Raw genomic sequence first — 144,179 nt, 5'->3', positions numbered from 1 at the left:
ACAGGGAATGTCTTACTTTAGGGGAAACACGATAGCAGTGAAGGAACAGATAGGGGTGGAGGGAAGGTCATAGGGCACCAGGTGTTTGGCTATTATGTATTATGTAACTGTTCTATCACTGCTTTATGCTCTGTTAATGTCCTTGCCACAAATATTGTTGTGACAGCAACACGACTAAATCATTTATATATAATTATTGTAAAAATTAAACACTTTTTTTATTACATTATTTTCACTGGAGTTCCTCTTTAAGGTACCACCTCGAAAGCTTTCAACAGATCCAGGCCCTGATATTTGCTATTGAAGAAATTAACCATTCCGGGATTTTACAAAACATAACTCTTGGGCTGCAGATCTATGACTCTTGCAATGTTCTCCAAAATGATCTACAAGGAGTACTACAAATAGTGACAGGAACCAGCAGGGCTATCCCTAACTACCGATGTCTCAGCAAGGTCCCTCTCAGTGGAATCATTGGAGCAGCAGTCTCCACACACTCTCTACTCTTGGCTCACATTTTGGGACTCTACAGATACCCTCAGGTGATTCATTGCTTCTCATTTTCTATGATTACATTAATTGCATAACTACACTTTTTGTAATGCCCATATCACACAAATGGGGCTTCTTCAATTCACATTAAAACTGTCATACACGGAAAGCGTACAGTAATTTCACCAGTAATTCAACATGTATTGAACATGCAACACGCTAGCTATTTGTGCAACGCGTTATACTTACAACGGACGTGTTAGGCATGTAATGTAAACTGCGCTACATGCATAATATTTTTATTCATATTTATCACAGTTAAAAAAAAAAGTCATGCCCTTGAACCCCCCACCCCCCCCCCACACACACACCTACACACCCTTCCCTAGCCACTTTAACGCAGCATGGGTCTCTACTTGCAAACAATACCATGGCACAGTATCTACATACTGTTACAAAGGCCTGTTCTTTTTTGTCAAGGTCCAAAATCTCATCCCCACCTCAAATACCCTGTCCAAGAAAAGGGAGCATGCCTCACTAATCTGCATGTTCAGAAGTGAGGCAACATGGAAAACCCCAGTTGCTCACCTAGAGCTGAATTTTTACAAATGCTGGTTTAAGAAGGAAAATTAAACTCTGTTCATCTCAGCCGATGTGTGTGTGTGTGTGTGTGTGTGTGTGTGTGTGTGTGTGTGTGTGTGTGTGTGTGTGTGTGTGTGTGTGTGTGTGTGTGTGTGTGTGCGCGCGCGTGTGCGTGTTTGTGTAGTGTGTGTGTATGTGAGTGTGAGTGTGAGTGTGTGTGTGTGTGTGTGTGTTTATTAACCACTTAAGGACCGGGCTATGTTCGGCTGATCTGTGCTGCGTGGGCTCTCCAGCCCACAGCACAGATCAGTAATGCGGCAGGGCGATCAGACTTTCCCCCTTTTTTCCCCACTAGGGGGATGCCCTGCTGGGGGGGTCTGATTTCCCGCCGGCTGTATTTGTTTAGCGGGGGGGGGGGGCTCTTCAAAGCCCCCTCCGCAGTGTTTTTTGCCCTCTCGGCCGTTCCCTCCCTCTCCCTCATTCAATGGGCTGCGCAGGACGGATATCTGTCCTGCGCCGCCTAGGATAGATGCCGGCCTATCAGATGCCGGCAATCTCCTTTACGGTGCTGCTGCGCAGCAGCGCCATATTGATGTAAACAGCTGGGAATTCTTCCCCGCGTGTTTACATTACCCGTGCGAGCCGCGATCGGCGGCTCGCACACTGTTCACGATGACACCCTCCGTGAACTGACATGGAAAGGCCGCTCGATCGAGTGGCCGTTTCCATGGAAATCCACTTAAGACCTGCCGACGCCTATCGGCGTTAGGCGGTCGTTAAGTGTTATGCAGAGACATGCTTATTTCTGAGTTTAAACGCCATTTTTTCTTTGTATTTTTTTAATCGATTTTCTCAAAAACGAAAAGGTCTTTTTTGAAAATTCTTTGACTTATACCCATTATTCTCCTTAACATATGCAGCAATTTTGGTAGCAATAGCAGGTATAGGGACTTTTCTATTCACTGCCAAATTCAGCACAACATTATTCGTAATATATGCATATATTCATGCGTATTTATGAATGATTATAAGTCAATTGAATTAACAATTTGTAATTATGTAAAGGTGTAATTGCAAAAATTAACACGAAATTTTGCATAATCGTAATTAGCTGATTACGATCATCGCTAAACCTGACATTAAGGACTTTTGCACATTTTAAAAATATAATCCCATTCACTGCATGTAACATATGTCAAGTTATAAATTCATTAGCCCCATCATTCAATTATATCAAAATTAGGTAAGCCATTTCTCAACGAGTCGACTTTTAAGTGACCGACAAAAGTTTCCATCCTTCTTTCGGACTGTTCCCAGTGATGAGCACCAGTCTCATGGACTTTCTAAGCTTCTTCTACATTTTGGATGGATGTTTGTTGGCCTGGTGGCTGTGGATAATGATTACGGGCAACAGGGTATTCAGCTCTTGAGACAGAACATCATTAAAGCTGGGGCATGTGTGGCTTTCATGGAATATATGCTCATAAGTCAAGCAAATAGAAATGCCCCACACATAACTCAAGTCATTAAGAAGTCACCAGTTAATGTTGTTGTTATTTTTTCTACCGATCTTGACTTATTTCCAATTTTCATTGAGATGATAAACCAGAATGTTAATGGCAAAGTTTTGATAGCCAGTGTAGGTTGGTCAACATCAACTCTCTACTTCAATGAGAAGTTTTCACAGCTTCTGTTTGGAACAGTTGGTTTAACTTTCTACAGCGGAAGTATTCCGGGGTTCGCAGAATTCATAAACAAGGTTCATCCATCATCATTGATGGGACACGAATGGGTGAAAGTATTTTGGGAAGAAACCTTTAGCTGCAGATTCTCAAATAACAAAACCTCAGGAGAAACTATTAAGATTTCAGAAAAAGACTGTACTGGGACAGAGAATCAAATTCAGCACAACATTATTCGTAATATATGCATTATTCGTAATATATCTTTTCAGAAAAAGACTGTACTGGGACAGAGAATCTGGAAGATGTCAAGAATGCCTACACTGATGTCTCCAATCTTAGAACAACCAATAAAGTCTATATGGCAGTCCATGTTTTGGCCAGAGCTCTGGAAGATCTTAGGCATTACATGAATGAAAATGGAAGTTTCATGGCAATTCAGGATTTTAAACCATGGGAGGTAAATAAAACATATGTGATTAATTATTGTTGTTTAATCACAATTATTATTACCCTTAAATTATTATTTTTTATTTTTAATTACCGTATTTCATTTTTTTACACTAGACAAAAGTAAACAAAAAAACGTACATAAGTACAGATTACAACACAAAGGATTAGGATGCAGTAATTAGAGGAAATTGGGGCGGTGTTTACTAGTAATTCAGGGCTTGGTCTGAAAAGTAGATGGGTCGAAGCAGTGAGTATTGGTGCTCAAACAACTATTGTTTTAGACTCCTCCATATACACCAATGTTAAATTGTGGTTATGGGGGTACTGGGTGCTTAGATTTAGCACTCAGCAATAATAGCCAAGCACATGAAGCAGTGGTGATGGCACAACCAATCAGTAATGTACCTTTGGCTTTTAACAATGACATAGCCAAACTTATGTAGAGCCAGGAACAACACAACTAACCAAAAACGAGTTTGGCTAAATGGTAGCTAAACTCATATACTGTAGTGGCGGGAAGAAGGAAAGCATTGGTAATTAGTACAGGTACACTAGCCTAACTCAGATAGCCTTAGTTAGCGTTAGGTGTAAAGAGAGGAGGTTAGTTTTAGGAGTGGAGAGAGGTGAAATTAGTGTTAGAAGTAAAAAAGGGGGGTTAGTGTAAAAATTCGAAATGTAAGTTTGTAGAGATATTATCAATGTACTATTGGTAATAGTTTGCACCAAACTTCTGAACCTCTATACTAAATGTTAACAAAAGGACCAATTTGAAAAGGTTGCTTATGAGGGCATGTTTGAATGTGTTTGAATGCGTTAGGTGCAAGGCTAACAGGGTGAAGGAAGGTGTTCCAGAGAGTAGAGCCAGCTGTGAAAAAGTCTTGAAGTTTTTCATGATTAGAATGGAAGAGCAAGGAAGGCTTTAGTAGGTCAGAAATATGGAGAGATAACAGCAAAGAGTGTACCTGTCCTCGAGCAAAAAACAAAACAAAACATTAAACAAATCTCTCTTAAAAAATAAATAATAATAATATTTTTGTCAATGATTATAGTATCTCATGAGTAATATATGGTAATAAAAAATAAGAACATCAATATCTCGTTTCTTTACAGCTTCTTTATTTCATGAGGAATGTGAGAGTAACGCTAAGTAATGGAGGAACTTTTCTTTTGATGAGAATGGAGACCCTCCAGCAGTCTATGACATTGTGAACTGGCAGATGGACCCAAATGGCACCACATGGCAGGTCAGTGTTGGCAGTTATGACAATACTGTTGACCAAGTCTTCAACATCAACTCAAGTGCCTTAGTCTGGACCACTGGGAGTGGTAGGGTAAGACTTTTCTAGTATATTATCTAATTGACACTGAAACAATAAAAGCACAACACTAGGATTAATTGCAAATATTTTTCACCATGGTTGCTTTGATTTTTTATGGAAAGTACTCTTAGCAAAGGTTGGCATACCAGAGCATCAAACCTTTTTCCAATTACCAAATTAGGCAGGTTTAAAAATTAAGTATTATGAGCTCCTATTATGAAGCTAATTACCCACAAAGACAGATAGGAAGTTCTAGGCAGTTAATACTCTGATTTGATTCTAGGTTTGCATGAACCCTGCAGCATGTATGTTACCCCAGACACAGCAGTTTAAAGAACTGCTTAATGTAATTTTATCTTTAACCACTAGTATTGCTGTAGAGTTTATAAGGTAAACAAGTGTTTAGTAGATTTTAAAACTGAACAAGGAGATTTTTTTTCGAACTGTTTTTACCACTTTTCAGGTCCCTCACTCCATCTGCAGTGATAGCTGTCCTGCAGGATTTCGGAAGGCTCCTATAAGAGGGCGACCCATTTGCTGTTATGATTGTGTTCTCTGTCCACAAGGAGAAATTTCCAATAATACAGGTAGGTCAAGGGATCTGCTTTAGTTCACAGTCAGTGTAATGGACTTTGGGATATAGTTAACATGAGGGATGAACTAGCTCGCTGATGTGTTAACAGTATTAGCTTAAAGGCAAAGAAGTTAAGGTCAAATTTACTTAATTCATTCAGCACGTGAGTTGATTTCCCCTAATCCCCTTAATGGACAAGAGGAATTTTCACATTTCAGTGCTCCTCTCATAACTTTATCACTATGTATCACTATGATGTTGTTGGGATCTTGTTGTTTTTTGCTTTTTATTTTTTTTTTTGTTATGTTTTGTTTTTTTTTCCACAAATTAGTCATTATTTTTTTCTCTATGCACTTTAAATGTGAAAAAATGAAAAAAAAATGCAAATACAAAACAAGTCGAGAAAATACCACATTCAGTATTTTTAGACTTTTGTGTGTTAATTCATCAATATTTTCACAGGTGCGGTAGAAGTTCGGTAATTTTCCGGAGCCCATTGCCGGTAACAGCAGAAGAGTGTGAGTTGCCTGTGTTGTTACATGCTATGCTGTTCTCTGTGCAGAGACAGCATTACACTATAAGAGGCATCCCTACGTCCCTTTAGATGTATATGTTAGATTTAGAGCAAGCGGAGGCAGTAAATCTGTCTATTAGTCTCCGTTAGTCTTTCTTAACATTGTGTTTCTTTGGCACAGCTTAGATGAACGTCCAAGAAACTTTACACATGCTCTGATTAGGTGATTTCCCACTAGCTCCTCTGCATCTTCAAACAAGAACCTAAGAGGCTAAGAGGCTCCTGTCAGTCATGGGTAGTCGTCTCTGCTTCAGTGAGTTTTGTGAGTCCCACACTGATACCGACAGAGGAGAACTGCCGGCAATTAGAGAGGGCTTTACCGCATGCTGTAACCTTGATGAATTGACATTTACAGACATTTGTTGAGGTGTTTACTGCACAGTCAGTAATTTACCTTGCTGCTCGGTAATTTAAGCTTCTCATGTGGTAACAGCCTTGAGGAATTGACACTTTCCTAAGTGCTCAGTAAAATTTGCAGTTTTCAGCATTATTGAATGCGGTAATGCTTGGTGAATTTACACCTATTTCTCCATTTCCTACAGTTTTAAAATTAACAATGCTACTGTACGTAAAATCCACACATTTTATTTGCCCTTTTATCCCAGTTATCCCAACATTTAAATTATGTCTCTAGTGCAATGTATAATGAATATATATTATTTTGAAATAAAGATGTATTTTTCTATTTTTTTTCTCATTGTACTTTATTAATAATTACAAGCCCTTATTCGCAAAAATAACAGTAATCAAGGGCAAACCCAGGATTTTTAAGGGGGGATTCCTGAAGGGTCTCCTTCAGCCACGCACAACACAGTGTAATAAAATGGTAGGCCATCATTGCTGGGTACATATAATGCAACTTTCTTGTCCAACAACGGGATTGATCAGGAGCAGTTTGGATACAGGTAATATTGAGGACAGCCGACATTGGTAATGAAGGGGAAAATGAAGCATTCACACAGCAGGGCACAGGGATGTGCTCCTACCTGTCTCTGTTAAGTTCCCTAGAGCTGCGCCATGTTCTGTACACACGATGCTGCTCAACTGTAGCAGGGAATGACAGGGGACAGTGCTGTGAGTTGCACGATGCCTGCAGATATTCTGGTGTCTCACCTTGTGCCAGTCCCCAAACACTGCACTGGCCCTGGAGGGGGGATTCGGGGCAGCTGTAATCCCCCCCACCTGCATTTGCCTATGGTAATATACCCTCATGGCATACATATTTAAAAAACCTTAGTTCCCAAGTTGACAATTTACAGTATGTATTCTACTTTATATTCTGTCACTATATTTTCTTTTAACAAGTTGATGGCTAGTTGGGCATCTAGCAGGCCATTAACTCTGACGTGTGCAACAGGCTTCGTACAAGCCAATTTTTTGACACAAAGGGCTTGATTCACTAACCGGCACTAAGCCGGTTAGTGTGCCTTATCACTTAGTAGGCACAAACTACAGCGCTAACCTTATCTGAGGTTATTGTGCCTTATCTGAGGTTAGTGTGCCTTATCTGCAGTTTGTGATGTAGCTGTGTCCATCTTTTAGTGTGCACAAAGCTATTTAGTGTGCACAAAGCTATTTAGTGTGCACAAAGCTACTTAAGGCACATTAACTCAGATAAGGCACACTAACCTCAGATAAGGCACGCTAACCGGCTTAGCGCCGGAAAACTCTTTTTTATTCCGGCACTAACACCTAGTGCCAGTTAGTGAATCAAGCCCAAAGTATTCAGCACCATACTTTGTTTGCATAGCCCAAGAAGAGAGCTGACCTGGCCGAGCTGGTGGCCGCTACGGAGGGAACGCCAGAAGCAGTGGCGTAGCAAATACACTGCAAATTGCAAATACACTGCAATCGTGGCATACATCTGACAAATCATGGCAAAATTGCGGTAGAGGAAAATAGAAAGAAACATGGTTGCATTGCAGTGAGATCGCGATCATGTTTATTAGTGGAACAAAACTATTATTGACGTGATAGGTATGATTTTTGAGATGCTAATACCTCTCAATTGATGCATGTTTTTTTTTTTCTAATTACATGCAAAGCTGCAACTGATTGCTCATTTCCCGGCTGCATAAATTAGAATACAATAAGAATAATCATTGACCATCTATAATGAGAAGTAGGACAGGGCAGTTATGAGATGGGATAAAGACCCACCCTTGATAATATTAACACACATCACACAATGTAATATTACAAGCTTTACTTTTAATGAAAAGTTTGCTTGCTTCATCTTGCAGATGCCTTGGGTTGCTTTGGTTGTCCATGGGACAAGTGGCCAGATCCTCAGAAAACCAAATGCCTCCAGAAGACAACAGAATACCTCTCTTATGAAGATTTATTAGGCACAACTTTGGCGGTGACCAGTGTTCTGTCCTCATTGGTCCCCGGCTGCATTTTGAGACTTTTCTTTCTGTATAAAAGTAGCCCCATAGTTAAAGCCAACAATTACTCTGTGAGTTGTCTTCTTCTGGGATCCCTCTTACTGTGTTTCCTCTGTTCTTTACTTTTCATTGGCTACCCCCAAACAGAAAAATGTCTTATCCGAGACCTGCTTAAGAGAGATACGTTTTGCCGCACAGTTTCCTGAAAATGATCTATATATATAGGTCAGTCGAATATTTGAGTCGAATAAATTTTACTATTCGATTCGACCTCGGACTTCGAGCTCACTATTCGAGTCGGTATTCGAGCTCATTATTCGAGCTGACTATTCGAATTGGCCTTAAATAGCTTCCTACACTTGTTTTGAGGGTGAATGATGCAAGAAACATCTTTTTTTCCAAGTAACAACAGCAAGTGATTATGTGGGGATGTTCCTTTAAAAAAAAAAAGGTGAAAAGAGAAGTTGTGTCCAGAATTTTGTTCAGTACTGTATATACTTCTTCTTCTTCTTCTTTATCTTCTATATCTTCTTCTTCTTCTTCTATATCTTCTTCTTCTATATCTTCTTCTTCTATATCTTCTTCTATATCTTCTTCTTCTTCTTCTTTTATATTGTCTTCTTCTTCTTCTTCATCTTCTTCATCATCATCTTCTTCTTCTTCATCTTCTTTTTCTTCATCTTCTTCATCTTCTTCTTCTTCATCTTCTTCATCTTCTTCATCTTCTTCTTCATCTTCTTCATCTTCTTCTTCATCTTCTTCATCTTCTTCATCTTCTTCTTCATCTTCTTCATCTTCTTCATCGTCTTCTTCTTCTTCTTCTTCTTCATTTTCTTCTTCTTCTCCTTCTTCATCTTCTTCTTCTTCATCTTCTTCTTCTTCATCTTCTTCATCTTCTTCTTCATCTTCTTCATCTTCTTCTTCATCTTCTTCATCTTCTTCATCTTCTTCTTCATCTTCTTCATCTTCTTCATCTTCTTCTTCTTCATCTTCATCTTCTTCTCCTTCTTCTTCTTCTTCTTCTTCATCTTCTTCTTCTTCATCTTCTTCATCTTCTTCTATATCTTCTTCTTCACTTATTTCTCTTTTCAATTTTTTTTTTAAAGAAATGCAGCTATTTTTGAGCGTAACAAATAGCTGGTGGCGCACGCATGTTGGAAGCGCCATTGTATGTGCTCCCTGGCAGTGGAAACACACAGACAGCAGGAGGTAAATTCAGCAGCAGGAGGAGGAGGATGAGTGTGTGGCAGCAGGCAGTCAATGAGGCAGGCAGCGTGACATAATAGCCCTGGTACCTAGCGGTGATACCAGGGCTGTAAATAAACACAGCAGGCAGGAGGTCCCAGACAGCGGTCGTGCAGCCCACATCGTGTCCAATACACAACTGGGACAACACAGTTTTCAACCCGGGCACCTCAGAAAAATTAAACCTTTTTTTTATGGTTTTTTGGTTTTGTTTGTAAAACAAATTACACAGATATATAGCTATTGTTTGACGTAATAGCTGGTGGCAGAGTGGCAGCAGAATGTAATTCTGTGTACCCTGGCAGTGGGAAACACAGACCGACAGCAGCAGCAGCAGGAGGAATGGAGGAGTAATGTGAGCAGCTATTGTTTGACGTAATAGCTGGTGGCAGACTGGCAGCAGAAGGTAATTCTGTGTACCCTGGCAGTGGGAAACACAGACAGACAGCAGCATCAGCAGGAGGAATGGAGGAGTAGTGTGAGTGTGGCAGCAGGCAGGCAGCGTGACATAATAGCCCTGGTACCTAGCAGTGATACCAGGCCGTAAATGAACACAACAGGAGGTCCCAGACAGCGGTCGTGCAGCCCACATCGTGTCCAATACACAACTGGGACAACACAGTTTTCAACCCGGGCACCTCAGAAAAATTAAACCTTTTTTTTTGTAATGCTTTTGTAGTTTTGGTTTTACAACCAATTACACAGATATAGCTATTTTTTGACGTAATAGCTAGTGGCAGAGTGGCAGCAGAAGGTAAATCTGTGTACCCTGGCGTTGGGAAACACAGACAGACAGCAGCAGCAGGAGGAATGGAGGAGTAATTATGTGAGCAGCTATTGTTTGACGTAATAGCTGGTGGCAGAGTGGCAGCAGAAGCTAATTCTGTGTACCCTGGCAGTGGGAAACACAGACAGACAGCAGCATCAGCAGGAGGAATGGAGGAGTAGTGTGAGTGTGGCAGCAGGTAGGCAGCGTGACATAATAGCCCTGGTACCTAGCGGTGATACCAGGCCGTAAATAAACACAACAGGAGGTCCCAGACAGCGGTCGTGCAGCCCACATCGTGTCCAATACACAACTGGGACAACACAGTTTTCAACCCGGGCACCTCAGAAAAATTAAACCTTTTTTTTTGTAATGCTTTTGTAGTTTTGGTTTTACAACCAATTACACAGATATAGCTATTTTTTGACGTAATAGCTGGTGGCAGAGTGGCAGCAGAAGGTAAATCTGTGTACCCTGGCGTTGGGAAACACAGACCGACAGCAGCAGCAGGAGGAATGGAGGAGTAATTATGTGTGCAGCTATTGTTTGACGTAATAGCTGGTGGCAGACTGGCAGCAGAAGCTAATTCTGTGTACCCTGGCAGTGGGAAACACAGACAGACAGCAGCATCAGCAGGAGGAATGGAGGAGTAGTGTGAGTGTGGCAGCAGGTAGGCAGCGTGACATAATAGCCCTGGTACCTAGCGGTGATACCAGGCTGTAAATAAACACAACAGGAGGTCCCAGACAGCGGTCGTGCAGCCCACATCGTGTCCAATACACAACTGGGACAACACAGTTTTCAACCCGGGCACCTCAGAAAAATTAAACCTTTTTTTTTGTAATGGTTTTGTAGTTTTGGTTTTACAACCAATTACACAGATATAGCTATTTTTTGACGTAATAGCTGGTGGCAGAGTGGCAGCAGAAGGTAAATCTGTGTACCCTGGCGTTGGGAAACACAGACAGACAGCAGCAGCAGCAGGAGGAGTGGAGGAGTAATTATGTGTGCAGCTATTGTTTGACGTAATAGCTGGTGGCAGACTGGCAGCAGAAGGTAATTCTGTGTACCCTGGCAGTGGGAAACACAGACAGACAGCAGCATCAGCAGGAGGAATGGAGGAGTAGTGTGAGTGTGGCAGCAGGCAGGCAGCGTGACATAATAGCCCTGGTACCTAGCGGTGATACCAGGCCGTAAATGAACACAACAGGAGGTCCCAGACAGCGGTCGTGCAGCCCACATCGTGTCCAATACACAACTGGGACAACACAGTTTTCAACCCGGGCACTTCAGAAAAATTAAACCTTTTTTTTATGGTTTTTTGGTTTTGTTTGTAAAACAAATTACACAGATATATAGCTATTGTTTGACGTAATAGCTGGTGGCAGAGTGGCAGCAGAAGGTAAATCTGTGTACCCTGGTAGTGGGAAACACAGACAGACAGCAGAAGGGCAGTACACAGCAGCCCACTGTAGGTGTAAAATGTGTGGCTGCAGGCGACGTAATAGTCAAAGTGAACCAGACTGGCTTAGTGAGCAGGAGCCAGGAGGTGGTAAAGGGTGGTAAGGCACATTAACGATGGTTCTTAGCCAGTTCATGTCCCCCTCTCGCCGACAACAGGGGCCAGGAACTCGCCTTCCACCCACGCCTGGTTCATCTTGAGAAACGTCAGTCTGTCCACAGACTTGTGAGACAGACGTGAGCGTTTCTCGGTGACCACACCACCAGCTGCACTGAAGCAGCGCTCGGACAGCACGCTGGAAGGGGGGCAGGACAGCACTTCCAGGGCGTACTGCGCCAGCTCGCTCTAGATCTCCAGGCGCTTGACCCAATACTCCATGGGATCAACAGGGGCATCGCTGTCAAGCCCGCTGTAGGACCCCATGTAGTCAGCCACCATGCGGGTCAGGCGCTGGCTGTGACCGGAGGAGGATGCTGCTGCATGCACCTCCTCTCTAGTCACTGCTGCCGGAGCCTCTACAGTCCTGTAGAGCTCGTGGCTGAGAGACAGCAGGTCTGTGGGGCGCTTGCTGCTGGATGCAGGCACCTGCTGCTGCCTCTGTGCTGGCTGCTGGACAGTGGGGGTGGAAGGCTGGGGGAAGGCTTCCTCCAAGCGCTCAACAAGGGCTTGCTGCAAGCTCCTTATTTGTTGCGCTGGGTCTCCTCCTGCAGGCGGCAGGAACTGGCTCAACTTCCCCTTGAGGCATGGGTCCAACATCATGCTGATCCAGATGTCCTCCCTCTGCTTCATCTGGATCACCCTGGGGTCCCTGCGCAGGCACGTCAGCATGTGCGCTGCCATTGGGAAGAGGCGGGCCACGTCTGCTGGCACATCGACGGCAGTGCTGCTGTCCTCATCCTCCTCCTCTGCCTCGTCAGCCTCATCCTCTCTCCACCCCCGCACCAACTCAGCTGCACTGTGCTGCTCCCCCTCATCAGCAGCAAGGTCAGGGACCTCCACCAAGTCCTCCTCCTCCTCCTCCCCCTCAGAGGTGGACTGTGCAGCTGCTTGCCGCTCCTGCTGGTCCAAGGCTGCCGCTCCCTGTTCCAGCAAAGCATTGAGGGCCCTGTTCAGCAGACAAACCAGGGGCACCCACTCGCAGACCATAGCATGGTCCCTGCTCACCATGTTAGTGGCCTGCAGAAAGGGAGCCAGCACTAAGCACACCTGCTGCATGTGCCTCCAGTCATCATTGGGGACGATGGACGGGATGTTGCTGGTCTTGTCCCTTCTCTGAGCGGCGGAAACAGTGGCCAGGGCAAGGTACTGGTTGACAGCGTGCTTCTGTTCAACCAGACACTCCAACATCGCCAGGGTGGAGTTCCAGCGAGTCGGAACGTCAAGGATCAGCCGATGGCGTGGCAGATCCAGCTCCTTTTGCACGTCTTCCAGGCTCGCACAGGCTGCAGCCGAGCGCCGGAAGTGACGCACAACGTTCCTTGCCGTTTCCAGCAGTTCACCCATCCCCTGGTAGGTGTGCAAGAACTTCTGCACCACCAGGTTCAGCACGTGGGCAAGACAGGGGATGTGGGTCAGGTTTCCCCTGTCTATTGCGGCAACCAGATTGGCCCCATTGTCGGCCACCACCTCTCCGACTCTGAGGCCTCTGGGGGTCAGCCAAATCCTCTCCTGCTCCTGGAGTTTGGCCAACACATGGGTTGCCGTCAGCTTAGTCTTCCCAAGGCTGACCAAGTGCAGCAGCGCTTGGCAGTGGCGGGCCTTCACGCTGCTGCTGAGGCGGGGGGTTTGGCCAGGTGTGCCGGAGGATGGCAGAGGATCGGAGGAACCTGCTGCAGTTCCCCTGACCCTGCGGGGTGGCACCACCCACTGTGTTGCTGCTGCTGCTGTGCCCGCTGCTGCTCTCCCATCCTCACCCCCTTCCACCAAGCTGACCCAGTGGACAGTGAAGGACAGGTAGCGGCCTGTCCCGAAGCGGCTGCTCCAGGAGTCCATGGTGACGTGGACCCTTTCACCAACCGCGTGCTCCAACCCTCGCTCCACATTGGCCATCACAAAGCGGTGCAGTGCAGGAATGGCCTTGCGGGCAAAGAAGTGTCTGCTGGGGAGCTGCTAGTCTGGGGCTGCTCAAGCAAGCAGCGCACGAATGTCGCTCCCCTCCTGCACGAGCGTGTACGGCAGGAGTTGGGAGCACATGGCCCGTGCCAGCAAGCCGTTCAGCTGCCGCACGCGACGGCTGCTGGGAGGCAGAGCCCTAACCACCCCCTGGAAGGACTCGCTCAAAAGGCTCTGGCGTGGCCTTTTGCTGGCACGGGAATCAGCAGACACAGCGGAGGAGGCCAGTGAGGACTGGCTGCCAGAACAGGCCTCAGTGTCGGCGGCAGGAGTTGCAGAGGGGGGAGGAGCAGTGCGTTTCCGCACTCCTGCTGGTGCTGCTGGAGGAGCAGGAGGGCGAGTGGCTGCTGCTGTTGCTGCTGCTGCTGCAGCTGAAGGCTGTGCAGTGATGGGTGTGGTGCCACTGCCAGCACCAGATGCCTTCAGCCTCTGGAACTCCTCATGCTGGTGGAAATGTTTCGCAGCAAGGTGGTTGATGAGCGAGCTGGTGCTGAACTTTAAGGGGTCTGCACCTCTGCTCAACTTCCGCTGACAGTGGTTGCAAGTGGCGTACTTGCTGTACACAGTGGGCATGGTGAAAAATCGCCAGATTGGTGACAGAAACATCCCCCTACGGCATGGAAGCGCTGCTGCCGCCTGTCTCCCTGTGGTGGTTGGGGGGGGGGCTTGGGTGCGGCTGGTGGTGGTACTGGCAGATGCTGCTGCTGCTGCTGAGCCTGAGACACCAGCAGGCTGTGGGACCTGCCTACTGCTGCCAATGCTTGCAATGATGCGCCTCCTTGCAAGGCCGACAAGCGCATCCTCCTCCTCATAGCTGCTGAGGACGACATCCCCTGGAGGTGGTGGCACCCAGTCTCTGTCTGTCACCGGGTCATCATCATCCTCCCCCTCCTGAAACATGTCCTGCTGGGATGATGACCCCCCAAACTCCTCTCCTGATGCATGGATGGGCTGCTTGACTGTCGCCACAGTCTTGCTGTCCAATCCCTCATCCCCCAAAGTGCCCATCAGCATCTCCTCCTCCAAATCGCCAACAACAGCAGACAATACCCTGATGGTGCCTGGGGTAAAAATACTGCTGAGTGACAGGTCGCCAACTTGTGACGGTGAACTGGCCTCCTCCCCAGACCCTGCTGGGCGGCTGCTGCGAACAGGGGTGGTGGTGGTGGTGGTGAGGGTGGAGGCCTCGGATGCAGAGCTGATGGCGGGCTGCTCATCCTCCGTCATGAGTTGCACCACAGTGTCTGCATGCTTTTCCTCAATGGGACGTTTCCGACCCGGCTGGAGGAAAATCGGAGCAGGTGCTACACGCTGCTGCTGCTGTGTCTCTGCAGCATGAGTTGCAGATGCTCCTGCTGGGCGGCGCCCAAGGCGTCCACGGCCAGTGGCTATGGGAGGAATGTTAGCCACTGACGCTGCTGCTGCGGAACTGTGCATGGTGGCGCGGCCGCGGCCTGCCACAATGCTGCTCCCTCTCCTCCTGATTCCCTTGCTGCCCTTCCCCTTGCCCAAACCGCGCTGGCTGCCACTTCCAGACATCTTCGATGTTTTGGGCGTAAAGACAAAAGTTTTTTAAAAGGGCGGGTTAAAAGTGGGGTACTTTAATGGAGTGGGTTGGTGGGTGAGGTGACTGAGTGAGTGTCCCTAGTACAGTAAGTAAGTAGTAACAGTAAGTAAGTACAACTAGAAGTTACAATAATCAGTAGTAATCACAAGGAAATTTAGTGTGTGTACACTACAGACAGTGAGTGCACACACACACGCAGGAGCTAGCCTATGAACAGTGACTGAGTGTCCTAGTACAGTAAGAGTAAGTAGTAACAGTAAGTACAACTAATTACAATAATCAATCAGTAATCAGAACTTCAGAAGGAAATAGAGTGTGTTGTACACAGACAGTGAGTGCACACACGCAGGAGCTAGTAGCCTATGAACAGTGACTGAGTGTCCTAGACTCCTATAGTACAGTAAGAGTAAGTAGTAACAGTAAGTACAACTAATTACAATAATCAATCAGTAATCAGAAGGAAATAGAGTGTGTGTGTACAGTACACAGACAGTGAGTGCACACACGCAGGAGCTAGTAGCCTATGAACAGTGACTGAGTGTCCTAGACTCCTATAGTACAGTAAGAGTAAGTAGTAACAGTAAGTACAACTAATTACAATAATCAATCAGTAATCAGAAGGAAATAGAGTGTGTGTGTACAGTACACAGACAGTGAGTGAGTGCACACACGCAGGAGCTAGTAGCCTATGAACAGTGACTGAGTGTCCTAGACTCCTATAGTACAGTAAGAGTAAGTAGTAACAGTAAGTACAACTAATTACAATAATCAATCAGTAATCAGAAGGAAATAGAGTGTGTGTGTACACTACAGTACACAGACAGTGAGTGAGTGCACACACGCAGGAGCTAGTAGCCTATGAACAGTGACTGAGTGTCCTAGACTCCTAGTACAGTAAGAGTAAGTAGTAACAGTAAGTACAACTAATTACAATAATCAATCAGTAATCAGGAAATAGAGTGTGTGTGTACACTACAGTACACAGACAGTGAGTGAGTGCACACACGCAGGAGCTAGTAGCCTATGAACAGTGACTGAGTGTCCTAGACTCCTAGTACAGTAAGAGTAAGTAGTAACAGTAAGTACAACTAATTACAATAATCAATCAGTAATCAGAAGGAAATAGAGTGTGTGTGTACAAGACAGTGAGTGCACACACGCAGGAGCTAGTAGCCTTAGCCTTAGCCTATGAACAGTGACAGTGAGTGTCCTAGTACAGTATAACTACAATACTAAATACAGAATCAATCAGTAGTAAAGGACAGCAGAAATACTGGTATAGATGAGAGAAATATACTAACAGAGGACAGGAGAGAACAGCTGCCCACACAGGCAGGCCCTGAGGCCTAAAGCTGTAAGCTTGCCTGCAGCAGCTGTCTCTGTCTATGTAACACAAAAGCTACTAACTAAAATACAATGTCTATCTAACTAACAACAATATAGGTGTGTATAGGAGGTGTATGTGAGCAAAAACGCTAGGTAAATGACCACAATAGAGCTCTTGCTAAGCCAAAGCACAAAGGAGCAACTCTCTCTCTATGCAAGTCTCAGGCAAGGACGGAGAAACCTAACTTGGCGGCCGCTATTTATAGGGTAGGGGCTGGCCAGGGTCCCCCTCTGTGATTGGCTGCCGTCAGAGGGCCTGGGAGCCCTCTGATTGGCTCTAAGGACATCAATCTGGGCTATGACGCTATTCGAGCTCGGTACCCGAGCTCGAATAGCGCCGTTTGCTCGAATAGCTCGAATAGTGAATGGGCTATTCGCGTTTACTCGAATAGCCCATTCGAATAGCTGCAGCTATTCGGAGCTCGAATACCGAGCTCGAATAGCTGAAAAAGAGCTCGAATATTCGAGCTACTCGAATATTCGAGCTCTGCTGAGCACCACTGTATATATATATTTACTGTGTCACTTTTGGTGGAATCTGCCCAATAGGGACATTTATTTTGTTCAGTTGCTTATAGGGATTTTCACAGTTTACAATGTGTCTCTTTTAATATAATAAATGCCAATAACTGAAAATGTTATTTCTATACCGAACTTGACAGAAGTTAATTGGGATGCCTGAATGGATACATGCACCGATGGAATGATAAAAAAAAATGATTAAAAAAACAACAACAAAAAAGTCACCTCAATTTGTCATACAGTTCTCATTCATCTTTTTACATATCAAAATAGAATTCAATCAGTTGTTCAAAGCCTCAACACAGAGAATGTTTCCTAGACCTAGTTATATAAATAAGAGGAAAAAGTTTTGTGACCTTGTATATTACCATGGTATTAGATCTTATTAACCATTTCAGCCCGCAGGGATTTTTCACCTTATGCATCAGAGCAATTTTCACCTCCCATTCATTTGCTAATAACTTTATCACTACTTATCACAATTTATTGATCTATATCTTGTTTTTTCCACCACTAATTAGGCTTTCTTTGGGTGGTACATTTTGCTAAGAATTATTTTTTTATAAATGCATTTTAACAGGATTAATAAGAAAAAAATGGAAAAAATCATTATTTCTCAGTTTTTGGCCATTATAGCTTTAAAATAATCCATGCTACCATAATTAAAACCTATGTATTTTATTTGCCATTTGTCTCGGTTATGACACCATTTAAATTTTGTCCCTATCACAATGTATGGTGCAAATATTTTATTTGGAAATAAAGGTGCATTTTTTCTGTTTTGGGTCCATTACTATTTACAAGCTTATAATTTAAAAAAAATGCTCATAGTATACCCCCTTCAAATGCATATTTAAAAAGTTCAGAACCTTAGGTAACTATTTATGTCTTTTTTTTTTATTGTAATTTTTTTGGTGTGGGAAATAAACAGGTAATTTTTAATGTTATTATATGTGTAAATTGTAATGTAAAAAATATGTAGATGTAATTTTACTATTTGGCCATAAGATGGCCACCTCGAGTTTATTTTTTTCTCCTTGTGCTTCTCGCTAAGTGGAAGCACAAGGGGGATGCGGAAATATTTATGTGCAGAAAGACTGAAGCCTCTAGTAAGAGCGCTTTTGTTTTTCTGCTGGGGACACGGATCGGTGATCGGGAACCATGTTCCCCTTCACTGAACCCAGGGCTACCGGAGGACAGCACAGGGGCACGGGAGCACGCTGAGCACTGCAGCAGAGCAGCCGCCCGGATGTGAGCTTCACGTCCGTGCGGCAGAAATGGTTAATGTGTTATATTTAGTCCATAAGTTGTATTATGCTTTTATGTTTCACATAAATCTAACTTTCATGTGTTTATGCTTTCATTAAATCAGTTTGATAGCAAAAATAAATAAATAAAAAATAAAGCAAAAATAAAAAACATATGTAAGATGGCCTGAACTGAAATATTTTATATATTTATTTTATTGCATGTATCAGTCTGCTTTCACACTATACTAATTAACTTGATTTTCTTCAGCCTTTGTTAACTTCCAATGGGCCTGATCCAAATACAATTTTCTCCTAGGAGATTCTCATCTTCTAACTTTTCAACAGTCTGCGATTTAAGAAGTACCAAAAAGTAGATGAAAAGTATTGTTAAAATTATTCTGAGTATTTTCTTGCTTGCGGGTGGCTTAACCATTTCAGTCCACAGGTGTTATCACCTCTAGGACAGAAGCAACAAAACGATCTATATCTTGTTTTTTGTTTTGTTTTTTTTACCACCAATTACCGTATTTTTCGGACCATAAGACGCTCCGGACCATAAGACGCACCTAGGTTTTGTGGACAAAAATCAGGGAAAAATTGTTTAATATATATATATATATATATATATATATATATATATATATATATATATATATATATACTTGTCCATGGCACAGGGGCGTCTTATGGACCTTTTGCCCCAATCCCCCCAAATTATTATGGTTCCTTTTTACCTTTTGGCTCCCCCTTGTGCCTTTTGTGTCGCTCTTTTTCGTCCTCAGTCCTTCCTATGTCTGTCCAGTGCCTCCCATGTCCTTCCTGCGTTCATTCTGTGCCCCCCTTTTTCTGTCCTGTGTCCCCCTCTCTGTCCTGTGGCCTTATGCTGCACCTCCCATGGTCCCCTTTAGATGCCTGCCGGCCAGTCAGGTCCTCACTCACCGCACCAGTGCACCAGCGTATCACTCGCTTTAAAGGTAGTCTCCACGTGGCCTCCAATTCCATATTCTTTCTTTAGATGCCAGCCAATCATTTGGGGGCGCTGTCAATCATGGCCGCTGCAGCGGCCCGACATGCTGACCCCTGCTGTCCCACTTCCTCCTGGCCTGATGCTTCCGTGTACAGCGGCATCCATGCGTGCGTTCCACGAAGTCTCATCTGTCAGAGTGCTGCCTCGCTCGTCTTAAAATGCCCATTTTGAGTAACCGGCAGTCTTGGTCAGACACGCTGACCCATATGCTGTCCCCCGCACCAGCGGGTTCGATCGCTGTTCCTCCCGGCTTCTGCCTCCATATGTTCCTATCAGGCGCCGCCAGCCAATCAGGAGGGGGCCGATGGTCTTGAGCAGGGCCGGCCTTAGGTTTCACAGCGCCCTGAGCGTAACCAGATTTTGGTGCCCCCCCATTCATCCTCTTCGCGCACGCACGCACGCACGCACGCACACACACACACACACTAACTATTATAGGCAGATCCTAAGTATTAGCACCGTATCGCTATGCACATAAAGTAAATACCAATCGCGTGTAGCGCCGAAAACGTTGCGCTGTACGCCATTAACGTTGCACCGTTCGTGTGGAGGATGCATTGTTTAGCGTGCAAAGGCGAATTACCGCACAAACAGTGCAATGTTAATGGCGCACTGCAAAACGTTTTCTGCGCACAAACGGTACTAACTTTGTGAGGCCAAACTACCTAGTGCCCTAGTTTGCACGCCCAAACTCTTTAGGCGTGCTAACTAGGTTAGCGCCGTATAGTGAATCAAGCCCTTAGTGTATATAGGCTACTAGTCTTATATAGTAGTAGTAGTAGTAGTATTTGTAGGCAGATCCCCCTTTAGTGTATATATAGACAGCCTATATATATTAAAGGGGGAATCTGCCTAGTACATATACAAGACTAGTAGCCTATATACACTAAGGGGGGATCTGCCTATATATACACTAAAGGTGGGGGGGGGGATCTGCCTACATATAAAAGACTAGTAGCCTATATACACTAAGGGGGGGGATCTGCCTATTATAGGCAGATCCCCCCCTTAGTGTATATAGGCTACTAGTCTTGTATATGTAGGCAGACCCCCCCCCCCCCCCCCTTTAGCGTATTTATAGGCAGATCCCCCTTAGTGTATATAGGTTTAGGTTGCAGATCCCCTTTTAGAGTATGCAGATGGACACGAGGGCAAAAAACAGAGGGGGGGGGGGAGAGAGAGAGAGATATAGAGAGAGAGGGGAGGGTGAGAGGGAGAGATAGAGAGAGGGAGGGAGAGAGAGAGAGGGATGGAGAGAGAGAGGGGGGGGGGAGGGAGAGAGATAGAGGAGGGAGAGAGATAGATAGAGAGAAGGGGAGAGGGGGAGAGAGAGAGAGGGGGGGAGAGAGGAGAGGGAGAGATAGAGGGGAGATATATATATATATATATATATATATATATATATATATATCTATAGAGAGAGAGAGATGAAGAGAGAGGGAGGGGGATATATATATATATATATATAGAGAGAGAGAGAGAGAGAGAGAGAGAGAGAGAGAGAGAGAGAGGATGGGTGGCACTGGGAGATAAAGAGGAACAGGAAAAAGGAGGAATAGACTGTGTGGATATTGAGTAATCTCACCAGTTTTCACCAGTCTCGTTTGGCAGGGACATATAACACACATCAACATGCTGGACTCTGCAGGGCAGACAGCGGAGTGCACATGCTGGGAGGCAGAGAAAGGACATGAAGAATTCAGTGGAATTTATCTTATCTAAATTGTCCCCATCTGCTTCTCTCTGCTCTAGTAACGTCACAAATATCGGCTATCAGGAGAGGACGGCTGTGCTCCTCTCCTGCCTCTCTTGTCTGTGTCACTCGTCTCGGACCACTGCAGCTACACAAATTCCTGTTCTTCTCTTCCACTCCCATTAGCCTCAGCGGCAGCAGCAGGGCTCCAGACAACCAATCACCAGGGGGATGTGTGTTGCGAGGATGGAAGCAGCAGGGACAGGAGGTGAATGGGATGCGGAAAGTGTTACCCATTGCTGTACGGCACAGTCGGTGCTCACAGGAGGTGCTCAGACGTCAGACCTGGCTGGCAGGGAGGGTGATTTTCTCACTTATGCGCCCCCTAGAAGGTGGGCGCCTCGGAGTCTCTCACTCCTAGAGGCAGAGCCGGAGCTCGCAGCAACAGTTTGTTGGTCTTTGCCCCCATCACCCCCAGCGGCACCAGGGGGCGGGGCAAGACGTTGCGAGACAGACCCAGCCGGAGCCCGCAGCCAGATATGCAGCCTGAGTGGCAGGAGCGCCCCCTGGAAGCCGGCGCCCTGAGCGATCGCTCCGGTCGCTCAGGTCAAAGGCCGGCCCTGGTCTTGAGGGCGGGAGCAGGCTCTGCCGTTCCGGCCAATCACTGCACTTGCTGAGATCAGCGAGTGCAGTGATTGGCCAGAACGGCAGAGCCTGCTCCCGCCCTCAAGACCATCGGCCCCCTCCTGATTGGCTGGCGGCGCCTGATAGGAACATATGGAGGCAGAAGCCGGGAGGAACAGCGATCGAACCCGCTGGTGCGGGGGACAGCATATGGGTCAGCGTGTCTGACCAAGACTGCCGGTTACTCAAAATGGGCATTTCAAGACGAGCGAGGCAGCACTCTGACAGATGAGACTTCGTGGAACGCACGCATGGATGCCGCTGTACACGGAAGCATCAGGCCAGGAGGAAGTGGGACAGCAGGGGTCAGCATGTCGGGCCGCTGCAGCGGCCATGATTGACAGCGCCCCCAAATGATTGGCTGGCATCTAAAGAAAGAATATGGAAGTGGAGGCCACGTGGAGACTACCTTTAAAGTGAGTGACACGCTGACGACCGATGTTTATGTGTGGGCCCGCTGGTTCAAATTGTTACATTCGGACCATAAGACGTACACACTTTTTTCCCCCACTTTTGAGGGAGAAAAAGTGCGTCTTATGGTCCGGAAAATACGGTAGGCTTTATGTAGGTGGTACATTTTGCTAAGAATTATTTTATTCTACACACATTTTAACAGGAATAATAAGAAAAAAAAGGAATACATTATTATTTATAAATTTTTCAGCCATTATAGTTTTAAAATAAAAGTTTCTACTGTGCATAAAACCCACATATTCGTCCATTTTGCGGTAGTTGTCTGTAACAGACTGCACCCTTAAAGGAAAAAAAACACAGAGACAACAGAAGCCCAAATGGTGCAGTACATCACAAAAATTCAGCAAAGAATAGGTGGCGATTGGATGATACTCACAAGGGTGGGTTGCAGAAGGGCAACCGACCAAAGCAGGCAGGTGGAGATGTACAACCCCAACTCCACTCGGGTATCCAGATCAACTGGAGGTGGTCGTACTCTAGTAAAAAAGACACACACTCTCTGACAACCTTTAAGGTAGTTGCACCACCAGATGGGGTCAGCTGTGGGTAGTACCAGTCTCAAGAGGAGGGGGGAGGATTGGCACAAGACAAAGGGAAAATGACACCCAGTAAGAGATAACATACATTAAAAACAAATAAAACTGAGACGTGTGAAGTGGCTTACCTCAATGAAGACCAATTCATAAAGGAGATAAAAGGGAATTTATTATAAAGCACAGGTAATACGTTTTATGGGACTCTGCCCACTTCCTCAGGCCAAAGAAAAGTGCCAGTAGATGCTATTAGCTGCATATAGAGCACCTCGGGGGAAAACTCATTCCCCTTCTGCAATTAATCACCTGTAATAGTGGTGGGAATGGGCCGCCTGCATGTGTATATGCAAATTGCCTCTGAGCGCTGCTTTCTGGACAAATATATTAATCTCGTTAGGCACATGTGGTTAAAAGGCATTTTATTGATAAGATGGGAAAATATCACCTAGGAGAAAACATAGAAGAAAAAAAATATAATTCGATTGGGTGCAATATGTGCTCGACGAGAGTCCCATTCTCTTTCTTTCCACCAAAATGCAGATAGTTTGTATGGAATAATGGCTAGAACTATTAACCTTCCTGGCGGTAACCACGAACGTAGTTCGGGGTAAGCCGTGCAGGAGGATTTCTCAGGCCCTGCTGGGTCGATTTGCATAATTTTTTTTTTTTTTTGCAACATGCAGCCAGCACTTTGCTAGCTGCGTGTGCACTACGATCGCCGCCGCTCCGCGCCGATTAGCCGCCGCTCCGCGCCGATTAGCCGCCGCTCGACGTTCCACGCCGCCCACCCCCCCAGACCCCATGCGCTGCCTGGCCAATCAGTGCCAGGCAGCGCTGAGGGGTGGATCGGGACTCCCAATGACATCACAACATTGATGACATTAGTGATGTCATCCCGCCCATCGCTATGGCGATGGGGAATCCCTCCAAGAAATCCCATTCTTTGAATGTGATTTCCTGATTGCAGATCACCAGAGGCGATTGAAGCGGGTGGGCTCGCTACATGGTTTTAAAAAAAAATTACAAAAAAACTGCTGCGCTGCCCCCTGGCAGTTTCTAATAGATCGCCAGGAGGGTTAAATGATCTCCAGTCTAGAAATATTATAGTAAATAAGTCTGAAAAAAATGCCAGTCATCCAATGTATTTTATAACTTATGTGAGTAGAGTATGTTGGGTAATGTAGTTATGGGTGGTAGAAAGAGAAGACAAGACAGAGAACATTTATATTGCGCTTTTCTCCGGATGGACTCCAACACCATTACTCAGTATACCATTTTGAAAACTGTTACTGGAAATTATTATTGCTAATAATAACCTGGTGCATGCCAGTTCTTTCCTACCTCGCACACAGAGGCTGAAACTAAAAAATGTACTCAGCAGATAATTGTCCAATTTTTTTGGCCTCTGTCTCATACAGTCAGTCAATTATTTATTTTGCAGGTAACTGCCCCATTTTTCTGGCCTCACTTAGTGTGGCTGCTTTTTCAAATGTTTATGCAGGTAACTGCTCAATTTTTCAGGCATCTCACACAGTGGCTGCACATAACTATTTTTAGGCAGGTAACAAGGGAAGCCATTCTGAAGACCTTCATTTGCAAAATCTAGAAACTACATGGGATTTTTGGCATTTAAGCCTAAAAAAAGCCTTTGTCTAAATAAGTATTTTTGTGAAATATTTCATAATTAGAATTAGAATTATTAGAATATTTCACCATTTATCCCACTTTGACATCCCTGTCACAGCCTTTGGCACACTTTGCACACCTTTTTTAAATAAATTGTGGCTGCAGTGAGGCCCTGAAGGTTAGAGACGTTTGCCCTCCATTAAAGACAATGGGGTAACATTTGCGGTAACATTTGGAAATGCATTTGTGAACACAACATCGTAATGTTTGTCCATTCCTTCCCATCAGTACTACAACTTTTATCTCCCAAATATCCTATCTCTACCCTCAAGACTACATATCTAGGTAGAACTGCTGAATAACAATGGCAGCTGGGTTTAAAGTGCCGTCTATGTATGCTCCTGGCTGGCCATATATCAATTGATTGAGGTGCCAATAGGATATCGCCAATGTGGTTTTAGAGTGCCAATTTCATCCCTGGCAATTGATTGGTTGCTGCTATGGCACAAGTCATCATTAGGTAGCCCAACAAATCAGTGCCGGGCCGCAATAGAGGTGAGAGAGGCTCCAGCCTTAGAGCGCAGTGTAGGAGGGGGCGCACAACTCACTCAGCTATCATTCCCCTATTGTGTTTGAAGCAGGGAGAAATAAGGAAAGGTGGTACATGGCAGTGACTGCAAGCCAGATAACTAGAGCTTAATGGGGAACTGAAGTAAGAGGTATACGGAGGCTGCCATATTTATTTCCTTTTAAGCAATACCAGTTGCCTGGCAGCCCTGCTGATCCTCTGCCTCTAATACTATTAGCCATAGCCCCTGAACAAGCATGCAGCAGATCAGGTGTTTCAGACTTTAAAGTCTAATCTGACAAGACTAGCTGCATGCATGTTTCTAGTGTTATTCAGATACTACTGCAGGGAAATAGACCAGCAGGGCTACCAGGCAACTGGTATTAATGAAAAGGAAATAAATATGGCAGCCTCCGTATACCTCTTACTTCAGTCCCCCTTTAAGGTGTTGGGGTGCCTCTTAGTCTATTAGCAATCAGTGTGTGACGGCTGGGGTGGGAGGGATGGAGAGGCGCACTTTGGTGTCGCAACCTTGGGTGCTGGAGGACCTTGTCCCGTCTCTGCAACAAATTTCCTCATGAACATTGCTTGTACTTGTTTTAGCCAGTCCAAAACTAAATAATATTCATACTTCACTATAACTTGAATACAAAGTGCATCACTACATTTTAAAGGGCCTCTTATTTCTTCTCCAGGGAATGGAGTACTTTATATTCCAACTAGACTTCAGCTGTTCAATTAAGAAAATTGGGCAATTAAACGGAACATTTGAAATGGCCTCTTGGCAACAATCACAGCCTCAAAACACCCCTCTACATAATATAAAAAGGAGTGAATCTGGCACAGTGGTTTTGAGAAAATCAGATAATCGGCTATTGTGAATTGGAAGAATGCACTGAAGTCAGATACGTTAACATTTACAATCCTACACCAGCACATTCTATAGATGTAATATTGTAATGAATAACTGGAACCAGAACCAAATGGAATAAGTAAGTCACATGAAAAAGTGCTGGAGAAACAGTTTCACAGAGCTGAATTAGCCTGAATACCTGCCGGTGCCTGGTCTCTGCTGGATTGCTCACACATCTACAATGTCTGTGCAAAACAAAAAATGGAGACGGCACACTACTGGCTGCAAAACTTTGCTGTATTGAGTGGACAAAAACACTACATGTTACGGATAAAACTATCCTTCATCAGGTTTTTGACACCTGATGAAGGATAGTTTTATCCGTAACATGTAGTGTTTTTGTCCACTCAATACAGCAAAGTTTTGCAGCCAGTAGTGTGCCGTCTCAATAAGTAAGTCACCACTGTTTCTTGATAAAAAAGCCTGTTGGCTATGATTATTATTAATTGTATTTATAATGTGCTAACCTATTATGCAGTGCTGCACAAGAGATAAATGGGTTAACATACAAGGTAGGACATACAAGGAACTCACAACAAAACAAAAGATCAAGCATTGCAAATGTCTTTGATAACAGTAGTCCAATGTCTTTGCTAAAAATAGATAGAATTAGTGTTGCTCTCCACGGCCTCGTGATCACAGGTAAACAGTGATCACAAGCTGTTTTTCCTGATCACGAGGTCGCCTCTCGATCACGGATTTAGTTCTGAATGCACTCGTGATCGTGGTCCAAATCCGGCTAGTGATCACGGCCGTGTTTAATAACATGAAAACCTGCTGACTTTACAGGTTAATAGCAAAGCCCTTTACATGACATCAAAACCAAATTTGCAGGTAATGTGAATGTTATTTTTTTTTCCAAAAGACCATATAGTTTTTGAGAAAATCGATTTTAAAGTTTCAAAGGAAAATAGTACCCATTTAAATGTGGTAAATGACAGTTAAGGTATTTACCACATTTACATGTATACTTTTTTCCTTTGAAACTTCCTTTGAAATTTTAAAATCGATTTTCTCAGAAACTATAAGATGTTTTTGGAAAAAAAAATGTCCCAATGTTCCCACTGTTCTACTAACATAACATGGCAAATTTGGTGTTTATATCATGTAAGCAAGCTTTGCTATTAACCTCTAGTGGCTGCATGGTGTAATCGTTATGGGCTCTGCCTCTGACACAGGAGACCAGGGTTCAAATCTCGGCTCTGCCTGTTAAGTAAGCCAGCACCTATTCAGTAGGAGACCTTAGGCAAGTCTTCTTAACACTGCTACTGCCTATAGAGTGCTTCTTAGTGGCTGCTGCTCTGGCGCTTTGAGTCCGCCAGGAGAAAAGCGCGATATAAATGTTATTTGTCTTGTCTCTACAATCAGTGTGTTTTGGCGGTTTTTAATCACAAACACTTTTTTTCATTTAAAACTTTAAACTCGATAGTCTCAAAAACTATAAAGTCTTTTTTTGACATTGTAGTCACTGATCATCTTTATAATCCATGCAATTCTGGAGATTGTAGCATGTATGGGGGCTTTGCTATTAACGTTAAAGTCAATCGGCCGTGATCCTACGGATTCTACATGTAATCACGGCTAAAATCCAAGTCGAATTCAGAACTTTGATTCAAATCTAGATCACGATCACGACGGCATATCCGATTTAAATTCTGCCGTGGCCGGTTTTAGTCGCATTTGTGATTGGGGGGTATCCGAGCATCACTGGATAGAATCTGTTCTAGTATGCTAGAGGGGTGTCTGACAGTGAGATTGCATAATCAAGCTGAAGACACTAGGGGGAGGGCCCTGCCAGAGGCTTCCAATCTAAAGGTTGAGGTTAGAGACAACAGGTGCACCTGTTGAGAGAATGCTCAGCAGAACATATTATGGTATTGATGCAGAGGGGTAGATGAGTATGAAAAGGTGAGTCTTGAACTCTCGTTTGAAGGAATTAAAGGTGGGGCGAGTCTGATGGCTGGTGGGAGTGAGTTCTAGAGAGTGGGGGCAGCCCTAGGGAAGACCTGAACAGACCTGTTAGATAGTAGAGGAAGCCCCAGATAAGTTCAGATTTGTTTTTAACAGGTCTTCTCAGGGTCCCTTTAAGTGAAAAAGGGAACATTCATTTTGAGTTAAGCTATTACATAAATAAAGTGCAAAATAGAAGAGATAATTCATAACAGAAGTCTGTTCCTTCCTCCCTTCCTTTCTTCCTTCCTTCCTTAAAGGGCACCAGAAGGGAGATGGATATGGAGGCTGCCATATCTATTTCCTGTTACACAATACCAGTTGCCTGGCTGTCTTGCTGATCTTCTGCCTCTAATAATTTCAGCCACAGACCCTGAACAAGCATGCATCAGATCAGGTGTTTCTGACATTATTGTCATATCTGACAAGATTAGCTGCATGCTTGTTTCTGGCGTTATTCAAACACTTCTGCAGCCAAATAGATCAGCAGGATGCCAGGCAACTGGTATTGCTTAAAAGTAAATAAATATGGCAGCTTCCACATACCTCTTTCTTCAAGTTTTCCTTTAATTTCCTTCTCAGGTCTATATGATAACGTCTGATAAATTGCATTCTCAGGTATCTTCGGAGGTCTTACAAGCAAAATGACTTCTTTGTGTAAAGCAATGTGGATTCTAATCCTCTTCCAGCTCATTTCAGTTTTTCATGCAGATGACCAAAGATGCAGATTGGATGTCATCCCTCAAGAAGGTGTGACACAGGCTGGAGATATTTTGATTGGTGCAGTGTTACCTCTTCACCTGGACAAGGTCTACCAGCAGGTGTTTTTCAAAGAGAAGCCACCAGGGACCACGTGCACAATGTAAGTTAGCTGCAGCTTCACTCGATGTGATCCATGTGGTTTGCGATTACGTGTATGCTCTGTACATGTGTATTACTATGATTACTATGCAGTGTATATGTGTATGATCACTGTTGGTAGAACAGTGTTTTTCAAAGTCACACAGTCTGGCCTACTCACGACTTGGTTTGTTTTTCCCAACTTTTTTTCTGGTGGTATGCAGAACATCCAAATTTTATACATACTTAATCGGCACCTTCTTGGGATGGGTTACCTTTCGCTTCATAGTTGGTTAGGCAAGCTTTATTATCAAAAATGAAATAGGAAAAAAAGCCAAAACAAGTAAGGAAGATCACCTCTAGAATTGCTGCACCTGAAGCCGAACTTTGAGCCAGCTGGGAGGGAGGGCTGGTTTTCACATTATAGTCACGACCCTGGGCTTGATTCACAAAAGAGTGCTAACTGATACCACGGCCGTTTTCACGCACATTTTTGTGCAAAACGACAACGTTTTCACGCGCAAACTGCAGCATTTTCATGCAAAATTGGTGCATGGAACTTAGAACACACACAGGACTTGATTCACAAAAGAGTTCTAACTGATAGCACTGCCGGTTTTGGATTTGCGCGCAAAAACGTTATTGTTTCACTCAAAAATTTGCAATCGCGGGAAATGCGAAAATTCGTGTGAAAATGGTCGTGCTATCAGTTAGCACTCTTTTGTGAATCAAGCCCCTTGACTGTAGACTTATACATGTCTTGGGCAGTGAGGAACTGAGATGGCCTAGCCTACTGAAGGATTTTCTAAAACAAATGGGGCTAGACAGACAGAAAATTAGCTCTGATCAGACACAGCAATAATAAAATGCTATTATATTTTAGACTGCGTTGCCAAAAAGACCTGCCATTCTTATGTATGAAATGGGAAATTGAACTAGCTGCTATTAATAAAGAGATATCTTGGCCAAAAGTATTCTACATTATAACCCCCCCCCCCCCTTCCTCCTTTGTTCAGTAGACTCCAACTCTTCCCAACCATATGTACTTCTAGGTGCCAGATGTCAAAGGAAATAAACATGGCGGCCTCCATATACCTCTCTCTTACTGTTGTCATTTAAAGGGCAACTGAAGTAAAAAGAACATGGAGGCTGCCATATTTACTTCCTTTTAAGCAATACCAGTTGCCTGGCAGCCCTGCTGATTTATTTGACTGAAGTAGTGTTGGAATCACAGCAGAAAAAAGCATGCAACTAATATTGTCAGATCTGACAATAATGTCAGAACCATCTGATCTGCTGCATGCTTGTTCAGGGGCTATGGCTGAAAGTATTAGAGGCAGAGGACCAGCAGGACACCCAGGCAACTGGTATTGCTTAAAAGGCAATAAATATGGCAGCCTCCATATACCTCTCACTACAGTTGTCCTTTAAAGGGCAACTGAAGTTAAAAGAACATGGAGGCTACCATATTTACTTCCTTTTAAGCAATACCAGTTGCCTGGCAGCCCTGCTGATTTATTTGGCTGAAGTAGTGTAAAAAACATGCAACTAATATTGTCAGATCTGGCAATAATGTCAGAACCATTTGATCTGCTGCATGCTTGTTCAGGGTCTATGGCTGAAAGTATTAGAGGCAGAGGACCAGCAGGATAGCCAGGCAACTAGTATTGCTTAAAAGGCAATAAATATGGCAGCCTTTATATCCCTCCTGTTTCATTTGTCCTTTAAAGAGAATCTGTATTGTTAAAATCGCACAAAAGTAAACATACCAGTGCGTTAGGGGACATCTCCTATTCTTCTCTGTCACAATTTCGCCGCTCCCCGCCGCGTTAAAAGTAGTCAAAAACAGTTTTAAAGAGTTTGTTTATAAACAAACAAAATGGCCATCAAAACCAGAAGTAGGTTGATGTACAGTATGTCCACACATAGAAAATACATCCATACACAAGCAGGCTGTATACACCCTTCCTTTTGAATCTCAAGAGATAATTTGTGTGTTTACCCCCTGCAGCTATCATCCACTGAAGAGTGACAAGCTGATTGTTTCTTCCTGCAGACAGCTCTGCCGGTGTCTGTAATTCCTCAGTATGTGACAGCACAGCTCCTTTCACAGCCTAACAGAGGACGATTTATCCAGCTTGTAAAAGGCAAGCAGCTCTCTTCTCTCACTGACAAGAGAGCAGAGAGGCTGCCTAATGTAAAAAACACACACGGGAGTGTGCATAGAGGGGGTGTGGAGAGGGGGGGGGGTGTGCATAACAGATCAACAACACTGAAGAGTTGGTAGCCTTCCAGACACAGGGCGATAAATCTGACAGGGGAAAGATAAGTTGATTTATTACAGAGGCGGTGATAGTAGAAAGTGCTGCAGTAAGCCAGAGCACATTAAAATAGGTTTAGGAACTTGTAGGATAGTAGAAAAAAGGATGACATTTTTGTTACAGAGTCTCTTTAAGTTTTAATAGTAGTATCAGCCCGTCCAGTGAACACTCTGGCCTTATTTATTTAAGTATTGGCTGGTCAGCTTTCACAGTTCAATAGCATCATTTTTTTCTATGTACAGTATGACCTTATTTACAATCTAACTTTCACAGTTATATATTACTACTGAGAAGGCCATAGCTTTAAAATATGTTTGTTGGTAAAGTGACATTTCTATCCTTTAGTCAATTGTCCAAATTTGCCATAGCTTTCCTTCAAAGCCACAAGAATCTCTTAAAGGGAATCTGAAGTGAAAAATGTATGATATAATGAATGGTATGTGTAGTACAGATATGAGTCTCATATTGTTGCCAGTACAGGAAGAGTTAAGAAACTTCACTTGTTATCTATGCAAAATAGCTTCTCTGAGCTCTCTGACTAATTTAGTCAGAGAGCAATGCTATTTTCTGATGCACTTATAGATTAAATAAACAATGTAAGACAACTTTGGATAAGGTTTTACTGCAGGGAAGTTCAAAGGGTCATTAGCTCTGTTCTGTTTCATAGTTTAACCATTTCAGCCCGCGGGGAATTTTCACCTTATGCATCGGAGCAATTTTCACCTTCCATTCATTAGCTAATAACTTTATCACTACTTAGCACAATTTATTGATCTATATAATGTTTTTTCCGCCATTAATTAGGCTTTCTGTGGGTGGTACATTTAAGAGCCACTTTCCTGTAAATGCATTTTAACAGGATTAATAAGAAAAGAATGGAAACAATTCATTATTTCTCAGTTTTCAGCCATTATAGCTTTAAAATAGTCTACGCTACCAAAATTAAAACCTATGTATTTTATTTACCCGTTTGTCTTGATTATTATACCATTTAAATTTTGTCCCTATCACAATGTATGGCGCCAATATTTTATTTGGAAATAAAGGTGCATTGTTTCCGTTTTGCGTCCATCACTATTTACAAGCTTATAATTTAAAAAGTGTTTGTAGTATACCCCCTTCAAAAACATGTTTAAAAAGTTCAGACCCTTAGGTAACTATTTATGTATTTTTCTTTTTTTTTATATAGAATTTTTTTTTTCTCCATTAAAAATTTTATGTGGGTAATATTTTGGTGTGGGACATAAATAGCTAATTTTTAATGTTAGTATGTGTGTAAATTGTAATATAAAAAAATGTGTAGTTGTAGTTTTACTATTTGCTACAAGATGGTCACCTTCATTTTTTTTTTTTAAAGAGAATATTTTTATTAATTTTGTAATATAGTTTACAAGTTAACAAACGATAACACCACAACAATCACAAAACATTTGGTGTTCTTCCGCAAATTCACAAAATTATCTGTTCTTGTGCCATAACATTTTACAGAGATTGTTTCGAGAGTACATACATAGCTAGTTGTCACTGTGATTGTCAAAACCAGACAGAAAGATGAAGCCTCATTCCATCTACCTGGGGACATGCATAAGCATTCAGTTGAGCATTAATAATAGATTTAACAGCATAATCAATGAAGATCTTGTATCATCACAGAAATGTCAAGGTGAGGAATTACAGTATCTAATGCATTAACCCAAGTGCTCCAAATTTTATCAAATTTTGTAAATTGTGATCTGGACTGATATGTGAGTTTATATAGCGGTAATATACTATTTACTGTTTCCTTCCATTGATTTAACGAGGGTGTCGAGTTTTGCTTCCACTTGGAGGTGAGGGATTTTCTAGCATAGAACAATAGTATACGTATCAAAGTTTTCTTGTGTACACCACAACCTATGTCCCCCAATATTCCTAGCATACAGGATTGAAATGACATTACAACGGGGAGTTTGAGTTTGTCTGAAAGGAAGTGAGTTACTGTCTTCCAGTAGGATTGAACCTGGGGGCAATACCACACACAGTGTAGAAAATCGTCTTTTATCGCTGAACACTTAAAACAGGAGTCTGTAACACCTCTTCTCATCTTTGCTATTCGTACTGGTGATAAATAAGCTTGGTGTAACCATTTAAGTTGAATTACCTTATCCCTTGAGGTTATAACGGTTTTATAGTATGTATCCTGAAATTCTGCCCACTCTGAGTCAGCTACCACCCCCCCTCCATCCCCCCACCTATGTTTATAGTTATTGCGAATATTATTCTGTTTAGCAAGGAGTACACAGTTGTAGTACCTCGATATTAGCTTGCTAGTATCTTTTTGTAGGAGCAGTGCTTCTAGTGGCATTGGGGCTATTATAACCCCGTGTAGGCCAAGTTGAGATTTAAGGGCATGTCTGATCTGAAAATAGCGAAATAGTGAGTGTGGAGGGAGATGATACTCCTGCCTCAGAGTGGCGAAATCCTTAAAGGATCCTTCAGAGTATAACTGGTTGATGTATTTGATACCTACTCTACACCAGAAATGAATACCCAGAATTTTTTTTAGTTCCGGGAGCTGGTCATTATGCCATAAGGGCCAATTGGGAGATATAGTACTGGGGGAGGGGTCGCATATCCTTTGGGCCCTTTTAAATACCTTTATAGTATGTTGGATCAAGTATGAGCCCTCATCTCCCATGGGGACTTTACCTCTATAAATGGCAGAGCACAACGCTTCGTAGGAGGTGGCAATATCCGCCTCCGTATTCATGTCTGAGTGCGTTCTTGTTGAGCTCAGCCAGTGCTGTATAGGCACCAGCTGAGAAGCATAGTAGTATGCTTGAAAATCAGGCATAGCAAAGCCACCATCAGCAATTGGTAGTTGAAGAGTTCGTAATGCTATTTTTGGGGTACTACCTGCCCATAGAAAACTGGTTATAATAGAATCTATTTTTTAAAAAAGTTTTTGTGGGAGCCAGCCTGGAGACATCTGGAGCACGTACAGTAGTTTAGGGGCAATAATCATCTTTATGGAGCATACCCTGCCATATAGGTTTAGTGGTAGATTCAACCATCGCTTTAACTGAGATTCTATATTGGTAATTACAGGTTGGATATTAGTGGTCTCAAAGGAACGAATATCTTTGTGCACCCATACCCCCAAATACTTAAACCTATCCACTATTAACAGATTAGACAGTGGGGAAATTGTACTATGGTCAAGTGTGTCCAAAGGGAATAGGGCCGATTTAGTCCAATTAATAGTAAGACCTGACATTTGTCCAAACCTTTCATATAGCTCCAGAACAGCGGTTAAGGAAGGGCCAGGGTCAGCCAGGTATATGAGCATGTCGTCTGCATATAGAGACATTTTCTCCACTGTATTATTAATCTTAAGGCCTACAATATTGGGATTCCCCTGTACTGCCTGTGCCAGTGGCTCTATAGCTAGCCCAAAAAGCAGAGGGGATAGCGGGCATCCCTGCATAGTTCCACGATGTATTTGAAAAGACTTAGATATAGTCTGGTTGACCCTGACCCTCGCAACCGGCTTGGTATATAGAATTTGGATCCATTTACAAAAGCGGGGACCGAAGCAATAGCTTTTAAGTACTTGCATTAGATAAGGCCATTCAATAGAATCGAATGCCTTGTTGGCATCAAGGGACAAAATTATTCTAGTTTTGGAGTTTGAATGAGGAAATTGAATGTTAGAAAGGAGTCTGCGTATATTCATTCTAGTCGACCTTCCCCCAATGAAGCCACATTGGTCTTGGTGAACCAACTTCTGCATTACTTTTTCTAGACGGATTGCTAGCACTTTAGATAAGATTTTGGTATCCGTGTTCATTAGTGAGATCGGCCTATATGAATCACACGCTAGTGGGTCTTTAACCGGTTTTAGAATAAGAGTGATTAACGCATCTCTCATTGAATCGGGCAATTCCCCTTTTTCATATATACTGGGAAGGAGCAAAGCCAACCGCGGTAAAATGTCTGTTTTATTTTTGGAATACCATTCTACTGGGATTCCATCGGGTCCCGGGGCTTTACCTTTGTTAAGACACGCTAGTGCTACTCCTAATTCTTCCAGACCAATGGGTGAATCTAATGATTCAGCCTCTACTTCTGTTAGAGTTGGTAGGGAAAGCTGTTCAAGAAAGGCCTCTGTCTCTTTATCATTAATATCTGTCCGAGAGGAATAGACTTGCTCATAAAAATTCCTAAATGCTTCTGCCATGTCTGCAGACGTCTCCAATAACGCTCCATCAGATTGTGTTATTGCTGATATAGCTGTTGTATCATTGTGTGCTTTGAGAAAAAATGCTAGTAATTTCCCGCATTTATTCCCGTGCTCAAATTGGCTTTGCTTATGGATTATATCTTTCCGTTCAATACTATTGAGTAGTTCTAACTCCAGTTTTCTCCTGGCTAACTCCCAGTGCGTATACCTGCTTGGGCTAGGATCTGTGATTAGTTGTGCTTTACATGTTTCTGATTCTTTCCTAATATACTCCTGGTGAGCTTTGTTATTGTTCCTAATTATGGACATGGCTGAGCAGAATGATGCTCGCAGCACCGCTTTTCCAGCATCCCAACAGACATCTTCACTCACCGTACCTTCATTCTCTCGCCAATAAAATGACATGCTTTTTTGACACTCAGCCAACACAGTTTCATCCTCCAACCACACCGAGCCCATTCTCCAGAGGCCTGCACATCCTGATCCTGGAGTAGTAATGGTGCATATCAGTGGGGAATGATCTGATATGCCATGTGATAAATATTGTATATTAGTGATATGAGGGAGCATATCTTTGGAGGTCAAGACCATATCAATACGTGACATTGTCTTGTAACTATCAGAGTAGCAGGAGAATTCTCTCTTATAGGGATATTTCCATCTCCAAGCGTCATACAATTGATAGGTCTTGATCCAATCCAGAAAGGATGTAAAAGAGCGATGACTTTTATTCAGTCTGTCTGAGTCTGGATCTATTATAGCATTAAAATCCCCTAAAATCATAAGGGGACCTTCCAGTATATTGTGGAGTTTTGAGGACATCCCTTCTAATATTTGGACTTTGAATGGGGGAGGGATATACATGGATACCATAGTGAAGATTTGACCTTCTAAATTGCACTTTATAATTACGTAATTACCTTTGGGATCAGTGATGGCTGTCAGAATTTGGCCAGGAAAGGATTTACTTATAAGCATAGCAGTGCCCCTGGAGAATGAGGAGAAATGTGCAAGGTAGTATTTGGCTATCCATGTTTTTTTTAGGCCACCTTCATTTTTGGTTTCCCTCCTTGTACTTCTCGCTAAGCGGAAGTACAAGGGGGATGCGGAAATCTTTCCGGGCAGAAGAACTGAAGCCTCACGGGTGAGCGCTTCAGTTTTTCTGCGGGGGACAGGGATCGGTGATTGTGAACAATGTTCCCTTTCACTGATCCCAGGGCTACCGGGGGACACCACGCGGGCACGGGGGCGCGCCCGCGATCGCGCCCAGAAGCGCGCGAAGCGCGGGAGCGCTGGAAGGCAGCCGCCCAGACGTGAGCTTCACATCCGGGCGGCACAAATGGTTAAAATACAGAGTGTGGTTTGTAAACTGCAAATATTAGAGAATGATGCAATGTTATAAAAAAAAGCTGCATAACTGAAAATAAAAATATGAGACTCTTTTATGTGCTACTAATGTTCTATTAAGTATCCGTACTACACATAAAATTCATTATATCAAAAACAAGTTTTTTGTTTTTTGTTTTTTTTGCTACAGTGTCATTTTGATATCATGGAAAAGTCTGTTGTCAATCAGTTACAACTTCTAAAGTTTCTCCATCTATTTCCACAATATATGGAATGCCTCTAATTCCCTGTTCCACTTTATGTACATGTGTATAAAATGAAAATGTATATGGCTTACATCTGAACATGGCCACATGCCTGCCTACATTGGCCGGCCAAAGTGGGAACTGGCCACACGTCTTGTTTTGGCAATGACAAATACAACCATTACATAGATTTGTTTTATTTGCTGTGTTCAGATTTGACTTTGACCGCTTCTGGACGGCGGTGATTAAAATCTACGCCCTGTTTGGGGGCTGTTATTCCTGCAAACCGTCACGTGTTCTTGCTGCTCTCATCGCTCCCGCCGCTGTCTCCCTACCGAAGTTCACTTGCCCTGCTGTCGGTATGATGGCAGAGCTCTGTGAGTCGGTCACAAGTCAATTTTATTGGCTCCTGACCCTGTCATTAATGTGAACCAATCCCATTGGCTTACATTGATCACACGGTTAGGAGCCAATGAAAGCGGCTCTTGACTTGCTCCCAGAGCTCTGCTGTCATAGAGATGGCAGAGTGGGTGGCCTGAGGCAACGTGTGTGTGCCATGTATGGTGATATCAGTGATTCAGAGTGGCGATTCATCAGGAGGAGCCTGTGTATGTTATATACTGTGTATAAATATATATATATTATATATTATAGAGCAGAAGCATAATGGTCTCAATTCACTAAGCATTACCACATTCGGTAATGCAGAAAACTGATTTCATCGATCACCTTGCCAAATGCCAAATCACTAAATCTATTACCACACCGAAGAGTAAAATTACCGAGGTAAATTACTGACTTGTGCAGAAGAAAGAAATTGAAGTTCACAAAGATTAAAGCTATTGGAAAATCAAATAAAAGTGTTCGGTATTTACCTCTAGCTCTGACCAGCTAATGAAATTTTGGGGAAAAAAGTGTATAATACCGAATGCGGTATTTTACCAACCTAAATTATTTTACCAAACTGCCCTTAGCGAATTGAGGCCAATGTGCTTGTCTTTCTGTCCGTATTGCTGGTGCAGACATGACACCTCTTTCTTTTAAAATCAGATGGCCTGAATAGAGTTATGGCTGTACTGGTTGATGTTGAGACACGGCTGGATGAGGACGAGAAGGATGCTGGCGCTGATGCTGTATGGGTTTGATTCACTAACACTTAGCGCCGGAATGAACAGCCACTTAGTGCCCCCACAGTAGCTTTGCGTAGACTTACAGCATCAATGCGGCGCTTCGGGGACACCCGATGCACCGTTTTCATTGCACCGGGTGTGACATTTACAAGGCAGCGGGTGTGACGTACGTTATCTTTGCACCGCGCACTAATACCGGCCAGCCACGCTGTGCGTGATGTGGGTGGTCCTGTGAGCACAAACTACATAATGCTGTGGTTTGTGCCCACACATAGAGATGAGCGTAATGACCTAATTACGATTTCGCGAAATTTCGCGTAATTAGTGTAATTACGATTATGGCCGTAAGTACATAATCGTAATGAAGAAGGATTTCGCGAAATTTCGCGTAAGCGTAATTTTCGCGTAATTTTCGCATTACAGTCGTATCATGCCGTAATTCCGCATTAAACGCTACCGTAATTTCGCGTTAAACCGTAACGCTCCGTATAATATAAAAAAGCCGCCGACTTTAAGGGTTAATAGCAAAGCCCCCTTAAATGCTAAGAGCCTCAAATTTGGAGAATATATTAAGGAGATCAGGAGGAATAAGAGGAAATTTTTTTTTTTCAAAAAGACCTTATAGTTTTTGAGAAAATTGATGTTAAAGTTTCAAAGGAAAAATGTAAACATTTAAAAACCCGCCGACTTTAACAGTTAATAGCAAAGCCTGCTTAAAGTTTAGGAACACCAAATTCCCAGGGTATATTAAGGGGATCAGTGGGAATAAGAGGAAATTTTTTTTTTTCAAAAAGACCTTATAGTTTTTGAGAAAATCGATTTTTAAGTTTCAAGGGCGAAAATGTCTTTTAAATGCGGAAAATGTCAGTTTTTTTTGCACAGGTAACAATAGTGTATTATTTTCATAGATTCCCCCAAGTGGGAAGAGTTTTACTTACTTCGTTCTGAGTGTGGGAAATATAAAAAAAAACGACGTGGGGTCCCCCCTCCCATACCTCTTTAACCCCTTGTCCCCCATGCAGGCTGCGATAGCCAGAATGCGGAGCACCGGCCGCGTGGGGCTCCGCATCCTGACTATACCAGCCCGCATGGTCCATGGATTGGGGGGTCTCGGAAGGGGAGGGGCAGCCAAGCTTTCCCCTCCCCCTCCGAGCCCTTGTCCAATCCAAGGACAAGGGGCTCTTCTCCACCTCCGATGGGCGGTGGAGGTGGAGGCCGCGATTTCCTGGGCTGGAGGTTCATGGTGGAATCTGGGAGTCCCCTTTAAAAAGGGGTCCCCCAGATGCCCACCCCCCCTCCCAGGAGAAATGAGTATAGAGGTACTTGTACCCCTTACCCATTTCCTTTCAGAGTTAAAGTAAATAAACACACAGACATTTAGAAAAAGTATTTTAATTGAACAAAAAACATAACCACGAAAAAAGTCCTTTAATATTCTTAATTAACCATTAATACTTACCTGTCCCTTTAAATAAATGATCCCTCGCAATATCCTCGGAAATGTTCTATCAGTTACAATGTAACAAAGTTATTACAATGTAACAACTTTGTTACATTGTAACTACGCCGCACCCGACGTCACTCACCGCCGCCGCCGCGTCTGTGCTGCACAGATTCCCGACAGAGCTCTGAGCTATATAGCTCAGAGCTCTCTAAGCATCTTTGTATTTGGGCTCCAAGGAGCCCCATTGGTCCTTAGCAGACCAATGGGGTTCCTTCTGATTTAAAGGAACCCCATTGGTCTGCTAAGGACCAATGGGGCTCCTTGGAGCCCAAATACAAAGATGCTTAGAGAGCTCTGAGCTGTAGCTCAGAGCTCTGTCGGGTCCTGCAGCACAGACGCGGCGGCGGCGGAAATGTTCTATCAGTTACAATGTAACAAAGTTATTACAATGTAACAACTTTGTTACATTGTAACTATGCCGCAACCGACGTCACTCGCCCCCCCGCCGCCGCCGCGTCTGTGCTGCAGGACCCGACAGAGCTCTGAGCTATAGCTCAGAGCTCTCTAAGCATCTTTGTATTTGGGCTCCAAAGAGCCCCATTGGTCCTTAGCAGACCAATGGGGTTCCTTTAAATCAGAAGGAACCCCATTGGTCTGCTAAGGACCAATGGGGCTCCTTGGAGCCCAAATACAAAGATGCTTAGAGAGCTCTGAGCTATATAGCTCAGAGCTCTGTCGGGAATCTGTGCAGCACAGACGCGGCGGCGGCGGCGGCGGTGAGTGACGTCGGGTGCGGCGTAGTTACAATGTAACAAAGTTGTTACATTGTAATAACTTTGTTACATTGTAACTGATAGAACATTTCCGAGGATATTGCGAGGGATCATTTATTTAAAGGGACAGGTAAGTATTAATGGTTAATTAAGAATATTAAAGGACTTTTTTCGTGGTTATGTTTTTTGTTCAATTAAAATACTTTTTCTAAGTGTCTGTGTGTTTATTTACTTTAACTCTTAAAGGAAATGGGTAAGGGGTACAAGTACCTCTATACTCATTTCTCCTGGGAGGGGGGGTGGGCATCTGGGGGACCCCTTTTTAAAGGGGACTCCCAGATTCCACCATGAACCTCCCCCCCAGGAAATCGCGGCCTCCACCTCCACCGCCCATCGGAGGTGGAGAAGAGCCCCTTGTCCTTGGATTGGACAAGGGCTCGGAGGGGGAGGGGAAAGCTTAGCTGCCCCTCCCCTTCCGAGACCCCCCAATCCATGGACCATGCGGGCTGGTATAGTCAGGGTGCGGAGCCCCACGCGGCCGGTGCTCCGAATTCTGGCTATCCCAGCCTGCATGGGGGACAAGGGGTTAAAGAGGTCTGGGAGGGGGGACCCCACGTCGTTTTTTTTTTATATTTCCCACACTCAGAACGAAGTAAGTAAAACTCTTCCCACTTGGGGGAATCTATGAAAATAATACACTATTGTTACCTGTGCAAAAAAAACTGACATTTTCCGCATTTAAAAGACATTTTCGCCCTTGAAACTTAAAAATCGATTTTCTCAAAAACTATAAGGTCTTTTTGAAAAAAAAATTTTTCCTCTTATTCCCACTGATCCCCTTAATATAGCCTGGGAATTTGGTGTTCCTAAACTTTAAGCAGGCTTTGCTATTAACCGTTAAAGTCGGCGGGTTTTTAAATGTTTACATTTTTCCTTTGAAACTTTAACATCGATTTTCTCAAAAACTATAAGGTCTTTTTGAAAAAAAAATTGTTCCTCTTATTCCTCCTGATCTCCTTAATATATTCTTCAAATTTGAGGCTCTTAGCATTTAAGGGGGCTTTGCTATTAATCCTTAAAGTCGGCAGCTTTTTTATATTATACGGAGCGTTACGGTTTAACGCGAAATTACGGTAGCGTTTAATGCGAAATTACGGCATGAACGAAACGCGAAATTACGCGTTGAAAATTACGCTTACGGTATTTTCAATTACGATTTTAATGGCAATTACGCTACCGTAATTTCGCATCGTAATCGCAAATTTCGCATGCGTAATTTTAGTAATGCGAAATTACGAAAATTTCGGCTCAACTCTACCCACACACTGTTAAGGCCCCCTAACCGGCTTAGCGCCGGTTAGTGAATCGAGGCCTATGTGTTGTTGATGGTGTGTATGCAGTGCTTAATGACCTCTGCATCTGTCAGATCAAGGCTGTAGTGACTGGACCTCAGGATACCTGTTTCCTTTGATCAGTGTGTGTCTTGACTTTTACTGCACTCATAATCAGTATCCGGAATCAGTTCAATTACAAATGTCCATGGCTGGATTTACCATAAGGCACTGTAGGCAGGTGCCTACTGGCGCCTGATGATGGTAAGGTGGCTCCCTCCCCTCCCCGAGTGCCTCCCTTTTTTCTTCCCTATGCAGAGTCCTGTGCAGAGCCTATATAAGAGGTTACTCATCCAGCTCTCTACATTCCACTGACAAGATCTCTCTTCAGTTGGGGGCACCTCTAGCTACCTAATACTGAGGTTCCTCTAGCTACAGTGGGATGCAAAAGTTTGGGTGACCTTGTTAATTGTCATGATTTTCCTGTATAAATCGTTGGTTGTTGCGATAAAAAATGCCTGTTAAATATATCATATAGGAGACATACACAGTGATATTAGAGAAGTGAAATTAAGTTTATTGGATTTACAGACAGTGTGCAATAATTGTTTAAACAAAATTAGGCAGGTGCATAAATTTGGGCACCACAAAAAAAGAAATGAAATCAATACTTAGTAGATGCCCCTTTTGCAGAAATGACAGCCTCTAAAAGCTTTCTGTAGGTTCCAATGAGAGTCTGGATTCTGGTTGAAGGTATTTTGGACCATTCCTCTTTACAAAACATCTCTAGTTCATTCAGGTTTGATGGCTTCCAAGCATGGACAGCTCTCTTTAACTCACACCACAGATTTTCAGTTATATTCTGGTCTGGGGACTGTGATGGCCATTTCAGAACGTTGTACTTGTTCCTCTGCATGAATGCCTTAGTGGATTTTGAGCAGTTTTTAGGGTCGTTGTCTTGTTGAAAGATCCAGCCCGGCGCAGCTTCTGCTTTGTCACTGATTCCTGGACATTGGTCTCCAGAATCTGCTGATACTGAGAAGAATCCATGCGTCCCTCAACTTTGACAAGATTCCCAGTCCCTGCACTGGCCACACAGCCCCACAGCATGATGGAACCACCACCATATTTTACTGTAGGTAGCAGGTGTTTTTCTTGGGATGCTGTGTTGTTTTTGCTCCATGCATAATGCCCCTTGTTATGTCCAAATAACTCCATTTTAGTTTCATCAGTCTACAGCACCTTATTCTAAAATGAAGCTGTCTTGTCCAAATGTGCTTTAGCATACCTCAAGTTGCTCTGTTTGTGTTGTGGGCGGAGAAAAGGCTTCCTCTGCATCACTCTCGCATACAGCATCTCCTTGTGTAATGTACACTGCATGATTTAATGATTCACAGTGACTCCATCTGCAGCAAGATGATGTAGTAGGTCTTTGGTGCTGGTCTGTGGGTTGACTCTGACTGTTCTCACCATTCGTCACTGCCACTTGAAGCCTTAACTTGAACTGAGCCTGTGGCCTTCCATTTCCTCAATATGTTCCTAACTGTGGAAACAGACAGCTGAAATCTCTGAGACAGCTCTCTGTATCCTTTCCCTAAACCATGATGGTGAACAGTCTTGGTCTTCAGGTCATTTGAGAGTTGTTTTGAGACCCCCATGTTGCTACTCTTCAGAGAAAATTAAAACATGAGGGGAATCTTATAACTGACCCCCTTAAATACTCTTTCTCATAATCGGATTCCCCTATGTATGTAGGTCAAGGGTCATTGAGCTAACCAAGCCAATTTGAGTTCCAATAATTAGTTCTAAAGGTTTTGGAATCAATAAAATGACAACTGTGCCCAAATGTATGCACCTGCCTAATTGTATTCAAACAATTACTGCACACTTTCTGTAAATCCAATAAACTTCATTTCACTTCTCAAACATCACTGTGTGTGTCTCCTATATGATATATTTAACTGATATTTTTTATTGTAACAACCAACGATTTATACAAGAAAAACATGATGATTAACAAGGTTGCCCAAACTTTCACATCCCACTGTATTTATACTGGGAGGCACCTCTACTTACTTAATACTGAGATTCCTCTAGAAAACAAATACGTGGAGCACCTCTAGATACTTAATATTGCGAGTACTTCTGGCTACCTAATACCAATGGATACCTGTAGCTACCTATGACAGGCAAGGAAAGTAAGGGAGAAGTGACAGCTGGGCCCGCCAAAACATTTGCAGTGTGGTTTGGCAGGGGTTTGTAGGTTCATGGTGGGGGAAGTCTAGTACATATGTGCCTAGAGACTCCCGTAAGGTAAATACGGGGCTGCAGATGTCTGTTTCTGATGCCTTCATTGCCGACTTGTAAATAAGGAGAACTGTAATTAGCGAGTCGGTAGTAGCACCACCAGAGCCGGGACAAGGTCCTCCAGCACCCAAGGCTGAGACACCAAAATGCGCCCTCCATCCCTGCCACCACAGCCATCACACACTGATTGCTATTAGACTAAAAGGTGCCACAGGGCCCACAACCTCCCCAACACCTTAATATCTAGTTATCTGGCTTGCAGTCACTGCCATGTATCCCCTTTTCTTATTTCTTTCTGCTTCAAACACAATTAGGAATGACAGCTGAATGAATTCTGCGCCCCCTCCTACACTGCGCCCTGAGGCTGGAGCCTCTCCAGCCTATGCCTCGGCCCGGCCCTGAGCACCACTAGTGGAGAGTACTGGGACATGATGGGCTATGTGTGCAAGGGGCTTAAAACATGTTATAAGAAATGTTTTTGCAAAACCCTTTGGGGATAAAATGTTTTGTTTAGTACAAATCAGATGATTCACAATTTATAACTCTTATAACTTAGAATAACTTATAATTTATTCATACGTTAGTAGCTACCACCATGGGTATTTTTACATGTTAAAAGTGTGCTGTGCTTTATACTTTTAAGGTACCACCTCGAAAGCTTTCAACAGATCCAGGTCCTCATATTTGCCATTGAGGAAATTAACCATTCCGGGATATTACAAAACATAACTCTTGGGCTGCAGATCCATGACGCTTGCAATGTTCTCCAAGGAGTTCTACAAATAGTGACAGGAACCAGTAGGGCTATCCCTAACTACCGATGTCTCAGCAAGGTCCCTCTCAGTGGAATCATTGGAGCAGCACTCTCCACGCACTCTCTTCTAATGGCTCACATTTTGGGACTCTACAGATACCCTCAGGTGATCCATTGATTCTCATTTCCATCGATAGGCCAGCATTGCCTACGTGACTAGATACTTTATTTGTAACGCCAGTAGCACACAAAGAGTTTGATTTACTAATGCACTCATGTACACAAAAATTGTCATGTACAGATAGTGTACAGTAATTTCATCAGTGTTTACACAAGCAATGTAATGTGTGTGGTTTAACAGAGGCGCTCAGCATAGGTCTTGGATGCTATTAGCTTTATACTCCTGTCTCACTGCTCGATGAAGCAGTGTCATCCCTGTGAAACGCATTGCAACTAATGTGGAGTGTATAAATAAATCTTGCGTTATACCTTAACATGTTCCTTCTGTCATCCTTTGGAGTGGAAAAGGACCCACCCCCGCCACTTCCATGTTTTAAGAATTTTATATCTTTTTATCCTTTTTGTGCCACTGTTTACTCCGATATTGTAATGTGTGTGGTGCACATAGTGGAACACAGTAGCTATCTGTGTAACATTTTATACTAGCAATGCATGTGTTAGGCACATAATGTAAGTTGTGCTATGTGCGTAATGTGCATTATATTTTATAATGATTTATATCATAGTTAATGATAATATCATAGTTTAATGAGTTATATCATAGTTTAAAGCAAAATTGTCAGGCCCTTCGCCTACCCCCACCCTTAGCCTCTTTTAGCATCTTGTCAACCATGCAGTCCGTTATTGCCAAAGCTAGCCAGAATGGGGTTCCACCTGCAAAACAATACCAGGAAGCATGGTATGTATGCCCTGTTGTAATGCCCTGGTCAAGTCAAGGACTAGGTAGTGTAACGGGGTGCAAATGGTTACTCAACCAGGAGGAGTTCACCAGACACTGACCAACATGACTTTGGTTCAATTTGGATTCATGAATTCTAAATAGGTTAAAAGAATAAATACAGTAGTTAAAGAACCAGATAAATATGCAATAGAATAAATCAACAATTAATGACACTTTTCTTAGCTTTCTTCTTCTCTATCACAGCTGATCTAAACACACCTGTGGGTGAAAGAGGTTATTACACTGTATAAAACACTACATTCTTCTGCCTGTGAATTAAAAAGGGGTTAGCAACATACTTGTTCCACATTAACTCTTACTTGCAATATACCCCTGTATATTTGCACCTAGCAAAAGAGAATAGAACTCTTCTATGAACTTGTATAAATGGCTATAATAGCCTTGCCATAGAGCAGCCCACTGGCTCCATACCGTATCACTTCTCTGTCCCTTGCAGCCAAGTCCAAACTTGGGGCTTACTCTATATAACTACCGTATATTCCGGCTTATAAGACGACTGGGCGTATAAGATGACTCCCCAACTTTTTCAGTTAAAATATAGAGTTTGGGATATACTTGCCGTATAAGACTACCCCTCTTCCAACACACACCAAATTAAAATTTAAAAAAATCATACTGGTGCTGTACTGTATGTGGTACCCAGTATATAACAGTATATAGTCAATTGACTCTTTGGATTGGTCAACTCTCCCTCTCCCTGAGTGGATTGGTCAGCTCTCCCTGTTTATCCGAGCGGTATGGAAGAATAGATCGCGCTGTGCCCATAAAACACGCCTCTTTCACCCGTCTGGCCCCACCCTTGTATCCTATTTACCTCCCTCTCTGCCTATCAGAACTCACACATATGTGCCTGCGCCGCTTCACTACAGTCCTCAGCAGCGAGATCTGAGAGGCGGTAACAGGATAGGGCGTGTCACCCGGCATCAATGATACTCGGCGTATAAGACGACCCCCAACTTTTCAGAAGATTTTCAAGGGTTTAAAAGTAGTCTTATACGCAGGAATATACAGCATTTCCTTTGAGATTTATGGTTCCAGAAAATAAGTAAGACAACTCTGATGCTAGGTGTATATAATAGCTCTGACTCCACCGGGTATACATCAATCGTTGCAGGCCTGGGGCAAGTGGGGTGCGTTGAGCAACATATAAGCAGAAATAAATAAATAAAGATATGGTTTCCTTGGTAAATACCATCAAAATGGTGTCCAGACAGTATTAATCTTTGATGGAAGTGTTGTTACCAACCTCCAATTAATTATGACACTTGCTGCTTCTTGCTATTGTGCTCTCCTTTGTCACAGATGCAATAAATGGTTTTTCATATTCTCTCATAAATATGTTTTACTCCTACAGATACAGAAGGGTAGATCTCCAGTCACCAAATCTCTGTATGTCTTACACAGATTCCTGAATGTATTGCTCTTTCTAATTTAACTTTTGTAAGGTTTGCATTGCAAGCTTCTAGTCTTTCAGATTCTGGTCAAGCAAGGATGGAAGAGTTCATACCAAGGGGATTATAACTTTAATACAGCCAGCAACTAGTTCTAGAGGGGGGAAGTCTCAATTAGGGTAGCAACCTTCACTTAAGTGGTTCTGAGAGATCACCATTCATTTTACTTTACTGTATACTCCAGCATTAATTATTCAAGCAACAGCAGGGATATCATCTCTCTATCGGCAGAACCACAGTTACTCTTATAAGAATAAAAATAAAACACTGGTTAAGGCAACGTTTTCCTCATAAAGCGGGCCAGGGAATTTTTATCACTTCAGCAATAAGGAATGTTAATATGCAGCAGAAGCAGTGGCATAGCAATAGGGGGTGCAGAGGTAGCGACGGCATTGGGGCCCTTGGACCAGAGGGGGCCTGAAGGGCCCTCCCTCAAACACAATATTATCTCTCTATTGGTCCTGTGCTGGTAATAATCACTTCTATAGATGCTTTGAATAATAGTAATCATTAACAAACTGTCCCCCATCCCCTCCTTGCACCTCTAACACTGTGGTTGTCCTTGGCAGGTTTTGGTGCACTGTACATAGAGATGGCTCGAACCTCCGATTTTAGGTTTGCGACCCTCGAATGCGAATCACGCAATAGACCTCAATAGGGAGGCGAACTTTCAAAACTACAAACACTAATTATGGCCACAAAAGTGATGGAAAAGATGTTTCAAGGGGTCTAACACCTGGAGGGGGGCATGGTGGAGTGGGATACACACCAAAAGTCCCAGGGAAAATTACGAATTTGACGTACAGTATGGTTTTAAGGGCAGAAATCACCCTGCATTGCTAAATTGGAGGCATAAAGTGCTTTAAAACATCTTGGGTGTGTAGACATGGATCAGCAAGTAGTGTAAGTAGTGTACTGCTTCACACTGACAGACCAAACTCACTGTATAATGCACCACAAACAGCTGTTTGTGTAGTGATGGCTGTGCTGGACTGGTTTACGCACCATGGTGAGAGTGCAGGAAATGTCGGTTTTCAAGCCCATATGGTCGGGCTGAGGTAGCTCAATGACAGAACAACAGTGACTGTCCAGCTGTTTGAATTTGGTCTGTCCACAATGAAGCAACAACCTTATTATCTTGGGTCAGGTGTGCCCCCCAACACACTCATATAGCCGGTCATTGCTTCATTGTAATACGCAAGCCCCTTCACCGCAGCACGATAAGGATCACGAAGGAGAATTGACACATGTACATGCCTTTTGTTATGTTGTTGCAGGCTTGCATCCACAGTGCAGCCAGAAAAATTAGGCAGGCATGTACACGCACCAGAAAAAGTATTATTGTTTCTGTTACTAGCAGCGGCCTTAAAAATTCAGGAATCCACCTGGAGTTCTGGACCCTATTGGTGGTGGCAGAGAAGGCAGTCAAGCGGCCTGCAGGCAGAGATGATGTGTGGGGACCGACTTAGTCTAGGGGCAGGCAGTCACATGGCGTGAAGGCAGAGATGCTGTGTGTGTGGGGACTGACTTAGTCTTCGGGCAGGGCAGACCGTGCTTTGCAAACCAGGCATCCATGGTCAGATGGATCCTTGACCCAATGCTGTGTGCCAGAGATGACACCACTTGCCTTTCAACATCACGGTACAGTTGGAGTATCACCTTTTTTGAGAAATAATTGTGGCCTGGTATCTTCCACTGTGGTGTGTGGCTTTGGTTTTGTGTGCTGCTTTTCCTCAGGTGGTCATCCCAATGCAGTTTGTGCTTTTTCATCATGTGCCTTCATAAGGCAGTTGTCCCCATGTGGGTCTTGGTCTTTCCACGGCTCAATTTTCTGTAGCAGAGACTACAGATGGCATCGCTCTTATCTGAGGCAGACACACAAAAAATGTCCACACCGCTGAGCCCTGGGATGATGGCACTTTGGTTGTGGCAGCCGACTGAGTGTTAAGTGGAGTGCCAGAATCAGAGCAGGAGGAGGAAGTTATGCCACGGATGGTTCCGTGCAGAAGCTGAGGAAGATGAGGTGTTCTGTGTTAAATAGTCAACTACATCCTGACAATCTTGGGATTTGATGGCACGTGCCTTCTGAACACTGTACATTGGTCCAGGGCCGCACAAAATCATGACAGCACAACCTCGAACAGACCTGCCGGGTGGCCTGCCTCTGGTTCTGCCTCTGCCTCTGCCTGTTGTTTTGTCCATATTGGGAGGGATGAAGTGAAAGGTATGCACTGACTTGACTAATACAATGTGCAGTCACACAGGTGCAGTGAAAGGTATAATTTAAAAAACACAAAATCCAGGCTCCTCACCTTGAGCTAGGACATTTATTCACTTGTAGATTTAATGGGGAGGTGCTGGAATGGGTGTGGCAAGCAAAACAGCAAAACATCAAAATGAACTTCTGCACACTCATGCAAATCCTCATGCGAATCCTGTTAAAAAAATCATGCAGCAATCAATGCTGTCCCTACAGCTAAGTTAAAAGCTTGCCCTATTAGTGATCTTAACACACAGCTTGCTGGTTTGTTCGCATGGCACATATGTAGGTACTAGCAGCTCCCTTGCAGCCCTTGCATTAGTTAGATGCACTATCTGTCCCAGGGAGGACGTTAAGGATATGTGCTCCTATTCCTTAGATAGGTTTTGATGCACTGAATTTGTGCATGTTTGTGCTATGCATGTTACAAGGCCAGAGTTTGGACACAGATGACACTGGACTACCTCTACGCGGTGTATGTGACTACACAAGAGACCTGATTCTTGTAACGAAGATCCCAGCTTTTAACTTAGCTGTAGGGACAGCATTGATTGCTGCATGATTTTTGTAAGTGGATTCACATGAGGATTTGCATGAGTGTGTGGAAGTTCATTTTGATGTTTTGCAGTAAAAGGTATACACTGACTGCTGGTATAATACAATGTGCAGTCATACAGGTGCAGTGAAAGATATGCAGTGACTGCTGGTAGAACAATTTGCAGTCACACAGGTGCAGTGAAAGGTATGCAGTGACTGGTATTAGAATACAATGTGCAGCTGCAGCAGTCACACAGCTGCAGTGAAAAGGTATGCAGTGACTGGTATATAAAACAGCATGCTGTCACACAGATGCAGTGAAAGGTATGCAGTGACTGGTATATAAAACAGCGTGCAGTCACACAGGTGCAGTGAAAATGTATGCAGTGACTGGTATATAAAACAGCGTGCTGTCACACAGGTGCAGTGAACAGGTATGCAGTGACTGGTATTAGAACACAATGTGCAGCTGCAGCAGTCACACAGGTGCAGTAAAAAGGTAGGCACTGAATGTGCTGGGCCTGGCACAGTACAGCAATTAGCAAAGGTCAGCTGTGACAGACAGGGCTGTATATGCAGTGTCAGTGGGCTACACACACAAAAACAAACAAACAAACCACATCACAAGAACATTAGCTCTCAAAAGAGCTGTTTGGGGGTGCTTTTCAGCAATAAGTATCAGCAGGGAGCAAGCTAACAAGAGCCTAACTTAGCTATCCCTATCTCTCCAATGTCTCTCCCTTCTCTTACTAATTTCAGTAGCAGACTGAGTGAGAAAATGGCCGACGCTGCTGCCTTTTATAAGGGGGGGGGGCCTCCAGGAGGGAGTGCAGCCTGATTGGCTGCCATGTGTCTGCTGACTGTGATGTAGAGGGTCAAAGTTTAGCCTAATGATGTAGTATAAGTTTGCGTTCGACCGTGAACATGAACTCGCATTGTTCGCACGAACAAGTTTGCGTTTGAACCGTTCGGGTCATCTCTAACTGTATCAATTGTTATGTATAGAGTGCTTGGGGGTCCCCATGTAAAACTTGCACTGAGGCCCATAGCACCTTAGCTACGCCACTGAGCAGAAGTATTTCACTTCTGTTATCTATTCAAATCTCCTTCTCTCCTCTGGCTTCCTCATTTACTCTTTGTATAATTATAACACTGTCTATGCCTCTTTCTTCAGATACAGTCTGTTATGCTGCATCACTCTCACTGATCTCTGCCTCTGGCTTAAGTTAGGACATGTCGGCCTTTATAATTTCCTCAGGTCTGTCACCGCTGATCTTTCTCTCTCTTTTCTCTCTGCTCCCTCTCATGGCTTGTTTGGGGCCCAATGAGGAAGGTGGATGGCTGCTGTGTGGATGTGTGGCTTTTCTTAAGCCCTCTGCACCACCATAGTCTTCTCCCTCAGGACATCCCATCTGCTCCGTCCCTCTGCCACTGGCTGACTGCACACTCTCCTCAGAGAGAAATGGCTCCCCACGCTCCCTCTCTGCCCCCAAGTCTCGAGCTCCTCCTTCCTGCCAAGTATGCACGCTCAGCCTCGTGTCGCTGTTGCCTGGCAACCAAACGGGTGTACACATCAAAATATACGCATACACCCCTTATTCATATGCATTCAGCCATCTGATTCACCTTACCTCTGCTGGCCACCAAATATATTCAAATAATAATAATACTTCTTGTGGACAGGCATGCTGATATTTTTTTATTTACAGGTAGAAAAATAAATTATAACAACAGTGAAGTTTTTGAAAAGATCAGTTTTAAAAAAGTTCAAAGAAAATAATTTAAACTCTGTATTTGAAGAGAGATTCTTTAATTCACCCATTGATAAGATTACTGAGAACAGGGAATGAGTCGAAATCAGCCAAATGGGAACAAAAATACCTGAGGACTAATTCATATGACCTATAGACCATACCTGAAGAAAATTATTGTAGTCTTTATGGTGTAACCTGACTAGGGATAAGTCTTTGAATTCCGCAGAATTCCAATTTCTGAGTTTCTGATCACAAATCGGCTTTCCACGGCGGAAATTGGTATGTGGAAATTTGAACTCGGTGGACTCTAGGCCAATTATGTATAATAGCGTACACCCATAGAAAAATAGCACATTCCACACACATTTTTTTTTTTTTACAATTAACTAACTTTATTCACAAAATTAACAACAACAAAAAATACTAGTCTGTGAAAATCAGAAAGACACTTGTCGGAATGCAGAATTCCCTCAGAATTGGAGATCGGCATTTCCAACCATCCTTAAAGAGAGTCTGAAGTGAGAATAAAACTCACTTCAGCTCTTATATTCAGCAGGGTGAATGGGAGTCCCTTACCTCCCAAATCCCCTTTGTTCTTTGCGGGGATCTCTTCCTGGTGAGGCAGGGCTAATGGCCGCAGCCCTGCCTTACACGCGTCTGTCAGCGCATATCTCCGCCTCTCGCCCGCCCCTCTCAGTCTTCCTTCGCTGAGAGGGGCGGGGGAGAGGCGGCGATGCGCCGCTGATAGATGCGCTGAGAGGCAGGGCTGCATCCGTTAGCCCTGCCTCCAGCAGCAGCAAAATCTACGACCAACTTGGTTTTTGCAAGGGGGGATTTGGGGGGTAAGGGACCCCCATTCATCCGCGGGATAGCGGCGTTTTAGCAGGGGCACACATGCCCCTGCTGAATATAAGCTCTGAAGCGAGTTTTATTCTCGCTTCAGAGTCTCTTTAAACCTGACAATAAATAAATATAATTGCATGAAACATTTGTCAAGTTGTTAATTCAATCATTTTAAAATTAGGTCAGCCATTTCTCAACAAGTCCACTTTTAAGTGACCGAAGAAAGTTTCTGTCCTTCTTCCGTACTGTTCCCAGTGATGAGCACCAGTCTCATGGACTTTCAAAGCTTCTTCTACATTTTGGCTGGATCTTTGTAGGCCTGGTGGCTGTGGATAATGATTATGGGCAACAAGGAATTCAGCTGGTGAGGCAGGACATTGTAAAAGCTGGGGCATGTGTAGCCTTCATTGAATATATCCTCATAGGGCAAGCAAACAGAAATGCCCCACACATAACGCAGGTCATTAAGAAGTCATCAGTCAATGCTGTTGTGTTGTTTTCTTCCGGTGTTGACCTAGTTCCAATTTTCATTGAGATGATAAATCAGAATGTTAATGGCAAAGTTTTGATAGCCAGTGAAGGTTGGTCAACATCAACCCTCTTCTCCAATGAAAGGTTTACACAGCTTCTGTTTGGAACAGTTGGTTTAACCTTCTACAGCGGAAGGATTCCGGGGTTCGCAGAATTCATAAACAAGGTTCATCCATCTTCATTGATGGGACATGAATGGGTGAAAGTATTTTGGGAACAAACCTTTAGCTGCAGATTTCCAAATAACAAAACCTCAGGAGAAACTATTAAGATTTCAGAAAAAGACTGTACTAAGACAGAGAATCTGGAACAAGTCAAGAATGCCTACACTGATGTCTCCAATCTTAGAACAACCAATAAAGTCTATATGGCAGTCCATGTTTTGGCCAGAGCGCTGGAAGATCTTAGACAGTACACAAATGGAAATGGCAGTTACATGGCAATTCAGGATTTTAAACCATGGGAGGTAAATAAAAAATATTTGATTCATTATGTGATGATGATATTATTATTATTATTATCCTTAAATTACTAATTTTAATACACTAGAATAAAAATATAAAAAGGAAGACATACTGCAAACTTACATGATTATCAAGTACATATTACAACACAAAATAAAAGGACTCTGGTAGGATGCAATAATTAGGTGAAATTGGAAAGGTGGTTATTAGTAATTAAGGGATAGGTCAGAGAAGTTGATGGATCAAAGCAGGGAGTTTTAGTGCACAAATACCTATCGTTTTTCAACTCCTCTATAGACCACAATGCTAAATTGTGTCTATGGGGGCACTGGGTGCTTGGATTTAGTCCAGGTGCTCAGCAATAAAATAGCCCAGCTCATAGAGCAGTGGTGACAGCACAGCCGGTGATCGGTAATGTTGTGTGGGCACATGGCAATGATATAACTGAGCATGTGGTGGGGTGGAGACAGCAAAACTGATCAATAATGAGCTTGGATATATAATAGCCAAACTCATATAGTGGCGGGAAGAGTGAAAGTTTGTAGAGATATTACCGATATACTAATTCCTGCACTAACATCCAAATGTTTATACTAAAAGGGTGGACACATCTGATGAAGTTGCTTATGATGAGGACATATTTAAATGTGTAAGGTACAAGACTAATGGGGCTTGATTCACCAAACCATGAGAACTTATATCACAGCCGTTTTCATGCGCATTTTTACGTTTGCGTGCAAGCACAAATTTTCACACGCAATCACGACTTTTCATGCGCAATCACGAATTTTCACAAAAACAGCCGTGATATGTGTTATTACAGTTTGGGGAATCAAGCCCTTGGAGTGAAGGAAGGTGTTCCAAAGATTAGGAGCAGCTGAGGGTAAGTCTTGAAGTTGTTCATGGTGGGAAGATTAGATCAAGAAAGACAGGTCAGAAGTAGGGAAAGATTAAAGAAAAGTGAACCTGTCATCAACCAAAAACCACACCTATGAATTATATAAAACTATCTCATAAGTAATACAAAATAAGAATGTAGCTGACGTCTTCTTTGTTTCCTTACAGCTTCTACATTTCATGAAGAATGTGAGAGTAAAGCTAAGTAATGGCAGAGAACTTTATTTTGATAAGAATGGAAACCCTCCAGCAGTCTACGACATCATAAACTGGCAGATGGACCCAAATGGCACCACATGGCAGGTCAATGTTGGCAGTTATGACAATACAGTTCATCAAGTCTTCAACATCAACTCGAGTGCCTTGGTGTGGGCTACTGGTAATGGGAGGGTAAGTCTTGTCTAGTAAGTTATTTGGGTAATTGTCAGAAAATTAAATAATACAGCACAGCACTGGGGTTAACTGCAATCATTTGTTCAGCTTGCTTGCTTTGGTTTTGTATGCTAGAAACACCACCAGTGTTCCTAACAAACGCTAGCAGTCAGCAAATCAAACCTTCTGCTAATCACCCAATTAGGCAGGTGTAAAAATTAAGCTTGCTAGCAGCAGAAACAGGAGACATTTCACCATCTACCTCAAAGCACTACCTTATGTCAGTAATCCTGTGCTTACCAGCTCAGTTGTTGTTTCCTCCGCTGGTAGCGCATCTGGGGCTTCCGGTGCAGCCAGCCGCAGTGGCAGGGATGATGTCAACAACGTGTCTGCGGGGATCCGGTCGCATGATACTCTGACTGAAAAAGAGGGCAGACGCAAGCGCTGGCAGCGTCGCTCCTCTTATGCTCTTAGGAAGCGTGGACTCCACCTCCGGTTTCGGATTGGCCGGGCGGCGTGGGGGCTTGTTCTCCTGCTTACCCGGGCTATTTAAACGCTGTTCTGACACTTGCTCACCGTCTGCTCTAGCTAACACTTCGCAGTGAAGGCATCAGACCTTAGTCAGTTCCGTGTGTGGCTTGAACCGGCAGGACCCCGGGGATTCCATACTAGCTAGCCTATTATTATTATTACTGATTGATATACTGTGTTTGACTTCTGCTTGATCCTCTGACTACTCCTTGCCTATCGATTCTGTACCTTGCCTATCTGATCTGTTGCCGACCTCTGCCTGAACACTCACTTAGCTTTTGCCTGCCGATTCTGTACCGTTGCATATCTGATTGTTGCCAACCTCTGCCTGTTTACTAACGTTGTATTTGCCTGCCGATTTTTGTACCGTGTCTGTCAGATCTGTTACCGACCCTGATTTGTCTGACCATTCTAATTAACTGTACTCAGTGTTAGTGCTGCCTTCTGCTGACACTGTCTGTGGACATTTCCCGTTCAGGGAACGTACGATATTGTCTGTCTGCTAGTGCTCACACACTAGCAGATCATTACACCTTATTGTAAAACCTGGGTCAGTCACATTCTATCCCACATACTACACTTGTGCACGTTTCCTTTAGCTGATAAAGTTAAAGGATACCCGAAGTGACACGTGACATGATGAGATAGACATGGGTATGTACAGTGCCTAGCACACACATGACTATGTTGTGTTCCTTTTTTTCTTTCTCTGCCTGAAAGAAATAAATATCAGGTATGTAAGTGGCTGACTCAGTCCTGACTCAGACAGGAAGTGACTACAGTGTGACCCTCACTGATAAGAAATACCCCGTTTTAACTCTTTCTTGCTCTCAGAAGCCATTTTCTCCTAGGAAAGTGTTTTATAGTTGGAATTGAGGACTGAGGACTGAGTCAGCCACGTACATACCTGATATTTAACTCTTTCAGGCAGAGAAAGAAAAAAAGTAACACAGCATAGTCATTTGTGTGCTAGGCACTGTACATACACATGTCTATCTCATCATGTCACATGTCACTTCGGATATCCTTTAAACCATACATGATATATGAAACGGCAATGGTTTGGTCAGTTTAGTGCCTCAAAGCAGGTCATTTCATTGTGCACTCTTCCCCTAGCTGCGCCTGACCTGGGCGCCACCATAGACATAATGTTAATATGTCTATGACCGCGCAGCAATGTAATTTGGGTGCCTGCGATCGGCGGCCCCCAAATTACTTCTCCCTTTGAGTTGCTATGAGGGGGAATGGTAATTAGCACTGTCTGGAAATTGTGCGGCAGCAGGGTAACCCGTCATTCGGCTTAACCTGCGTTAAAATAACGGGTGGCAAAATGGCTTGTATGCTTAGTGCCCCCGAACTCACCTCCCCTCCCACATATGGTATATCTTTACCAGCTGCATGAACTATGCACAAGTGTGGCCTGTATGTGGAACACTATGTCACCGACACAGGTAGCACAATAAGGTAGCACTTCATGGTGGATGGTGCCTGTTTCCCCTGTTAGTGAATTTATGGACACTTACTTCTTGCTTTGGACAAAGCACATCACCAGTGGAGGTCTCATCAGCTGTCGGCAAAGCCTAGTTGGACCCAAGTAATCACTTATAACAATTTCTAAACACGATGTCCTGTTTTTCTTGTTAAAAAAAAGTAAATATTAAAGGGGTTCTGTGGAGTAAAAAAAAAAAAAAAAGCAAAAACAGACACTTACCTGGGGCTTCTATTGGCTTCCTGTAGCTATCTTGTCCTACACTGTCCTACTATGATCCTCTGTTCTCCGCCCCTGGCACTGGTCAATTATTCATCTAACAAGATGAATAGTGCGCGCTCCCGCTTGCGTCTCTGGGAGCTTACTGCGCAGGTGCATTATGAGGTTTTCTCGTATTGTGCCTGCGCATTAAGCTCCCGGAGATGCGAGTGGGAGCAAACACGCACGCGGCCACAGGCGTGCAGCTGCTGTCTCGCTGAAGGGATAATTAGACTGGGACCGGTGACGGGGAACGAACGATCGTAGGTTTTTTTTTATTTTTTTTTTATTTTTAACTCCACAGAACTCCTTTAAGGCATATGAGCTCCTGCACTGTGCAGTTTATTACTCACATAGACACATGGGAAGTTTTAGGCAGTTCCCAGTCTGAAAAAAAAAACAGATCTAGGCTTGCATGAACCCAGCAGTATTTATGTCACCCCAGGCCCAAGCAGTTTCAAGAACTGTTTATTGTAAGTTTATATTTAATTACTAGTATTGCGGTAGAGTTTATAAGGTAAAGCAGTGTTTAGTAGATTTTAAAATTGAACAAGGGTATCTTCTCTAACTATTATTTCCACTTTTCAGCCTCCATGTTCCATCTGCAGTGATAGCTGTCCTACAGGATTCTGGAAGGTGCCTATAAGAGGACAACCTATTTGCTGTTATGATTGTGTTCTCTGTCCACAAGGAGAAATTTCCAATGAGACAGGTAGATTTCTGCTTTAGTTCACCCCCCCCCCCCCCCCCCCAAAGTAAGTTCTAACTTTCTCTTTTAAAAAAGTCACATTTGCTTTACGTTCAGATTTACGTAAAGGGGGTTGTAGCATCCAAAAATTAAAAAAAAATGCCTAGAAATAGTTAGTGCCCCAGATATATACGGTATGTAAACCCCTTTATTTTTTAAACACAGGTCCCTATATGTCCCCTAATTTGTATTTCTTTTTTAACCTGGTCTGTGTACCTTTACTGAACTGTGCCAAACTGTGCAGTGCCAACAGAATTGTGGGGAGTTTTTAGTTTGTTTGTTTGTTTGCTTGTTTTTTTAGCTACAGAAACAAGCTTATCTAAAAAATGCAAATAACAGAATCTTCCTATTTCAGATAAGTTAAGAACACTATGACCAGAAGGTGATGTTTGCTGTGGGAGGGATAGTAATCTGTAAAATAAGTAGTAAATGAACATTTTTTCATAGCACATTTTCCTTAAAGTGGATCGGAGATGAAAAACTAACTATGACAAGTAACTTGTCTATATATCTTACCTAAAGTTTAGATAGTTTGCACAGCAAATCTAGCTGCAAACAGCTTCAACAGTTTTATGTTTATTTATTCCTGTGATACAATGACAGCAGCCATGTTTTGTTTGTCACATTACACACAGGCAAACTGCAACTGCATCCCCAGCCCTCAGCTCACTCCCCTCTCCTCCTTCCTCCTCCCCTCTGCCTCTGAAATCTCTGGCTAGTAACCTCCTGCCCAGACTGAGCTCCCATAAGCCCTTGCTACTGCCAAGGCACTATGAGCTGTGGGCGAGGCTTGTTTAGTTTATAGGTAATTGGAGTATTGAGGAATGCCCTATAAACTATATGAAAGAAACACAACTATGCAATGAGTAAAAGTTTATCTCGGATCCACTTTAAGCTTCTACTTCTATAAACCACCAACACAATCCATTGAAACAATTATGGGATACCTAATAATACAAACAATGGTATACACAAAATACAGACATTGGTACATTACACAGATATGGAAGACATAGTAATTACAGTGACAAATGTAACATGATGAACAAAATGTACAGCAGATTCCAAGACACAAAAGGGTGAGAGAGCCCTGCCCTTGTGAGCTTGCAATGTAAAATAATAGGGAGAAAACAAGAGGTGGAGTAATAAATACCTTTAAAGCTTCCATCATGTAAGATAATACTGAAAATAAGTGTATTACGTGTTTGCCTACTTTTTAGCACTTTTTCGCTGACTAAGTGCACTGCTGAAAAGTTATTTTTAGATGAATATGAAAAATGTTCTCTTGGTAGAAAACTCAGGAGAAAAAAATAAATGGATAAGGAATAATTACATGTTAATGTATGTGGAACATTTAGTAGTCAAAAGTACAAATGATTGTCCATTTCCAAGCTGCACACATTTTTTGTAGAAAATTAGAACAATCATTGGGTATCCCTAATGAGAAGTAGGGCAGGGCAGTTATAAGAAGAGATGCAGGTGCATCCTTGAAAACATTACACAATCACACAAAGGGCTATATGCAATTCACTTTTTCACCTGAGTTTTCTCTTAGGAGATAATTTTTCATCTTCGATTTAAAATAACTTTCCAACACTTTTCAACTAAAAAAGTACCAAAAAGTAGGTGAAAAAGTACTATCAAAATTATATATTGAGTATTGTCTTGCTCTCTAGTGGCTTAAAAGGCATTTTATTGACAAGTTTAAAAATATCACCTAGGAGAAAACTCAGGAGAAAAAGTGAATTGCATAGGGGCCAAAGTAACAATACAAGCTCATATTTTAAAGCTTCAGGCACAGACATACTATCCCAGGGAAAAAACAAACAAACATATATAATCAGATTTATACTTGTTCCACTTAAATAACCTATGTATTGTACAGTCCAAGTTTTAATCTATATATATAAAATCGGATGTATGTGTATGTGTGTCTGTGTGTGTGTGTGTGTGTGTGTGTGTGTGTGTACAGTGTGTGTGTGTACAGTGTGTGTGTGTGTGTGTGTGTGTGTGTGTGTGTGTGTGTGTGTGTGTGTGTGTGTGTGTGTGTGTGTGTGTGTGTGTGTGTGTGTGTGTGTGTGTGTGTGTGTGTGTGTGTGTGTGTATATGTGTGTGTGTGTGTGTGTGTGTATGTGCTGCGATCACGTGAAAATGGCTTGACAGATTTGAACAAAACTTGGTATGCAGATCCCTTACTACCTGGGATGATATGTTCTGGGGGTCTCGCAGCCCCCCTGCACACCTGGGCGGAGCTACAAACAGCTAATCAGATTTCACCCATTCATGTCAATGGAAAAAATAGAAAAGGCTGCCATTCTCACAGTAATCAAGCCAGAGTCCCCACACTTGGCACAGTTGGTCACTTGGTGACTGAGGTTAAAAATCCAGGAGAATTGGGCGGAGCAAAAAACAGCCAAATTTCAGCCTTTCGTTTTTAATGGGAAAATGAAAACTGCAGCCATTCTTAGACTGTTAATCGCAGGGTTCTCAAACTTGCCACACTTGGTCACTGGGTGAATGGGATTAAGATTCAGGAACGTGGGTGGAGCCTACAACAGCCAATCAAAATTCACCTATTGATTTTCAAGGAGAATATTTAAACTGCTGCCATTCTTACACTGTTTATGGCAGAGGCTTCAAACTTGCTACAGTTGGTCATTGGGGGACTGGGGTCCAAATTCACTAAAGTGGCGGGGCCACAAACAGCCCATCAGATTTCTTTGTTGGATAAACTGCTTCAATTCACAAATTTTTTATGCCAGGAACCTGAAAGCTCACAAACTTGGTCATTGAGTGGCTGTGTGTCAAGGTTAAATAAAGTGGGTGGAGCCAAAAACAAATTTCACTGGTCTAATATAAACTGAAGACATTCTAAGGGCCTGTACACACTGCTGCACTTGTGCTGCGTTTTGAAAATCACATGCGATTTTTAAATCACAAAGCCTTCATGAAAATAGAAAAGTTACATTACACCAGTGTGTAGAGGTCTTCACAATTTTCATGATTTTTCTAAAAGACCTTGGCTATCATTCATAAAGCATTTCCGCATGCGGAAATGCTTAAAACAGCTGACTTTACCGACACTCAGCAAGTTCGGCATTCATAAAGCCTCTTTGCGCATGAAAAACTGACACTACCGAGCAGAGTGATAAATCACCGCCTTGTGCGCTGATTATTATTATTATTATTTAGTATTTATATAGCGCCGACATATTACGCAGCGCTGTACAGTGTATATATATATATATATATAATATATATATATTGTCTTGTCACAAACTGTCCCTCAAAGGAGCTCACAATCTAATCCCTACCATTGCCATATGTCTATATTATGTAGTGTAAGTACTGTAGTCTAGGGCCAATTTTTTAGGGGGAGCCAATTAACTTATCTGTATGTTTTTGGAATGTGGGAGGAAACCGGAGTGCTCGGAGGAAACCCACGCAGACACGGAGAGAACATACAAACTCTTTGCAGATAGTGCCCTGGCTGGGATTCGAACCAGGGACCCAGCTGTAACGATTGTGGAATTCTCTCCGTGATCAGCGCACAAGACGTGCGCTGACACTGCGGAAATCCTCCACAAGCGTATAATTTGAGGGAACCCAGCAAAAGGTGCAATGCACCTGTAGAGGGAAATTCCTGTCGACAGGTGGAGCTGTGGAGTGCAGAGGAACAGCTCCTCTGCCCTGCCACAGACGCTAGACAGGAATTGTACGAAGAGAAGAAACGCAGGGCAAGATAGCCCTGAAAGAGAGAGGTCCAACCGACAGAGGGTATGTGTGTTCACCAATCTAGCCGCCACCCTGCGACGGCGGGCACACAACCAAGGAAGATAAAGTGGGAAGGCAATCGCCAGAGATGGCGATTGCTAACAGAGACACAAGACCGAATAAGCACAGATGAGGAATGTATGTATGTCCACCAAGCTAGCCGCCAACCTGCGACGGCAGACACACAACAAAGGAAACCGAGTGAGAACGCAATCGCAAGAGAAGCGTTTGCGAAAGAGAATGAGCAAAGGGACAGATTGTATGTGTGTGCACCAAACTAGTCGCCAACCCGCGATGGTGCACACACAACAGCAGATATGAAGTAGGAACGCAATCGCAAGAGAGGCGATTGCCAGAGGTGACACTAGGCTACAGCAAGGCAGAGCACGAGAGTAGCAAAGGCACAGCAAATCATACAATGAGAAGATAAGGAAAATAACAAACGCTAACTAAACGCGAACACCACACTCATTCGCAACAGTGCACGCGTTTATGCGTGGTCTCCGCGTGTTAAGCACAACAGAGACAAGCACGCCTAACTAACCACCGACAGACAAACATGAAACAGAGGACGCGAGCGCTTGCTTAACGGTTACCTCACCGAGCCTCCAGCAAGCGTTCGTAGCAGACAAGACAGATACACGAAAACAGGAATAAGTGAGAGAGACGGATCCACAGCACTAGCGCAAGGCGAGTGCGATCCAGGCAAGACAGAACAGATGAGATAGCTGGTAGCAACCGCTACTCCAGCTATACTCCAAGAAGAAAGATCAGGACGACATCTTGTCGGCCACCGCTGGGACAAGACAATCGCAACAGACAAACAAAACAGATATGCAATCCTAACTGCACTAGGGAACCTGCCTAGTGCAGTCCCAGGAATTACTCTAAGCTAACCTTCAAACAATGAGCAAGGCTGACACTCCAGGAGTGTTCCACAGGACTAACCCTTATGACCAGCCCAGGTCTGTGATATCACATGGTATTTATAGTACAAGCCTACAAAGGATGTGGCTAGGCAATCTGCATGACAAACGTATGCAAATTCCTCAGCAGCAAGCTGCAAAACTGACAAAAGGTCTCTCTTCCAGAGACCTGCAGAATGCAGACCTGAACAGTGGTCAAAAGGCTGCCTGCCTGCGCAGGCAGCCGAGCGGATCCTCACACCAGCGCTGCAAGGCGAGAGAGCTAACCACTACGCCACCGTGCTGCCCTATCGGAACAAATGTAACAAAATGTAAATTCATAAAGAATACCGCAAGTGGTATGAGGACGGGAAATACCGCTGCCTCTGATGTGGCGATACCAATGTAAAGTTAATGGAGACACAGACCTCCCGGGCAGCTGCAGTAGAGCGGAACACGGAGAAATGTATCAACTCGGCAGCTTCCTGTGCTTCCGCAAGCCTACCGCCTGCCTAGTTCGGGGAATATCCGCAGTGCTATCGCACCTGAACACTTTTTTATGAATGCCCACCCAGAAGTCTAAAATACCAGCAGCTGTGTTTTCCCGCATTGATTCTCCTTACCGACAGCACTTTTATGAATGATACCCCTTGTGATTAAAAAACGCATGCGATTTTAAAAGCACAAGTGCAGCAGTGTGTACAGGCCCTGTTAATGGCAGGGTTCTCAAACTTTGCACAATGGTCATTGGGTGACTGGGATTAATATTCAGGAAATTGGGTGGAGCCTACAACAGCCAATCAAAATTCACCTGTTGATTTTCAAGGGCAATATTGAAATTGCTGCCATTCTTAAACTGTTAATAGCAGATGCCTCAAACCTGGTACAGTTGGTCACTTGGTGACTGGTGTTCAAATTCAGAAAGGGGCAGAGCCACAAACAGCCAATCTGATTTGATTAATTTCTATGGGAATGTACAAATTATTAATACCAAGGACACCAAAGCTCATAAACTTGGTAATTGAGTGACTGTATGTCAAGGTTAGAAAAAGTGGGCGGTGCCATCAACTACATTTTTTACATGGGAAAATATAAAATGCAGCCATTCTTACACTGTTTACGGCAGGGTTCCCAAACTTGACACAGTTGGCCACTGGGTGACTGGGATTAATATTTAGAAAGTGAATGGAGCCTACAACAGCCAATTAAAATTCACCTGCTGATTTTTCAAGAGAAATATTTACATTGCTACCATTCTTACACTGTTAATGGCAGAGGCCTCAAACCTGATACAGTCAGTCATTGGGTGACATTGCTCCAAATTCACTAAAGGGGGTGGAGCAACAAACAGCCAATCAGATTTGTTAGATTGATTTCAGCCATTCTGTTATTGGCAGAGTTCTTCAAGTTGACATAGTTGGTCACTGGGTGACTGGGATTAAGATTAAAGAAAGTAGGTGGAGCCTACAACAGCCAATCTAAATGTACCTATTGATTTTCAAGGGCAATATTGAAACTGCTGACATTCTTACACTGTTAATTGGAGAGGCCTCAAACCTGCTACAGTCGGTTATTAAGTGACTGGAGTTCAAATTGACTAAAGGGGCAGAGCCACAAACAACCAATCAGATTTATTTCCTGGATAAACTGCTTCCATTCACAATCATTGAGTGACTGTGTGTCAAGGTTACAAAAACTGGGTGGAGTCAAAAACAGATTTCCCTTGGAAAATGTAAACTGCAGCCCTTCTTCACTGTTAATGGCAGGGTTCTCAAACTTTGCACAGTTACTGGGTGACTGGGATTCATATTCATAAAAGTGGGTGGAGCATAAAAAAAATCAATATTTACCTGTTGATGTCCAAGGGGAATATTAAAACTGCTGCCATTCCTGCACTGTTAATGGCACAAGCCTCAAACATAGTCACAGTTGGTCATCGGGTCACTGGGGTTCCAATTCAGAAAAGGGGCGGAGACAAAACCAGCCAATCAGATTTGTTTTTATTGATGCCAAGGACCCGAAAGCTCACAAACTTGGTCATTAAGTGACTGTGTGTCCAGGTTAAAAAAGTAGGCCGAGCCAAAAACAAATTTCACTGGGAAAATATAAACTGCAGGCCTTCTTACATGGTTAATGGCAGGGTTCTCAAACTTTGCCCAAATGGTCACTGGGTGACTGAGATTAATATTCAGGGAAGTGGGTGGAGCCTATAATAGCCAATCAAATTCAGCTGTTGATTTTTAAGGGGAATATTTAAATTTCTGCCATTTTCACACTGTTAATTGCAAACCTGCTACAGTTGGTCATTGGGTTACTGGGGTTCAAATGCTGGAGAGGGGCAGAGTCACAAACCGCCAATCTGATTTATTTAATTTCTATGGGAATATACAAATTATGGATGACAAAGCTCACAAACTTGGTCAATGAGTGTTTGTGTGTTAAAGGGGAACTGAAGAGAGAGGTATATGGAGGCTGTCATGTTTATTTCCTTTTAATCAATACCAGTTGCCTGGCAGCCCTGCTGGTCTATTTCTCTGCAGTAGTATCTGATTAAAACCAGAAACAAGCATGCAGCTAGTCTTGTCAGATCAGACTTATAAGTCTGAACCACTGAAACACCTGATCTGCTGCATGCTTGTTCAGGGGCTATGGCTAATAGTATTAGAGGCAGAGGATCAGCAGGGCTGCCAGGCAACTGGTATTGATTAAAAGGAAATAAACATGACAGCCTCCATATACCTCTCTCTTCAGTTCCCCTTTAAGGTTAGAAAAAGTGGACAGAGCCGACAACAGCCAAATACAAACCCGGGCAACGCCGGGTCATCAGCTAGTTGTATATAATAACTAAAGAGAAAACTGTTTCAGGTATTTTCCATCATTACTGCCGCTGACTGAAGCCAATCCTGATGTCATTTCCTCCCTTACTCTTTTTTTTCTCCTAGAAACTGCACTGTCATATCTAGCTTGCTTTCTAAACACATGTAAGCACAGCATAGATCATATTTCATCAGCTTCTGCAGAGGGTTGAGGTCTATTGTGTCACACTGAACTGCCCTCAGCCAATCAGTGAGAAGCAGACATCTGGTTGGGGAGATAACAAGCTTCCCTGTCCTCGACGATATAGCAAATAGAGCCAGGCTGACTGACATAAGGTTTATTACAGCAGAAACATTTACGATTATATTAGAATGCTTGCAATGCAGGGTCCGGTTGTAGACTGTTTAATTAACACAGAGTAGTGGGTAAATGGAATTTGATTTTATGGCTGGCAATCAGTCTTTAATTGAAAGTTTGCTTGCTTCATCTTGCAGATGCCTTGGGTTGCTTTGGTTGTCCATGGGACAAGTGGCCAGATCCTCAGAAAACCAAATGCCTCCAAAAGACAACAGAATACCTCTCTTATGAAGATTTATTAGGCACAACTTTGGCGGTGACCAGTGTTCTGTCCTCATTGGTTCCCGGCTGCATTTTGAGACTTTTCTTTCTGTATAGAAGTAGCCCCATGGTTAAAGCCAACAATTACTCTGTGAGTTGTCTTCTTCTGGGATCCCTCTCACTGTGTTTCCTCTGTTCTTTACTTTTCATTGGCTACCCCCAAACAGAAAAATGTCTTATCCGACAAACTGCATTTGGCCTGGTCTTCAGCCTTTGTGTGTCCTGCGTTTTGGCCAAAACCCTGATGGTAGTTTTTGTTTTTATGGCCACTAGGCCAGCTAGCAAGTTGAAGACATGGGCAAGGCCAAAAGTCTCCTATTTAATGATCATTGTATGCTTCATATTACAGTTGATATTTTGCATTGCTTGGCTCTCTATTGCACCACCATTTTCACAATACAAGATTCTACCTCAACCAGTCATCATTGTGGAATGCAGTGAAGGTTCTCCTTTTGCCTTCTGGACCATGTTGGGTTATCTCTTTCTTCTGGCCACCATTAGTTTTATGGTTGCTTTCTTAGCACGGAGACTTCCTGGCAGCTTCAATGAAGCCCAGTACATTACCTTCAGCATGTTGGCCTTCCTCAGTGTCTGGACGTCATTTATCCCAGCATCTCTCAGTGCTCAGGGCAAATACACTGTGGCCATGGAGATCTTTGCCATCTTGGCCTCCAGCTGGGCTTTGGTCATCTGTATGTTCCTTCCTAAATGTTATATCATATTGTTCAGACCCGACATGAACACCAGAGATCTCTTTAAGAAAGAAACATTTTTTTCGAACAGTTTCCTGAAAATGTAGTTTTTTTTATTGTGTCACCTATGGTGGAAAGTTTCAGTAGGCACAATTATTTTGTTCAGTTGCTCATAGGGGCTTTCAGCTTGCAATGATTTTTTAAACCAAAATTCAAGATGACCTGGACTTGAAATTAATGATGAGCACAAATTTTGCATAGATGTAATTTTGCATTGGATGCAAAATTGTAATGAGAAATTTTTGGGAAAATCGTAATTAATTTTCTCTTTAATTGTAATCATTTGTTAGGCCTAGTGCACACCAAAACCCGCTAGCAGATCCGCAAAATGCTAGCAGATTTTTAAACGCTTTTTTTTATTTTTATGAGGCGTTTTGCTAGCGTTTTGCGGATTGCTGCTGCGGTTTTCAGTATAGTAGATTTCATATATTGTTACAGTAAAGCTGTTACTGAACAGCTTCTGTAACAAAAACGCCTGCAAAACCGCTCTGAACAGGCGTTTTTCAGAGCGGTTTGCGTTTTTCCTATACTTAACATTGAGGCAGAAACGCATCCGAAATCCAAAAAATGCCTCACCCAGGCATTTTTCGTTTCTGCAAAACGCCTGCCGCTCTGGTGTGCACCACCCCATTGAGATACATTGACCAAGCAGATCCGCAGCCGCAAGCGGATCTGAAAACGCCCAAAAAGCCGCTCGGTGTGCACCAGCCCTAACTTTGCATACATTTTCACCAAATTTATTGGTTATTAGTAATGCCCCCATACATGCTATTGCCACCAAAATTCCTTCATATGTTAAGAATAGAGGGTACAAGTCAAAAACATCTTGTAGTTTTTGAGAAAATCAATTTTAAAAATGCAAAGAAAAATGTTTTTTTTTTATCTTTTTCTAAGTTTAAAAACCATTTTTCTTTGCATTTTTAAAATAAGTTTTCTCAAAAACGACAGTCTTTTTAAAAAAATTATTTTTTTTCACTTGTGCTCAATATTTTCTTTAACATATGTAATATGTAATCATTTTGGTGGCAATAGCATGTTTGGGGGGTTGCAAATAACCACTTAAGTCAGCAAAAATGTACACAAAAGTAAGAAAAAAACTAAAAGGTCTTTTTGAATTTTTTTTTTTACTTATACCTGCTATTCTCCTTAACACATCTAGCAATTATGAATTACAAATTGCAAAATGACAAATGATTATATGAATCGATTTAATTTACAAATCATAATTACGTATAGGCGTAATTGTGAAAATTTACGTGAAATTTTTGCGTAATCGTAATTAGCCAATTACAATAATCTCTACTTGAAATATTTTGAATGTATTTATGATGCTGTACGTGTATGTCCACAACTACATTGCCCTAATTTGTTTACTTTTTGTCCCTCATTAAAGGGTACTGAGCAACAGGATTTTCTTTTAAAATTAACCTACTCATAAGGGAGGTTCATCATAGAGAGTGTCATAAAGGTGGGGGGGGGGGGGGGGGTGAGCTCACTACTTACCTATGAGGCACTGTTTCTCTGGCCCCCAGCTTGTATGGGATGCACCATCTTCTACACAGGCCAGTTGTAGTTCCAGGCAGTGTCTAATGCACACCTACCTCAATGCATTCCAGGAGATGTAGTCCATGGATGCGAGTAGAAAGATGTACTCACATATACAGAGTACCTTTCCCAGCATGATCACACCCAAAAGACACTGCCAGCAGCTATAAAATGCAGCAGATGTGACAAGTCCATGGAGAAGAGGGTGCATACAATATGGGACAGGGGCCAGAAGAGCAGCACCCCTTAGGTAAGTAGTGAAGCTTACTCCAATCATAGGCAAACGCAGGGGTGGGGGGAATTACAGCTGCCCAGAATCCCCCCTCAGACCAGGGCTGGTGCAGTGTCTGGGGACAGGCACAAGTTGAGACCCCAGAATACCTGCAGGTATCCTGCAGCTCACAGCGCTGCCCCCTTTTCTGGCTACAGTTGACTTTGGATGGAGCAGCAGCGTGTGTACAGAGCATGGAGTACTGATAGCTCTGGGAAACTTAACAGAGTCAGGTATGAGCACAGCCCAGTGCCCTGCTGTGTGAATGCTTCACTTTTCCCTTCATTACAGATGTCAGCTGTCCTCATTATTATCTGAATTTAAACTGCTCCTGATCAATCCTGTTGTCAATCAGGAGCAGATTGTCAGATCCTGTCAGTCACACAGGAAATTGCATTATGTGTACCCAGCATGATGTCCTAAAATATTATTATACTGTATTGTGTGGCTGAGGGAGACCTTTCAGGAATCCTGCTCCTTGAAAATCCTGGTTTTGCTCCCGCCGCCCCCCCCCCCCCTCCCCTTCAGCACACTCCATGTGTGGTCAATTTACAAAAAAAATATGTGTTGCCTTACCTTTAAGATCCAGTAGGTACTAGGCAAGGGTTCCAATCTTTTCCCCCAAAATTCATATAGCTTGCACCAAATGAAGGACAGGGTTGCAGGAGGATCTATGTTCTATAATGATCTCCAGTCTAGAAATTCTATAGTAAACACCCAGCTACATTTACAGTGTCATTTAAATCTGGTGTAGCAGATCCTACTCCACAAATAAACACATGCTTGGCTGAGCTTCAGGATGAATGGTAACTGGCTAAAACTAAATGCTGACAAAACTGAGGTTCTTGTTATCGGAGGTCAGCGCTCGACAGAAAAGCTGCTCCAGTCTCAGCCAGCACCACTAAGGATAGGAAGCTCAGACCTGAACAACTCAGACTGTGTGCACAACCTGGGTGTACTGATTGATAAGGAATTAAGTTTCAGGAATCAAATCTCAGCTGTTGTGAAACATTTCTTCTTTCACCTAAGGAACATTGGAAAAATTAAGCACCATACCTCCAGAAGATCTTCCGACCCTAGTTCATGCCTTCATGACATCACAGTTGGACTGCTGCAATGTTCTCTATCTAGGCCTTCCGAACAAAGACCTACAACACCTGCAATTAGTACAGAATGCTGCTGAAAGGCTGTTAGTGGACCTGAACTCACCTGAGCAGAACATAGAGAAATGCACCCTGTATGTATTTAGAGGGTTTAGCCTGTCTAGGTTCCCCTTATCTTTGACTAAGCCCAAGATGTAATGTGACCCCTCACTTGTGTCAGCTGATTGCCATGACAGAAAAGCTAATTAGTAAACACAGGATGTTAACATTATGGGCTTGATACACAAACCCGTGCTAACTGTTAGCACGGGCGTGTTAAACAGTTAGCATGTGAAGTGGCACTCGCCAGACTTTTGCGCACGATAACTCAGACTTTTGCATGGAAAAGTCCACGTTTTCGTGCGCAAATGTCCGCGATCGCGCGATCGCAGCATTTAAAAAAGTCTGCGAGCGGCACTTCTCGTGCTAACTGATTAGTATGCCCGTGCTAACAGTTAGCACGGGTTTGTGAATCAATCCCTAAGTCTGCTTCCATAAAAGCAGGTAGTAGAAACACTGAAGATTTATTGCAGGATGTGTATCATTAGAGATAGCTCGAACCTCCAATTTTGGGTTGGCGAACCTCGAATGCGAACTTCCGCAAAAGTTTGGGTTCGCGCGAACCATGCAAACCGCAATAGACTTCAATGGGCAGGCGACCTTTGAAAAATACAAACACTGTTTCTGGCCACAAAAGTGATGGAAAAGATGTTTAAAGGGGTCTAACACCTGGAGGAGGTCAGTGACTACAAGAGGGGCATTTTTTTATTCAAAAAGACCTTATAGTTTTTGAGAAAATCAATTTTTAAATTATCCTGCTAACTGTGGGAAAATGAAACGCCCGCGACTTTAGCGGTTAATAGCAAAGTCCCCTTACATAGTAGAAACACCAAATTTACAGGGTATGTAGAGGGGGGCAGTGACTACAAAAGGAAAAAAAATTCAAAAAGACCTTATACTCTTGTAGTCACTGTCTATATTTACATACCCTGCAAATTTGGTGTTTATAGCATGTAATGGGGTTTAGCTATTAACCGTTAAAGTAGGCACCATTAAAGTCTATGGGAAAAATGCAAACATAAACTTTTTTTGAAAAACAATTGCGTTTTGCGTGAACGCAAACCGCTGAGATTTCACCGACGAACCGTTCAGGCCATCTCTATGTCTCATCAATTTTTGATTCCTATTTTCGAGTTCCAATCGGAAATGCACAAATGTAAGTTCCATGGAATCTGAATGAGCATTCCTAATGGTAACACGTGTTACATTGCATATTTCCATTACACGAGTAACACACATGACGCTGTTAGGTTAATGGACAGTGCTACCCTGATGTTACCACCGGTAAATTTGCCATGTTGTACCGGTGCACGGTAATCTTTTTGCGGTTTGGTGAATTATCTGGCTTAACGCATTATCTATCTCTCCTTGGAGTGTGTGCACTAATCTGCATTAAGCAGAATTATGTGTGTGAAGTCTTATGTATGATGAGCAGAACAGAATGCATTGATGTATTGCTTCCAGGGCCGGGGCCTCAGGGCAAAAGTAACTTGGAGGCCACCTACACCCTTCCACCCCATAAAAGTAATCTCTCGGGGCCCCTGTGCCATCAACCCCCCCTCCCCCCATGTGGCCTCTACCGACTGCTCCCCATGGCCCCTCACGTTTGGTAGTTTAGCTGCCTTCAAATATCTCACCTGTCTAAGCGGCTGCCCATCCTAATCTCCATCTTTGGCCCAGTTGCCTGCTTGTTCTTCATCCTTCACATGTTATGTGTAAATAGGGAAGAGGCAGGCAGAAGATGGAGATTGGGATGGAGCAGCCGCTGAAACGGGTGAGATATTTCAAGGCAGCTGAACTACTGAACACGCAGCGCAGTAGGGAGCAGTCAGGCGAAAGCCACGGGGGTGTGGAAGGAGTCCGATCGGGCGGTGGGCCCCTGGAATGGTCAGGACTCTGTGGCAATTGCACCCTTTGCCTCAATGGCAGCAGCAGCCCTAATTGCATTCTACTCTACATATCGTGTGGTAAGATTTTATTTTTAAGTTATTCTCCTTAATGCAGTTTAGTGAATACACCTCATTCCTGATTATCTCCTGAATTAGCTCTTCTTATGAATTAGGTAACAAAAAAGTAAGTTGAGACAAGTGAAAAGAAAAGCTTCGTGAACTAACCTCAATGAGAAGAGATAACACATAGGAACTAAAGAGGAGGTACATTTAAAATCTCATCACCTCTCCACCTGGGCTGGCACTTCATCCTCGTATCACATTTAGGGAAGAGTTTTTTTTTTTTAAATCACCTAACTTTATTTACAAAATGAAATGAAAAAGTCAGAAATCGAAAATTGAGATTTTGTTTGGAAATCGGAAAAACACTTATGGCGGAATCGGAAGTCAGCATTTCCAACCATACCTACACACATTAGAAGGAAAAATGTCAGGGAATCCCTGCTCTCAAGTCCTCAAGGAACCTTGTAGTTTGGAACGGAACACTGGTTGTGAAAGCCTCGTCTAAGTCTTTACAACCACTTTAGCCTCAGCTACAGCATATCCACATCCTCTGTGACTTCATCTAAGCTAAGAGGACGTAGATATATGTATTGTAGCTGAAGCACAGCTGTTCTTGATTGGGCTTGCTCCTGTGCACACCTCTGGCATTGTCTGCTGCAGCAGTAATTGGTGAAAGGGAATATATGTTCCCTGTGGCAAAGAGATTGATTTTTACCATTAAAAATACCTTAATTTTCTTGGTTCATAGTGAAAAATACACACAGTAGCATTATTTCAGAATCAAATATTGTTACCATAAATTGTGACAGGAACAAAAATGTTATGATATACAGTACAAATAGCCAAACAAAATGTGTTGCTTTTATCTACAGTAGCACTTTGTATTTTTTACTGGAATTGGTAAAGCTGAGAAATAATGTGATTTTTATTTTTTTTTCTCTTTTTTCCATTAAAATGCAAAGAAAACTAAAATTGTTCTAGGAAAAAATGCCATACGATGAAAGTCTATTTGTCTTGGAAAAAGATGTATATTTCATTTAGGTGTCATAAGTAGGGATGGATATATTAATTAATAAGTAGGGACATCGCTAAAATGTCAAAACGGCTCTGGTCCATAACAGGGAAACAAGGTCTAGATATGAAGTGGTTAAATAGTGTGGGAATGTTATTGAATTCTTACAGCTGTATACAAAAATGCTTTTCATCTTTCCCCCTACCTTCATATTTTCTGTTCATTCTCATTCTGCATTGTTCAGGGTGAAGCGTGTAAAGTTTCCTAAGCATATATGTAGACAGGTGTTCCGATTGTCTTCTACTTGACCTTGCAGATCAAATTCTTTTAAACTGTAATTTGCTTGCTCAGATGGATGAGACTCAAGTTTCGCCTAATTATTTGAACTACCATGAGAAGGTCAATTCTCGTTTAATAAAATAATTTGAAGCTTTTATGTGTTCTGCTTATAGAAGGTGAAAAATGAAGGACTGCAAAATCACACAGTTTAATGGTATACTGAATTAAGGAAGAAACAAGACAAGGCACTGGATGCAGCGAACACATAGGCACTGTGCCTGTAGCAATGTGTGAGCCACGGGCACACCTGGACAGCCATGTATAACTAGTCTAGTAGAGACTAGTTTTCTTGCATTATAAAACATTTTCATTTCAATTGAAGAAAGTATGGTGGCACTGTGTCTCATAAAATGTTACATTTTATTGCAAAATAGACAGATAAGACACCGTATTTAGGGGTGGGCGGAGCCTGACAGCCGTTTCACGTTAAAACACTTCTTCAGAGGCTAAAGCACACATTCTTACCCTACCACACTGATCTTTAAATAGTTTCACACTTACCTGATCACCATCCAGTCCATGCACACATCCACACAGCTGCGGAATCCGGGCACTGCCCCGAATTTGACAAGCTGACGGGTCAAGCCAATAGGCAAGTCTTGGGTCCCCCCGTCAGTCTGCTACTGAGTCTCCTCCTCTGGAGTAACATCAGCGGACATCCGGACCACACTATGTGAGGGGTTGCTTGATGATTATCAACTAAACAGCAGCGCTCTCTATTAGCATATACACTCCCACAGCCGTGACGTAATGGCACGTGACAACCCTATAGGACCCAACAGGTTGACTGTACACACTTGGGGCAAGTAAAGGTTTCCCCAAAATGATCAAACTCTATCTAATGTCAATCAAAGTGATGCCACTGACTGCCCACCCAATGCTGTATAGATTATGTGATTGCTACATGATTATTGACGCTGTAGATCAATGCGTATAATGAGGAAGAAAGTGATCAAATAAAAACTGCAATCGATTAGCTATCCTAACACACCATAATTAATACTCAACAATATACAATAAGGCATACATATTTAAATATAGATATAAATACAAGTATACCATTCACAATTGCAGGGAGGTCAGATACACATCAAATTCCTATATATTAGTATTTGTTAAGGACGCAACAGAGTTCATTTGTTTCATTTAATCCAAAGGGGTCCACAGGCATTAGTCTCTGAAATCAATCTGGTCTCATGTTGCAATAAAATCTGTTGCCTATTTCCTCCACTATGTGGCACCCCAACTGTCTGGAGACCCAGGAACATGAGTCCACTACTATAACCCCGGTGATGTCCTGCTCCTATATCTGTCCACTCTCACATTCTCTTGGTCCCTCTTAACGGACCAACAGAAATTTTAAAAAGTACTCCACTGCCGTCACTGCCATGCACGCGCGACCCCCGACCCCCCCCCCCCCCCCCCCCGCTGCATGTACCTACTTGGAGAGCCGCAACTGGTGAAAGGGAAGAAGTATTCCCCGAACCAATCAAAGTGCCTGTGTGTATGATTAGATTAAATACACTTTAATTGAAGTTGTTTAGCAAGAAAATTATCATTACATTACTATATTAATATCTCAAGTTAACAATACAAATAAACACGTCTATATTAAATACTTTAGCTGTCCTTCTGCAACACATTTTTATTTAGTATGACATTACATCAGTTTTTATAATTTTGACATAAGTTTTCTATCATTCTTTCCTCCTAAGATACTTTTTGGTGTTTATTTCAGGTCTGAGCAATATAATGTAGCATTTAGGGAGGAAAATACAAAGGACCAGAGCCCAGGTGGAGGCCAAGATGGCAAAGATCTCCATGGCCACTGTGTACTTGCCCTGAGCACTGAGGGATGCTGGGATAAATGAGATCCAGACACTGAGGAAGGCCACCATGCTAAAAGTAATAAACTGAGCCTCATTGAAGCTGTCGGGAAGTCTCCGAGCCAGGAAGGCCACAATGAAACTTATGCTGGCCAGAAGAAAGAGGTAACCCAACATAGTCCAGAATGCTGCTGGAGAACCCTCATTACAGTTAACAATGATGATTCCAGGTTTAGTTTCAATGTTGTACTGAGAGAATGGTGGAGAAAGGACCAACCAAATGATGCTCAAGATCAGCTGCAGCAGGAAACAAACAAGAATAATTGTGTATGACACTCGTAACAATGACCATTTTCTCAGACCACTGCCTGGCTTGGTGGCCATAAATGCTAAGACCACCAGGATTGTTTTGGCCAGTATACAAGCAACACATAGAGTGAAAAACAAGCCAAAGGACACCTGTCTAAGGAGACATTTCTCAAGTTCTGGATAACCGATAAATCCTAATGAGCAGAGGAAGCAAAGACACAAAGAGATCAGTAGGAGGCAACTTAAGGAGTAATTATTGGCTTTTACTATGGGTGTGTGGTTGTTGCTAATGAAAAGCAGCAAAATGATTACAGGAATGAAGGCTGACACGATGCTGAAAGTGGCTAAAATAGCTCCCAACGCATCTTCATAAGCAAGAAACTCTACAGACTTTTGGACACAGCCTGATTTGTGGTCATTTGGCCACTGATCCCACGGGCATCTGAAGCAGTTAGTTGACTCTAAAATTAAATAGAGTATAAGTTAAGTAGAGATAAAATATTTTTTCTAAACAATGTTTAACTAATTACATTTGTTAGACAGAACAAACAGTAAAAGTAGTGCTGAACTACTTTATTTGTAGTATTATCCACACAAATGATGCTAGTTTATACTGACCCCTGTTTTTATCCCCAAATCTCTCCAGTTATGTCCACAAGATCTTCCCCCACAAATACCCACTGTTTTAGTGATGAAGGAGTATAGAAATTTTCATTTTGCCATAGTTTTTGCTAAAATGAAAATACTTACAAAAATATATGGCCATACGAAAACTCTTTGTCAACAATAGAGATGGGCCGAACGGTTCACCGGCGAACGGTTCCACGCGAACTTCGGTGGTTCGCGTTCGCGTCCCGCTGGCGAACCTTTGTGGAAGTTCGGTTTGCCCCATAATGCACCTTGAGGGTCAACTTTGACCCTCTACATCACAGTCAGCAGGCCCAGTGTAGCCAATTAGGCTACACTAGCCCCTGGAGCCCCACCCCCCCCTTATATAAGGCAGGCAGCGGCGGCCATTACGGTCACTCGTGTGCTGCCTGCGTTAGTGAGAGTAGGGCGAGCTGCTGCAGACTGTCTCTCAGGGAAAGATTAGTTAGGCTTAACTTGTTCCTGGCTGGCTGCATACCTGTTCTGTGATCCCACCACTGCATACCTGTACTGTGAACCCACCACTGTATACCTGTTCAGTGATCCTGCCACTGCATACCTGTTCTGTGAACCCATCACTGCATACCTGTTCAGTGAACCTGCCACTGCATACCTGTGCTGTGAACCCACCACTGCATACCTGTTCTGTGAACCCACCACTGCATACCTGTGCTGTGAACCCATCACTGCATACCTGTTCAGTGAACCTGCCACTGCATACCTGTGCTGTGAACCCATCACTGCATACCTGTTCAGTGAACCTGCCACTGCATACCTGTGCTGTGAACCCACCACTGCATACCTGTTCTGTGAACCCACCACTGCATACCTGTGCTGTGAACCCACCACTGCATACCTGTTCTGTGAACCCACCACTGCATACCTGTTCTGTGAACCCACCACTGCATACCTGTTCAGTGAACCCACCACTGCATACCTGTTGTGTTCAGTGAACCCGCCACTGCATACCTGTTCTGTTCAGTGGACCCGCCACTGTATACCTGTTTAGTGAACCCGCCACTGCATACCTGTTGTGTGCAGTGAACCTGCCACTGCATACCTGTTCTGTGAACCCGCCACTGTATACCTGTTCTGTTCAGTGAACCCGCCACTGTATACCTGTTCAGTGAACCCGCCACTGCATACCTGTTGTGTTCAGTGAACCCGCCACTGTATACCTGTACTGTTCAGTGAACCCGCCACTGCATACCTGTTCAGTGAACCCGCCACCCCCACTGGGGGGAGGAGGTTGACTTACGTGACGTCACTGAGGAAGAGCAAGAGGAGATGGAGGGTACTGGATCCGACTTTGTGCAGATGTCGTCTTTTATGCTGTCCTGCCTGTTGAGGGACCCCCGTATAAAAAACCTCAAGGGGAATGAGCTGTACTGGGTGGCCACACTACTAGACCCTCGGTACAGGCACAAAGTGGCGGACCTGTTACTAACTCACCGGAAGGTGGAAAGGATGCAGCACATGCAGAACCAGCTGTCAACTATGCTTTACAATGCCTTTAAGGGTGATGTGACAGCACAACGCCAGCAAGGTACCACTGCCACTAATCCTCCTCCCGTGTCCACGCAGTCAAAGACAGGACGCTCCAGCGATCTCATGGTGATGTCGGACATGCGGACGTTCTTTAGTCCAACGCCTCGCCGTAGCCCTTCCGGATCCACCCTCCACCAACGCCTGGAACGGCAGGTAGCCGACTACCTGGCCTTAAGTGTGGATGTAGACACTGCTGTGAACAGCGATGAGGAACCCTTGAACTACTGGGTGCGCAGGCTTGACCTGTGGCCAGAGCTGTCCCATTTTGCCATCCAACTTCTCTCCTGCCCTGCTGCAAGCGTCCTGTCAGAAAGGACCTTCAGCGCAGCTGGAGGCATTGTCACAGAGAAGAGAAGTCGCCTAAATCACAAAAGTGTTAAGTACCTCACCTTTATCAAAATGAATGAGGCATGGATCCCGGAGGGCTGCTGCCCGCCCCAAGACTAAGTCAGTCCCCGCACACACAGCATCTCTGCCTGCACGCCGTGTGACTGGCTGCCTGGGCTGCCCCAAGAAGACTAAGTCGCTCCCAGTCCCTCCACACAGCATGTCTACCTGCAGGCCGCTTGACTACCTTCTCCGCCACCACCAACAGGGTCCGGGACTCCAGGCGGATTGCTTAATTTTTTAGGCTGCTGCTAGCAGCGACCGCTGTAATAATTTTTCTGGTGCGTGTACATGACTGCCTAATTTTTCTGGCTGCACTGTGGGCAGCTGCAACAACAAAAGAAAAGGCATGTACATGCGCCCATTCCCCTTCGTGATCATTACCTTGCCGTGGTGAAGGGGCTTGCGTATCACAATGAAGCAATGACCGGCGCCTAGATGAGTGTCTCGGGGGGCACACAAAAGATAATAAGGTCGTTGCTTCATTGTGGTCAGACCAAATTTGATCAGCTGGACAGTCACTGTTCTGTCATTCAGCTACATCAGCCAGGCGACCATATGGGCTGTAAAGCCACCAAAACCTGCACTCTCGCCATGGTGCGCACCAGTCCAGCACGACCATCACTACACAAACAGCTGTTTGCGGTGCGTTACACGGTGAGTTTGGTGTGTCAGTGTGAAGCAGTACCTTAATTACACTACCTGATTGATGTATGCACATGCAAGATGTTTTAAAGCACTTTAGGCCTGTCATTTAGCATTCAATGTGATTTCTGCCCTTAAAACGCTGCTTTGCGTCAAATCCAGATTTTTCCCCGTGACTTTTGGCATGTATCCCACTCCGCCATGCCCCCCTCCAGGTGTTAGACCCCTTGAAACATCTTTTCCATCAGTTTTGTGGCCAGCATAATTATTTTTTTTTTCAAAGTTCGCATCCCCATTGAAGTCTATTGCGGTTCGCGAACTTTAACGCGAACCGAACGTTACGCGAAAGTTCGCGAACCCGGTTCGCGAACCTAAAATCGGAGGTTCGGCCCATCTCTAGTCAACAAATGCATGGAAGTTAATGGGCATGAGAACTCTCTCTCTCTATATATATAGTCCACACGGGTCTGCAGCACACAACGCTCTTTATTGGAGCCAAACTGAAGTTAGTACAAGTAGCAACAGTTTCTGGCATCCCCACCCTTTTTCAAGCTCTCTATATGTATACTCTTTCAAGGCTCAGAGTTTTCAGACTCACCAGTTTGGTTGGAAATTTCTCCTTGCAAGCAGGGAACACATTCAAAGCAGCAGGAAGGTTGTCCTTGTATTGGAGCCCTCCGGAACCCTATAGCACAGCTCTCACTGCAGACTGACCGAAGAACCTGAGGATACATTGTTACACAGAACATAAAATGGATAATTTCTTCAGACTATGTTGCCTTTTCAATTAGGAATGGAACATTTTAACTATTGTTTTTGTGTCACCATTCCTTCCCTATAGATTTTAAGCCAATTAAGTTATCTGTATGTTTTTGAGATGTGGGAAACCCTCACTGGGAGAACATACAAACTCCTTGCAGATGTTGCCCTGGCTGGGATTTGAACCGGGAGCAAGGCAAGAGCGCTAACCACTACGCCACCGTACTGCCCTGTTATCATTGTCTGCAATTATATTTATTGTACGGTGCTGCGTAATTTGTTGGCGCTATATAAATCTAATAAATATAAATCTAATAAATATCAATGGTTATGAATATTATTTATATGTTACATTTCATATATAACACAGATTTTCCTTGCATTGAAGGGCATCCACGGCTATAATTATTAGGCAATTCCTGTAAGAGTTGATCCAGGGATTGATCTGACTACCATCTGGAGTCTGGAGGGAATTTTTCCCTTTTAAGGCTAATTGACCTAAGCTTTGCTTTTCCCCTTCCCCTGGATCAACTGGGATATGTGCAGATTCAGGATGGTATTTTTTTTTTTATTATTTATGTATTTTTGGTTGGACTTGGACGGATGTCTTGTTTCAACCAAACTAATTATGTAACTGTGTATAAGATTGCTCTGATGCAGCTAAAAAAACAGAAGTCAAATAGAACTTTTGGCTTTGCTTTTCAACATGAAAAGTGGGGGAAGGTTTCTACAGCTATTAAATATTGCTTTTGTATGTTGTAGTTTTATAACACTCAGGGTCGGATTTAGGCCAAAGCCACCTAGGCCATGGCCCAGGGCACCACAGGAGAAAGGGCACCAAAGCAGCAGGCTAAACTGGTGCAGCATTTGCAAACTTGCAAATGCTGCAATACAGGGAGTGCCTGACCGCGGTACTCTGCTGTTAGCCACCTGTGCAGCAGCCACCTTGCTCTCTATTTATATTGCGGCCTGCGACTATGGACTTAGGCAGCATTGGAGACGGAGAGGAAGTTTCTGCACTGGAAATGAGTGGAGAAATGAGTGACACTGATGGCTGCTGCGGTGTGAAGGCGAGCTGGCTACCTATACTGAAAGGAAGGGAATAAGGGAGTCATCTGGATACCTATACTAGAGTGAAAGGGGGAGGGGTCATCTGGCTACCTATACTGGAGGGAAAGGGGGAGGGGTCATCTGGCTACCTATACTGGAGGGAAGGGGGAGGGGTCAACTGGTTACCTATGCTGAAGGGGGGCAGCTGGTGGCAGTGGCCTTGGGTGGTAAGGAGTATAAATCCAGCGCTGAAAACACTTGGCTATTGATAATTCTCCTTTAATAAACAATCAAACAAGCAGAACTGACCTGAGCTGACTAGTTAGCCCTTTTATTTGCTACTGAGCACCTCTCTCAGCACTCTGAAGCAAATCGTCAGCAGGAGAGACTGTGCAGACAGTGTGACCAGGGGGTCCTGGAGGATGAGGCACACTTCCTGCTACACTGCAGCAAATATGCACCTGAGAGGACTGCCCACTTCCAGAGACTCTCCGCACACACCCAGGATTTAAACTCCACAGATGAGGAGAATAAACTCTTCTTCCTACTGAGGGAAGAAGAAACAATGGTGCAAATAGTGCCCCGATATGTCACTAACTGCCACCAACTGAGAGGAACATGGTAACCCATGGACTGTATACCATACTTATACCATACTTCCCCTATACCCACTTCCCCTATGGACTGTATATCCCAGACCACCTTAAAGTGAGTGTTTACTATTTAAAAAATAAAAAAGTTGGATACTCACCTAAGGAGAGGGAAGGCTCGGTCTTAATGAGCCTTCCCTCTCCTCTCCCAGTGCCCGGTCCCGCGCAGGATCCCCCGTGGCAGTATTCAACCAGTTCGGTCAAATACTGCCACTTCCGCATGCCGAAGGGAGCTTTCGGAAGCCTTCGGGAGCTCTCAGGCTCCCGAAGACGGGCCGTTCCATACTACGCATGCGCGAGCGCCCTCTATGACGCACTCGCGCATGTGTAGTATGGAGCGGCCCATCTTCGGAAGCCCGAGTGCTCCCGAAGACCTCTGAAGTCCCTGCAGCGGCGGACGCGAACGGGGGAGCCAGCGCAGCACCGAGGGCACCGGGAGAGGAGAGGGAAGGCTCATTAGGACCGAGCCTTCCCTCTCCTTAGGTGAGTATCTGACTTTTTTATTTTTAATGTGGTACCCATTGGCTTTAATGTCTCTTATATCCTCCACACCCTTATGGACTGTATACCCCAAACGCCTATACCCTTCCATTATTCCCCGCCCCCCCCCATGAGTTTAAAATTGCAGTGAAGAGGAGAGTAATCTTGACCATGAAAAAGCCCTAACTGATCACTTTACCAGAAACTCTCTCCCTGTAACTGTCACAATATATATATAAAAAAAAAAAGTTCACGTAGAGGAAATACAATCTTCCTAAGGTCCTACCTACCTCTGGTTCTCCTAATGGCCAGAAAACTTGGCTTGAGTTGACCATCAAGCTTTGAGATGCTGAAGTTCTAAAACTGCCAATTTCAACTTGTTTTACGGATCTTTCTGGACTCATTTGCCAATTTACAATGCTGTAGGTGGCCGGTGGGTCTCCATTGTCATCAAAATAAATGTCTTCTCCATAACTGAGCGTAAGATTGACCTTTTTAATATAATGTGTGAGCTGCATAGAGAGAAATACATAAATACATAATCAAAAATATGTTCACTCCATTCTGTAATGCAATAGTTTAGCCACAGGCAATATCTAAGTAGTCAATACAGATGAGCAAATTTCTTTTCATCATAGTTTTTGCAAAAGTTTTACATCTTCATACAGTTAAAAACCTTAAAAAGGAACTGTAACTTTGTATGGTTGAATGCAGTAAATCATTCAGAATGCCCACTTTTATGTTAATTTTCCTAGTTTCAGCATCAGGTACACTCTCTATATCTACAGTATATATTGCTATATATTGATTTGTAGCTCCACCCTCTCACTGTGGCTTTAGCCTAGGCTGATTAGTTATGTGCCTTACTTCACCCAGTGCACTCTGGGAAAGTGTTTTTTTTCTAATCAGCTCAGAACACACAACACACAACTATTCCTCTTTCATGCACCTGTCACCAGTAAATATGTTACCACCTGTGATCAATTTCAGAATATAAATCAGTTTGAGAAAAGACTGTACAATGGGCAAACACTGACTAAATCTTTTATAAATGAATACTGTAAGAAAAAAAAAATGTATGACTTACAGTATTTTCACTACAGTTCCTCTTTATTGAAAATCTATGTGCATGAGAAAAGCATTTTTACACATAAGAATAACCACCAAGAATATATAGGTATGCAAAAACACTTATTTGCCACATGCATTATATATAATAACTGTGAGGAAAGTACATTTTGCACAAATCACTATATTTGAGAAAAAATATGGGCACGGGAAAACTTTTGTGAAATGCATATATGTAATTCTGATTAAGAAAACACATGTTCAAGAAAGTTGTAATTTTTGCAAAAAAAAAGTCTCTTGCAAAAATCCCTTTTATTTTTGTGAAAATGTTGGGACAGGTGAAAATATTCATTTTGATATGAAATTTAAGCTCACCCCTAAGAGCTGCCCAAGACCTTGACAGGGATGTTTTCAGAAACCTATACATGCACTTAGCTTTGGTTTCTAGGGTCTAGAAATTAGCTCAATTCTTATTGGGTCCCAAGTTTAAGTACTTTAGAATCTAACAAAACCCTCTGAGCTCTGCCTCCCCCTGGCCCAGACACACACACAGACACACACACCTCAAAAAAATATGCATTGCATGGCTAAGCAGGTCTTTAAGTCGAATTGTTTAACCCAAAATTGAAGCACCTACTCTTAGGTACATAAAAGAATATTTGAATGCATTTTCTGTGTGTAAAAAGGTTTACTGCTCTGCTAATCGGCAAATGTAATTTCTGCTGGCTGGAAGCTCTTTGCCTTGTCTCTTCACTCTGGCTTCCCCTCCTTTTCTGCTGAAATGACTTTGCCGTTGCAGTGTTGCTATAGCAATGTCTCTATTCATCAGAGGAGGGAGGGGAAGTAGAGTAACGACGGACACAGAGAACTTATTCTGGCCGGCAATAGTTACAGGAGAGAGTCCTAAATGTCCGCCTTCGCTGAGTGTCATCTTACATGTGTAATTAGCTTGAGAATCACTCATAAATCATTAGTTTACTTCTAGCCAATCAGAGACTCTGTTTGCACATGACTAGAGTCCTTCACTTGTATGCCAAAATCCTGATGTCTTTTGCCAGCGTGAATCTAGCCTTCAGGTTCCCAGGTGTGGTAAAGGGTATTTGATCAAAACCAAAAAGGAAAAAAAATTGTTAACTTGTTTTTTCTGTATTTTTTGCTCATCTCTGCCATACACCATTAGATTACCTGCCATGGTTTGAAATTCCAGATATTTGCACAGGAACCTTGAGAAATAGGCCCTTTACCTAAATTGCATTTGTTAAGATCATCCAAAGCTTTGGCCAGCACATAAACGATGGCATAACTGTGTCCGATGTATTTTAAGCTATTCATGTATGCAGAACTGCCTCTAACACTATCCAAGTTTTCTTCTCCTGTACATGGTACCTTTGAAAGTCCCAGTGTGCCAGTAAGATTTTTATCACTGACAAATCTACAGTTGAAAATTATTTCCCAGTATGACTTGACCCATGGATCATTAGTAGACCTTGAAGGATGAATCTTCTTCAGGAAATCACTTAGTCCGGGGACCACATAATATTTGCTGGCAAAACCAAGTGTGCCGGATATAACTGGGAAATAATGAGCAGTTGACAACAAATTTGATCTGGACCAACCTGCATTTGCAATAAACATTTTCCCTGTGATATTCTGTTTGAGCATCTCATTCAAAATAGGAGCAAAAAGGCCACCAAGAGAGAAGACAACTATAACCTTAACTGTTGATTTCTTAATAGATCTGATTATGTTGAGAACATTGAGGTCGGGTTGACTTGGAAGAATGTATTCGGTAAAGGCCACACATGCTCCACCTTTCATAATTTCTTTCTTAATCGATTGGATTCCTTGAAGGCCATAATCATCTTGGGAAGCTATAAGACCAACCCATGTCCACCCAAAGTGAAGAATCAGCTGAGCTATCCCTTTTGACTGAAATGTATCACTTGTCATTGTCCTGAAGAAGGATGGGAACCTTTTCCTGTCACTTAGTAAGGCAAGACTTGAAAATGGACTAATCTGAAAGATAAAACATTAACGTTATTAAAAAAAAGAAACATATTATACTAACAACATTTTACCCTGGTTGCCTTTAAGTGAACAATTCAAACAATGCTATTTTTGAATACATCTCATAAAACAGACTGAGGGCTACACCCCAATCAAACAAACGATTAAACCAACCACACACAGATCAACACTCTAGGAGGGTCTTAGCAGGCTGCAACAATCCCTGTCTCCAATCGTCATTAAATGGACAAATCTGAACAGTAGTTCTGTGTCTTGGATGGTGATGGCGTATGTGCTGTCACCATCCAAGGAAAGAAACCCCAGGGCTGCCATCACAAATATCTTGGCCCCATACTGGGCAAACCTACTGGAAAGCATTGGAATGGCAGGCATAGGCTGGGAGGGCGAGAGGGGGCAGAGCATCATGCAGAAACACGTGCACTGCATTGTATGCTGAAATGCAGAGTGTCTCAGCACGATGTTCAGCCCCCACTCTCCCGACCAACATATACCTGCTGTTCCACTGCTTTTGAAGTTTTGGAAGTGAGAATGGATGACAGAGCAATTGTGTACCACATCCTGCTGCACCCTGCTGTGTGTGTCTCCAGTGGCCAGCCGCTGCTCCAGTACAAAGAGCATTACTCTCACTGGCTCTGCATGGTCCGGATATAGACTGCAGATGCGGCCCATGTGCATATACGGCACTTTTCACTGGGCCCCAGACCTGTTCAGGCCCAATACATCCTTCCCCCCCTGTGATGCCTGATGGCAGCCTTGGAAAAGCACACACACACACACACACACACACACACACACAGCAAACCATGACATTATTTCTGCTGCCAAGACACAATTCTTCCAAACAATCGGTTAATAAAGATCTTACCTGGGGATATCTGGAGACTCCAAGAATATTTGCTAAACTTACGGAGTTGGAGGAGATAGAAGAAGCAATGACTGCAGGGAAGGATAGACTTGAATTGCATTGGGGGTTGTAGTCCGCTTTGACTGGCTCAGCTAGAAATTTCAGAGCTCCTTGTACTTCATAATGAGGAATGTTGCATGTTTTATACACCTGGAATCCTAGAGTTATATTTGGCAATATGCTATGTTTCTGGCTGATCTCCTCAGCTGCAAACAAAAGTGCTTGAAGGGAGTGATAGGGGTCCAGAAACACATAACTGAACCTTAAAGGCGAGAATGTAAGCGAGAGAATGAAAGATCAGGTTCTCATAAGTCTAACAACAGATATTGCTCAGCCCATTCAATCATGGCAAACACTTGTGCACTCCACCTTATCTGTTTTATCTTATGTTTTAGTGCGCCGTATTTCATGGATTACCTCTTCTTGGGGCTGATTAACGTAACACCGGTAAAACTTTGCACAGAAATTTTACTAGAATTTATGCAAGTAATATAGCGTATGTTGCTCACTCACATTACATTATATTATAGTTACATAGTTATTTTGGTTGAAAAAAGACATACGTCCATCGAGTTCAACCAGGGAGCAATTACAACACCAGCCTGCTCCTTCACATATCCCTGTTGATCCAGAGGAAGGCGAAAAAACCCTTACAAGGCATGGTCCAATTAGCCCCATAAGGGAAAAAATTCCTTCCCGACTCCAGATGGCAATCAGATAACATCCCTGGATCAACATAATTGGGCATCACCTAGTAATTGTAGCCATGGAGGTCTTTCAAAACAAGGAAAGCATCTAAGCCCCCTTTAAATGCAGGTATAGAGTTTGCCATAACTACTTCCTGTAGCAATGCATTCCGCATCCTAATCACTCTTACTGTAAAGAACCCTTTCCTAAATAAATGGGTAAAACGTTTTTCCTCCATGCGCAGAACATGTCCTCTAGTCCTCTGAGAAGGCCTAGGGACAAAAAGCCCATCTGCCAAGCTATTATATTGCCCTCTGATGTATTTATACATGTTAATTAGATCCCCTCTAAGGCATCTTTTCTCTAGACTAAATAAACCCAGTTTATCTAACCTTTCTTGGCAAGTGAGACCTTCCATCCCACAAATTAATTTTGTTGCTCGTCTCTGCACCTGCTCTAAAACTGCAATATCTTTTTTGTAATGTGGTGCCCAGAACTGAGTTCCATATTCCAGATGTGGCCTTACTAGAGAGTTAAACAGGGGCAATATTATGCTAGCATCTCGAGTTTTTATTTCCCTTTTAATGCATCCCAAAATTTTGTTAGCTTTAGCTGCAGCAGCTTGGCATTAAGTGAGATTAACTTATTGTCGATGAGTACTCCTAAGTCCTTCTCCAAGTTTGATGTCCCTAACTGTATCCCATTTATTTTGTATGGTTCTAGACCATTGGTAAGACCAAAATGCATGACTTTACATATTTCAACATTGAATTTCATCTGCCATGTATGTGCCCATATAGCCATCCTATCCAGATCATGTTGCAATATGACACTATCTTCCTGAGAGTTGATGATTCTGCCCAATTTTGAACGAACAGTTCCCGGTAAACTTGGGCGGTTCGCCATTCCCGTTTAATGGGAATTTTTTTGAAAAAAAAAAATGAGTTCACATTTAACCTTACAGTCAATAACCATCGACTTTAGTGGTTAATATAGCAAAGCTCCCTTACATGCTAAAAACACCATATTTGCAGGGTATGTGAAGGAGGACAGTGGGGGGGCGGGGGGGGGGGGGAGTCTATAGTTTTTGAGAAAATCTATTTTAAAGTCCTTGTTCTGAGTGTGGGAAATGTCTCTAGGGCCGCCGAAGTTACTAGCAAAGCCCCCATACGTGCAGAAACATCCTCCTGATCCCCATTGGTCTGTAAAGGAACCGGTGGGGAGCCTTAGAGGAAAATTTAAAGATTCTTGTTGCTCTCAGCTATACTTAGCATAGCTAAGAGCGCCGTCCTAAGATGACACTTTACTGTCGGGTTCCAGCTATCCTCCCCACCTGCCCACACTTATCACCATCACTCATGCTGGCACCTAGTGCACCCATGGTGCCAGCATGGGTGGGGTTGACAGGTGTGGGAGGCGTGGAGGAAAAGCGGTAGCCGTGGTGGAGCATCTGATGACAGCTTATACCCTGGGTAAGTCCTTCTCCACATACCCTGCAAATTTGGTGTTTCTATCTCGTGAGGGGGCTTTGCTATTAAGTGCTTAAAGCGGATCCGAGATGAAAAACTAACTATAACAAGTAACTTGTCGATATATCTTATCTAAAGTTTAGATGGTTTACACAGCAAATCTAGCTGATAACAACTTTAATAGAATTTAATTATTTCTTCCTGTGATACAATGACAGCAGCCATGTTGTTTGTAAACATTACACAGAGGAAGGCTAATCTGCATCTTGAGCAAAAAAAACTAATCTCCCCTCCTCCTCCCCTCTGCCTCTGAAATCCCTGGCTAATAATACCTCCCCTTCCTCCTGCCCAGACTGAGCTCCCATGAGCCCCTGCTACTGTCTGAAAGTGCCTTGGCTCTCTGAAAACCTGTGGGCGAGGCTTGTTTAGTTTATAGGGAATTACAGTATTAAAACAAAAACAAAAAAGTATTTGGCTTGAGAAATGCCCTATAAACAATAGGAAAGGAACACAATTATGCAATGAGTAAAAGTTCATCTCGGATCCACTTTAAGTCGCCGGCGTTTCCTTACCATTTAAGTCTATGGAGACTACAACGAACAGCAGGTTCGCAAACATTCGCGGTAAATTTGCGTTTGCATTCGTGAACCAAAAATTTGATGTTCTCTACATCACTAATAAAGACTTGTAGTATCTTGCTTTGCATGGATTGAGTCTATTTAAGTTTTAATTTGAATTATTGAAATAAATAGACTTTTGCAAGGTATTCTAATTTTTTGAAATTCACTTGTAAATGCAAACAGCTTTAATACATGTAAAACTAGCAACATGTGAATTGCATACAGAAGCTACGCTATGGCCTCAATTCACTAAGCTTTATTAAACACTTTATCAAACGTTTGATAATTAACCTTATGGGTAAAATCTAATTTTGAATTCACTAAGGTGTTATGGGTTTATTAAATGTTTTATCGATAAAACGTTCAATAAATCTATAACACCATAGTGAATTCAAAATTAGATTTTACCCATGAGGTAAATTATCAAACGTTTGATAAAGTGTTTGAGAAAGCTTAGTGAATTGAGGCCTATGTGTGCAATGCATGCTACACTGCCTACGCTATTTGCACACACAGCCATTTTACTGGTGTTTAGTCAGTCATGACACTTACCAGTTGATCTTTTGAATTAGCTCACCTTATAGCTGTGATGAAAATAAATAACGTCATCCAACTCATGAGCTAAGTTTGGTGAATCAACATTTTGGAGTTGATTCTCTAACTCAGAGAGCGCACAACAAGTATACCAGTGTTGCTTCAACAGAACCAAAGAATGATGATCACAATCTGCTAATTTACGATTACGTGGAATTTCACAAACACTTTCGCAATCACGCATGTACGTAATTACGATTTTTAAATTCAACTGATTTCCCATAATCATTTGTAATTTTGTGTAAATGTTAGTATTATTTTTGCATAATTGTGTGCCGACTTTAGCAGTGAATAGCGAAGCCCCCATATATGCTATTGACACCAAAAATTGCTACATATGTTAAAGAGGAACTGTCACGAAAATCCTAAAATTTAAAACTCATACTAATAAGAAGTACATTTTTCCCAGAGTAAAATGAGCCATAAATTACTTTTTTCCTATGTTGCTGTCACTTACAGTAAGTATTAGAAATCTGACATTACCGACAGATTTTGGGCTAGTCCATCTCTTCATGGGGGATTCTCAGCATGGCTTTTAATGTTTATAAAGACATTCTCTAAAAATGATTAATACAAAGCCTCCCTACTTGCTGCACACTATTTTGGCAGCTGGACGGAGCAACTGCCATTCACTAAGTGCTTTTAAAAATAAAGAGATCCCTGAGAACCCTCCTATGAGAAGATGGGCTAGTCCACAATCTGTCTGTAATGTCAGATCTCTACTACCCACTGTAAGTGACAGCAACATAGGAAAAAAGTGATTTATGACTCATTTTACTCTGGAAGAAATGTACTTCTTATTTGTATGTGTTTTAAATTTTAGGATTTTTGTGACAGTTCCTCTTTAAGTAGAATAGTGGGTAAAAGTAAAAAAAGGCGGTTTTGAATTTTTTAAATTTATTTTCTCAAAAACAACAAGGTCTTTTTGAGAAATATACATTTTTTACCTGTACCCAGTATTCTCCCACTATTAGGTCTATGTGAAATTTGTGCTCATCACCGCCCATTTACTTCTGGTTGTGCTCACAGAGCACAGCATTCTACTCTATTGCTGTAAGTACCCTGCACATGGCAATTTTAACATTAGTTTGTAAACTCACCACTTTGATACTCATGTTCAACACCTGTCCTGCACTACTCCATAGGGTCTGACACTCCTTTTCACCCTTTACATTATTATTTTAACAAGCACTTCATACCTGTAAGAAGGTGAGGATTGTCCTAAAATAGTGTATTGCATTTTTGCAAAGATAGGCAATTTTGCACCACATTGGCATCAATTCACTAAGCAGTTTATACAAGTCTACTGATGATTTTTAGTCTACTGATGGTTTTGTGTAATATTTTAGACCTGTTTTTAGACCTGGTCTAAAACATTCAGTGATTAGGTCGGTAAAGCAGGGGAAATGATCAAAAGATGCAATTCATAAAGGCAAACAAGGTGTAACCACACCCACTTTTTCTGACACAGATTAGACCAGCTGATTTTTGTCAGTCATAGCTACTCGTTTGTGAATTGCATCTTTTGATCATTTCCCATGCTTTACCGACCTAATTACTGAATGTTTTACACCAGGTCTAAAAATAGGTCTGAAAATGTGGTAATTATTAGTGGTGCAACTGATTTACACCAAACTATCAGTAGACTAAAAACCATCAGTAGACTAGTCTAAACTGCTTAGTGAATTGAGGCCATAGTGAAGTCAATAGGAGATGAGAAACAGCACAGCAGGTTTGCAAGTCTCTTTTAGCAAGAACAAAGATTTAGCAGAGAAAGCAAGCTCACACAATTACAGTACGTTTTTAAAAAAACAGCCATTTCCATGCCACTGTATGCACAACTGACTTCTATGCATTTTTTCATACTAGCACTATTGTTTTGAGATTATCCTTATTGGAGCAAAAAGACAACTTTTCGCCCCTCCATTTATGTACATATAAATCTCCCCCCCCCCCCCCCCCCATTCAACTAGGCCTAGATATTATGGTGTTTATGCGTCTAAAGTAACTGAACAATTATAATTAATTGATTAATAATTATAAATAATTATTGGGATTCTCCTCACTTCTTTTACAGTGAGCAACTCATACAGGAAAAGTTAGATGTCATTTATTTTCTTTGAAATCCTTTTACAGACACTTACTCTGTGCAGGAGATTTTCGGTGGTCTTGCATTAAATGTAACTTTTTCATAAATTTTATCAGTACTCAAATCTAGCAGGACTCCAATCATGATGTCTCCAGGCTGTGACATCCCCTCTAGCTCTGGCAAAGTTGGAAGTCCACATCTCTGATCCGAGCAACAGTTCAATGAAATGAAATGCATCAATATGGTATTCCAAACAGCCAAGCGAATACAGTTCATATTACAATACCTAATCAAAAATATCCTGTGAAAAAAGATCAGCAGATTGTTGTAAAGGTTAATGTGTATGAAACATTTCTAATTTTGTTTTTAACCTTTGTTTATTTAATCGTTGAAGTAACAAAAGTGTTGGGCATCATGTGCTGTAGGTCCCAAAAGCTGTCACCGAGATGAAAATTAACATTTTTTCCTGACTAAAATTTTTTGTAATATATAATACATGCAGTGAGTTAGAATAACATGCAGATCTCTGAAAATATATTTGCTCATGTCCATTGACTTCAATGCATTTGGGAAAAATGTGTTATCGCATGCCTGCCCTCAATTTTTCGTGCATATACTTAGCAGAGTACCACACATCCTGTCCTCTGACCTCCCCATCATTCTATGAGATTTTAACACTCCTCTAGTTGAGCTCAACACCTCTGCCATCACTAAGCTTCTAATTTTCTCCAAAGCCATCACACTTATGAACCTGGGTATCACATCATTCCCCATCTGCAACGACTTCCTCCCCATTTTCACCCTTATCTCTTCCTGCACCCCCCACTCCCCTGCTCAGCCAAAACAGTGACAGAGAGCAACCTCAACCCAACCATACTAGCCAAAGCCCTCCAGTCCCTCTGATCCTGCCTCCCCAGCCTAACCTGCCCTGACCAAGCAACAGCTCAATACAATGGCAACATCTCGGCAGCTCATGCTTCTCCCCTTACCTTTCATACCAACCATTTCCTACCTATATGGCTGCAGTGTTCCATAAGGTCCGTACACACGCCGGACTGGAGGCAACGACGGGTCCGTCGTCACCTCCCGCTGGGTGGGCGTTCCAACGACAGTCCGGCATGTGTACGCACTGTCGGCGGACTGATACGGCTGTTTCTGAGCGATCCGCCCGGCGGATCGCTCAGAAGCAGCCGTAGCAGTCCGCTCGTACACACGCCGGACTGTCTTTGGAACACCCACCCAGCGGGAGGTGACGACGGACCCGTCGTTGCCTCCATTCCGGCGTGTGTACGGACCTTAAGGCTTTATCTGGACAAGGTTGAGTTTCTGATATTCCTTTCTAGCACAGCTGGACCCCTTAGATATGCAGATTATGGTCGACAACACTACCATCTGCCCTACCCCCCAAGCTCGCTGCCTAGAAGTTATCCTGGACCCAGCTCTCTCCTTTGCACCACACATCATATGTATTACCTGATCCTGCAATGTCTACCTCCCCAAACATCTCCAGGATCCACTCTTACAGTTCTTCTGACACCACTAAAAGCCTCATCCATCCCCTTATCATCTCTCGCCTTTATTATTGCAATTCTCTTTTATCAGGCCTGCCTCTAAAACTGCATTGCCCCCCCCCCTTCAATTCGTAATGAGTGCAGCAGCCAGACTGATCAGCTCCTCCCATCGCTGCACATCCACAACTTCCCTCTTTAAGGCCCTCCACTGATTCCCCGTCCGTCCCCACTGGCTCCCAGTCATTTATACTCTATTTTACTTGGGGCAAGTCTACATATTATATGTATCTGTACACATAGATCTTATTTTTTAAACTTTACATTTTAATATTAAAGAGACTCCGTAACAAAAATTGCATCCTGTTTTTTATCATCCTACAAGTTCCAAAAGCTATTCTAATGTGTTCTAGCTTACTGCAGCACTTTCCACTATCACAGTCTCTGTAATAAATCAATGTATCTTTCCCCTGTCAGACTTGTTGGCCTGTGTCTGGAAGGCTGCCAAGTTCTTCAGTGTTGTGGTTCTGCTATGAACTCCCCCTTCCAGGCCCCTCTATGCACACTGCCTGTGTATTATTTAGATTAGGGCAGCTTCTCTCTCTTTTACAAGCTGGATAAATCGTCCTCTGAGCTGGCTGGGCTTTCACATACTGAGGAATTGCATAAGGGCAAAGCTGTTTGCAGGAAGAAAAGAGCAGCCTGAAACTTCAGTGCATGAGAACTGCAGGGAGAAAGAAACACACAAATGATCTCTCGAGATTCAAAAGGAAGGCTGTATACAGCCTGCTTGTGTATGGATGTATTTTCTATGTGTGGACATAATGTACATCAACCTACTTCCTGTTTTGGTGGCCATTTTGTTTGTTTATAAACAAACTTTTTAAAACTGTTTTTAACCACTTTTAATGCGGCGAGGAGCGGCGAAATTGTGATAGAGGGTAATAGGAGATGTCCCCTAACGCACTGGTATGTTTACTTTTGTGCGATTCTAACAATACAGATTCTCTTTAATATTATATGATTTAAATACAGTGAAAAAGAAAAAAAAGGAATATAAAACCACTTCCCAAGTAACAGCTGAAGTTCACAGTGCTTAGTTGTATTGCAGAATAATTCAAAAAGGCGGAAGGAAAAGCAGAAATCCAGGCACCAGTTCAAATTGTCACCTTTATTGTCCCCTCACAATACCAACATAGATTGCAATAAAATGGCCCTGACAGCCTTTTTGCAGGGTAACCCTGCTTTGTCAGAGGCAGCAATTAATTCTGCATGTCAACTCACTGCCCATACAATTCTGTGGGCCTGTTAACAGTACTGCACTGTAACTAATCGCGTTATTGTAACTAGCTGCATGCAGGCTCTGAATTAAAGGGAATCTGAGGGGAAAATAAACTTACTGTATGATATAATGCATTGCATGTGTAGCACAGGTAAGGAGTAGAACATTAGTAGCAAAGATATTAGTCTCATATTGTTTCCAGTACAGGAAGAGTTAAGACACTTCAGTTGTTATGTATGCAAAAGAGCTTCTCTGAGCTCTCTGACTAATTTAGTCAGCTACAGTGCTATTTCTTTAAGCACTTCTACATCAAAGAAACAGTGAGAAGCACCTTCAGATAGGATTTCACTGCAGGGAGGTTCAAAGGGTCATTATACACATTCACATGCATTATAAGGCATGCGTTATGCAACTGACCACTGTGAACTTAGGCCACATACAGACATCAGACCATAGTCTTTGGAAAATGAAAGATCACAGACCAATCTTACCACCCTTCATGTAGTATAAGAGCCATACTCTACTCAGTCTTTTCTATGGAGCTGAACTCCACATCAGGAAAAAATCTCTGCAGGCTGCTGCACACACAGATGCTGTACAGACACAAAAGATCAGTATCTGCAAAAGATCTGTTCCTGCCAAAAATCCATTCCTGCAAATTGCAATGATAGTCTATGAGATCTGCAGATCATCATACACACATGATTTAACTGACATTCATCTGCAGATCTGAAAATCCATCCTGGTGGATCTGATCTGCAGATGAATGTCAGTTAAATCATGTGTGTATGATGATCTGCAGATCTCATAGACTATCATTGCAATTTGCAGGAATGGATTTTTGGCAGGAACAGATCTTTTGCAGATACTGATCTTTTGTGTCTGTACAGCATCTGTGTGTGCAGCAGCCTGCAGAGATTTTTTTCCTGGTGTGGACTTCAGCTCCATAGAAAAGACTGTGTAGAGTATGGCTCTTATACTACAGGAAGGGTGGTAAGATTGGTCTGTGATCTTTCATTTTCCAAAGACTATGGTCTGATGTCTGTATGTGGCCTTTGCCTCAGACAATCAGTATGAAATACAGTATATAGCATATATGTAATATAGTGATGCTGCACCATGCTATATAGAGGAATTGTCTGCTGTAAGGTAATCGTGCAGAAATGCAACTAGGAGGATAAACGCTTATGTGCCAGAAACACAAAGTAAAAATTAAAGGAAAATTACACTTAAAGCACTCCATGTGATATAATCCTGATAGTTCACAAATAGTAGTATTATAATAAAGTGTTTATTAACAAAAATCATAATAATGTTGCTTTAATAGGCACATCTTGATTCACAGAGGTCAGTTGCATAGCACACATGTTATAATGAGTGTGAACTGCAATTGAGACTGGACATAGCCACGCCCCTTGAGAAAGCCAGAAGCAGGCGAAACGTCGGGGTAGCTGCTTGCCTCATGCATGGGGCGCCATGCCGTCCCGACCTCCGCACCCACTCACTGTGACCCTTTCCAACGGTCCTCACCCACCTCTCCACGCTGACCCTATGGATACACTGTCCCAACTAGCCGCAGACCGCATCTGACATCTTGAGACACCTTAGAGATTGGTAAAAACAAGCTATACACTGTACAACTCTGTGTATTCATGTTGTGGAACCGACAGTACAAGCAATGGTCACACATTGGTCAGCTGCTGTGAACTGCTGCAAGGCTGTAAGCTGCTGCAATATTTTATTTAGCTGTTGGATAGACTGTATGCTATTACCTTTGGATTCTAATGCTGCGCTTCACTAACTTTGCTTGGCTATCAAAGGAGACTGCTTACTCACCATTTTTGTCAAACTGATCTTGAAGATTACTGCACATGCCTTTCGCATGTACGCTTGTTTTCTCTTCTCCTTTGCTATGCTGTGGCAATATTGCTCCTAACAAGTACACTAGCTGCTGCTGGAACTCTGCTTTTTTTCTTGCTATAGAATCTGCGAAGACGTATAGTCGCCGACGTGTGATTGTGTTGTTAGTGGGGGTGTGGTTGTGTTGTGACGGGGTGGCCATCCCATGTGTTTTTTAAGATGTTTTCATGGAATATTCTACTTTTTCATTGATTAATAAAACTTTATATATTTTTGAGATATGATTACTTCTGGTGTACATTAATTGGGTAGTGCATGCCCCACCATCTACTATTTTGCACGGCCACAACTGCCATAATTTGGACATCTATATATATAATAGAGTAAGTGCCTCAACCTTCAAGCAAGAAGAAGAAGTAGCGCCCTGCCCCCAGGGCCGGACAAGCAAGAAGAAGGGGCTGGTCTTAGCAAGGAGAAGAAGTAGTGTCATATCAAACCAAGGGCAAAGAGGGATAATTTGCATATTCAGTAGCAGTGCATTGTGGGTAACCACAAATGTTCACTTATAGCTGAATTATTGCAGATTTGCTTCTGTTTTAAGAAGGAAAATTACACCAAGCTTTGCTTTTTTAGTAGGAGGGCTTTTTGGTCTCTTTTATCCTCCTATACATTCCGAGTGGTTTGGGTCACCCTGAGCTGCTTGGTTACTCTGTTGTACTGGTCCAAGCCCTATCTCATACAGCCTTATCAATCACTGCTATGTACTGATGAGGACCAAATGGCTGAAATAGGCTATCACATGTGGGTTTGATATGACTGTGTAAAATTTAAAGCTATAGGCTTGCTTGACTTACCAAGGGTGCAAAGGAATAATTTGTATATTTGGTAGCGGTGCATTGTGGGTAATCACAAATGTTCACCTATAGCTGAATTATTGCAGATTTTCTTATGTTTTAAGAAGGCAATTTACACCAAGCTTTGATTTTTTTAGTAGAAGGTCTTTTTGGTCCCTTTTATCCCTCTATACATTCCGAGTGGTTTGGGTCACCCTGAGCTGCTTGGTTACTCTGTTGTACTGGTCCAAGCCCCATCTTATACAGCTGTATCAATCCTTGACATGTACAGATGAAGACCAAAAGTCTGAAACAGGCTGTCTACATGTGGGCAGTGGCGTACCTAGGGCATTTGACACCCGGTGCTGGGTATTATAAGACACCCCCCCGCCCCCCCAAAAAAAGTAAAGGGGAAAAAAATGGGTGGTGCTACAACATGCGGCGCGCTTCGCGCGCCGCGGCAAAAAATGGGCGTGGACATGACCAGATGAGGGCGGAGCTAACTGTAATTTGACGTGAACCCGGGTGAGAGTGATATGGAGGCTGCCATATTTATTTCCTTTTAAACAATACTAGTTGCCCTGCTAATCTATTTGGCTGCAGTAGTGAACTGAATCACACCAGAAACAATCATGCTTGTTCAGGGTCTGTGGTTGAAAGAATTAGAGGCAGAGGACCAGCACGGCAGCCAGGCAACTGGTATTGCTTAAAAGGAGATAAATATGGCAGCCTCAATATTATTCTCACCTCGGGTTCCCTTTAAAAGTGCAATGCAAAGACAGTGGGCCCAAGTTTTGGTGACCCTTTCCCCAGAAAATTCACATAATTGTGCAGGTTTTCTCAAGAAAATACACGTAATGTGTGCAGATTTGCCCAGAGAATACGTTCAATCATGTCTGCAGATTTGCCCAGAAAATACATGCAATCATGTCTGCAGATTTGCCCAGAGAATACGTTCAATCATGTTTGCAGATTTGCCCAGAAAATACATGCAATCATGTCTGCAGATTTGCCCAGAGAATACGTTCAATCATGTCTGCAGATTTGCCCAGAGAATACGTTCAATCATGTCTGCAGATTTGCCCAGAAAATACATGCAATCATGTCTGCAGATTTGCCCAGAGAATACGTTCAATCATGTCGGCAGATTTGCCCAGAAAATACATGCAATCATGTCTGCAGATTTGCCCAGAGAATACGTTCAATCATGTCGGCAGATTTGCCCAGAAAATACATGCAATCATGTCGGCAGATTTGCCCAGAAAATACATGCAATCATGTCGGCAGATTTGCCCAGAAATTACATGCAATCATGTCTGCAGATTTGCCCAGAGAATACGTTCAATCATGTCGGCAGATTTGCCCAGAAAATACATGCAATCATGTCGGCAGATTTGCCCAGAGAATACGTTCAATCATGTCGGCAGATTTGCCCAGAAAATACATGCAATCATGTCTGCAGATTTGCCCAGAGAATACGTTCAATCATGTCGGCAGATTTGCCCAGAAAATACATGCAATCATGTCGGCAGATTTGCCCAGAAAATACATGCAATCATGTCGGCAGATTTGCCCAGAAAATACATGCAATCATGTCGGCAGATTTGCCCAGAAAATACATGCAATCATGTCGGCAGATTTGCCCAGAAAATACATGCAATCATGTAGCAGATTTGACCAGAAAATACATGCAATCGTGTGGCAGACCTGTCCACAAAACACTTCAATCGTCAATAGTTGCCCCCAGTATAGCTAGTATAGTTGCCCCCAGTATAGCTAGCATATTTGCCCCCTGTATAGCTAGTATATTTGCCCCCTGTATAGCTGCCCCCAGTATAGCTAGTATAGCTGCCCCCAGTATAGCTAGTATAGCTGCCCCCAGTATAGCTAGTATAGCTGCCCCCAGTATAGCTAGTATAGTTGCCCCCAGTATAGCTAGTATAGTTGCCCCCAGTATAGCTGCCCCCAGTATAGCTCCCCCCAGTATAGCTAGTATAGCTGCCCCCAGTATAGCGGCCCCCAGTATAGCTAGTATAGCTGCCCCCAGTATAGCTAGTATAGCTGTCCCCAGTATAGCTAGTATAGCTGCCCCCAGTATAGCTAGTATAGCTGCCCCCAGTATAGCTAGTATAGCTGCCCCCAGTATAGCTAGTATAGTTGCCCCCAGTATAGCTAGTATATCTGCCCTCAGTATAGCTGTCCCCAGTATAGCTAGTATAGCTGCCCCCAGTATAGCTAGTATAGCTGCCCCCAGTATAGCTAGTTTAGTTGCCCCCAGTATAGCTGGCCCCCAGTATAGCTGCCCCCAGTATAGCTAGTTTAGTTGCCCCCAGTATAGCTAGTTTAGTTGCCCCCAGTATAGCTGCCCCCAGTATAGCTAGTTTAGTTGCCCCCAGTATAGCTAGTATAGCTGCCCCAAGTATAGCTGCCCTCCAGTATAGCTGCCCCCAGTATAGCTAGTTTAGTTGCCCCCAGTATAGCTAGTTTAGTTGCCCCCAGTATAGCCAGTACAGTTGCCCCCAGAATAGCTAGTATAATTGCCCCCAGAATAGCTAGTATAATTGCCCCCAGAATAGCTAGTATAATTGCCCCCAGTATAGCTAGTTTAGTTGCCCCCAGTGTGAGGAAAGCCTGGAAGGAGGGGTGGCGGGGAGGGGGGCCGGACCCCCCACCTCCCTTACCTGGGTCCCCCTCCTTCTGGCGCTTCCCCCTCCTAATTAGCAGCAGCGGGCAGGAGCGGCGAAGAAGACTCACTCACCTGCTCCTGGCGATACCGGCGGCGCATAACGTCATCCTCACGCGACGCTGGTCTCCGACTTCTCTGTTGCTCACTGTGCTTCCGCCAATCAGGAAGCACAGTGAGCGGTGGAGAAGGCGGAGACCAGCGTCACGTGACGATGACGCTATTTGCCATCGCCTGGAACGCAGGAAGGAGGTGAGTAAGTCCTCTTGCCCGCTGCTGCCCGCTGCTGCTAATTAGGAGGGGGAAGCGCCAGAAGGAGGGGACCCAGGTGAGGGAGGTGGGGGGTCCGGCCCCCCTCCCCGCCGCTTTCCCCGCCACCCCTCCTTTCCGTGCTGCTTCCCCCTCCTGTCCTGCACAGGCCTCTGTGGGAGGCCTTGATGACACCCCCTGGGGCGCCCGACACCCGGTGCGGGGCGCCCCCTGCCGCCCTATGGTAGGGACGCTACTGCATGTGGGTTTGATATGACTGTGTAAAATTTAAAGCTATATGTTTGCCAAAAACCAGTGGCTCTGGATGCTTGCTTGGCTTACCAAGGTGGAAAAGGAATTAATTGCATATTTAGTAGCAGTGCATTGTGGGAAACCACAAATGTTCACTTATAGCTGAATTATTGCAGATTTCCTTCTGTTTTAAAAAGGCAAATTACACCAATATAGTGTGCGGCATTACAGGAAGTGATGACAGTGGAACGCACGATGGAACACAGAAGAGGTGAGTCATCCCCGCCCGCTGCCGCTTACTAATAGTGGTGGCTGCTACTGTGCCTAACCTATTTTGGTTCCTGGACGTAGAAACTACATCCAGGAACCATGCGCGCTACCGTGGCCGATCACGCGTGTGCACGCGCACTACCGGCCGCGGATTCGGTAGCCACGGAATCAATGTATCGGGCAATTGTGCCCGATCACTGATTCCTCTCCCCCGCTAAAAAAGCGACAGCTTCTCTCGGAAGCTGTGCTTTTTCTGGCCGTTGCCTCCCCCCTGCGTCACTCTAAGCTTGTGTTACGCTTAGAGTGACGTCATGTAAACAAACTCATGGCCGCCGTCTTGTGGCCAAAAAGTAAAACTACAACTAAAAGTAAAAAAAATTAAAAACAACACACAATTACATTATAAAACTATAGTTTACATCCCACCCTCCCAAAACTACCCAAATAAAATGTTTAATATAGAAAAAAAAACATTACAATAATAAAAAAAAAACAAAAACATGTAAATATTTACCTAAGGGTCTAAACTTTTTAAATATCAATGTAAAGATGAAATATTTCTATATTTTTTTTATTTTAAACTTGTAAATAGTGATAGATGCAAAACGGAAAAAATGCACCTTTATTTCCAAATAAAATATTGTCGCCATACACTGTGATAGGGACATAATTTTAACGGTGTAATAACCGGGACATACGGGCAAATACAATACGTGAGTTTTAATTATGGAGGCATGTATTATTTTAAAACTATAATGGCTGAAAACTGAGAAATAATGATTTTTTCAGTTTTTTTCTTATTCTTCCTGTTAAAATGCATTTACAGTAAAGTGGCTCTTAGCAAAATGTACCCCCCAAAGAAAGCCTAATTGGTGTCAGAAAAAACAAGATATAGATCAGTTCATTGTGATAAGTAGTGATAAAGTTATAGGCTAATGAATGGGAGGTGAACATTTCTCAAGTGAAAACGACGGAACGCGAATGGGTTAAGCAGGAGGGGGAGCGCACATGGGGGACCCAGGTGAGGGGGGTTCCTGCTGAGCTTAAGCTGTAGGGGGAGTGCACATGGGGGGCACAGGTGAGGGGGGGGGGGTCCTGCTGAGCTTAAGCTGGAGGTAGTGCACACATGGGGGACCCAGTTGAAGGGGGGGTCCAACCCCCCTCCCCACCGCTGTGCCCAATACCCCTTCCTGCCCTCTACCCTCTTATGTGGCGTATGCTACGCCGCGGGTCGGCTAGTACACTTTAATTCAAAAGCAGTCAGTTAGAATAACATGATCAGTTACAATGCAGATCTCTGAACATCTACAAGGCCGCCTTCAGGGCATCACAAGGAGGACTGCTGTATGGGGCCCACGTGAATATGGGGCCTGGCAAACAGTGCCACACATGGGCCAGAGTTGCAGTTGCAGTCTATGTCCATCCTGGATGCCCATTAATGTGGAGAGTTGTTCCTTTTTTTCTTTCTCTGTCTGAAAGAGTTAAATATCAGGTATGTAAGTGGCTGACTCAGTCCTGACTCAGACAGGAAGTGACTACCATGTGACCCTCACTGATAAGAAATTCCCCTTTTCATTGCTTTCTTGCTCTCAGAAGCCATTTTCTGCTAGGAAAGTATTTTATAGTTGGAATTTCTTATCAGTGAGGGTCACACTGTAGTCACTTCTTATCTGAGTCAGGACTGAGTCAGCCACTTACATACCTGATATTTAACTATTTCAGACAGAGAAAGAAAAAAAGGAACACAGCATAGTTATTTGTGTGCTAGGCACTGTACATACCCATGTCTATCTCATTATGTCACATTTCAGTTCGGGTAGCCTTTAAAGAATACCAGTTTCCTGGTTTTCCTGGTTGTCCTGGTGATATTTTATAGTTGGAATTTCTTATCAGTGAGGGTCACACTGTAGTCACTTCCTATCTGAGTCAGGACTGAGTCAGCCACTTACATACCTGATATTTAACTCTTTCAGACAGAGAAAGAAAAAAAGGAACACAGCATGGTTATTTGTGTGCTAGGCACTGTACATACCCATGTCTATCTCATTATGTCACATTTCAGTTCGGGTAGCCTTTAAAGTATACCAGTTTCCTGGTTTTCCTGGTGATCTTTCTGTCTTCAATGGCATCAGAATCACAAACACTGAAACAAGCATGTAGCTGATCTAGTCAGACTTCAGTCAGAAACCTGACCTGCTGCATGCTTGTTTAGGGTCTACGGCTAATGCTGGGAATACATGGCTCGATTCTGAGCCATTTCCTCTAGATGGCTCGATAGATCATTTCCAACATGTCTGATCTCTCGCCCGAACGTTTCCGCACTCGATTCCAAATTGAACACAATGGAAAAAGATAAGAAAATTGAGCGGAAGATAAGAGAATCGCACCCGGAATCGAGCGGGAAATCGATGGAGCGGGAGAATCGAGCGAGAAAATCGAGCCGTGTATGCCCAGCGTTCAAGTATTAGAGGCAGAGGATTAACAAGAGAGGAAGGCAATACAATAAATGTTAATTGCCTTGTCTTATCAAGTGTAAAAATAAAGAAAGAAAGAAAGAACTGTCAGCATTCCTAAAACAAGCTCTATTATAGTAAAATGAACATGAAACGGTTTTATATATACAGTATACAAGAAACACAATGTGATAAAAGTGCCTCTTCAAAGTCAGACAAAATAACAAATATTACTGTGAGCAATATTGGAGCGCTATTCCTTTGTGCTGCATCCTTACCTCACAGTATATCGGTCCTTCCCATGAGTCTTGTGGTTGGCTTATAGCTTTATATAGTCTTTTACATAGACAGTTACTCCAATCATATTACCTCAGTTCCACAGTGGCCATACAGGCAAGTAAGGGTAATTACATATGATTATTCTCCAGCCTGAGGTCATGAAATCTCTGTGGCCTCCTCCGGGTAATAATGTGAAGTCATTACTATTCCTGCCAGAGGTGCCTCTCATTATGCTGCGGATGTGATCTCTCTCCAGTGTGTTGAGTTACAGGATTCCTTTTTATAGTAAAAGCTAAGATAACATGTGCTGTATTAGTCTCAAAGTTCATAAATAAAAATGTTTTCTAGTGGAACAACAAGGTTACAGAATACAAGTCTAATGCAGCATGCCGTCCTGACTGCTTTGCAAAAAGAAGTTATGGTGTGTAGTGTTGAGCCGAAATTTTTGAAATTTCGCGTTACTATAATTACACATGCGAAATTTGCTATTACGATGCGAAATTATGGTAGCGTAATTGCCATTAAAATCGTAATTGAAAATACCGTAAGCGTAATTTTCAACGCGTAATTTCACGTTTCGTTCATAACGTAATTTCGCGTTAAACCATAACGTAATTTCGCATTAAACCATAACGTAATTTCGCATTTCTTCGTAATTTCGCGAATTTCGTAATAACTTGTTAGCAGGGTTGCTCGCGAATTTTCGCCAAGGGCATTTTTGTCTGCATGGCGAATTTTGATGCGAAATATCACTACATTGCGAATTTTATATGCGAAATAGCATTCCGTAACGTGAAAACGACGCGAAAATTAACGCTTACAGTAATATGAACTATTGCGAAATTACGTTCTGTAACTACGCTTACAAACGGTTGCATGCAAGGCAAATGTAATTTCGCGATACCCACTGTAATGCGAAAATTACGTGAAAATTACGCTTACGCGGAATTTCGCGAAATCCTTCTTCATTACGATTATGTACTTACGGCCATAATCGTAATTACACTAATTACGCGAAATTTCGCGAAATCGTAATTAAGTCATTACGCTCATCTCTAATGGTGTGTGATAATGTGGCTAACCTGCTTGCCACGCAATGCCTGGGACATATCACATATATGCTTTGCTTTGCAGTGTTGGTTGAACTCCGCCCTGTTGGATTCACTGACCATTCAATCAAATAGGTTTAAATTGTTCAGGTTGATCAAATAGGAAATTCAAACATTATTGAAGTCAATGGGGGAAGAGTTGAATTTAGTTTTCTGGACTTTGTAGAGCTTGTGCAAGGGTTGATCTTGTATGACGCTACTTGAACCATGTATTTCACGCAGTATCTTCCAGCATCCCGCCCACCCCGCTTACCTCTTCTTCTGCCACTCATTCCTGTTCCCCATCAGCCCCCCTTCCTCCTCTAAACTATCAAGACTACAGTAAAAGTATTAAGGAAATGCTGGGTGATTCAAGCAGCTACTGTGTTATCCATGGAGACCCCACTCCCTCAATTCTTCGCAAACTGAATGATCTGATGTCACTGGCGCGGTCTAATAACTGGATTACGGAAAAAGAGGAGGAGTTTCTAGTGCCACAACATCCCCAAAAACCGGTCATCTATGGACTCCTGAAGGTTCATAAAGGATTAACACCATTAAAATATCATCCAATAATATCAGGATCTGACTCGGTGACCCAACCTATTGCTCAGTTTATTGATTTTCACCTTCAGCCTATTGTGCAATCTTTACCAGCTTATCTTAAGGACACACAGCACTTTCTTTCCAAATTGAATGGGATTACAATTAATATTGAGGACATTATTCTATGCACCATGGACATTGGCTCATTATACACATCAATACCTAATGTGGAAGGCCTGGATGCGGTAAGACACTTTGCGGTACAGCAGCAGAATATGCTTTTACCATCTGAATTTATTCTTGCAGGTCTGGAACTTATTCTTACATGTAATTGTTTCAGGTTTGAGAACACCTGGTTCAGACAATGCAGGGGGACAGCAATGGGCAGTTCGGCTGCCCCTGCTTATGCTAATTTGTTTGTTGGATTTCTTGAGGAGACATTGGTGTTCACGTCGCAGATGTACCTGGCCCACGTGGTTATGTGGATGAGGTACATCGATGACGTGTTCCTGCTATGGAGAGGAGATCGGAAAGATCTCCTAGTCTTCATTGAATACCTGAATTCACTGTTTGCTGGCATTGTTTTCAATCCGGAAATCTCTGAGAACTCTGTGCCTTTTCTGGATGTTATGGTCACTAAAACCGAGGCTGGGTTGAGCACTACATTGTACAGAAAGCCGACTGATCGGAACACCCTGTTGATGTACAATAGTGCCCACCCAAGTCATTTGATGAATGGATTACCTATCTCACAATTCCTTAGGGTACTAAGGATCTGCTCGAGTGCACAGAACGCAGTGGGTGAAGTTGACAAAATGAGAGTCAGATTCCTTGAGAGAGGATACCCTGAGCACATCTTACATGCTGCAATTGATACGGCATACGCCATCTTTAATGGTATTACAGCAAGACAGGTGAGGAATAGTGTTCCATTTGTACAGGATTTTAGTCCAATGTCTACCATTGTAAAAAGATCAGTTGAAAAAAATCTGTCCATCCTGCAATCAGATAGAAATCTGAACCCAATTCTTAGAGAGAAACTCCTATTCTCCTATAGATCTAGCAAGAGTATTAGAGACATTTTGGTTCAAGCTGATCCATGTGAAAAATACTGTAAGCAACAATTTGCATTTTCTGAAAGGAAGGGGTGTTACAGATGTTTTAACTGCAATGTATGTAACTCTCTTATCACAGGTACCTACTTTACGCATCCCAGATCTGGTAAGAAATTTTATATGAACAATTATTACAATTGTAATTCTGAACACTGTGTCTATCTACTGAAATGCCCCTGTGGCCTAGGATATATAGGCAAAACCACTGGGGCATTCAAAGTAAGATTTCAGCGTCACAGGAGTGACATTCGTGTTGCAATAAAAGCAAAAATGGAGGGCAAATTGCTTGATTCTACCAAACCAGTAGCAGTACACTTTGTGGAAATGGGTCACCGAGTCAGTGAACTTAAAGGTCTTGTCATCGACCATGTCAGGAAACCTCGGAGAGGGGGTGATTGGGATAAACTTCTATTACAAAAAGAAACCTATTGGATTTATACCATGGACACAGTGACACCTAGGGGTTTGAATCAGATCAATTCTTTCACGTGCTATCTGGATGAAAGATAGTCCCTTCCCAGGTGATATCAGGAAGTGTACCTATGTTGTTTAGCGATAGATTACCTTAATGGCTCAATATGTGGATTACATTTATGATATGTCTATATTTTTGCAATTGCACGGTTTGTTTTGGTTTTACAGGTCCCCAGAAGCCTTCCTGATACCATTCCCTTCCTCCCTCTCCCTTTTCCCTTCCTTGTCTTATCCTTACCCTACTCATGGGCAATGTAGATATGTATGTGGTTTTTATCGCTCACCATAAAATTCTGTCAACCATGGTTTTATATGCAACTGCTGTGGTTTATCACCCCTGATGGCGGATGTTTATGCCATGGGGTGGTTTATCCATGAGCGGATTGCATGCCTGTGGTACCCGGTATTGCCTGTCGGTTCTCAGTGGGATCATTCCGTTTATTAGGGTTATGACAAGCGAGTGCTCAGCTGAACACTCGGCTGATTTCGCATAGTATGCGGCTGTTTCCATGGCGACGCGCTGGTTTTAATGCGCCGTTAGGTTATGTCGGGGGCTGTTATGTGTAGCATAGGTGTTCCCATGACAACGCGCCATCACTACACGTCAATGACGCTTTTACAATGACACGCCTCTCCAGCGTGTCAATTGACAACGCGTGTGGTGGGGAACTGGCTCTTGGATCTTACGTTTGACCCTTGGCCACGCCCCTTCCGCTCCAGCGGTTTCCGGCTCTTACGGCAACACTCACATGCGGTGAGCGCTGTGATTGGTTGCTGTCAGACTTGCCTCCCAGAAGTCCACGCTGTTTTCTAACAACGGCTTGTGGCGGAACGGAGCGATTCTCACGGCGGGAACCGACATCCAATCATTTTGAAATCATTGGTGAGTGACAGCTATAGATTTTAGTAGTATTAGGATACTTTCATGCTTTTTGCAAAGTTTGCAATGAGACCCTTAGGAGGGCATTATTCTAGTGATAGACACTGTCTTTAGACCTGTGTCTCACATGTGTATTTAGCATTGATTGTTCTATTTGTTCTTTGTTTACATTTTCTAATGAGGGGGCGTACCTTTGGCTTACATGGGTTGACCTTTTTTGTCACTTTCTGTATTTAATGTGATGTGCTACTCACTAGGATGTTTGTCTGCACGTATCTGAGGAAGGGGACCCTGCGTGGCCCCGAAACAATTGTCATGCATAGTGTTGACACATTATGATGGAATAAAACTATCTTTGGCTTATCTGAAAAGCTGGTGTGCGAACCTACCTTTGGACTTTTGGAACATTATCTGATGTTGCTTTGCATCAAAGGTTCAGCACCCACATACAGTACGGAAAGGTGTGCCGCTCCTGACTCTACAATTGCCCCTCCTCCAATGGGTTCAGATCCCCTCGAGCCTTGTTGCACTGCCTCTGCTCTGCATCCTTCAGCCCTCAAATCAGCGGTGATGCACAGTGAAGAGGCAGGAGACCGAGGCCCCTATTAGAGGCAATTATACAGGAAGTGACATCACTTCCTGTATATGCACCTTTACTAGGGGCCCGGGGCCGTCAGGGAGCAGGTAACAGGGAATGTCAGCCAGTGGGGAGAGGGGGAGAGAGGCTGGCTACCTATACTGGGGCACCTATACCTGGCTAACCTATACCGTGAGCACCTATACCTGGCTACCTATACTGTGGGCACCTATACCTGGCTACCTATACTGGGAGAACCTATACTTGGCTATCCATGCTGGGGACACCTTTACCTGGCTACCTATACTGGGGGGCACCTATGCCTGACTATCTATACTTGGGACACCAATGCCTGGCTATCTATACTATGCTACTGGGACACCTATGCTTTTAGCTACCTATACTGGGGGACCTATGCCTGGCTACCTATACTGGGGAACCTATACCTGGCCACCTATACTGGGGGCACCTATGCCTGGCTATGTATAATGGGGTACCCATACCTGGCAACCTATATTGACAGCACCTACACTTGGCTACCTATACTGGAGGCACCAATGCCTGGCTACCTATACTGGGGTACCTATGCCTGGCTACCTATCATGAGGGAATGATACTTGGCTAACCTATACTAGGGAAACTACACCTTGCTACCTACACTGGGGCACCTATACCTGGCTAGCAATACTGGGGCACCTATACCTGGCTACCTAGACTGGGGGCATCTATACCTGGATACCTATACTGGGGGCATCTATACCTGGCTACATATAATGTATTTCTGTGACAGCAGTGGCAGCGCCAGGGGGTGCTTTGGGTGCTGAAAATTCTCCAAGTACCCCCAAAGCACCCCCAGCGTGAACTGACTTTCGGCATCTAATAGACGCCGTGTCAGTTCACCGCAGCAGCAGCCAGCCACTCCGGCAGCGGCAGAGCAGGGCTATGGTAAAATGGTGTCTGAAGCCCTGCTCTGGAGACTTTGAGTCTGCAGTGCTGGGCTTTAGGTGCCATTTTCCCGTAGCCCTGCTCTCAGCGCAGGACTTTCAGTTGCTGGCTGCAGAGGATTGTGGGAGCTGCGTGCCGGGTGGAGGCTGGGGCAGGAGGTCTGCTGCAGGTGAGTAAATGTTTTTTTTTTTTTTTTATATTAGCAGCCAGTTGTATCGTGTATTCATGTTTGTTCTGGCCAGGTCTGCTATATGATTGAAGTTTTTTCTGGCCAGGTCTGCCACATGATTGCATGTATTTTCTGATCAAATCTTCCACATGATTGCATATATTTTCTGGTCAAATCTTCCACATGATTGCATGTATTTTCTGGTCAAATCTGCTACATGATTGCATGTATATTCTGGTCAAATCTGCTACATGATTGCAACTAGTATTGTTTAAAAGGAAATCAATATGGCAGCCTCCATATCACTCTCACCCCGGGTTCACTTTAAATTACAGTTAGCTCCGCCCTCATCCGGTCATGACCACGCCCATTTCCCCCCTGCGACACGCTTTGTGCACCGCATGTTATAGCCACACCCATTTTTGCCTCACGCGTCGCCGGTCATCAGCTACCCCGGAAACTGGTCCAGCACCTGCATAGCACGCCCCCCCACACACAAAAAAAATCCTGGAGCCGCCACTGTGTGACAGTAATAAGGTTCCAAAACACAAGTCTAATGCAACCTGCTGGGCTTGATTCACAAAAGAGTGCTAACTGTTTTCGCGCGAATTTTCGCATTGCGCGCGATCGCGAATTTTCACGCGAAATCGATAAAGTTTTCGCGCGAATTTCGCGTTTGCGCATGAAAGCGTTATCGTTTCACGCGAAAATTCGTGATTGCGCGCAATGCAAAAATTCGCACGAAAACGCCCATGCTAACAGTTAGCACTCTTTTGTGAATCAAGCCCGCTGTCTTGACTGCTTTGCAAAAAGAGGTAATGATGTGTGATAATGCGGCTAACCTGCTTTCAACGATATGCCTGGGACACATCACACATATGCTTTGCTTTGTAGTGTCAGTCGAATACCACTCTACTCGAATTTACTGATCATTCAATCAAAAAGTCTAAATTGTTCAGGTCGATCAAGCAGCAAGTTCAAACATTATTGAAGTCAATGGTGGAAAAATTGAATTTAGTTTTCTGGACTTTGTACAGCTTGTATAGTGGCAGATCGGCTGCCACTCATTCATCTGCTCCCCAGGGGCTCCCTCCTCCTTAGAGTTTGCATCCCTTTCGTGCCTCACTGCACTGCCTTTGCTCTGCATCCATCAGACCTGTGACAGGCTCGTGTTATCTCATCAGGGGCGTATCTGGGTAATATAGAGCCTATGGCAAACACTGAAATTGCTCCCCCACCCCTAGTTGGAGCTTCTTTTCCCTCTAAACACTGCCTCCTCTCTCATGTACATGTGTTATGGTTGCCTGTGTTTTTTGGCTCAAGATATTGCTGAAGTTATTTGTTGGAAATATCTCTTATTTCCTTTCTGTCCTTTTTACACTAAGCCAAGTGAGCCCTACATACATAAATGAAGTAGCCATGTTCTCCAGATAACAGAATTGATTTCTGACAGGGAGGCATGCAGCGTAGCACAGAGGAAGGCACGGTGCTCGTGGTGCTGTGACGCCTATGGCATGAGCCATGCCTACACCTTTCTATATACGCCTCTGTATCTCATGCCATAATTTCCCCAGATCCTCTACTGCCTCAGTTGACCTTAGCAAAATTCAGCACCAACAGAGACTATCACCACAGACTCATTTGTAACTGCAGCATGGTGGGGCAGTGGATAGCGCTCACGCCTTGCAGCACTGGATCCCCGGTTAGAATCCTAGCCAGTACACTCTCTGCAAGGAGTTTGTATATTGTCAATGTGTCTGTGTGGGTTTTCTCTGGCACTCAGTTGTCCTCCCACATCCCAAAAACGTACAGATATGCTCATAGGTTTCCCCCTAAATGGATTTTAGACTACGATGGACATATGCCTATGGTAGGGATTAGATTTTGAGCTCCTTTGAGGGACAATAACGTGACAAGACTATCTACTCTGTACAGCACTACAGAATATGTCAGAGCTATATAAATACTAAATAACAATAATAATAAAGTGACTTTGTGACTAGGTTGAACTCTACTATCCATCAGGCTGTCTGTGTGAGCAAAAGATGACCATCTGGCATTTTTAAGTGAGGGTGATCCTTAGAGGCATCAGGACTGGTAAAGCTGCACAGCTGACATATTTTTCCAGTGACCAGTGGCCTCAGATGGACACGTTATGCAAGGTACTGGCCCCCTTTGAGCAAACCAAATGTCGTGAGTCAGGAGTAGTCTGGCCAGAATGATGTGCTTTGTTGAGCAAGAGTTGTGTGGCTTGATATAAAGTGCAGAGTGCAATGGAGTAGTGATGGGCGAACAGTGTTCGCCACTGTTCGGGTTCTGCAGAACATCACCCTGTTCGGGTGATGTTCGAGTTCGGCCGAACACCTGACGGTGCTCGGCCAAACCGTTCGGCCACATGGCCGAACTAAGAGCGCATGGCCGAACGTTCCCCGAACGTTCGGCTAGCGCTGTGATTGGCCGAACGGGTCACGTGGTTCGGGCCCGAACGCGCTCTGATTGGCCGAACGGTCACGTGGTTCGGGTAAATAAATACCCGAACCACGTCATATCTCCGCCATTTCTCTGTGGGTTTAGCTTTGGGTAGGCAGGCAGGGTAGTTCGCTCTCCAGCCACGCTAGCCAGGGTCCCCCCCAGTCATTGTGTGTCGCTGCTGGGAACAGTAGTACACCGCTCGCTCAGCCACACTATATAGCATTCTGTTTACTGCCACTCTGTGTACCTCGCTCAGCCACACTATATAGCATTCTGTTTACTGTTCTGTGTCTGCTGGGAATAGTAGTACACCGCTCGCTCAGCCACACTATATAGCATTCTGTTCACTGTTCTGTGTCTGCTGGGAATAGTGGTACACCGCTCGCTCAGCCACACTATATAGCATTCTGTTTACTGTTCTGTGTCTGCTGGGAATAGTGGTACACCGCTCGTTCAGCCACACTATATAGCATTCTGTTTACTGTTCTGTGTCTGCTGGGAATAGTGGTACACCGCTCGCTCACCCACACTATATAGCATTGTGTTTACTGTTCTGTGTCTGCTGGGAATAGTAGTACACCGCTCGCTCAGCCACACTATATAGCATTGTGTGTACTGCCACTCTGTGTACACGGCTCAGCCTGACTATATAGCATTGTGTGTACTGCCACTGTGCACCTCGCTCAGCCACGCTATATATAGCATTGTGTTTACTGCCACTCTGTGTACACCGCTCAGCCAGACTACATAGCATTGTGTGTACTGCCACTCTGTGTACACCGCTCAGCCAGACTCTATAGCATTGTGTGTACTGCCACTCTGTGTACACCGCTCAGCCAGACTATATAGCATTGTGTGTACTGCCACTCTGTGTACACCGCTCAGCCAGACTATATACCATTGTTTACTGACACTCTGTGTACACCGCTCAGCCAGACTATATACCATTGTTTACTGACACTCTGTGTACACCGCTCAGCCAGACTATATACCATTGTTTACTGACACTCTGTGTACACCGCTCAGCCAGACTATATACCATTGTTTACTGACACTCTGTGTACACCGCTCAGCCAGACTATATACCATTGTTTACTGCCACTCTGTGTACATGGCTCAGCCAGACTATATAGCATTGTGTGTACTGCCACTCTGTGTACACCGCTCAGCCAGACTATATAGCATTGTTCACTGCCACTCTGTGTACACGGCTCAGCCAGACTATATAGCATTGCGTACTCTGCCAGTCAGTGTGTATATTGCTGGGATCAGTAATACTCCACTCACCGTCAACCACTATATGAGCTCACCATGAGTTCCTCAGAGACCTCCGCTGTGAGCAGCACTCCCAACAACAGCAACAGCCAACGCCCCACGCAAGCTATAACATCCACCCCAGCAGCCAGTGGTCAGCAGCAGCCCTCCCCGGAGGAGAACGTTGTGTCCATCGGTCCGGCGCCAGAGCGATTAATGAGGGCTGCCATTGAGGGGATGATGGGGCCTGATGTGGAGGAGGAGGTCGGGCTCAGGCCAGCATCCCAAGTTAATGTTGAGGACGATGAGGGGTCTGTGACTGTGTCTGGGGATGTTGGGGTGGCAGAGGTGGTGGGTGGGTCAGACTCAGGAGAAGAGTTGTATGATGAGGATGATGATCGGGACCATCTGTATGTGCCTCAGAGTCCGACCCCGGAAAACATGTTGTATCGTGTGTTTAGGTACTAAAATCTGCGTTCCCAGTAGTGTTGGGCGAACAGTGTTCGCCACTGTTCGGGTGCTGCAGAACATCACCCCGTTCGGGGTGACTATATAGCAGACTATATAGCATTGTGTTTACTGCCACTCTGTGTACACGGCTCAGCCACACTATATAGCATTGTGTTTACTGCCACTCTTTGTCTGCTGGGAACAGTAGTACACCGCTCACCCGCCACTGTATAGCATTGTGCTCTGTGTCGCTGCTGGCAATAGTGGTACACCGCTCACCCACCACTGTATAGCATTTCTGTACTGCCACTGTACTGCTGCCAGTCAGCGTGTACTGTAAGGATAAGTGAAATGAGGAAGAAATCCGGTGAAAGAGGGAGGGGCAAGGGAAGAGGTGTTTCCCCTGACGGTTGTGCTGGGGAGCTGTACTCCACGGCGGCGGCCCCCCACAATGACATATGACGAGTTTGAGGAGATGGAAGAGGAGGGTATGGACAATGTGGACATAGACCCAGATTTTGTTTGTGAACGAGAACATCGCCGTCGTAGCAGCAGCACAGATGAGTCTGTTGAAGAACCCACTGCTGCACGAGTTCGCCTTGTGCCACAAGGTAGGCGGCGCGCAATTTCAGGCACCACAAGCGTGGAAGTTCAAGTGAGAGGCAAAAGAGGCGCAAACAGAAATCGCCAGCAAGGCAGGTGCTCCAAATTCTGGGCTTTCTTTGAAGACTGCACTGAGGATGTTACCATGGCGATTTGCAAGGTGTGCAAGACCCGCCTGAGCAGGGGGAAAAGTATTAACAACCTCTCCACCACCAGCATGAGCCGCCACATGCTATCCAAACATCCCACTCTGTGGGCAAACGCGGCAGGACAGGGTACCACCAGCAACACTGCCTCCCTTGGGTTCACCAGACTCACCACCAGACCCGCCTCAGCAGCAGCAGTAGCCCAGCCATTGCGTGGTTCAAAACATTCCAAAAAATCAGATGACGCTGACACTGTCACTTTCCGGAGTAGTGCTCTTGAGGTCTCCCAGTGTTCATCAAACACAACAACCAACAGCCCTTCGTTGTGCAGCCCTACGGTTCAGTTGTCTGTCTCGGAGATGTTTGAGCGCAAGAGGAAATTGCCAGCAAATGACCCCCGGGCCGTGGCAGTAAGAGCCAGCATAGCCAAGCTTCTGGCCTGCGAAATGCTGCCATATCGAGTGGTGGAGACAAACAGCTTCAAGGGCATGATGTCAGTGGCCATCCCACGTTACGTGGTTCCCAGCCGCTACCACTTTGCGCGCTCTGCAGTGCCTGAGTTGCATGAGCACGTGGTCAGCAAAATAACCCGAAGCTTGAAGAATGCCGTTGCCTGCAAGGTTCACGTATCCGCCTCTCCACAGAAAATGCAGACCGTCTGACTCAAATTAAAATGAATCAATCCTGGATTGGAAATGACTACGCAACACTCCAGGACCCCAACCAAGTAACATGACCAATGAACATCTGGGATGGTTTAGCGTTTCCGGTCCCTGTTTATTGAACCTCTCATCTGTATTACATTTATGACTGCATGGCGGCAAAAAGCATTGCTGCTATATCCGCACGCTTTTTGTCCTCATGCAAGGCCTGGGTTGTTGTGTCTCAAAAAGCATGGCCTTCTCCTCCTGCGCCTGCTCCTGTTCCATCACGTGTGCTGCTGCTGCTGGGTTAGCGTTTCCGGTCCCTGTTTATGGAACCTCTCATCTGTATTACATTTATGACTGCATGGCGGCAAAAAGCATTGCTATATCCGCACGCTTTTTGTCCTCATGCAAGGCCTGGGTTGCGTCTCAAAAAGCGTGGCCTTCTCCTCCTGCGCCTCCTCCTGTTCCATCACGTGTGCTCTGTGCTGCTGCTGCTGCTGGGTTAGCGTTACCGGTCCCTGTTTATTGAACCTCTCATCTGTATTACATTTATGACTGCATGGCGGCAAAAAGCATTGCTATATCCGCACGCTTTTTGTCCTCATGCAAGGCCTGGGTTGCGTCTCAAAAAGCGTGGCCTTCTCCTCCTGCGCCTCCTCCTGTTCCATCACGTGTGCTGCTGCTGCTGCTGGGTTAGCGTTACCGGTCCCTGTTTATGGAACCTCTTCTCTTTATTACATTTATGACTGCCTGGCGGTAAAAACCATGTTACCTGTGCAAAGAAACATGACATTTTCAGCATTTAAAAGACAATTTTTCCTTTGAAACTTTACAATCAATTTTCTCAAAAACTATAAGCTCTTTTTGCTAAATTTTTTTCCCTCTTGTACCCACTCCCAAGGTGCACATACCCTGTAAATTTGGGGTATGTAGCATGTAAGGAGGCTTTACAAAGCACAAAAGTTCGGGTCCCCATTGACTTCCATTATGTTCGGAGTTCGGGTCGAACACCCGAACATCGCGGCCATGTTCGGCCTGTTCGGCCCGAACCCGAACATCTAGATGTTCGCCCAACACTACAATGGAGGGGAAGAGCGGGAGGAATAGAACGAGAATTAAGAGGAGTTCTATCCAGGGCCGGCCTTTGACCTGAGCGACCGGAGCGATCGCTCAGGGCGCCGGGCCGCCGGCTTACAGGGGGGCGCTCCTGTCCTGCCGCCCTGGCCGCATATGTTATTTTGTGCTTTGGGCTCCGGCTGGGTCCAATCCATTGCGTCTCGCTCCGCCCCCTGGTGCCGCTGGGGGTGATGGGGGCGAAGACCAGCAACTGCTGCGCGCTGCCTCTTGGAGTCAGTGCGAGACTCCGCCCAGCCCCACGATAGGATGGATGGAGTGCTGAGCCTCAGGCTGCTAGAAGCGCGCAGCACGTGTGCCAGCCACCCTGCCCTGCCCTGTGTGACTGTCCTGAGAGTGACATGAGTCCTGCCCATCGTGCTCCCAGAATCCTTCCCAGCTGGCACTGAGAAGAGAAGACCAAGTGACCAGCAGCAAGTAAGCTCCCTATCCCCAACCTACCTACGCTGAGGGGAGGGGAATACAATCTGCTGCCTGCATAAATACAGTAAAGGGGATCTGCAACTAGTAGCCTAAGCATATACACTAAGGGGGTGATCTGAAGACAAGACTAGCAGCCTATATTCACTAGGGGGGGGGGGGGATATGCCTATTATAGACAGATTTCCCCCTTAGTGTATATAGGCTGCTAGTCTTGTATATGTAGGCAGATCCCCCTTTAGCGTATATAGGCTACTAGTCTTGTAGATATAGGCAGATCCCCCTTTTAGTGTATATATAGGCAGCATATGGGATCTGCCTACATATACAAGTCCAGTAGCCTATGCACACTAAGGGGGGATCTGCCTAAGTGGGGGGGGGATCTGTCTTGAATGTCTATATACACTAAAGGGCGTATCTGCTGCCTATATACAGTTAGGCATGTAGGTGTGTGTGTGTGTGCGTGTGCGCACGCGCATGCACGCGAAGAGGATGAATGGGGGGGGGCACCAAGATCTGGTTATGCTCAGGGCGCTGTGAAACCTAAGGCCGGCCCTGGTTCTATCCCTTGCTTCTCAGCCTGCATCAGGATGAAAGAGGCACTGTAGCTATCATCAGGAGTTGGAAGAGGAGGAGGGGGATGAGGAAGAAGACGAAAGCAGATATTTTTGGATGTTGAATAGTTGAACCTCAGTTCCTGCTGCCACTTCTCTGGCATTGTGCAAGAGAGGGGAAAACAGGAGGAGAAGTAGGAGGAGAATTAGGAGGAACGTTTTTTGAGGACTACTGAGAAGGTGTATGAGCCCAGGGGCACCTATTTCAAATGTCTGTCTCCTTCTTATTCTGTAGTGGAAGCTCAACAACTAGCTCCCCACCACAGACATCTGCAACTGCCACTTTTGGCCAAGGCAGAGATGATCTTTTAGAGCCCTGGAGAAATACGACGTGGTTTTCTCAAACAACAGAAGCACATTGCCGTAGCAATTAACAATGACTAAAACTGGCTTTAAATGATTTAGCTTCCTTTGCTGCTGGTAATGGTGGTGGTAATAGTTATGATGATGAGGCCTGTCTGGACCCCGTGAAGTTTTGAATCAATAGGCTGGTGGTGTGGTCACAGACAACTGATCACAACCGTCGCCAGATAATGTCTACATGGAAGGGGGGTTATTAGAAAATGTAAGACCCTCACCACTGATGTTACTGATTGATGCAAACATTGTGATAATGTGATAATATAAGCTAATTCTATAAACCCAGAGGGTGACAGTCACCATTTCATCCAATTCATGGTGCCAGCTAGCAATGTGATCTGTGTTCCTGCCGCTCCTATGAGGCCTTGCTGCTGCTGCTAACAACCACCACCCACACTGCTACAAGGATAGGTACCATGGTTGCCTTTGCCTAATCTTTCTGCAAGTTATCATCATACTGATGGGTGGCATTCATGTCATCCAGTCAGTCCACGCAATTCCCACAAGGAACTCAACCCTCAGCGGATACTTATCCAACGATGTCCATTTATTAAAGTGTTACACGAGTATACACAGCATATCACATCCAGCACAACGTTTCGGGCGAGGTGCCGTTTGTCAAGTGCACTTGACAAAGGGCACCTCGCCCGAAACGTTGTGCTGGATGTGATATGCTGTGTATACTCGTGTAACACTTTAATAAATGGACATCGTTGGATAAGTATCCGCTGAGGGTTGAGTTCCTTGTGGGAATTGCGTGGACTGACTGGATGTTTGGGAGGATTGGTGACCCCTCCTGCCATAGGAACTCCCCACAATATTAATCATTGCCTGAAGCCCGCAGACACCCCTGTGCATACTATTCATGTCATCCAGGTCATGCTGTGAACTAATAATATAATCTCCATTCCTACAGCTTGTAGAGTCTAGACTAGTGCTGAGCCAAAAAAAAATTAATTTAGAGTTTCCGTATTTACGAATTTTGCCGCTACGACACGAATTTGTAATTTCGTAATTGCAATACAAACAGTAATTCGGATTTCTGTAAACAAAATTTCAGTTTCATAATTTCTCGGTTCGTCGCAAATTTGTGCTTAACGCAAAACTTAGTGATTTCATGTTTTCTATAGAAACAAAGTTATTTTAGTTACGAAAATAAACGTAATTTCATTTCTTATAGTAATTATGCCCATTTAGGTAATGACTAAACTCAGGAAAGTCACTCATTGATTGCAATTACTGATTGCAATTACTAATAATGCCAAGGTTCCTGCATGTGCTATCGCTTTAAATGTATCAGGAGGCTTTACCTGCAGCCACTTCTAAGACAGGTGCTCTTTGTCAAGATGCACTTAGTGGTCATGCAGGTTAATTCACTTTTTCACCTGAGTTATCTCCTAGGTGATATTTTTTATATTCTCTTTAAACTAACTTTTCAGCATTTTACAATTGAAAAAGTACCCAAAAGTTGGTGAAAAAGTACTATCAAAATTATTTTGAGTGTTTCCGAACTTGCTGGTGGTTTAAAAGGCATTTTATGACAAATTATAAAAATATCACCTAGGAGAAAACTCTGTAGAGAAAAATGTGTCTGTGTCCGCACTCCAATTATTGAATTTATACATACACGGTGTGCTAGCCGCAGGATTTAAGAGCAGAATTTCATAGAGACAATAGTGGAAAGCATGCCTAGCAGAGGATGGTTTCGATCCATCGACCTCTGGGTTATGGGCCCAGCACGCTTCCGCTGCGCCACTCTGCTTCTGTTTGTATTCAACCTTCAATGAAATCATGCCTAGCAGAGGATGGTTTCGATCCATCGACCTCTGGGTTATGGGCCCAGCACGCTTCCGCTCTTTGAAGGTTGAATACAAACAGAAGCAGAGTGGCGCAGCGGAAGCGTGCTGGGCCCATAACCCAGAGGTCGATGGATCGAAACCATCCTCTGCTAGGCATGATTTCATTGAAGGTTGAATAGTGGAAAGCAATCCTGCATAAATGCTGCACCACCAGTTATGAGTATAACAAAGCTTTATTGAACATTCTGTATAAACATCATAAAAACATCTAAAACAAATGCTAACCTTAGCAATTGACCACAATACAGTATTATGTGGAAAAGAAATCACAAATGCCTCACCTCCTTTGTAACAAATGAACCCCTATGGCTACCAAGGGATGATTGACTCAAAATGGGCTCATGGAATTGAGCCCACCATAGAGTATATGACCCGGGTCTGGGTAGGGACTCTGAATGTTACAAGTGACACAACCATAAGTAAAAACCCCTTTTAGTGCAAGGAAAAAACTCAGGAGAAAAAATGAATTGCATATGGCCCTTAGTTTTGGGTCTTGCAATATCTGATAATGCAAAGGTACCTGCAAGTGCTGTCACTTTAAATGTATCAGGAGCCTCTGGACTGGAACACAATTTTGAGAAAGGTCGAATTTGAGGGTTAAACACGAAATTCTGATTTGTTTGTGTTACGGAAATTATCGTAATTACGAAAAAGATTGTAATTACGAAATTCCCCATAAGCACGAAATGTCACGTAATTTTATGAAATTTGCGAAATTTCGATTATGGCCATAATCGTAATTTCACAAATTACGCAAAATTTTGTGTAATCGTAACTGGGTCATTACGCTTATCACTACTGCTGATGCAGAAGCAGACACACCATCTCAGGTGCTGTTTCCTTGGACTAATGATCCCACTATTTGTATACATCTTTATGGGTGGCATTCCTTATGTCATCCAGTTCTTGATGTGAGCTTACAATGGGGTTTCCATTCCTGCTGCTCCTATGCGGACAGACTGCTGCTAGCTCACAATTTATTCATAACAGTCATAGTAAGGGCAATTTTTAGACACATTGTCGGGTGGGTCACAGCCCAGGGTGAAGTGGTTTAGGAGGGAGAACTGCAGGCATAGAGGGGAAGAAGAGTGAGTCTGTGGAGCACAACGTAGCGAGGGGTGAAGTCAGGGGCACAACTAATAATCATTGGGCCCCCCCGCAAAACTTTGGATGGGGCCCCCTTCCCCCTTCGCTTTCTGCACAAGTAAACTGAGAACCAATGCTATTCACACATTTTCTCTATCAATTACATTAGCTCCTGTGATAAAACATACATGTTCACACATACAGGCCCACATGTGCAGAAAACACATACAGAAAAACCGTCAGACGAGTGTGCTCCCAGCCTCAGCTTATTACACTCACTCTGTCCATCTCTGATGGAGCAGAACTGGCTCTACAGACTTCTCCAGCATCACTACAGCACACAGCACTTGGGGAGGGATGGAGAGTTTGGGGGTAGAGCAGCGCTGTACACAAGAGCCTGCTGCACACTGAATAGGGACTGTCTACAAATCTTTATCTGCAAAACTTTGCATGATTCCTTATCAGTGGCTGAGCAGATGCTGTCATTAGAACAATTGTGCCCAGAGCAGAAAACTTTTTTTCTCCATGCCCTTAGTTGTCAGTCTCTCAGTACAGGGAAAAGAAACGTATCCCCCACGGGCCCCCTGCGGCTGCATCCCTTGCAGGGTCTATTGTTACGCCCCTGGGTGAAGTGACTAAAGTTCCAGCAATGTAAAGGTCACATATGGTCTTCCTATTTAGTGTCCTGGTTTCCTTAACTGCAGATCATCAATCATCACATTGCCCCACCACCACCAGCAGTTCATTTGATGACTGACGGCACAGCAGATGTTTAAGACCAGGATTCCGAAAGGGGAAGACAGATTTCCTGCATCGCTCACATCACCAGATTTTCAGAGAGGTGATTCGCTTCATTCGTCACTCTGCTGCACTAGCTGCATGCTGCTCCTCTTGCTTCCTGTGCTGGGGGCTGCATTTTGCTACCTAATACTAAGGGCTCCTCTAGCTCCCTCTACTGGGAGGGGGGGCAAAATCTGGCTATCTCTATACATCTGGCTACCTACACTGGGGGTTTCCTGTGGTCAGTGGCGTAGCTAAGAAGCTGTGGGCCCCAGTGCAAGTTTGCGGTCTTTGGTATCAATAATTTGCATTGAAATGAAAAAATCTGATTGGCTGTTTGTGGCTCCACCCAATTTCTAAATTTCAACCCCAGTCACCCAATAATCAACTGTACCAGGTTTGAGGCCTGTGCTATTAACAGTGCATGAATGGTAGCAATTAAATATTCCCCTTAAAAAGCAATAGGCGAAGTTTGATTCACTTTTGTAGGCTCCACCCACTTTTCTGAATATTAATCCCAGTCACCCAGTGACTAACTGTGCAAAGTTTAAAAACCCTGCCATTAACAGTGTAAGAATGGCTGCAGTTTATATTTTCCCAGTGAAATTTGTATTTGCCTCCACCCACTGATGACCCGGCATTGCCCGTGTATGTATTTGACTGGTGTTGGCTCCGCCCACCTTCTAGCCTTAATGCACAAACACTCAATGACCAAGTTTGTGAGCTTTGGGGTCCTTGGCATCAATAATTTGTATATTCCCGTAGAAATTAAACAAATCAGTGTGGTTGTTTGTGGCTTCACCCCCTCTCCAGCATTTGAACCCCAGTCACCCAATGACCAACTGTAGCAGGTTCTATTAACAGTGTAAAAATGGCAGCAATTTAAATATTCCACTTGCAAATCAATCGGTGAATTTTGATTGGCTATTATAGGCTCCACCAACTTTCCTGAATATTAATCTCAGTCACTCAGTGACCATCTGGGCAAAGTTTGGGAATCCTGCCATAAACAGTGTAAGAAGGGCTGCCGTTTACACTTTCCCAGTGAAATTTGTGTTTGGCTCCGCCCACTTTTTGTAACCTGGACACAAAGTCACTACTCAATGCCCAAGTTTGCAAGCTTTGGGGTTCTTGGCATCAATAATATTTATTTTTCAGTCTAATAGAGGCGGTGTATGCCTATGCGATTAACCATTCCATTGCAGCATGTGTCTAGGGATGCGCAGCCTTCCCACCACTTTTTCTTAACTCTGTAAGTATATAACTATCAGGTTAGCTGCTCCCAGCCCATCCTCCTGAGTTTCCTGTTTGCATGATAAGTAGTAGCAGTTTTGCATATGATTTGCATCTGAATTGAATGCAAAGTGTACAGAAAGCCTATTAGAGGTGCTGCACACATGAGCTGGTTGTAATTTCAGATGCAGCCTTTGTGGTATGCGCTGGCTCTTTCCTCGCTGTCCAACAAAATGTAAGTCACACATTTTTTTTGCTTAGCTGCTCCCAAGGTTTTACATATGTTGTTTTAATTTAGGTTAGGTCACTTGCCCGGAGGTTTGCCTCACCGTGGCGCAAGTGTCTAGTACATTATATTTTGCATGCAAACCATATTGGAATCTAAAGTTCCTACTAGTGTAATACATGTTAGCACTTGTCTTGGATGCAGGGCATGCATTTTTCAGTCTAATAGAGGCGGTGTATGCCTATGCGATTAACCATTCAATTGCAGCATGTGTTTAGGGAGGCGCATCCTTCCCCCCACTTTTTCTTAACTCTGTAAGTATATAACTATCAGGTTAGCTGCTCCCAGCCCATCCTCCTGTGTTTCCTGTTTGCATGATAAGTAGTAGCAGTTTTGCATATGATTTGCATGTGAATTGAATGCAAAGTGTGCAGAAAGCCTATTAGAGTTGCTGCACACATGAGCTAGTTGTCATTTCAGATGCAGCCTTTGTGGTATGCGCTGGCCCTCTCCTCACTCAATTATCACGTTTATCAGCTTTGGGGTCCTTGGTATCAATACTTTGTATATTCCCATTTAAAAATAAACAAATATTATTGGCTGTTTGTAGCTCCGCCCCCTTTCTGAATTTGGGCCCTAGTCACCCAGTAACCAACTGTACCAGGTTTGAGGCATCTGCTTTTAACAGTATAAGAGAATTGTAGCAGCTTAAATATTCCCTTTGAAAATCAAAAGGTGAATTTTTATTGGTTGTTGTAGGCTCCACCCACCTTCCAAAATCTGAATCTGTCACCCAATGACAAACTGTGTAAAGTTTGAGAACCCTGCCATTAACAGTGTAAGAATGGCTGCAGTTTATATTTTCCCAGTAAAAGTTGTTTTTGGCTCCGCCCACTTTTTGTAACCTTGGCACACAGTCACTCAATGACCACGTTTGTGAACTTTCAGGTTCCTGGCAAATGGAAGCAGTTTATCCACCAAGGAAATCTGATTGGCTGTATGTGGCCCCGCCCCTTTTGTGAATTTGGATCCCAGTCACCCAATGACGACTGTAGCAAGTTTGAAGCCTCGACCATTAACAGTGTAAGAATAGCAGCAGTTTAAATATTCCCCTTGAAAATCAATAGGTGAATTTTGATTGGCTGTTGTAGGCTCCACCCATTTTCTTAATCTTAATTGCATTTACTGAGTGACCAAATGGGTCAAGTTTGAGAACCCTGCGATTAACAGTCTAATAATGGCTGCAGTTTACATTTTCCCATTTAAAATGAACGGCTGAAATTTGATTGGATGTTTTATGCTCCGCCCACTGTTCCTGGATTTGTTACCTCGGTCACCAAGTGACCACCTGTGCCAAGTGTGGGGACTCGGGCTTTATTACTGTGAGAATGGCAGCCTTTTACATTTTTTCCCATTGAATTGAATGGGTGAAATCTGATTTGCTGTTTGTAGCTCCGCCCAGATGTGCAGGGGGGACGTGAGACCCCCAGAACATATCATCCCAGGTATAAAGGGATCTGTGGATAGTTCAAATCGGTCAAGCCGTTTTCGAGTGATCGCGGCACACACACACACACACATGCACACACACACACGCACACGCACACACACGATTTAATATATATAGATTTATTACAAACACAGGACCAATAAAGAGCTAATACTGTAGTTGAGAGTAGGCCCCATGGGGCCCCTCAAGCCCAAGAGCACGGATGCGGTCGCTACCTCTGCACCCCCTATTGCTATGCCACTGCAAGTGGTTACCTCTACAAGAAGAGCTATGTAAAATAATAATAATAATAATAACACTTACATTTTAAGTACATTTCTTAGTTAGACAATTTTCAGTACATTACTACATTAATGTTTCAATTTAACAATATAGAGTTTAATTTATCCATTTAAAAATTTTAGCTATAGTTCTTCAGTACATTCATAATTTTTTCAGCTTGATATTTATCAGTTTGTATCATTTTTATACAGGTTTTCTACTCTCTTTTTTCATAAGATATTCTTTTGTGTTTATTTCAGGTCTTAGCAGTATAATATAACATTTAGGAAGGAAAATACAAAGGACCAGAGCCCAGGTAGATGTCAAGATGGCAAAGATCTCCATAGCCACAGTGTATTTGCCCTGAGCACTGAGGGATGCTGGGATATAAGATACCCAAACACAAAGGAAGGCCAACATGCTGAAAGTAATAAACTGGGCCTCATTGAAGCTGTCAGGAAGTCTCCGAGCCAAAAAGGCCACAATGAAACTTATGCTGGCCAGAAGAAAGAGGTAACCTAACATGGTCCAAAATGCTTCAGGGGAACCCTCATTACAGTTAACAATGATGATTCCAGGTTTAGTTTCAATGTTGTATTGAGAGAATGGTGGAGAAAGGACCAACCAAAAGATGCTCAAGATCAGCTGCAGCAGGAAACAAACAAGAATAATTGCGTATGACACTCGTAACAATGACCATTTCCTCAGACCACTGCCTGGTTTGGTGGCCATAAATGCTAAGACCACCATGATTGTTTTGGCCAGTATACAAGCAACACATAAAGTGAAAAACAAGCCAAAGGACACCTGTCGTAGGAGACATTTCTCAAGTTCTGGATAACCGATAAATCCTAATGAGCAGAGGAAGCAAAGACACAAAGAGATCAGTAGGAGGCAACTTAGGGAGTAATTATTGGCTTTTACTATAGGTGTGTGGTTATTGCTAATGAAAAGCATAAAAATAAATGCAGGAATGAAGGCTGATATGATGCTGAAAATGGCTAAAATAGCTCCCAATGCATCTCCGTAAGAAAGGAACTCCATGGACTTTGGGACACAACCTGATTTCTGGTCGTTTGGCCACTGATCCCATGGACATCTGAAACAGTTAGTTGAATCTGTAGATAGAGAGTATAGGTTTAGTAGATATAGAATATTTTAGTTAAGAACACTTAATTCTGCTAAATTCATCTGATCTGTTAGACAAAAAACAAGGAGAACATAGGGGGAAAAAACATACATGTTTTCTGTTGTTAAAAATTGTGCTGAACCACTTCAGGAGGAATTTTACCCACACAAGGGATGCTAGGTTAAGCTTAACCCTATTGTATCTATAAAGCCCTCCCCAGTTAATTTCCCCATTTACCACAAATTTCCTCTGTTTTGGTGATGGACGAATATGGTCATTTTGATTTTGATTTTTGCAAAAATGTCACATTTTCACACTCATAAAAATAAATGGGCATAAGAAAAGTAATTTTCTTCAAATCCATTGAAGTTTGTGGGCATGAGAAAACAGATTTTCTCACAGACCAGTATATATGTGAAAATGTATGGGGGTGCATGCAAAAATATATATATATATATATTTTTTCCTACTACATTAAAGTCAGGGGTCATGTGAAAACAATTTTTCAAAAAAGTTATTATTTTTGGGAAAATGTGTCATTGCTAAATTCCATTATATTTTCATGAAAATTTTGAGTCAGGCTGCAAACAATTTTGATGCAAAAATTAACATGGTAGAAAATCTTGCATACATATGCTGTATACTGTATATCTATATCTATATCTATATCTATATATATATATATATTTTATTTTAGTCTTCTCCTTGTAGGCAGAGAGCACATTCAAAACAGTAAGAGGGTTATCCCTTCCCCGATCGGGCAGGCCTTTTGCCTTGCTGTCATCCTGGACTCAGCCCTCTCCTTTACCCCCACATCCAAACCATTACTAGGGCCTGCAATTTTCATTTGTGCAACATATCGAAGATACTTCCTGACCCCGGACACTGCCAAACTCTTTGTTTATGCCCTCATCATCTCCCGCTTGGACTACAGTAAACCCCTCCTGTCATGCCTCTCTCTGAACCGCATTGTCCCCCTACAATTCCTCATGAATGCAGCAGCCAGCATCATCTATTCCGCCCACCACTCCTTCTCCATGACTCTACTATGCAAATCATTTCACAGTTACCAGATTCACGTCAGTTTTAAGATCCTAAGTCTGATCTACAAATCTATACAAAAGTCCTCCCCGCCTACATCTCTGACATGATCAACAAATACACACCTGGCCACCCGCTCTCTCCTCCCATGAATTCCTTCTACCCCCCCCCCCACACACACACACACACACACGTGCTTCTTGCACTCCCATGCATGACTACAGGACTTCACAAGAGCTGCTCCTATCCCATGGAACTCTCCATAATTGCCCATCAGATTTGCCCTCTCCTTTAGCACCTTCAACAGGCTCTCAAATTTCGCCACTTCGAGAAGGTCTACCCCACCTCATCGATGTCCAATCTCTGCCAATAACTTCTCGATGCAGCCTTCCTACTATCGTATCACTGCCCCCTCTCTTTAGGTTGTAAGCCTTTGGCAGGATCCTACCTCCTTGTGCATACTACCTGATTGTGCATTCCCCTCACAGAATTACAGGAACTGAATTGCAGTGCCAAATCGTACACCAGTGTATGATCTGGCATTGTGTGCCTTATTAGTATTACCTCTATTGTGTTGTCTGTCACCCTATTATCATAGTCTGTAACCTTATTTATTGTTTAGCACTGCCTAATATGTCAGCACTATATAAACACAATAAATAAAACTAACAATTATAATTTATCATACATAGCCTGGTAAACACTCTTCCAAGGCTTAGCATTTTTCGACTCACCAGTTTGGTTGGAAATTTCTCCTTGCAGGCAGGGAACACATTCAAAACAGCAGGAAGGTTGTCCTTGTATTGGGGCCCTTCGGAACCCTATAGAGCAGCTGGCACTGCAGACTGACCGAGGAACCTGAGGATAAATTATTTCATAGAACATAATAAATTGATAAATTTCTGGCGTCCATGCTTGTGGCCATATTTTAAAGGCACTTGTATTTGACATGAAGGAGCGGGCTAAGACCTTCGAAACACGTTGTCCTTTTAATCGTGCTGAATAAATCATTAAGGGCTCGTTTCCACTAGTGCGGTGCGAATCCCTGGGATTCCACCGCTGACGAAATCGCATGCGGATGCGATTCCGCGTGCGTTTTTTGCCGCGAATTCGCATGCGATTTCGCATAGGCAGGGTCTATGCGAATTTAACCATGTCACTGCCTGACTCAATTTGTATTACTTTTCATGCGAATGTGCGTTTTCCCTATTAAATACATGGGCTGCGATTCGCCTGCATTCCTCACGCAGGCGAATTCTGCAGGCCCTACCGTGCAGAAAAATCCTGCACAGAAAAACGCACGAAAACAATGACAAGTGGAAACAGTCCCATCGACTTTCATTGCCTATGCGAATTCGCATGCAGGCCACGCATGCGAATTCGCCCTAGTGGAAACGGGCCCTAAGTCTTTTTGCATTTATCCTGTGGTTTGGGTCTTAAATCTGGAGTGGTAAATATACCCCCCTCCACCCTTATTATTTTTTGTTTCATTGCATTACCTATTGGGAATCTCCAACCCCAGTAGTATAATAAACTTGAGATTTTATTTTTTTTAATTCGATTAGTGAGATTATTAAAGGAATACAAAGGTGAAAATAAACTGATGGGATAAACAGTTGTATCTGTCCCCATTTCTCCTTAAGAGGACTTTTTTTGTGATATCCCACTGTTTATGTATTTTAATCTATTGTTTTTACTGTTTCATTGTCTCTGCTCAATGGCACATTCATTGAAGTATGCCAGAGCTAAAATCTATGAAATATTGACTCTTTTTATCTCTTTCCTGCTCCCAGAAGCCATTTTCTGCCAGGGAAGTGTTTTATGGCTGTAATTCCTTATCAATGAGGGTTATGCTATAGTTTGACCAAAACTATCACTTGCATTTTGGATGTTTAACTCTTTCAGGCAGAGAAATGAAAACAAAAAAAAAGAAGCAGAATAGCATAGTTGGCTGGATAGTATAATGGTTAAGGGCCTGGCTTCAAATCTTGGCTCTTCCTATAAAGTAAACCCCTACCTCCAAGTTGCTATGACTGGGGTGGGGGATAATATTTTAAAAGGCACCAGGAAATATGGGAGCATGGACAAAACACTCACCCCTGCAACCCCTGCCATCGGGCCTCAGGGGGCCCAGAGACTTTAAGAGTCCCTCTTCCTCCTTCTCCCCAACCCCAAGTGCAGTCAATTGGCAAAAAAATGCCCATTCACTCACAAAAAAAGTCCAGAGTCCATATTTTTTTCATGCTTCCAGACACTGCTTCACAGCAGAACACTCTCTGCTGCCATTTGCCGGCTCCAAATCATGACCCTCATGGGGTTTGGGAACCAAGGGGCCCCCATGCTATCATTTTTGCAAGGGGGTCCTATTAAGTCTCATTACATGGGTATGGGGTATGGGAACAGAGTAAAGCAGAAATATGGTTCACCCTGCTCCTGCACAAGTCCCGGCAGTGTTCATTTCTATTCCCCCTCCAGGTCACCATTGACTAAGTAGTAAAATGTAATTCAGCTGCCATCTATTGCTCATGGCCGAATTAATTGTTATAGTCATCTAGGCTCAGTCCTTTGACAGTGCCCAAATTACTGACTGAGCACCACTAAAGCCATAATTCACATTACTGCCTATGGCGGCACCTGCTGCGTCCAAATTTCCAGTTCAGTTTTTGCCTGACTCCCCCTGCCACTGCCACAATACATACAAATAAAAAACAGAAATAAAGTTCACTCCAAAGAAATGTCATCGTCCTAAGGTCCTACCTACCTCCTGTTCTCCCGATGGCCAAAACACTTGGCTGGAGTTGACAATTAAGCTTTGAGATACAGATGTACTAAAACTGCCAACATCAACTTGCTGTACGGATCCTCCTGGACTCATTTGCCAATTTAAAATGCTGTAAATGGCTGGTGGATCTCCATTGTCATCAAAATAAATGTCTTCTCCATAGCTGAGAGTTATCTTCATCTTTTTAATATAATGTGTAAGCTGCATAAAGAAACATGAATACATACATAACTATTAGTGTTGAGGAAACAGAGACGCCAGTGTAGTATAAAATGCCTCCCCACAGAAGACTCAAGAGATTTGAATCAGTGAAGAACAATCGTTTATTTCTTACACAAAAGCATAAAAGTGCTGCAAGTCATAGTTATGAAATCTGTTATGAAGTAGTTATGAAGTCTGTCTTTTCATTTGTCATAACTACTGGTGAAACATAAAGATCCAGAATGGTTAAAGGTATGTACTGTATTGTACGCACTGTCACTCACAAGGTTTGGGGCTTCATTCCCCAGGTGACAGTTCATGGCCCTTGCTATAGATGGTAGGAGGAGGGGGGACAGCACCTCCCATGACAGAATGGAGGGGAACAATGGGCTTGGACATCTTTTTGGTGTCACTAAAGATCCTGCACGTTGGTTGTTTATGTGAGGGGAGAATGAGAGATGTGCACAAACTAGATTCTCTGCTGAGATGGTTCTGAATGGCTACCATGGCTGAGCTTCATCTAGCGTGTGTCTGGATCCAATCGAGCCTTCCCGGTCCTCTCTTGCTCTCCCGCTATCCACATTCCAATTTCTCACTGGTCGTGTATTTGGGTCTCTTCTGAAAGCTTGGGAAGTACTCATAGGTCTCTGTACTGTTCAGGCACAAGTCTGCACTCGTGCATGCACAATATGGAGCCTCTTGTCTTCAGCAGTACTTAGAGACCACAGTTCTTCTAAAGCCTACAGAGGAAACCTCAAATCTTCTTCAACAGTAAAGTCAGACTGCAGCAATGGGATTGGTGTAACATATTTGCACATGACGGGAGTCCTCCCCTTTTATAAACAACAGGGGTAATGCCAAATAATTATGTCTAATGCTAGTATGAATCTAACTTTCAGCTTCCCAAGTGTGGGAAGAGGCATTTGCACAACACCAAAATACTATTTGTTAACATTTTTTCCACCTTTTTTTGCTTTTCTGCCTTACACTTAGTGGTGAGCCAAAATTTTGCATATGCAAAATTTCATCATTGTAATGCGAAATTTCTGTGAAAATCGTAATTAATTTAGTCTGTTATAGCAATATTTCGTAATTTCACGTAATGTTTCACATCATTTTTGCTTTATTTTGTATAATTTTCTGCCGACTTTGGCAGTTAATAGCAAAGTACCCCATACATGCTATTGCTAAATATGTTAAGGAGAATAGTGGGTACAAGTCAAAAAATAATGTTTTCAAAAAGACCTTGTCGTTTTTGAGAAAATCAATTTTACATTTAAAAAATGCAAAGAAAATGTTTTTGAAACTTTCATTTTTCTGAGTTTTAAATTTTTTTTTCTTTGCATTTTTAGCAATTTTGGTGTCAATAGCATGTATGAGGGCTTTGCTACTCATTGCCAAATTCGGCATGAAATTATGCACAAATTATGCAAAACTATATGTGAAATTACAAATAACTATACAAAATCAATTAAATTTACAAAACGTAAATTAGGCGTAATTGCAAAAATTTACGTGAAATTTTGCATAATCGGAATTACCTTATTACGATCATCACTACCTACACTATTAGATTACCTGCCATGGTTTGAAATTCCAGATAGTTGCACAGGACCCTTGAGAAAATGGTCCTTTACCCACACTGCATGTCTTGAGATCATCCAAAGCTTTGGCTAACACGTAAACTATGGGGTAGTTGTTTCCGATGTATTTTAAGCTATTGATGTATGCAGGACTGCCTCTGACACTCTCAAGGTTTTCTTCTCCTGTACATGGCACCTTAGAAACTCCCGGTGAGTCAGTAAGATTGTTATTACTGCCAAATTTACAGTTAAAAATTATTTCCCAGTACGACTTGACCCAGGGATCATGAGTAGGCAGTGAAGGGTGGTTCTTATCCAAGAAATCACTTAGTCCTGGCACCACATAATTTTTGCTGGCAAAACCAAGTGTGCCGGATAGAACTGGGAAATAATGAGCAGTTGACAACAAATTAGATCTGGACCAATCTGCATTCGCAATAAACATCTTCCCTGTGAGATTCTGTTTGAGCATCTCATTCAAAATAGGAGCAAAAAGGCCACCGAGAGAGAAGACAACTATAACCTTAACCCTTGATTTCTTAATTGAATTGATTATGGTGAGAACGTTGAGGTCTGGTTGATTTGGGAGAATGTATTCGGTGAAGGCCACACATGAGCCACCTTTCATAATTTCTTCCTTTATAGTCTGGACTCCTTGAAGGCCATAATCATCTTCAGGAGCTATAAGACCAACCCAAGTCCACCCAAAGTGAAGAATGAGTTGAGCAATCCCCTTTGACTGAAATGTATCACTTGTCATTGTCCTAAAGAAGGATGGGAACCTTGTCCTGTCACTCAGTAAGGCTAGACTTGAAAATGGGCTAATCTGAAAGATAAAACGTTTAGGCTGTTTTAAAAGAAACACAGATTATACTAACAATATTCTTTTCTTGAAGTGTTTAAAGTGAGATGAAGAACACCTCATGATTAATACTTACCTGGGGCTTCCTCCTGCTTCCTGTATTCCATCAAGTACCTCAGATTCTCTCCGAGCCCCTCCATCTCCTGTAGTCCGGCCCAATAGATTCACAGAATGGCCCAGCAGCGGGCCACTGCGCATGCTTGGTCTCGGCCATGTGCACCCTCCGATCACTGTGCATACACAGTTCGCAAGACCTGTAACTGCGCTTGCACAAAATTCTCCCAGCCATGGGAGCATGATTAGATGATGCACATGCAGGGGCGTAGCAATAGAGGGTGCAGAGGTAGCGACCGCATCAGGGTCCTTGGGCCAGAGGGGCCCTGAGGGGCCCTCCCTCAACTTCAGTATTAGCTCTCTATTGGTCCTGTGCTCATAATAATCACTTCTATAGATACTTTGAATAGTGGTAATCATTACAAAAGTGCTCCCCATCCCCTTCTTGCACCTCTGACACTGGAGTTGCCTTTGGCAGGTTTTAGTGCGCCGTATCCAAGGTTATGTATATAGTGCATGGGGGGCCCCATTGTAACACTTGCATCGGGGCCCACAGCTCCTTAGCTACGCCACTGTGCACATGGCCAGTATCGCACGTGAACTCACTCTGAGGCAACAGAAGGGACCAACATTATTCAAAGGACTAGATGGACTATAGGAAGATGGAGGAAGCTCCAGGGAAGTAATAATCCCGATGTGTTTCTTCATATAAGGTTTCCTTTAAATGAGACATATGTACATTTGTTTGCATATCTGCTTCCCTACCCCCAAACAAGCTACATATTTTCCAAACTTAATGAAGCCCTAATTCTATTTTGTTAACCTAAAATATTATGACTGAGGACCACCCTTCTAAAACTAGTGTAAACTTGTAAACCCAACTTGCAAGGAAAATGTAGTCATGTGCCAAAACAGACAGAAGTGTAAAGGAAATGTGCAGTGGAGAAACTCAATTTAGAGTGACTTAAAGTCATCTATGGGGTAGCAATGAGATTGAAATTACCCCTGATTAGTAGGAAAGCTCCTTACAACTACACTACACTCACTTGAGGACCACAGGTTTATACCCCCTAGTGACTGACCAGGCAATTTTTTTTACAATTCACCACTACGCCACTTTAATGATTTATTGTTTGGTCATAACACTTAGCACCCAAATGAATTTTACCTCCTTTTCTTCCCACTCTAATAGAGCTTTCTTTTGGTGGTCTCTGATTGCTGCCCCACATTTTTTTTATTATTATGATTAATTAAAATTGTTTATTTTTTTTGAATAAAAATTCATATTTCTTTTCTTTAACCCCCCCCCCCCTCCCAAACTGGCGCTAGACTGCGATGCATACACTACACTACACTCTTATCAGCCTATGAGATGGATACAATTTTGAGCCATTTGGAGGGACAGTAAATTGGCTGTACAGCACTGTGCTAGATTGCAGCGATGTACCAATGTTTATTTTTACTTCTGTATATCAGCCTGCCAGCTCCAATCGTGGCTGAAAGGCTGATCACAGCTCCCCACTTTGTTTACAAGCAGGGAACGTGCACGCGAGTGAGCATGTGCTCCCTGCTAATCCCGCCCACCGCACTTTGATGCCAATCGCGATAGCTGGTCCCCAGAGATCTACATTCCCACCGCCTTACAGCGTTAGGTTAAAACAAAAGGTATTTGCAATTATTCAGGTTGGAGTGAGCATATGGTTTCTCAGACAATGCATCACTGCTGAAAATGCATATCATCCAAGAGCCCTGCAAATTACTATTCCCTATGTCGTTACTGCTTACAGTAGGTAGAAAAATGTTGCAAGCAGTAAACACCTGACAGTTCTGATGAGTTTATGGTTAGTTCATCTCCTCGTGGGAGATTCTCAGGTATATTTTTTATAAAAGCACTTACTAAATGGCAGTTACTCAGCCCAGCTGCCAGAATAATGTGCAAACAAGTAGAGAGGCTGGCCAGCATCTTTATATAGATCATTTCTAAGCTTTGCTTTTGTAAAGAGTAAAGGCAATTCTGATGATTACCTATGAGGAGATAGACCTGCCCAAAATCTGTCAGAGATTTCAGAATTCTACTAACTACAAGCAACAGCAGTAGAGATGAGCGTAATGACGTAATTACGATTTTGCGAAATTTTGCGTAATTAGTGTAATTACGATTATGGCCGTAAGTACATAATCGTAATGAAGAAGGATTTCACGAAATTTCGCGTAAGCGTAATTTTTCGCGTAATTTTCGCATAACAGTGGGTATTACGAAATTAATGCGTATGGCCATGCTCCCAAGCGGAAAAGTTGACGCATGGATCAATGTTAGGTAGCCGCCACCTTTAAGGGTTAATAGCAAAGCCCCCTTAAATGCTAAGAGCCTCAAATTTGGAGAATATATTAAGGAGATCAGAAGGAATAAGAGGAAAATTTTTTTTTTCAAAAAGACCTTATAGTTTTTGAGAAAATCGATGTTAAAGTTTCAAAGTAAAAATGTATACATTTAAAAACCCGCCGACTTTAACGGTTAATAGCAAAGGCTGCTTAAAGTTTAGTTCCTCTTCCATGTTCTAAACCACCAAGGCTTTTCAGGTCCATTTCTCTCCATGATAAAATTTCTATATTCATCCCCTTCAGCTTCAATTAAATTACCCTTTGCTCCCCTATCCCCTTTCCCGATCCATAATGGCACTAGACAGGGCTGCCCTCTCTCCCCCTTACTATTTGCTCTGAGCATCGAGCCCCTGGCTTCAGCTATAAGACAAAATACAGATATCACAGGAATCTTATTTGGTAAACGAGAATATAAAATATCCCTCTTTGCAGACGACATACTCCTTACCCTCACTAATCCCCTCACTACACTCCCAATCCTACATGATACCCTGAGAATGTTAGAATCCCTGTCTGGATTCAAACTTAACCAGGACAAAACGGAGGCCCTGCCTATTAAAATTCCCTCTCAGTTACTTACAATAATACAGTCATCTTTCCCCTATAGATGGCAAACCCACTCACTAAAATATCTAGGTATCCATTTAACTCCTACATATAGTACACTTTACAAACGCAACTTCCCTTCTCTTATCCAAAAAATATTACAAGACCTCCACAAATGGACGGCCTATAAGATCTCCTGGTTAGGTCGCATCTACGCCCTCAAAATGAATATACTCCCACGTCTCCTATATCTGTTTGAGACCCTCCCAGTCCAGGTCCCTGCCCACCAGTTATCATCCCTGCAGTCAGCCTTCTTCTCATTTATTTGGAATCATAAACGATCTCGAATTTCAAGATCTGTTCTCCTCTCTCCTAGGGATCAGGGGGGCCTAGGGGTACCTCATCTTAGGTATTATTATCAAGCCTCACATCTGTGCCAACTCCCTGAATGGACAAGCCTGAAGGTCTTCACCAAATGGGGTCTTATCGAGGCCTCTAGCATTCTCCCCATGTCCCTCGCATCTCTCCTATGGTCTCACCCTCAACCTAGGACCAATGAACAACAATTGCTTTCTACCATTAAATTTACGCTCAATATTTGGAAAAATACCAGCCACTCCGCCAAGTTGAAGTCATCTCCTTCACCTCTATGCTTAATTTTGGGCAATCCCCATTTCCCCCCAGGGCTATCAAACTCCTTTATGAATAGGTGGTTTAACCTGGGTTACTTTAACCTCAGCGATTGGCTCAATCCACTAACGGGCAAAGCATATGGCAAACCCCACCTAGAGGAAAAAATTACTTTCACATCCCAACTTCTATTGCAGTATAACCAGATCTCCCATTTTCTGCAAACTCTCCTGAAAAAATCACCTCCTACTCTATCTCCCTTTGAACGAATTTGTAAACAGCCTGGCCACCAAAAGGGCCTGATATCTCAGATTTACGCTCTACTACATACAAAATCAGGAACATGGTCACCTGATCACATCTATATGCATAAATGGGCCAGTTCCCTCTCAACCCCCATTCCCCTAGAAGATTGGTCTGAGATATGGACCAATGCTAGACATTCATCTCAATGTATTCAGATTCGAGAAAATATCTATAAGATCCTCTTCCACTGGTATCTAACACCAGCCAAATTAGCAAAGATCTACCCAGGCTCATCGGATCTTTGCTGGAGAGGGTGCAATAATAAAGGAACCACAGAACATATTTTCTGGTTCTGCCCCCTGATCTCCAATCTATGGTCCACAGTTCGGGATCTAATCAAAACATCAATGGATATTACAGTTCCCTTAGATCCTGTGCATATGATCCTGGGCAAACCTTTGAAAAAAGTTCCCAAACACTCCAACCGTCTAATTACCCACATACTAACTGCTACTAGACTAACTATTGCGTCCAATTGGAAAAAATTAGCACCCCCTGATATATCAGAAGTCATTCATAAAATTAACTGGACAAAAAATATGGAACAACTCACAGCATCACTGAGAGATACGGAATTAAATTTCCACAAAATTTGGGATTCATGGCCCTATTCCTCTCCTATTTACCATCCACCTTAGACGATACACAGCCCAGGCCCTTGGTAACACCCATACAACTCCTCTATGAAGCATAGGTCAGAGTAGTATCAGAGTGGCCCCACTTTTCTATATACTTCTATGTAGATACAATTGTCTTTTCTTCTTTTCTCCTCTTTCCTTTTTCGAGTTTTGACGCTTACACAATTAAATCTGCATCCAACCCCTTGTGTTGGCAATGTGATACTCTCTATTCTCCACAGCGAAGACTTAAACTACAATCAACATCACATCTGAAAACGCTCTCCTATGAGCTAAGACTTTTGCCTCCTTAGGACTTATCTGGTTTATTCATGTTTTCACTTAAATAAGATTCTTACCAAGACTCTTCCATGTTCGCAGTTTACCTCTGTTGCACTATTTTCTACTGGTTGGATATTTGTAACATTGTCAAAATGTGGACAAATTGTGATACAGTGAAATCAGTATATTTGAAAATAAAACAAGTATAACAAAAAAAGTTTAGGAACACCAAATTCCCAGGGTATATTAAGGGGATCAGTGGGAATAAGAGGAACATTTTTTTTTTCAAAAAGACCATATAGTTTTTGAGAAAATCGATGTTAAAGTTTCAAAGTAAAAATGTATACATTTAAAAACCCGCCGACTTTAACGGTTAATAGCGAAGCCTGCTTAAAGTTTAGGAACACCAAATTCCTAGGGTATATTAAGGGGATCAGTGGGAATAAGAGGGAAATTTTTTTTTTCAAAAAGACCTTATAGTTTTTGAGAAAATCGATTTTTAAGTTTCAAGGGCAAAAATGTCTTTTAAATGCGGAAAATGTCAGGTTTTTTTGCACAGGTAACAATAGTGTATTATTTTCATAGATTCCCCCAAGTGGTAAGAGTTTTACTTACTTCGTTCTGAGTGTGGGAAATATAAAAAAAAAACGACGTGGGGTCCCCCCTCCCAGACCTCTTTAACCCCTTGTCCCCCATGCAGGCTGGGATAGCCAGAATGCGGAGCACCGGCCGCGTGAGGCTCCGCACCCTGACTATACCAGCCCGCATGGTCCATGGATTGGGGGGTCTCGGAAGGGGAGGGGCAGCCAAGCTTTCCCCTACCCCTCCGAGCCCTTGTCCAATCCAAGGACAAGGGGCTCTTCTCCACCTCCGATGGGCGGTGGAGGTGGAGGCCGCGATTTCCTGGGTAGGGGTTCATGGTGGAATCTGGGAGTCCCCTTTAAAAAGGGGTCCCCCAGATGCCCACCCCCCCTCCCAGGAGAAATGAGTATAGAGGTACTTGTACCCCTTACCCATTTCCTTTAAGAGTTAAAAGTAAATAAACACACAAACACTTAGAAAAAGTATTTTAATTGAACAAAAAACATAACCACGAAAAAAGTCCTTTAATATTCTTAATTAACCATTAATACTTGCCTGTCCCTTTAAATAAATGATCCCTCGCAATAGCTTTGGAAATGTTCTATCAGTTACAATGTAACAAAGTTATTACAATGTAACAACTTTGTTACATTGTAACTACGCCGCACCCGACGTCACTCGCCGCTCAGCCGCCGCATACACTTACGCGTCCGTGCAGGACGCTAAGTCCCTGCCGGCCCCTGCTGTTCACCCCGCCCACATCTGTCACCCACATGTCACCCACATGTGGGTGACATGTGGGTGACATGTGGGAGAGGCGGGGAGGGCAGCGGGAGCCGGCGGGGACTTAGCGTCCTGCACAGACCCGACAGAGCTCTGAGCTATATAGCTCAGAGCTCTTTAAGCATCTTTGAATTTGGGCTCCAAGGAGCCCCATTGGTCCTTAGCAGACCAATGGGGTTCCTTCAAATCAGAAGGAACCCCATTGGTCTGCTAAGGACCAATGGGGCTCCTTGGAGCCCAAATACAAAGATGCTTTAGAGAGCTCTGAGCTATATAGCTCAGAGCTCTGTCTGGTCCGTGCAGCACGGATGCGTATGCGGCGGCTGAGCGGTGAGTGACGTCGGGTGCGGCGTAGTTACAATGTAACAAAGTAACAAAGTTGCGGGCTGGTATAGTCAGGGTGCGGAGCCCCACGCGGCCGGTGCTCCGCATTCTGGCTATCCCAGCCTGCATGGGGGACAAGGGGTTAAAGAGGTCTGGGAGGGGGGACCCCACGTCATTATTTTTTATATTTCCCACACTCAGAACAAAGTAAGTAAAACTCTTCCCACTTGGGGGAATCTATGAAAATAATACACTATTGTTACCTGTGCAAAAAAACCTGACATTTTCCGCATTTAAAAGACATTTTTGCCCTTGAAACTTAAAAATCGATTTTCTCAAAAACTATAAGGTCTTTTTGAAAAAAAAAATGTTCCTCTTATTCCCACTGATCCCCTTAATATACCCTAGGAATTTGGTGTTCCTAAACTTTATGCAGGCTTTGCTATTAACCGTTAAAGTCGGCGGGTTTTTAAATGTATACATTTTACTTTGAAACTTTAACATCGATTTTCTCAAAAACTATAAGGTCTTTTTGAAAAAAAAAATGTTCCTCTTATTCCTCCTGATCTCCTTAATATATTCTCCAAATTTGAGGCTCTTAGCATTTAAGGGGGCTTTGGTATTAACCCTTAAAGTCAGCGGCTTTTTTATATTATACGGAGTGTTACGGTTTAACGCGAAATTACGGTAGCGTTTAATGCGAAATTACGGTATGAACGAAACGCTAAATTACGCGTTGAAAATTACGCTTACGGTATTTTCAATTACGATTTTAATGGCAATTACGCTACCCTAATTTCGCATCGTAATCGCAAATTTCGCATGCGTAATTATAGTAATGCGAAATTACGAAAATTTCGGCTCAACTCTAAACAGCAGCATAGCAAAAACAAGTAATTTTTAGGGTGGTTTACTCCGGGAGAAATGTAAATTTTAAATATATGCATTTTAAATTTTAGAATTTTTTTTGCAATAGTCATCCTTTAATATAATAAACCCTAAAGGTGCATACACAAGTCGGATTTTTTCAAACAACTGGTTGTTTGGACGTTTGAACGTCCAGTCATTTGGACATCAAATCAGGCGTGTGTATGGTCGGTCGTTCACCTGATAAAACTGGATTTGAACGGTCCGCTTGTCTTATCAGATGAACGACTGACCATACACACGCCTGATTTGATGTCCAAACAACCGGACATTCAAACGTCCAAATGATCGGTCATTTGCAAAAGTCTGATGTGTGTATGCACCTTTAGGCTGAGTACACACAAAGAAAATGGGTCCATTTTAAGAAAAATGGACCACAATGGAGAAGGAGACATATTGACAAATCCTATATTAGGCATAGGATTCATTCAGAAATCTAGGTCCCAACCTACACGAGCTTTAGAAACCCCAAACCGAAGTCAGACATGTCATAATAACAATGCTATTATGACATCTCTGATGCTATGGACACAGCTGACCAGTGGTTCTGGCTTAAATCTGTCATACTGTGAACCTCCGCTTAAAGGAGTCATCAGGCAATTTAAGTTATAGCCCATTTACTTACCTGGGGCTTCCTCTAGCCACTTGCAGCTGACTGTGCCACGCAGAGCTACTGCGCCTGTTTCGTACACCGCGGACAACGTGGGCTTGATTGACAGCGGCGCATCACGCAGGCACAGTAAGGACTACCTCAAGGTTGGCCTCTGCACCGTGTGGGGACCCCGGGCCAGCGGCAGCGAATGGAGCTGTCAGTGTGGGACAGGAGAAAGCCCCAGTTTCCTGATGACTACTTTTAGGCAAACCATGACTTTAAGTCTGCTGCCAAGGCTTAAAGTTAAGTGAAATAACTCTGGTCACTGTTCCCCATTGTCACTGGCCACTGTGCATGTGCAATGCAGCCACGCCCTTCCTTGATAACGCCCCTATAACCGGGAGTGTGCAAGCACAGAACGCTTCCAGCTATGCGCATGAGGGGCAGAGCAGCAGAATGAAGCAGCGTGGAATGAAGGAAAGGTACCAGAAGGATTCAGGGGGCTGGAAGAAACTCCAGGTAAGTAATTGGCCATATTATATTTGCTTAAACATTTTTTTATTGCGTTTTCAAATAATCGGTTAATAAAGATCTTACCTGGGGATATCGGAAGACTCCAAGAATATTTGCTAAACTTACGGAGTTGGAGGAGATTGAAGAAGCGATGACTGCAGAGAAGGATAGACTTGAATTGCATTGGGGGTTGGGGTCTGCGTTGACTGGCTCAGCTAGAAATTTCAGAGCTCCTTGTACTTCATAATAAGGAACATTACATGTTTTATAAACCTGGAATCCTAATGATATATTTGGCAAAATGTTGGGGTTCTGGTTGATCTCCTCAGCTGCAAACAAGAGTGCTTGAAGGGAATGATAAGAGTCCAGGAACACATAACTGTACCTTAAGTAGAGAAGGCAAGAGAGAGGATGAAAGATCAAGTTCTCATAATAAAGGATACCCAAAGTAACATGTGACATGATGAGATAGACATGTGTATGTACAGTGCCAAGCACACAGATAACTAGGCTGTGTTCCTTTTTTCTTTCTCTGCCTGAAAAGAGTTAAACTTCTGGTATGCAAATGACAGTTTCTGTTCAGGTCGGGACCTGGTCGGACTGAGTCAGACTAACACATAACCCTCACTGATTAGCAACCTGAGCATTACGGACGAGCTCAGCTTGTCCAGTAACGCCGTGGTGGATTGCTCAGGCCCTGGTGGGCCGATTTGCATATTTTTTTTAAAAAAACGCAGCAAGCACTTTGCTAGCTGCGTGTTTGTTCCAATCGCCGCCGCTCGCCACACCGATCCGCCGCTACCCACCATGAAAAACACCCCCCCCGATGACCCCTTTCGCAGCCTGGCCAATCACCGCCAGGCTGAGCTATGGGGTGGATCGGGACTCCCCCTGACGTCATGACGTCAATGACGTCATTCGGATCGTCGACATGGCGACGGGGGAAGCCCATACAGGAAATCCCGTTCAGAACGGGATTTCCTGTTGGGCATGATCGATCGGAGGGGTGGAAGGGATGCCGCAGGGAGGGAGGAATCATGTAGGCTAGTTACATGATAAAAAAAAAAAAAAAAATAGGTAAAAAAAACCTCCCACGGCTGTGTGCCGCAAATAATCAGAACGCTAGGGAGGTTAGTGATTACAGCCATAAAACACTTTCCTGTCAGTAAATGGCTTTTAACCCCCTTGGCGGTATGAAAAATACCGCCAGGGGGAAGCGCAACAGTTTTTTTTTTATTTATTTTTTTTTTATCATGTAGCGAGCCGAGGGCTCGCTACATGATAGCCGCTGCTCAGCGGCATCCCCCCAGCCCCGCCGATCGCCTCCGGCGATAGGCGATCAGGAAATCCCGTTCAAAGAACGGGATTTCCTGGAGGGCTTCCCCGTCGCCATGGCGACGGGGCGGGATGACGTCACCGACGTCAGCGACGTCGGGACGTCATTGGGAGACCCGATCCACCCCTCGGCGCTGCCTGGCACTGATTGGCCAGGCAGCGCTCGGGGTCTGGGGAGGGGGGGGGCCGCGCGCCGCACCGGATAGCGGCGATCGGGCGCGCGGCGGCGGCGATCGGGGTGCTGGCGCAGCTAGCAAAGTGCTAGCTGCGTCCAGCAAAAAAAAAATTAAGTAAATCGGCCCAGCAGGGCCTGAGCGGCTTCCTCCGGCGGCTTACCCCGTGTCACACACGGGGTTACCGCTAAGGAGGTTAAAAGCAGGAAAGAGATAAAAAGGTTCAATAATTCATGGATTTGAGCTCTTCGTTATTCAATGGAGGTGTCATTGAGCAGAGACAATGAAACAGTAAAAACGTAAAAACTAGATTTAAATATAACATAAAACTGCGGGATATGTAAAAAAAAGTCCTTTTTTAGGAGAAGGAGGACAGATATAATTGTTTATCTTGTCAGTTTATTTTCACCTCCGATGTCCTTAATTATTATTCATCTTAATGTATAAAGTGCTAATATATTCTGCACTTGCAGTGCTGTGCAATAGACTGGGGAGACATTACAACATTAAACAATGATAGACATGGACATTATAATGTTCAACACTGATACAACGGATCCATCTGAAAATGGGGCCTGAGAATAATGGTGCACGGTGTTGCCTCTAATCTGTTTGTCGCAATCTAAGGCAGCGCTGTACTGGGGACAGCTGTGTGACACGGCTGTCCCCTCCATTGTGTCAGGAGTGATTAGCTGTCATAGGCGGAAGCCTATGACAGACGATCACAGGGATTGGCTGGTGGGGGGAGGGAGGGCGGGGATACAAATTAAATAAATAGATTAAAAAAATGTAAAAAAACATGCATATAAATATTTATATTAAAAAAATAAACATCTGGGGGCCGATCAGACCCCACCAACAGAGAGCTCTGTTGGTGGGGAGAAAATGGGTGGGGTGGGGGTGGGGGGGTAATCAATTGTGTGCTGTGTCATGTGGCCCTGCAGCTTGGCCTTAAAGCTGCAGTGGCCTATTAAGCAAAAACTGGCCTGGTCTTTAGGGGGGTTTAACACTGTAGTCCTCAAGTGGTTAATGCAGCACCATTTTTATGAAAAAGGCACTGTGCGCCATTATTCACTGATCCGGATACAACAATGTAGGGATAAAAATAGCAGATGAGTCACTAAATCATTATGGTGGTAGAGAAGAGCAAGTGGGTAGGAGGGCTCTGCCAATTAGGCCTACAATTTAAGGGGTAGTTTTAGGTAGTAATTTTAGGGGGATGGAGCTAGGAGCATGATGGGTAAGCAATGATGGACTGATGAGTCTTTAAAGAGAACCCGAGGTGGGTTTGGAGAATGTTATCTGCATACAGAGGCTGGATCTGCCTATACAGCCCAGCCTCTGTTGCTATCCCAAACCCCCCTAAGGTCCCCCTGCACTCTGCAATCCCTCCATAAATCACAGCCACGCTGCTGACAAACAGCTTGTCAGAGCTGGCTGTGTTTATCTCTATAGTGTCAGTCTGCAGCTCTCCCCGCCTCCTGCAGAACTCCGGTCCCCGCCTGCATCCCTTCCCTCCCTGCTGATTGGAGGGAAGGGATGGGGGCAGGGACTGGAGCTATGCAGGAGGCGGGGGAGCAGCCGAGACTGACACTACAGATGTAAACACAGCCTCACAGCAAGGCTGTGATTTATGAGGAATTGCAGAGTGCAGGGGACCTTAGTGGACAGAGGCTGGGCTGTATAGGCAGATCCAGCCTCTGTATGCAGATAACATTCTTTAAACACACCTCAGGTTCTCTTTAAGGATGTACGTGTAAGAAGGCACCTGGAAAAAAGTGTGCTACATGCAGCCAATAACTGTGATTTTGGTTGTAAAAGGGCGCCTGTATGTAGCCAATGAGTGTGATTCCATTTACAAAAAGCGATGCAGTGGTGCTTAACTCTTAAGTGGTATTCAGTGAGATTGTTGTAGCTGCAATTTTTGAAGCATATACCGTATTTTTCGGACTATAAGACGCACTTTTTCTTCCCCAAACATGGGGGGGAAAAGTCAGTGCGTCTTATAGTCCGAATGTACGCTACCCCCTTCCCCCACACACACTCAAGCTTGCATGTCCAGGGCCTGCCGAATCCTCTGCTCTTCCAGAGAATGAGCGGAAGCTTCTCCTAGTCTCCTGCAGCTTGTTTCTCTCCCGGCATCTGACATCAGCGTTCCCCCCCAAGCACAGCAGACATGCGCTCGCCCATGAACGGCGGATATCGGCGCTCCATTCACCACGCGGCTGACATCAGGGCTCCTCCTCCCTCAAGGCAGACTTCAGCGCTCCTCTCCCCTCCCGATGGGCATCGGTGCTCCTCCCCCGCACGGCTGACACAGGGGCTCCTCCCCCCTCACGGCAGACATTTGCGCTCCTCTCACCTCCCGATGTGCATCAGTGCTCCTCCCCTGCACCGCTGACACCGGGACTACTCCCCCCTCACGAAGAAATCGGCGCGCCTCTCACCTCCCGCTGGGCATTGGTGCTCCTCCCCTGCACGGCTGACACCGGGGCTCCTCCCCCTCATGGCAGACATCGGCGCTCCTATCCCCTCATGATGGGCATCGGTACTCCTCCCCCCCACTCAGCGGACATCGGCACTCCTCTCCCTTCTCGCACTATGGACATCTGCCAGCTCTGAACCTCCTCCTGCGTGGTGCCGGAAATGGATGCGGCGGCCGGCGGGAGATTGGGCTGGATATGCGGCGGGAGATCAAGCTGGATATGTGGCGGCTGTACTGCCCGGCTGCTGTGGAGATCGTGGTCACCATTGGATATCCCCTTATCACGTGAACTGCCCACCGGAAGAGCTGGGGACAGCGCGCAATGTATTTGGATAGGTGAGAGGAACTACCTGTGATATTAGCGAATGTAGTGCAGTGTAGCTGTGATTGCAGTGTGTGTAGTGTAGTTTAGCTGTGATTATAGCTGTGAGTGTAGTTAGAAGTGCAGTGAGTGTAGGGAGTGAAGTTGGGATTGTAGTTGGTGCAGTGAGTGAGTATAGTTGGGAGTGATGTTGGGAGTGTAGTTAGTACAGTGAGTGAGTGTAGCTGGGAGTGCAGTGAGTGTAGTTGGGAATGTAGTGAGTGTAGCTGGGAGTGAAGTTGGGATTGTAGTTAGTGCAGTGAGTGAGTATAGCTGGGAGTGATGTTGGGACTTGGGAGTGTAGTTAGTGCAGTGAGTGAGTGTAGCTGGAAGTGAAGTTGGAGTGTAGTTAGTGCAGTGAGTGAGTGTAGTTGGGAATGTAGTGAGTGTAGCTGGGAGGGCAGCAAGGGTTATTGTAGCTGGGCAGAGTAGCTTAGATAGGGACAGTTTGGGGAAAAAGGTCCATAAGGCACCCCTGCACTAAAGACGCACAAGGTTTAGTAATTATTTTTTTCCCCAATTTTTACTCTCTAAACCTAGGTGCGTCTTAT

The 144,179-nt window shown here is 43.6% G+C and overlaps 3 protein-coding genes across 3 annotated transcripts in view; 1 reads left to right on the top strand and 2 right to left on the bottom strand.

Moving 5' to 3' along the window:
* The first annotated feature begins 36,327 nt into the window (after nucleotides 1-36,327).
* LOC137562059 (extracellular calcium-sensing receptor-like) lies at nucleotides 36,328-66,585 on the top strand. The gene is made up of 7 exons (XM_068273399.1): nucleotides 36,328-36,368; nucleotides 44,445-44,721; nucleotides 46,892-46,951; nucleotides 52,564-53,379; nucleotides 54,443-54,664; nucleotides 57,513-57,636; nucleotides 65,663-66,585. Exons 1-7 carry the CDS (start codon nucleotides 36,328-36,330, stop codon nucleotides 66,583-66,585), a joined length of 2,463 nt encoding a protein of 820 aa, XP_068129500.1.
* Nucleotides 66,586-74,556: 7,971 nt separating this feature from the next.
* Nucleotides 74,557-90,785, bottom strand: LOC137562058 (extracellular calcium-sensing receptor-like). Its single transcript, XM_068273398.1, has 6 exons — nucleotides 90,676-90,785; nucleotides 85,123-85,423; nucleotides 83,415-84,245; nucleotides 81,452-81,673; nucleotides 78,821-78,944; nucleotides 74,557-75,455 (listed from the first exon to the last, which is right to left on the bottom strand). Exons 1-6 carry the CDS (start codon nucleotides 90,783-90,785, stop codon nucleotides 74,557-74,559), a joined length of 2,487 nt encoding a protein of 828 aa, XP_068129499.1.
* Nucleotides 90,786-123,342: 32,557 nt separating this feature from the next.
* Nucleotides 123,343-144,179, bottom strand: part of LOC137562057 (extracellular calcium-sensing receptor-like) — a 22,713-nt gene continuing 1,876 nt past the window's right edge. The window contains exons 2-6 of the mRNA XM_068273397.1: nucleotides 139,359-139,659; nucleotides 129,870-130,700; nucleotides 128,070-128,291; nucleotides 126,043-126,166; nucleotides 123,343-124,256 (exon numbers count right to left, since the gene is read on the bottom strand). Of these exons, the coding sequence (XP_068129498.1) occupies nucleotides 123,343-124,256; nucleotides 126,043-126,166; nucleotides 128,070-128,291; nucleotides 129,870-130,700; nucleotides 139,359-139,659 (2,392 nt within the window). The remainder of the gene's footprint in view (nucleotides 124,257-126,042; nucleotides 126,167-128,069; nucleotides 128,292-129,869; nucleotides 130,701-139,358; nucleotides 139,660-144,179) is intronic.

This window comes from Hyperolius riggenbachi, chromosome 3, assembly GCF_040937935.1.
Source record: "Hyperolius riggenbachi isolate aHypRig1 chromosome 3, aHypRig1.pri, whole genome shotgun sequence".
Taxonomy (NCBI): Eukaryota; Metazoa; Chordata; class Amphibia; order Anura; family Hyperoliidae; genus Hyperolius; species Hyperolius riggenbachi.
Note: the sequence above shows the minus strand (reverse complement) of the source record. Positions and strands in the feature narration are given on the sequence as shown.

Excerpts from the sequence above, each read along its gene's own strand:
- LOC137562059 (XM_068273399.1), top strand. The coding sequence starts at position 36,328 with ATGCGGAAATCTTTCCGGGCAGAAGAACTGAAGCCTCACGG. Across the intron at positions 44,722-46,891 it reads GACTCTACAGATACCCTCAG|ATACAGAAGGGTAGATCTCC; the intron begins GTGATCCATTGA and ends TTACTCCTACAG. Across the intron at positions 46,952-52,563 it reads TCTTACACAGATTCCTGAAT|GTCAGCCATTTCTCAACAAG; the intron begins GTATTGCTCTTT and ends TTTTAAAATTAG.
- LOC137562058 (XM_068273398.1), bottom strand. The coding sequence starts at position 90,785 with ATGTCACAGCCTGGAGACATCATGATTGGAGTCCTGCTAGATTTGAGT. Across the intron at positions 85,424-90,675 it reads CCGAAAATCTCCTGCACAGA|GTTCAGTTATGTGTTTCTGG; the intron begins GTAAGTGTCTGT and ends CTCGCCTTTAAG. Across the intron at positions 81,674-83,414 it reads GGAATTTCAAACCATGGCAG|CTCACACATTATATTAAAAA; the intron begins GTAATCTAATGG and ends CTCTCTATGCAG.